General features: G+C 37.3%; 5 protein-coding genes across 13 annotated transcripts in view; 2 read left to right on the top strand and 3 right to left on the bottom strand.

Moving 5' to 3' along the window:
* Positions 1 to 17,336: 17,336 nt before the first annotated feature.
* LOC113098430 (platelet-activating factor receptor-like) lies at positions 17,337 to 22,485 on the bottom strand. The gene is made up of 2 exons (XM_026263498.1): positions 22,408 to 22,485; positions 17,337 to 20,405 (listed from the first exon to the last, which is right to left on the bottom strand). The coding sequence occupies exons 1-2, from the start codon at positions 22,483 to 22,485 to the stop codon at positions 19,329 to 19,331; spliced, it is 1,155 nt and encodes a 384-aa protein (XP_026119283.1). The 3' UTR covers positions 17,337 to 19,328.
* Positions 22,486 to 41,228: 18,743 nt separating this feature from the next.
* Positions 41,229 to 84,857, top strand: LOC113098445 (leucine zipper protein 1-like). 3 transcript variants are annotated; one of them, XM_026263525.1, is made up of 4 exons: positions 41,229 to 41,541; positions 69,704 to 72,853; positions 78,264 to 78,443; positions 78,633 to 84,857. In XM_026263525.1, exons 2-3 carry the CDS (start codon positions 69,923 to 69,925, stop codon positions 78,420 to 78,422), a joined length of 3,090 nt encoding a protein of 1,029 aa, XP_026119310.1. In that variant the 5' UTR covers positions 41,229 to 41,541; positions 69,704 to 69,922; the 3' UTR covers positions 78,423 to 78,443; positions 78,633 to 84,857. The 3 variants fall into 3 exon arrangements, with proteins under 3 accessions (XP_026119310.1, XP_026119312.1, XP_026119313.1); XM_026263527.1 differs by lacking the exon at positions 41,229 to 41,541 and adding an exon at positions 41,579 to 41,794; XM_026263528.1 differs by lacking the exon at positions 41,229 to 41,541 and adding an exon at positions 61,286 to 61,370 and having other exon boundaries at positions 78,633 to 84,687.
* Positions 84,858 to 85,421: 564 nt separating this feature from the next.
* On the bottom strand, positions 85,422 to 97,021 carry LOC113098446 (lysine-specific histone demethylase 1A-like). 4 transcript variants are annotated; one of them, XM_026263529.1, is made up of 21 exons: positions 96,941 to 97,021; positions 95,721 to 96,005; positions 93,344 to 93,524; positions 93,078 to 93,211; positions 92,340 to 92,418; positions 92,097 to 92,189; positions 91,719 to 91,825; positions 91,544 to 91,625; positions 91,324 to 91,418; positions 90,973 to 90,990; positions 90,560 to 90,702; positions 90,370 to 90,460; positions 90,154 to 90,288; positions 88,716 to 88,789; positions 88,493 to 88,604; positions 88,208 to 88,340; positions 87,935 to 88,122; positions 87,285 to 87,399; positions 86,905 to 87,032; positions 86,527 to 86,673; positions 85,422 to 86,440 (listed from the first exon to the last, which is right to left on the bottom strand). In XM_026263529.1, the coding sequence occupies exons 2-21, from the start codon at positions 95,982 to 95,984 to the stop codon at positions 86,252 to 86,254; spliced, it is 2,508 nt and encodes an 835-aa protein (XP_026119314.1). In that variant the 5' UTR covers positions 95,985 to 96,005; positions 96,941 to 97,021; the 3' UTR covers positions 85,422 to 86,251. The 4 variants fall into 4 exon arrangements, with proteins under 4 accessions (XP_026119314.1, XP_026119315.1, XP_026119317.1 ...); XM_026263530.1 differs by having other exon boundaries at positions 93,356 to 93,524; XM_026263532.1 differs by lacking the exon at positions 96,941 to 97,021 and having other exon boundaries at positions 86,252 to 86,440; positions 93,344 to 93,521; positions 95,721 to 96,003.
* Positions 97,022 to 99,512: 2,491 nt separating this feature from the next.
* On the top strand, positions 99,513 to 104,480 carry LOC113098431 (cell cycle control protein 50B-like). 3 transcript variants are annotated; one of them, XM_026263502.1, is made up of 8 exons: positions 99,513 to 99,657; positions 100,880 to 101,076; positions 101,401 to 101,508; positions 101,585 to 101,692; positions 101,803 to 101,893; positions 101,976 to 102,119; positions 102,219 to 102,425; positions 103,658 to 104,480. In XM_026263502.1, the coding sequence occupies exons 2-8, from the start codon at positions 100,891 to 100,893 to the stop codon at positions 103,837 to 103,839; spliced, it is 1,026 nt and encodes a 341-aa protein (XP_026119287.1). In that variant the 5' UTR covers positions 99,513 to 99,657; positions 100,880 to 100,890; the 3' UTR covers positions 103,840 to 104,480. The 3 variants fall into 3 exon arrangements, with proteins under 3 accessions (XP_026119287.1, XP_026119286.1, XP_026119285.1); XM_026263501.1 differs by having other exon boundaries at positions 99,520 to 99,766; positions 100,849 to 101,076; XM_026263500.1 differs by having other exon boundaries at positions 99,522 to 99,766.
* A 36,434-nt stretch (positions 104,481 to 140,914) lies between these two features.
* Positions 140,915 to 144,179, bottom strand: part of LOC113098439 (5-hydroxytryptamine receptor 1D-like) — a 23,628-nt gene continuing 20,363 nt past the window's right edge. For both annotated transcript variants that reach the window (XM_026263514.1, XM_026263515.1), the window contains one exon: positions 140,915 to 144,179. This exon is cut by the window's right edge and continues 1,426 nt beyond it. In XM_026263514.1, the coding sequence (XP_026119299.1) occupies positions 143,838 to 144,179 (342 nt within the window). In that variant the 3' untranslated portion in view covers positions 140,915 to 143,837.

The following is a 144,179-nucleotide window of genomic DNA, read 5'->3' as shown; positions in this document are numbered from 1 at the left end:
CAGATGTGCAAGAGAGAGACAGATGGGAGAGAGACAGAAAGAGATGCAGGGAGTAATTGGGAACCACTTAAACACAGTAGAAGCTGATGATGAAAGCAAATCAAGACTGATAAGCCCATGCTTGGTACTCTGAGCACACAATAGAATCCTGATTGATACAGAGAGAAGGAGCGAGAAGCGAATGAAAAGATGGAAAGAACCAGAAAAAGAGTGTGTGACAAAAGAAAGCAGTGTGTTTAGGAGAGAGGGGGCACGTGAAGTGGCAGAGTGAAGCTGTAATTAAGTGAGCAGTTCCTGCAGCAGGAAAATGCTAATTCCTCTCTCACTGCTGCTGATTAGTCATCTAAAGCAGCTCCTGAAGAGAAGACATTTGTCTATATCTGCTTTAATGTGAAAGTGTGGGAGGAAAATTGTATGTGTGCGTACAGGTGTTTGTAAAAATAGTATTGCTCATTATAAAAAGTAATTATGTTTATGTATCTTAAATTGTAAGGAAAGTAAGAGTAAATGTATTGTTTTGCTTTGTCTCATCATAATTTTATTGAGATTTTTTGCTACACACAAATGCATCATATTATTTAATGCACAATGGGTGTATTAACATTAGATTTACAAACTTGAAAATGTTGTCTTAAAAGGTTGAGAAGCACTGGTTTAGAATAACAACCCCTCATCTTCAACTCTTACAGTGTGTGTGCATCTGAAGCTGCCATTAATTGCCATTTGCTATTTATTTTACTTCCTTAATGTAACACATTTTTTAGTTAGATTTTGATTGCAAGGGCAATTTTCTGTTTGGAATAACACGCACCACTGAATCATTCAAATAGAACCAGGGGAAAACATTATGAAGGTAAATTGGGTCTATTTTGATTGCATGATTTTTTAACTCTTATTTTCCTGACATGAGGAAGAGAGAGGTCGTCAGTTGTGTTTGTCTGTAAAGAAATTAGACTGCTTAATTGCTGAATATCCTTAAATAAAGGGGGTGATTTGGTTTGGCAGTGATTTTCAATGAAGAACACATTTTTAGTTAATATAAATTCACTATTTGACTCCTCCAGTATCATACACTTTAATGTGTATTTGAATACTTTAGCATCATATGCTTTTATATAATTCTAAAGGCACATATGATATTATCTCAGTGCCATTTATTTTGAAGAAGACCGTGTTTACCTGATATTTTATATTCCTCTTTGGTGAATCTCTCTGTTGGCCTGGCAACCTATTTACATGGTAGCAGGGGTCTACCCTCCTCTCTGGTACCATCTGGCTCAGAACAGAGATAGAGCTGGCGTAACCTTGTTGACCCATGTGAACACACACGCATGAGAACACACATACACGTGTACACAAGTGTGTACACTGATCCACCCACACCAACCAGCAGGTAGGAACAGTGCTGGGCCATCTGCTTTTCCCTCCATCTAGCAAATCTCCAAAGATCCTTTCCTCTCTATCTCTCTACCTCCCTCTCATTCCATTTTAATTCTATTTTTTCATACTTGTTACACCAACAAATTCCCAGAGCTTCACTTATGAAATCTAAATTAGATGTATTTTAGTGTTTAGTGTATAAATCCATGTTTCCCACAGGTTCATGTACTGTATGCCACGTTGTACAACTGAAAATTTTATCATGATTGAGTTTGACCACTTTTTTGACCACATTTGTCAACTCTTAATGAAAAAGCTAATAGGAACAGTATGTTATATAGATAAAGCATCTCCAGTTGAAGGAGATTTTACAAAGCATCCACAAAGATTTCCTGTTATGCATCCATTGGCAATTTAGCAAAAATTACTATAATAAGGTGGAAAATATGACAGTAGAACCCAAACATACCTTCATATAAAGTGTTTCCTCTTGTTATTGACATTTTAGTTCATGCATTCATCCAATGACCTATAAAATCTGAGGGCGGACATTATCGCTGAAATTATCAATCAAAATGTCAGAAGTTTAATTGAGCTTTTGGACTGATCAACAAGAATTATAAATGACAGTGTAATGAGAAGTTAGTATCATGTTGAATAAAATAACCACTCAATGTGTTATTAAATTTTTTTAAATGATTTTGTGCATTTTATTTGTAAATATTATTGTTTATATTTCAAGTTTTAATTTATTGGCTTTTTTGTCTTTCATTTTTCGGACATCATGAGAACATACGTTATTCAAAAGACTTATACAAAATGAAATATATAATTTGAAATAAATTGAAATAACTTGAAATAAATGTACACTTGTAGTGTACTTCAAAAGTAAATGTTTATTTCAAAAATCTGTACTTTACAGATTCTATAAATATATTATAATATTAAAAAAGGCCACTTAAGTGAACCTAAAGTTTACTTTCAATGTTTTTTTTTTTTAAATACACTTTTTAAAATGTGTACTCCACCATCCCAGCACAGATATCCAAACTAGTTCTAGCTCCACTGTCCATAGCTCCTTAACCTTTTAATAACTAAGTTAAGCCTATGTTCTACACCTCCCTCCAGCAATGCAGTGCTTCTTTTCTTTCACTAGCTCTCCATCCATTCAGTTCTTCTGTCTGTGGCTTGAGCAATGCAGCTGAGGCCTGTACTTCAGTGGATTCTCCTAATTGAGTTTTTAAGTAATTATAGAGGAGCTAATGCATTTTAAACGCCTTTAAATAAGGAATGATGATTATTTACGCTTACTTTACATACGCTGGCAGCAAGAGCAGTTCAGATGCCTATGTATGTTAGCGGGTCTACTTGCTTAAGGATCAGCGGACTTGATTAATCTTTCTTATCAAGTAGGTCAGATAGTGTAAAGTTTCAAAGCAGAATGAGGTGAGAAAAAGATGGTAAACTTTCTGTTGCCCTTTGTAAACAGCAGCGATCAGAAGGAAGACCCTCTGAGGAACAGCATGGGACACTTAAGAAAACTACAAAACTGTAAAAGGGAACAGCCTAGAGAAATGAAAGAGGATATTTGACATCATTCCAACTAAAACAAGCATTTGGAACCATTGAGTAATGTACAAATCTTGGACAAAGACTGCAAGCACCTTTAATCTGCAGTGTTATACCTCTGGAAATAGAAAACAGAACCCTTGAATCTCTAGATCCCCTGAACTCCATCCTAAAAGCTTCAATATCAAGCCTTTCACATTCAGAGGAATATTTCTTTCCTTACACCTTTTCCTTTTCCTTTTTTTTTCTTTTCTAAATTAAAGGAGTTTGTTCAGTGTTTCTTTACTTGCATAACTCTCCATGAACAAATACTTAGAAATCCTCCCAAAATCATTATTTTTACATTGACTTTCTACTGAAAAAATACTTTATTTTACTCCAAATGAACTGCTTTCTTAGAGGCCTAGTGTCCTGTGGTGCACAGCACTCAGCCGAATAGTTTTAAAAGGATTATATAGTGTTAGAGACAGAAACTACACCTTCAGATGGAATACACTTTCATTGAAAGTCAGCATGTTTTCTATCAGGCATTGTCAGCCTCTGCATGCTTACTGTCAGACAGCATTATCAAACATCTTTGTCCTCTGGTTCTTCTGTTTAGCTAATTTTGTGATGTAGATCTGGTTTATGACCTTTTAATCTTCAATACTGCCTTCTTTGTTTTATTAAACAGTTTGCACGTGCTCCTGTGTCAGTGTGTGCATCTTTATTCTTGTTAAGGTGATTCAGTGAGCTGCTAAGGGATCTCTGAGCCCTCGGATCCCTCTACAAAGCTTTTCAATTAGCCCTTAATTGCCTAATTACCTCTGGGCATCAATGAGCAATGGAGAGAAAGAGAAAATAGGGGAAGAGGAAAGATGAGTTATGTAAAAGAAAATTCAGTGTTTAAGTCGAGAGGTCAAGATTTGCCTGGTTAGCATGGTCCCTGCTGGGAAAATGTTGTAACAGCATTTGAATGCAACATCATTCCTCTATTAACTGCCATTAAAATGCAGCAGTGCATTATTATTAGTAGTAATTGTAGTAGTGTTGATATTGCAAAATGAATAACAAATTATATTATAATGTATAGATTTGAAAAGCATTTTTCTTAACTTCCATTAAAGGTTAGCTGTGCATTCTGATCATTTATTATTATTATTATTATTATTATTATTATTATTATTATTATTATTATTATTATTATTATTATTATTATTATTATATTCTTTCTTACATCAGACAGATAAATAACATATTATATTATTATAGCAACTATACCGTCCAGGTGCAAAATAAATTCAAAAGTAGATGTTTATTTATTTATTTAATTTTTAATTTTTTAAGCAATATAGGAGCCCAGCAACACATTTTGGGATGAATGATAATGCTATTTGTTTTCTCCAAATAGTGTAGACCACATTGGTTTTAGTTCCTTGAAAATACTTAATTTTCAAGAGTTCATTAGTTGACATTAGGTGGCAGCCACACAATAAATGCAGAGCTTTAAACTGAATCCATTTCCACCTCTCTCTCTTTCTCAGAGCCCTCTCTTGATCCCCCAGTCTTTATCTTTCCCTCTTTCTCTCTGGAGGGCTCTGAGGGAAGCAGTGAAGCGCCACAACGAGCTCCTGTCTGTCACAATCACACATGTTTCCCATTAATGTGACAAACACAGTTGACATTCAATTTCCCCAATGCGCGCCAGCTTCCCACAAAATGGATGATGAGACTGCAAAACCCCCGTTCATGATAAACAGAGGCGCTCCTCTGCCTCAGGGGAGGAATCCACACAAGCAGTGCCATCAAACACATGAATGGCATCTCATCTCATACTAAGTGAACGACCAGGGCAGGTGCAAGGGGGGGAAATGAATGGAGACATGCAGTGGCAATTGTTATTTGCGGGGAACGGACGTGTCTAGTGCCAGAGACAGAAAACGACACAGACACTACAGCGTGCAGGGCTCTGACAGGCCGTTTAACTGTTCCATCATGACCTCTTGTTACGCCTGTAACAAACAATAGTCCTCAAACTCACTGAACGAATGTCGACTGTGTCAGAAGAACTACCAGTGGAACTCTTTTGGCATTCTGGGATGCCACCGTCAATCTGCACAGCCTCTCTTGTGTCGTCATGACCTCATGTCCCACACAGCTTCAGCGAAACCATGTGGCCTGACAGAAAGAGAGGCAGACCTGTGTGATTTACTGCCTGCTGCTGCCACTTTGTGGTGGATTCATCGCAGTGGTTGTCATTTCATGATGAATGATCAATGACAGCAGAAATGCAGCACAGCTATGATTATTCATTAGAATGGCAGCTGGAAAAAGACAACAACAGGTCTTATGAGCGAACTGCTGAGCTGCGCACAAACTGAATGTGTGGAATACGATTACTATGTTATCTCTCCCAGTGGGAAATCAAACATTTACTTTGAACAGTAAAACTTGGGGTTTTCATTATTCTCTCTCTCTCTCGTTCTTTGGCGCACCCCAACACAACACAGCCATCTCCCAACCGTGCAGATTTTCGTATTAGCATCAGATCAATGGTCTTTAGTTTTCTCTATTCTACAAGTGAAACCGTAGTAAATCTGAGTTAAATTAAATTTGCTAATTGGTTTCCGAGGGACAAAGGAAACTAAACTAAATTGATTGCTGTATTAAGTCTTTTTATGTAAATGCACTTTCTGTTCAACTGTTTGGAGGGGGTTATAAAGCAAATTAATTTCCCTTGCTTTCTTTCCACGCTTTCCTTTTCCTTGCCTGTCTCGTTTCATATTTTCACTGCTCTCTGCTCGTTCTTCTCTCCACCTGCAGGAGGACGAGTTTCTTTAGATTTGACGGAGCTCAGTCTTGTGCTCAAGCTCACTGATGAACACAGACCTGGAGGCAGCAGCTGAGTAAAAGAGGAGGGGCTTCAGGTTATGTTTGCTGCTGAATGACCTACAGCATGTGAGTGCTTTAATTGGCTACTACAGTAGTGTACTGGCGATTAATGCGCTATTAAACTTATTTAATATGTTTTATTATTAATGTATTTTAATGTATTTTACTGGCTTGTTCAAAATAATTAAAAGTTTCATAATAACAATGATAATAATATATTTGTTATCCATACACATGTAAGTTTTATTCAGTGTTAATAATATTTATAAAAATAGAAACATTGCAGTTAGGGTCTTTTTGTTTTTAGAAATAATATTTAAATTCAGCAAGAACAACATTTTATTAAAAGTGACATTATAGTAATTTATTACTGTTTGAGTAAAAATATTTCTATTCAACATAAAATATTTAAAAAATATTTTTGAAAGAAGTGTATACTTTACAATAATCCATAAAATCAAGTCAGGTAAGTCAACTGTCGGTGCATTTAGTTGTAATATAAATTTATATTTTTTCATTTATATTAGAAATGATTATATATTATATTAGGCCTATATATATATATATATATATATATATATATATATATATATATATATCAGAATTTATCAGAAAAAAAAGAAAGATAAAATGCTAAATCACTCATTTAATCATGTTGCGTATTTTGGAAACAGACATAACAGGCAATAACACTGATCCACTCTTTTGTCTACATAGGTTGCAGCATATGCTCTGAGAAGAAATTAAGAAAAAAATATATAATAATTTGGGTTAGGGCTCCCTCTGCTGTTGGGAAGAGACTTTTAAAACCATGATACACAATTTAAGTAATTTTATTATTATTATTATTATTATTATTATTATTATTATTATTATTATTATTATTATTAAGAATTCCATTGCATGGTACATATCTGTTGGTTGTAAATATGTTTATATGACTTGCTGTAATCTCATGTTTCCAAAAAGTGTTTTAAACTAAACTTAAAGCTGTGTTTCACATATATATTTAGTGAACTTTTTAAATTTAATTTAATTTTTTATTTTACAAAATAATAAACATTGGCTAAACTTCTGATGTAACAGAACATTATTTATATTTATTTGTGTCATCCACCTGATTGTTTTCTGCTTAACTAAGCACAACCCACACACACACACACACACACACAAAAAACACATATTCCTCAGAATGAGCATTAACCCTAGATTTAAACTGTGAAAAAAAAAAATATATATTAATATATATATATATATATATATATATATGTGTGTGTGTGTGTGTGTGTGTGTGTGTGTGTGTGTGTGTGTGTGTGTGTGTGTGAAACAACAAAAACAACCTTTACTTATACAACTACCTAAACATTTATTTATAAAGCACATTTAAAACAATAAAAATTTGATCCAAAGTGCTGTACATAGTGCATAGCCAGGACTACACTATAAAAAAACAACAATTACAAATTTCCAAAATAAAATGTGTTTTTCAGAGTAGATTTAAAAATGTCAAATGAAGGAGCAGACCTCACATGATAAGGGACAGCATTCCAAAGCTTGGGCCCAGCCACAGAAAAGGCCCAATCACCCTTTAATTTGTAGCAACTTCATGAGACATTTAAGCAAGTGATTTGAAGATCTAAGTGACCTAGCAGGACAGTATGGCACAATAAGATCACAAATATACCTTGGTGCACAGCCAGACAACGCCTTGTAAACAAACATAAGGATCTTAATATCAACACGAAACTTAATGGGAAGCCAGTGAAGGGATGCCAAAAAAGGAGAAATATGATCCCTCTTTCTAGACCCAGTCAAAAGTCTTGCAGCTGCATTTTGAACAATTTGTAATCAAGATAGTGAAGACTGAGGAAGACCATAATAAAGAGAGTTGCAATGATCTAATCATGATGTTACAAAAGCATGAATTGCAACTTCTAAGTCTTTGCTTGAAAGAACATTCTTCAACCTTGCTATAGATCTTAAATGGAAAAAGCTTCCTCTAATAACCGCACTAATTTGTTTATCAAAGTGTAGTGAAGAGTCAAATATCACTCTAGTCTAAGGTGAGGGGGGGCCATACAAACCATAATTCATTCTGGCACTCCCTCACACACTCCATGCACATAGATACATTTCTACTCTCACACACTTACATTCTCCTTTCACATTCATACATTTCTACTCTCACACACATACATTCTCCATTCACATCTACTCTCACACACATTCTCCTTTTGCATACATTTCTACTTTCACACACATACATTCTCCTTTCACATACATACATTTCTACTCTCTCTCACATGCTCAAATTCTACTTTCACATACATATATTCTTGCTTTACACACATACATTCTCCTTACACATACATACATTTTTTTTTTTTTGCTTTCATACACATGCATTCTCCTTTTACATATATATATATTTCTACCTTTTTTGTGGTATCCATTACTACGTTTAAACAGGAAGTCACTCTCGGACCAGGAAATACATGTGCAAGACCTGCTCAGCTCTTCCTCACAATTTATGCTATTCAAAGTCATCCAGTTTTCTTTTCAAGTACATATTTTAAGTTTTAATTTTTAACATATCATTATGCAACCTACGTGTTCTACAGGTCTGTGTACAAGTTCTAAGACACTGATTTTGATCATATTAACAGGGCTTAACGCTAAAGACATTTTCTACTGGTTCGGTTCAGCCAATGGTTTATTTTTTTACTTGCCCTGGCAAAATTTTCACGGACTTGCCACAATCAATCAATCAATAAGACTTATTGTTTTCATTGTTGACTGTAACATTGTATTGTAATAAATAATAACCATTATGCACAAATAGGTACAATTGTTCAAAGATCTGAAAACTTAAATAAACCATGCTTTTTCAGGTCTTTCATGTAGGCCAAACTATTAGGGATACACTTGATTTTATTTATTTTAAAATCAAATGAGCTGATTCCCATTCTTGTTGCCAATTTATTTAATTCTTTTTTTTTTTTTTTTTTTACATTTATTAAATGTTTATTTTGCTCTGTTACTGGCCTAACTAACCTTCAGCAAACAAACAAAAAATATGTGCAACATGAAGCAAAAAACATCAGATTGGCTGAATATTGTTTTATTACTATTTATTATTAATAGTTCTATTTCCTTAATTATATGTGTGTCTGCACTATGTTTGTACTTTCTGTACTGGAAGCTCCTGACGAAATTTCTTCTGTGTGTAAACACTTGGCAATAAAGCTCTTTCTGATTCTGATGAAAATGCTAATTCAATCTCTGACAGTAGGTGACGCTTATAGAACACTAATATAGCACTGAGTTATTGCTGCACGTAGAACTGAGGTCCACGACTGAGGATGAGCTCGTGTCCTCAACATAGACAGTAAAAGAAATGGACACAGCGACCCAATTGGAACTCAATTGAGACAAATGAAGCCCAGTTTTAGCGTTTTTTAGCACTTCCCGTTTCTGACGCGCAGACTCAAAAAGAAGCTTGACGACGTCAGCAACCTGTCTGACAGATGTAAATCTCCTAGTAGCTGTGCGTGCAAACTGCCATCGTTAATCTTGCAGAGACTGCGAGCTTGAGCGGGGAGTTCTTTGGCGTGAGTGAGCAGGAATAAGTATTCTGATGAATTATTTTGTATAGTATTTTAAAATGTAACGCCAGTACGCCATATTAAGTTAATTGCCTGCGAGCTTCTCCTCCCGTCTGTACGGTAATTTCTCTACTGTGCGACAGAGAGTCGAGTGGTTATGACGCAATCGTTAGCCTATTTTTACAAAAACTGTTTCTACGGGGCCATAATGTAACATAGAAGGTAATGGAGCCCTTTATACATTGTTGTGTATCTTTAGAAATAAATAATGGACAACTGGAGTCTTTAAACACCTAAGATGTAAAGTTCTTCGCTGTCAAAGTGATGCCAAAATGAATGGGAGTTAAATGGGATGCTAACGCAAGTGAAGTTCTGCTACAAGATGGCGGCACCCGGCCGACTTCAACTTCCGGTCGACTTCCTTGCCGCCTGGTCCTCAATCACAACCATAGACAGTAAAAGAAATGGACACAGCGACCCCATTGGAACTCAACTGGGACAAGTGAAGCCCATTTTTAGCTATTTTTAGCACTTCCGTTTCTGACGCGCAGACTCAGACTAAGCTTGATGACGTCAGCAACCTGTCTGACATTTGTAAATCTTCTAGTAGCTGTGCGTGCAAACTGCCATCGTTAATCTTGCAGAGACGGCGAGCTTGAGCGGGGAGTTCTTTGTCGTGAGTGAGCAGGAGTAAGTATTCTGATGAATTATTTTGTATAGTATTTTAAAATGTAACGCCAGTACGCCATATTAAGTTAATTGCCTGCGAGCTTCTCCTCCTGTCTGTACGGTAATTTCTCTACTGTGCGACAGAGAGTCGAGTGGTTATGATGCAGTCGTTAGCCTATTTTTACAAAAACTGTTTCTACGGGCCATAATTTAACATAGAAGGTAATGGAGCCCTTTATACATTGTCAGGTATCTTTAGAAATGAATAATGGACAAATGGAGTCTTTAAACGCCTCAGATTTGAAAAGTTATTCGCTGTCAAAGTGGCGCCAAAATGAATGGGAGTCAATGGGATGCTAACGCAAGTAAAGTTCTGCTACAAGATGGCGGCACCCGGCCGATCACAACTCGCTCAAAGGACGAGGCCATGTAACCTTTTCACAATAATAACATTTAGATATTTATAAAAACCCAGATAACTTGCTGAAATACTTCTGTGGCTTCCTCATCTACCTCAACCATGCTGATCAAGATGTGTACAGGTGAGCCTGATCACGCACAGTAAAAAAAATTGACACAGCGACCCCATTGGATTCAACTGAGACAAGTGAAGTCAATTAGAAGCATTTACTTCCTGGGAGTCGGGCGTAATGCGCAGACTCAAACTGAGCTTGATGACGTAGATGTCATGTGAGCGACCTGTAAATCTTCTAATCGCTGTGCAAAGAGAAATCTGAATCACCCACCGAATCTTCCAGAGAAGGCGAGCGTGAACAGGAGCAAATTTTGGTACGTATTCTGATTAATCATCTCCCTTGACTTCATGCCTCCACGTCCCCCCGATAGCCTCATAGACAGTAAAAGATTGCCTGCGAGCTTCTCCTCCTGTTCATACGGTAATTTATCTACTGTGCGACAGAGAGTCGCTGCGGTTATGATGCAATCGTTAACCTATTTTTTTTACAAAAACTGCTTCTACGGGACCATAACGTAAGATACAAAGTAATGGAGCCTTTTATACATTTTCATGTTTCTTTAGAAATAATTAATGGACAAATGGAGTCTTTAAATGCCTCAGATGTAAAGTTATTCACTGTCAAAGTGACGCCAAAATGAATGGGAGTCATTGGAATGCTTACAGCAGGTTAAAACAAGGATTAAAACTTCGAGAAAAATATTTGGGTTAAAATCAATCACATTAATATAACAGCCTTAGCTTCCCAAATATTATAAATTAATAAACCTAAGCATGTTTGCTTAGAACGACTTTGTTGTCGAAGCAATTTTATGTTAAAGATCGAATGTATAAGTAAGCTTTATTTCTATAGCACTTTTCACAGACAAAAAAGTCACAAAGTGCTTCACAAAATTAAATTAAAATATACACTTAACAGATATACTCATGCACATAACATACAAATATACACAGATACACAAAAACATACAAAACCATATTGCTAATTAAATGCTTGTCTTTTTAAAAGGCATTTTTTAAAAGCTTCCACTGAATCCAAAGCTCTCAAGGCTAATGGAAGGGAGTTCCAGAGCCTTGGAGCCACCACACAGAAGGCTCGGTCACCTCTTGTTTTAAAACGTGTTCTAGGAACAGTTAAAAGGTCTTGACCAGAAGACCTCAAAGAGCGACCAGAAGTGTATACATGCAGTATATCCTGGATATAAGAGGGAGCCTGATCATGCAAGGCTCTGTAAGTAATGGTTAAAATTTTAAACTGTACTCTAAAACTAATTGGAAGCCAATGTAGAGCCTTAAGTATAGGTGTAATATGTGTTCTTCTGTTGGTCTTATTCAAAATTCTTGCAGCTGCATTCTGTACCACTTGCAACTTGTCCATAGAGGATTTGTTTAAACAAGTGTACAGTACATTGCAAAAGTCAAGACGAGAAGAAATAAAAGCATGAATAAGCATCTCCATCTCTTTTTTAGAAACCACAGATCTAATCTTAGCGATGTTCCTGAGATGGAAAAAACAGGAACGAACCACAGATTTTACATAACTGCTAAAACACATAGATTTATCAAAAATGACACCCAAATTTCGCACAACATTACAGTCCAAAGATGATAGATCCCCAATTTCCTGCCTTATCCTAGGAATAATGTTATTTGGTGCAAAAATCAGCACCTCAGTTTTGTCTGGATTTAGTTGCAGAAAATTATCTGCCATCCAATTTTTAATGGAGGCTAAGCAATTGTGCAACAAGGACAGTTTGTCCAACCTATCAGGGCTAAAAGATAAATATAATTGAATATCATCAGCATAACAATGGTATGATATTTCCCCAAAACTACCAATTATCTTCCCAAGAGGAAGCATATACAGGCTGAACAGCAGAGGGCCAAGCACAGAACCCTGGGGCACACCACAAGACAAAGGAGCAGAGTCTGACATATATGTTCCTACGGACACAGAGAAACTCCTGTCTGAAAGATAGGAGGAAAACCAATCCAGAGCTGATCCAGTAATGCCCACAGTTGTTTTCAGTCTATCAATCATAGTGCAGTGATCCACGGTATCAAACGCCGCACTAAGATCTAATAGAACCAGCACAGAGCATTTACCCCCATCAGCAGCCATCAAAATGTCATTTGAAACCCTAAGGAGGGCAGTCTCAGTTGAATGATTTTTACGAAAACCAGACTGAAACTTATCAAGGATATTATGGGAATCCAAAACATTATTTAGCTGCTTCGCAACAACCTTTTCTAAAATTTTAGAAAGAAAGGGCAACTTAGAAATAGGCCTGTAGTTTTTAAATGAAGCTGCATCAAGATTATTCTTTTTCAAGATAGGCTGAACAACAGCATGCTTAAAGCAGCTAGGAACCTGGCCCAACTGAAGAGATAGGTTTAAAATTGAAACCAAACATGGGCCCAGATGATTTATGGATTTTAAAAGTAAAGTAGTAGGTAAAATATCAACAGGGCTTTGAGATGGTCTCATCGAGCCCACTAATTCCATGATGTCATTCAGGGTAATAGGGCAGAAAGATATTGAAGGTCTATGATCTTTAACTATATGATGGTTAGCTGATGGAACCAAGCCTGCCCTGACAGCTCTAACCTTGTCCATAAAATGAAACAAAAAGCGATTGCAGTCAACATTTGCAAACACAGGGACAATACATGCAGCAGGAGAAACAATGTTGTTAATAGTTTCAAAGAGAGCTTTTGGATTCTTTTTACAGGCAGAAATCAGATTAGTAAAATAAGAGGCTCTAGCCTCTTTAATCATTTTGTGTAAGTCCCTATAGAGCTCTTTAAGATACAATCGGTGAACTTGTAGCTGAGTCGCTTTCCATAAGCGCTCAGTTCTCCGACAAACATGCCTTAAGCTACGAATGGCGTCATTAATCCACGGTGATGTATTGACAGATGAAATTTCTCTAGTTTTAAAAGGTGCCACTTTGTCCAACAACACAGTACAGTGATCATTAAAAGCCTGTGCACAAGCGTCTACATCTTTCGAAATAAGAACCAGGCTTGAGTCATATGCAGCTGAAAATTTCTCAACAGTACACTGGTTAATCAAACGTGAACAGGACTCTCGTTTTGCAGGGAGAGGATCCTCATCACACACAAGATCAAAAAAGATGCAATTGTGATCACTTATAAAAACATCTTCAATACAGACATTATTAATATTTACACCATAAGAAAAGACCAGATCAAGCGTATGTCCCTTGTTGTGCGTAGGGCCAACTACATGCTGAGTGAAGTTAAAAGATTCAGTAATATTTACAAATTCAGAAACATTTGTACAAGTATCATTATCCACATGGATATTAAAATCGCCAACAATAATCACTCTATCCAGCTTAATAATAGATGATAAGAAGTCAGAAAAATCAATGAGAAAAGAGGCCGCTGGCCCAGGTGGTCGGTACACTAGAATACAATAAAATGAGTTTGAGCGACCCACCTTAATCATCTGTAATTCAAAAGAAGAATACGTGTCAGCGCTCACTGACTGGCAGATAAAATGTCTTTTAAAAACCACAGCAAGACCTCCACCCCGACCTGTGAGTCTTGGCGTGCTGATAAAATTACAGTCCATAGGACAGAGTTCATTTAAGTAATAGTATTCCATATTCCGTTGCCAAGTCTCCGTAAGCAACATAAAATCCATGCTTTTGGAGGTAAATAAATCGCCGAGCAGAAGAGACTTGTTTGCAATTGAACGAGCATTTATCAGACCCATCCTGAGCGGTGCAGGAACACCTGAAGCAGAGAAAGAGGCTCGTGGCAGCGACCTCAGATTTACCAAACACACACCACGACCAGAGGTAGAGTTTCTCTGGTACACCGGAACCAGAGCCATGGGGACATCAGGGAAGACAGAATAAAGACATGAATGTCTGTGGTTGAAGTCCAAGATCCCCAGTTTAAAGAGTTTTTTCAATTGAATCTGTCTCCCTGCCCTTCTTCCTCGCTTTCTCCGCCGTCTATTTGTAGGTCGTATTAGGCCCTCTTCATGCCGCGTACGGACAGCATTTTCAGTCGGACGTGTGAACGGGGCTGCAAACTTGTCAATACCACTCCAGATATATCCGTCCCCGCACTCCACCATGGAAGATCGGATTAATAGCAATGTTTGGCGATCATACACCCATGCAGTAGACACAACTTTTGTTGACAAACTTAGTAGCAGTATGGCGCAGAAAACAAACAAAATGAATCGGGATGAACAACCAGCCACAGAGGCAAAGCCAAACACAGGCGCCATCTTGACAGGAAGTGATCAATATGAGTATAATGAATATCTAATATAAATACAACTTTATTTCTGTTAAAATTACACTCTTTTATGTCAAGATCACAAGGAAACAAAAAAGAAATGTAATTCAAGCAGAAATCATGCATTTCCTCTCAGTTTTCCCCTACTTTTTGTAGCATCCAAGCAAACTGAACATTAATGTGTTGTACTTCACTTAAACACCAACTAAACAGATAAACAGAATTTATCAAACATAAAATAGGCTTTATTATGCAGAAATCATTATGCACTATTACCACTTTTTGGGAAATATCTAAATAAAAGTAACAACCTGTTACAAATACATCTACTGTAATGCAAACTTACATTTCGTATAAGGCGACGTAAAATGAGATGATGTATATATCAGGCGTCTTTTGAGGCGACGTATATTGAGACAACGTATATATCAGGCGTCATCTAAGGCGACATAGCTAGTTCAGAATTACTTTGTACACTTACTATTTTTGATACATTTCTTACGTACGCCGTCGTCACGTCGCCGCCTATGATTGGTTCCAACAGTGACGTTGCCGTGATGTCGCCGCAGGTCTGTCGTCTGCCCTCCCATTCAATCCCATTCAAAAATGGACACGGACTGACGGCAACGGAAGGGTCGACTGCTCCTTCTCCTGCTAAGCCTTAGATCTGTCAGAATCCACACTTCATACTGCTCCATCCACCCCCCCCCCCCCCCCGATCACACCTAACCTCCCTCCCGTTTCAACTAAGCGCCTTCCGTTTCTACTTCACTGCTTCTGTTTCAACAAAACGCCTTCCGTTTCCACTATACTCTCTCTCACACATACATACATACTCTCTCTCGCACATACATACATTTTTTTCTTACATACATACATTCTATATATGTATGTGTGTATAAGTATGTGAAGGAGAGTGTATGTGTGTGTATGTGTCTGAGAGTAGAAATATATGTATGTGTAAGGAGAATGTATGTGTGCCTGAAAGCAAAAATATATGCAATATGAAAGGAGAATGTATGTGTGTGTAAGAGTAGAAATGTTTGCATGTGTAAGAAGAATGAAAGTGTGAAAGAAAGAATATATGTATGTGAAAGGAGACTGTAAGTGTGAGAAAGCAAAAATATATAGGAGAATTTAAGTGTGTGAGAGTGCCAGAATGAATTAAGTCTTGCACGGCCCCTCATACCAAGGTTTTTTATTTGTTTGCATACATTTGTTGAGAGAGGACCTAACTGTGCTTTCGGAACATGAGAGCAATATATGTATTATAGCAAGATATATATATATATTGGTCACTCGGGGGAGTCAAAATAATGTTTATAGAATCATTTATTGTGACATTTTCATTAACTAGGGATTTGAGGAAAAAATCCAACAGTTTAAGCATTAAATGAGAAGGTCCCTCAGAGGTTAAGAATTATCATTAAATATATTGTTGTACTGAATTATAGTACATGCTTCCTGATAAACATTTTTGACAAAGCACTTCTAACAGCACATTTTATATTTGGCAAACACTGGCAAACAAGAACATTGTTTCCCCCATTTTAATCTACAAAGCCAGTATTGAAAGATAAACTGAATTATGTTTAATGTATCTCTCCAGAAATGGAAATGGTGGGTTGGGGCATAATAGGGAATAAATATTCATAAATAACCATTGACAGACTCCACCTACAGGACATACATAATTTCTCCATCTTTAAAAGTAGCCTCACTGAAATGGCAAACTAAAAATGAAATGTATGACAGAGTTTGTAAATAAACACATTTTCACATTTTTAATTTATGTCCTGGAGCTGTTTTGTCTGTATGCCGTTATTTATCCATTAGCATTCCTGTAAAAATTGCCTAAAAAGGCATACCCACAAACCAAACCTCTGAATCATTGAGTAATAGAACTTTGAACACACTGGGGGGAAAAAAGTCTCTGTCTACATTTTATTTTTTTATTTTTTTTACCACAATCATGAATCACCAGACACGTGACATACAGTGACATATAATAAAAGTAGGTTAACTTTGATTTTATAGATAGTGGGAAAACACTGACACATTTTATTTTTCTCTCTTCACAGAGTAAAAAAAAAAAAAAAAACACTCTGAATTTACATGAGTAAATCGTCATTTTGAGGTGAGCTGTACCATTAAAATTTTATGTAAATCATGTAATTTTGTTAATAGTACAGTAAATAACATATTTAGTACTAAATAATATAATTGTGTCATTGGAAACGTAATTGAGTAAAAGTTCAGGTATGTTGTTTTAATAGTACTTGAATTATAATGAATAAATCTGGCTACATAAGACTAACCCTAATCATTATTTGAATCAGTCATCATGTTAATATGAACCTGAATCCTAGCATGCATGATCTAAAGTTGCTTATTACTGCATACCTGTAAAACAGAATACCTATTTATATAATATCATAAATGTCTTTAAAGAAAAATACATACAGCTGAATGAACAGAAAAATAAATACAGTTCAATTTTTTTTATTATTATTATTGTTTTGCAATTTCAGTGCTGATTTAGCTTTACATGACATACAAAGCCTTATTTCATGAGCAAATATCAATGATCATTTGAAATATATACATTGTTTTATATTCAAATGTAAACAGAGTTACTGTACTCGAATAGTATGTGCAGTTGACAGACTGTGAGTTTTTCCATCACAACTTCTTTTCATTAAAACATTAAAGGGATGAATTGGTCAACTTTCACTTTCACTAAATAGACAAAAACCCAAGTCCCTAACTTCCTGCATAACATCCCCTTTATGTTTCACAGAAGAAATTCAAACAGGTTTGCAACAACATGAGGGTGAGTAAATGAGAACATTCATAGCTTTAACAATATAGGAGCGTACATAACACCGTCTTGCAAAACTTCCTACTTAATGCTAAAGTTTATTACTGAGAAAGACTCATTAGAAGCAGCTAAGATACAAGCATCGTGCTATTTTAAAATGTATTAATGACACAATGAAATTAAAGGGAAAAACATCACTGAATAATTGTATAAAGAACCACCATAAAACACACTCACAGCTCATATAGACACCTTTTTAAATAATAAAAAATGGCAAGATATTACTGTGTATTTAGACATGTATTTTCTTAAAAGTGGGGTTTTACAAAGCATCAAATGTAAATCATATATATATTAAACAGTTTTTAACTAACAAATAAATAATATCACAACACTGTAAAATGTCATGGATAAAATTATCTTGAGCAGAAAGAAAAAAAGGGAGGAAAAAAAAGACCAGAGCAGTTTAAGTAAACAATTCTAGGGCAGGTGTGCAGTATAAGTTCCCCATTCTGGAAAACAAACCATTACAAAAAAATGCATAGGTTTCCTATGTGGCATAAGAATTAACTCAAAGGAATGCTCCTCATAGAGCTACTTCAAAACAAGCAAGGTAGCACAATAAATATTTGTTGTGATAGTAACATGAGACAGAAATCAGCTGACACCTTTTTATGAAGTGCAATTTATATCACAGATAATCCAGATTAAGACAAGGAAATAGGTATAAAGACAGGAAATAGGTATTAAGACAGGAAATAGGTAGCTTCTTTCATCTGCATTATGTCTAAATGAAAGAAATATAGAAAGAAAGAAAGAAAAAAGAAAGAAAGAAAGAAAGAAAGAAAGAAAGAAGGAAAGTCTTCTGTTCTTATCACATCTTGCTTCATTCATTTGTCAGCCTTATTCTAGAGTAGATTGTCTCCAGATATGACATCATGTATTCATTATTCTAACACCACATTTTACCGAGAATAGAACACCACATCTTTACAGAAATAGGTTTGCGTAACCTATATAGATATTCCACCTACACAAGTGCAAACATTTAAAGGCATAGTTCACCCAAAATTAAACATTTCATTATCACTATAAAATCTTCTGTGTTCCACTGAAGAAGAAGAAAATGATGGATGTTTAGAATGACATGAGGGTGAATAAATGATGACAGAACAGTTCCTTTCTTTGGTGAATTATTTCTTTAAGAGAAAATATGATAATGCATTAATCAAATATGAGGCCGATAAAGCTTAATCTTTCAGTATATGAAGCATTTCTTGCTGAATAATTTGAAGAGTTTAAAATTGTGACGTCTGCAAGGGGCAGCAATTGAAAATCATGTCAATCATTTGATAACATTTAAAGGGATAGTTCACCCAAAATGAAAGCTCTGTCATCATTTTTTAGGCATTTTTAAAATATATTTTAAAAGAAAGAGAAATTTCATACAGGTTTGGAATGACATGAGGTTGAGTAAATGATGACAGTATTGACATTTTTGGATGAACTAACCCTTTAAGAATCCAAACAGAACCTAATTTTGAATTGAAATTAAATTCTGCTAAAATCTGAAACTGTCTGAATAAGATCCTAATTAGAATAAGCAGACACCAACTATTTCTCAGCGTTTTTCTTTTTTTTTTCTTGAAGTTCATAATTAATTCTCATGTCTGCTCTTCAGTGACACAGCCGTGCTCAATGTGTTGCGTGAGCAGTGTTTTTTATTTTTGACCTTTGTGAAATGATTCTGGATGTACTTGCGGAACTTTGTGGTGGCGAAGCAATACACCAGCGGGTCCAGAAGGCAGTTGAACCCCATAAGTACGAGGGTGATCTGGTGAGCATCGTTTAAGCTTTGCCGCGTTTCTTTACTCCAATCTTCCTTCAGGTACAGCACCGACAACACCCAGGGACCCTGCACCACGTGATGGGGCAGGAAACACACCACAAAGACACCTATAACAGCACACAGCATCCTCAAAGCTCTCCGCTTGGTTCCACCGGGACGCTTTCCTGTGCTGGCTTGAGGCTGACTGATGGGTTGTGACAGAAGAGCTCGAGCAATCGAGATGTTGCAGATGATCACCATCAAGAAAACAAGAAAGAATAAGACAATAATGATGAAATGTGTGATGGCCATTGCATATTTTGTTGAGTAATCCTCATTTTGATAACCCTCAAAACAGCGAGAAATGTTATTCTCCTTATTCTTCGGGATTCCATCGTCAGTGAGGGATTTAACTGATGCTGCAAGAGTAACGAACCAGATGAGCGCTGAGACGATTGCTCCACGTTTCCAGCAGTCAGAAGAAGCCGCCACCAGCGGCCTGGTAACAGCCCAGTAACGGTTAATGCTGATGACAGCAAGGAAGAGAATAGAGCAGTATGTATTGATGAAGAACAACGACCCTGTGATACGACAGAGGGCATCTGAGTTCTTCCAGTTGCCGTGATTCTTGTAGTAGTCAACCCAGAACGGTAGAGCGACCACAAACAGTAGGTCTGCAACGGTCAAGTTGGTCATGTAGATTCGAATCTCATTCATGGCTTTAGACTCTCTCAAACGGTGCAGCACATAAAGAGCGTAGCAGTTGGCCAGCAACCCAAAGATAAAGACCAGGCTGTAGAATATAGTAAACAGAATGTACCGAAACTCTGAGTCAACGAATTGGTTGAAAGTACTGCTGTTTCCAATGGTGGTAGGAGTCACCATCTTGCAAATCTGAGAACAAAACTGAAAAGACAATATACAATTAAATTTGGTTCCTTTCAATATACTTTAATGTAGGAATTTTTTTTTAAAAAACTATATTGGCCAAACTGGATATGAAGGTGGAGTTATTCCCATTTGTTTATAATACCGTATTTTCCGGACTATAAGTCGCACTTTTTTTTCATAGTTTGGCTGGTCCTGCGACTTATAGTCAGGTGCGACTTATTTATCAAAATTTATTTTACTTGAACCGAGAGAAATGAACCAAGAGAAATGAACCAGTAGAAAACATTACCGTCTACAGCCGCGAGAGGGCGCTCTATGCTTCTCACTGCTCCTGTAGTCTACACTGAAAACATAGAGCGCCCTCTCGCGGCTATAGACGGTAATGTTTTCTCTTGGTTCTTGGTTCTAAATCAATGCGACTTATAGTCCAGTGCAACTTCTATATGTTTTTTTCCTCACCATGACATATTTTTGGACTGATGCGACTTATACTCAGGTGCGACTTATAGTCCGAAAAATACGGTAATTATAATTTATTAAACACACAATTTATTATTAGTTTTTATGGTTAGTGCTGTGTTAAAAGTGAAGTGTCAAATTGTTGAAACTGTTTTCAAAAAGGTTTCTCAAACAGCTAGACTTATACTGCTACTGGTTGGCCCAACGAACAGTCCTCTCCCAAACCCGGAATTGCCTGGACAATGTTTTGATGCTGTCACAAAACACATAACAATGCTGATTGACAATATTTCCATCACATGCACTGTAGAATACGTGTAAAAACCTTATGTATATGCCTACTTTGGGCTTCAGAGTTGTCTCTGCAGACTGCATTTTACTGCATTTTACGTCATTAGAAATAGCTAGAAATGTGGGAGGGCATCGTTGAGAGTGGTTACACAGATTTCTCACGATTACATGCTCTGGAAAGCATTTTTTTCTCATCATTGTACTTTTTTTTTCATCAACGCATATTTATCTGCAATCTCTTGCAGAAAGCAGGAAATGAATACTGTATGTGATGGCTTTTTTTTTTTTTTTTTTTTACAGACACCATTCTACATCAAAATGTTTTTCTTATCATTAGATTCACAGGACTTACAATGTTATATACTATCAAGTACTTTTCATTCAGCATTTTTTTAAATAGTAAAGTTATTCAGTTTATTATTCTTCAATATACAATGGAGAAATAATGGAGAAACTATCGATAAGAGACCTTAAAGTCTTGACCTCAAAACAGCTTGAGAACATCAGGAAACTTCACTGACCACGGACCCTTTGTGGCATGCAAAGGAGGCATGCTGCACTACATAGCACAATTGTCACGCAGTAGCCTATGTGTAAGCTGTCACAATGGAACCTGCCAGTAGACAGCGGTTTTTTAGCAACAGTAAAACATGAATAATGTATGTATTATACAATATGTCAAACAAAAGAACAGTGACGACATTATGTAGCAGACATTTAACCTGAATATATTCTTTTTAGTGCGGTTATTCGATGTACAAACCCATGTGACAATGTACAATAGCAATAAAAGCAATTCATAATTGTAACCATAACCACACACAATATAGCACTGCATATTTGCATTACATCGCAATGTTTGCCATACTCTTATAATAAATTGTACATTTAAGTTAAATTTTATTTCTTGGCTTTTCCCGTATTACATGTGTCAATATTTCATCCTAACCAAACATCCTTAACGACATGTTTCGCAAGCTGAACAAACGACAATAAAATATCTACAGACTGTTGACTTTTACATGACAATGATGCTGCTAGTCTTGGTTCGTATCTGATCACAAGGTTTGTCTAAACAGAAGATAGCTATAAAGTTAACACGCGGGTTACGGCGCGCAACGCCAAACTGATCTGTCGAATAGTCTGTTGCACATGAAAAAACACACGTTTACATGTGCTTTCCTTTGTTGCGTCACTCGCTTCCAGCATAGACACTGTGGGAATAGCTTTTAAATGAGCTCAAAACTACGTTTATGTTCCACCCTACCTTGTAATTCCGGTGAACGTGGTGCTCGAGTGCTGCGCTCTGATCGATTGCGTCTTCAGCGCTCAGCTTTTCACACATAAGTCACACCTCCTATTTATTATTTTTCCAGAGAACTTTGTCTTTGGATTCACTGATTAAAATTAAAGTTTTGCACTTATTTACAACCTCTTCATTAGATAGGTCATGGAAAACTGTTAAGGAAAGTTTGAACCAATATTAGGTCAATCTAGGGTCATATAGTGACTTATTTTTTTTTAGGGATAACTCATTATGTAGAACTCTGACAGGAACCTTCAAAACCTTAAAAAACAAATACCAAAGCACATGCAGTGTGAGCCAGACAGTAGAGTCCTCTAAAATGGTAATTTGGCCCACAATCCTCGGCTTCTATTTATAGTCGTCTTATGTTCGCTTAATAAAATTCGAGAGAAATGGCCTGCTACTGTAGGAATTGAAATGACCTCGAAAAATGTGTGACCTAACTCCTAATTTGTTGCTTATTAATAGTTAGTTAGGTAGATTGTTAAGTTTAGGTATAGGGTAGGATAATGGATATAAAATATGAATTATACCAAAATTATACCAGAATATGGCATTAATATTTGCTTTGTAAGTGCTAATAAACAGCCAATCTGCTAGTAATACTGTATGTATGCTTATAATAGTGAGAACTGGTCCCTAAACTGAAGTGTTACCAAATTTATTTATGTTCTTAATTAAACATGCTAATCTACTAATTACTGATACACATTGTGTAAATGGAGTTTATTTTTTTTTTTTTTTTACATAATATTATGCAACATTATGACCGGAAAATTGGTGATGCATTGTTCTTTTCACAATGCAGGAAACAATGACAATTATTATGTAATGGTACATTGACAGTTATACTTAACGTAATTTACCTTTGTACTGTCCAAATTGTCTAGACATCGATACTTGAAGTTATTGCTGCTAAAATTGGATCTAAAGACAACTGAATCATATGGTGTCCTAACTTTGTCAAACATGGCTTTTCCAATTAAGCTTCATCTTTGTTAAATAAATAAAGACACGGTGTGATATGGCATGTATTATTTTTCATCTGAGGTATTATTTTCCAACACGTGTCACCCCCCCCCCCCCCCCCAAGTGTCATCCTGTTCCTGTGGAGAAGCGAGGAGATTGGGGGAGGGCGGGGAGTGGACCCTGACAGACCTGACAAAGCTGCCCATATCCTGGAGAGACTGACGGCATTCGCATTGGCAATCCCCGCCCGGTGTTACATGGTGAAGTTGAAGTCCTGGAGTTGAAGGAGTCATGTGATTCATGATTGTGGAGCTCCAGGACTGCACACTTGACAGCCAACGCCTCCCTTTCCAGTTGTATAGACATCGATACGCTGTAATTTTCATGTCCACAAAGCTATGTTTTTGAGGTTGTCTATCCTGATTTGTTTATTGCTGATTTGTCACATCTGTATGTCAGTATATTTCCAATCGTGTGATGTATTTTAAGTGCTTAGAAACCGTCGAGGCAATCTGTAGGAGTGTTCTCATGTCCTGTGATCAGGGGACCGTGAAACACATTTTAACACAGCTGAACCTACAGGCACGAGACCCACCCTTATTATTTCGAAATCAAGCATGGGCCTGGAAATGACTAAACAATTAGATATTCCCCGAATCACTGTTCGGTGGTTTCCTAATGGAGGATGGAGCACATCAGCATTAACCACAGCAAGAGATGACTGCAGATCTTGGGCTGGCTATGGTTTTCTCCTATGTGCTTTTGCCTCTTGGATCAAGAAACGATGGTGCTTAATTTCATTTGTGTGCTATCTGCTGATTGTTGACTTAGGCAAACTCTCATTTGAAACGCTGATGAGATCCTGTTATGAATATAAACAACCATTTTCTGAGTAGCCTATCTCTGAAGATTCTCTTAATTAGAAGCATTTCCAAAACAGTGAGAGTAATGATTCATTTGTCTTTTTATAGAGGCCCAAAGTTGAAATAAGTAAATAATCTCTAAATGAATATGTGCAATCTGCTGCTGACTCAAAAACAAGTTTTACTCATGTTCACAGTTATATGGGGTAGTCCAGTATGGCAAGAAAAGGCAAGCCTTGACACGTCATGCAGATTATCAAGTTGAACATGAAGTAATGGGTTCAGAAATTTCTGAAAAAACAAAAACTCAACTAAGTTTGTTTTCAATTAGAGTATAGTTTCAAACAGAGTTAGCTGATGGCAAAAACCTCCATAATGACTTGTATGAAGCGTCCTCTTTCAAATGAAGAGGATGAACATTGTGTGATAATTAGACCTCTAATGGGTCTTTAATGGCTGACACAGGGGACAGTGAAATTATTATCATCTATGTAATGCACCATTAGTGGTTGGATCAGTGGTTTCAGTTCTAAACATTATGCTTGAAATACAATTACTTCACCTTCTGATGGGCACACCCAGAAAAAAACAACAATTCTTATTAGTACATTTTTATAATTGTAAACTGTACTGTAATGCTGTATACTTATAATTGTAAACTGTACTGTAATGCTGTATACTTCCTGTAATGTTTCATATTATAGTAATCCACTTACATTATACAGTAAATATACTTTGAAAAGACATTCGCACACGACTGGTTTACTATACTATACTATACAACTAATTCTGTATGATTTATAAGCTTGTTTCCCCATGAGGATCTCAATATATACATACAGTCATGTGAAAACGGAAGGACACTCAATTTAATTCCATGGTTTTCTGTATAAGGACATAATAATAATAATAATAATAATAATAAAATATCTGGTCTTAGGCAAGTCTTAAATTTTCAATAATAAAACCTCAGATGATCTGCAACACATGACATATTGCACTGTGTCATTATTTATTTAACAAAAATAAAGCCAAGATGGAAAAGCCACGTGTGACAAAGTTAGAACACCTTTACTATTAACATAGGAATTAAGAGGATAAGTAACTGTCAGACACTGCTAATAACATGCCTTTGATTATCCGATCATCAGCTAGTGTGAGCGCTTCCATAAAATCACAAGTTTTCGCAATGTGCTGGACTGGAGCCTTCAGGTGTGTGTTAACACAATGCCAAATAGGAAATACATCAGAGATTATCTTAGAGAAGCAATTGTTGCTGCTATCAATCTGGGAAGAGTAATATGGGCATTTCCAAAAAATTGTAAGTCCATCATTCCACAGTAAGTTTATTCACAAGTGGAAGACATTCAAAACAGACACCAATCCTCCCAGGAGTGGATGTCCCAGCAAATTCACCCTAACATCAGACTGTGTAACACTCAGACGAAATGGCAGACAACCCAAGAAGACTCAGGCCTCAGTAAACATGTTAAATTATAAAGTTCATGACAGTACAATTATGGGTCAAGTATGCTATGTTTGTAAGGGCTGCTAGTGAAAGCCTCTTCTCTTTCAAAAGAACATGGTGAAATAGCATTTGCAAAGTTGCATCTAAACAAACCAATAGACTTCTGGAACAACACTCTAATCATGCACAGATGTAGTATGCATTCAAGTTTGGTTGATGTGGTTACGCAAACAATAGTTTAACTGTAAAATTTTGAAACATCTTGGCAATTACAGACATTTCTTGTTTTTGTTTTGTAAGAGGCACTCAAGTTTTCTGTTCTTTTCTACTTGTCTTACAGGTGATCAAAACTCACTTGGATCACCATTGATATCAGAGTCAAGGAATAAAAAGTATTCAAAACTTCCACCTGATGGTAGGAGGAAAACATAGGGACCTGTCCTTTTTGATTTCATCTTAAGTTCCCAGAACCATTTAGAAAACACCACTAGACAAATGGCAAGGCAGAAAATGAAGAGATCCATGTGCGAAGCTTCAGACAGGAGAAACCTAAATTACTTAACAGGAGTCCTGCTGCTTCTGAACCAGTCACCTCAAAGTACAAAAGCAGAGAGGCATCTCCTCAGCAGAGGCGAGAAACTAAGCAGAGGAACAAAGACCTTTGTCACTCTACAGAAAGCTCCCCAAAGACTGTACGAAGGACTCTTAGTCCAGCACATAATGCATCTAAACAAACCAATAGACTTCTGGAACAACACTCTTTGAAAAGACAAAACCAAAGTGGAGGTGTTTGGCCATAATGCACAGTGTCATGTTTGGTGAAAACCCAAATAAGCATATCAGCACAAGCACCTCATATCAAAAGTCACAAGTGCTCTGTTGCCCACAACCTCAATAAACTGGAGCAACATTTTAAAGAAGAGTGGGCCAAAATTTCTTCAGAACAATGTGAGAGACTTATAAAGTCATACAGGAAAATGATTACTGATAATAAGTTACTGCTGCTAAAATTGGATCTACAGGCAACTGAATCATGTGGTGTCCTAACTTTGTCAAACATTGCTTTTCCATTTAGGCTTTATTTTTGTTAAATAAATAAAGACACTGTGTGATTTCGCATGTATTTTTTTTCATCTGAGGTTTTATTTTCCAATTTTTAAGACCTGCCAAGGACTAGATAATTTTTTTTCTTTAGTTCTTATGTTATGGGGTGAAGAAGCACACGACACGAGGATGCAGGTAAGATCCCCAAAGAGTAGATTTTTGTTGATGAGGTGAAAAAGGACTAATGTAAGGCGATTTGGTGCTCGGCTTATTGCTCTCTCTCTCTGTGCGCTGTGCTGTGTGGGTCCATGATCTCCCTTCGTGGTGGGGCTGGCGGTCACACACTGCTCTCTGCGGGAACAATAGAGGATATGGTTAGCAGAGTCATTTGGAAGCATCTCTTACCTCTATGTTCGTCTTCCAGGCTTATAAAGCCGGTGCCTGATGGGACGCAGGTGTGGCCACTCTGCCTGTGAGGAGCAGGTGCAGGTGTGGCTGCTCAGTTTCCAGGGCGACGCTGATGAGGAGGTGGTAAATGAGGTAATACCGAAGCTCCAGGACTGCCCACTTGACTGCCAACGCCTCCCTTTCGACGGTCGAGCTGCCTTTGCCTCAGGGCTCCAAGGGATATTCACCGGCTGCCCCTTCCTGGTCAGGTCTGTCAGGGGAGAAGCTAAGGAGGAGAAGTTAGGGATAAGGCAGTGGTAGTAGCACGCCAACCCCAAAAAGGCCCATACCTGAGTCTTGGAGGCGCCACCTGGCGCCTGGCCGGTAGAAGTCGGAATAGTCAAGATTACTTCGGTTGGCATGGGCTCACCTCGGGGGACAGGAACTGCCGGCCTGCTCACTGGTCACTGGGTACCTTCTGGCGTGCGTCGCTTTTGATTGGCAATAGCCCAACCTGGCCTAGGATCTCCTTCCTCAATTCTTCATAGGAAGCACTCCGCTCGGGGGTAAGTGCAAAGAACGCCTGTTGCGCCTCTCCCATCAAGAGCTGTGTATAAAGTACTAGAGACCCATACTTGAGTACAAGTACAAGTGCTCTATCAAAAAAGTGACTTGAGTAGAAGTTGAAGTGCTCTTTAAGCACCACACTTAAGTAGAAGTACTAAAGTATTCAACATTTTTTGTACTTAAGTATTGCAAGTAGTCTATTTTAAAATTTACTACTCAAGTACTGAAAGTAAAAGTAGAAGTATTGTGTTATGTAGCTATTAAAGAAAGTAGTCAAAACCCAGCAAACATTTGGACGTCTTTTGACCGTTGAAAAGACGTCCATCCGAGACGTCCCGTCATGGTTGAAAAATAGTTCCAAAATGAAAGTTGAACCGACGTCTTTGACGTCTTCTAGACGTGAACTGCACGTCTTTTCTGCAGGTCCCTGGACGTGTAAATGTGTCTGTCTTCTGGACGTCTAAATGCGTCGATTTCTGGACGTCGTTGTCTTCTGGATTTTTAAATGCATTGCTGCATATTTTAAGTGTATGTATATATAAGCCTGCATATAAAATAATCTCACACCCACTGTGTAACATCGTGAAAGGCAATCAATTATGTCTTGAGGTTTAAAACATCTTGACAAAAGTTCAAGATCGGTCCAGTCAGACATGAAAGTCCATAAAACATCTTAATCACGTGTACATCAATAACAATAACACATTATTTGTGGACATATGCAAAAAAAGGAAGCATGTTCTGATTTAGCACATTTTATTGTTTTTGAACAGTTTACCATCTGTTAACCAAACTAAAATACTAATTACAAAATACTGAATTATTACATAAAGGGAGAATTCTTTCATTTACTCACCCTCATGTTTCAAACCTGTATACCTTTCTGTGTTCTGACCATATTGTTTTCATGTTTGCTTTACCTGGACAATGACAAATAAGAATCTTCAAGATGATAATATATTTAAAAATTTGTTTTTCAATGTTATCTTTGTATCCATTTTGGATTTCTGAAATAAGTTTACAGGCCTACCATTTTTTTCAACAGAAATATGATTTAATGAGGGGCGCATCACTGAATAAAAAGTGCTGAAATACTCAATCTTAAAGTCCATTATTATTGTTAAAAATTTCTATTTGCAGTGTTTGTTTATTAATGTTTTTAATATATAATATAAATCAATATTAATTGCATTTATTTTAAAATACTTTAATCATATAATTAAAGAATATTATTAATATTTGAACATGTGGCATAAACACCTTGCAGGAGCCATTGTTGTCATGTGACAAGAAAATCATAAAACATAAGACCCTCCTCATTAAATAAGTTTGAAATCATTGCTATTTATGAAATCAAAGTGGTGTAAACGATTTTAAACTGTATAGAACTGACATTAATTAAAATATTACATTTCTGAGAATGTTTTCTACTAGAATGTTAAAAGATGGTTTCTTTTTATCAATTCTTTATTAATCTTGTCATTGACTTACACATTTGTCTTATAAACACAAAGATATTTGGAAGAATGTTTGTAACCAAGCAGATCTCACAATCCATTAACTGCCACTGTAGGAAAAATTATTATGATCGTAACATGAGGGTGAGAAAATTATGACTATTTTCATTTTTGGATGAACTATCCCTTAAACAAACTACAGTTGTTTGGCTCATTTCTTTGTAACCTCCACCCCCATCTCTTCCTGGAGCGAGCTTCAGGTGTTCTGCCATTGCTACATCCCATTCAGAGTCTCCACCTCTTCACAGCATCTGAGGGAAGAGAATACATTTCTTTTTAAAATAAATAAAATAAAACATTTGAGATAAATGACATGCACTTATTTTCAAAATATCTTTGTCTACAGCTTAAAAAAAAACAAAAAAAAACAAAACAACCCACAACAACCTTGGACCAAGATGAATGAATCATGAATGAAACATTAGGAAAAAAAGGTAATCAAGCATTAGATTTTATTTGTAATGTACAAAAGGTGTTATGCTTTAATGTGATGCCCTTGAGAAACACTCACAGTGTAACTGTGAGAAAGTGAACAGGACATTTCTGATAAGACAGGAGAGCTGTGATGTCCCCTGATTAATAATTAAAGCGTACCAATAAAAAAATACATCAATAGAAGTAACTTTAAGCCTTCTAACGTTAGCTAATTTAAGCCACACTCAGTGAATTTCAGTTGACAACGTGGGCATCATTTCTCTTGGTTTCTTCGTGCCAAACAAGTAAAACTCAAGCATGTTAATCAAATAATACAAAATGTACTTACCCCACAGTAGATTTTATGTAATTTATATAGACAAATCTCCCTCCAAGAGTCCTCTTCGAGTCCTCTCCTCTTCGTGGTGGTTGCCTGCTTGATGTACCGGAACTTCCGGAAGAAAGCGAGATCTCGCGAGATAATCTATCCTATTGCGGGATTTTGTAATATCACGAAATATATCAGTATGTTTTGTGTCTACATCTTGGCAGCACCGTTTTGGCAATTACATCCAACTCAGACCGAAATTGTGAACGGGTATATATCTGTTTTACATGTGTATGCATAAAATCAATAAAAATAACAACAACAAATACATAAAACAGGTTGAAATTACTAAATTGCAGCATTGCTTTGCAATCACTTAACCACACTGGGCTTTTTGTGATTATATTTTTTTTAAACACGATAAAGCGAATATATTTACTTTGTATCTAATTTTTTTTTTCCTGCTAGTCTTGTTTGGACATCTTTTCACAAACCATGACGAGACGTGTAAAAGACGTCAGTGGACGTCTATTCACAACCTCTTTAAAAATTTTATCTAAAAGTCAAAGAAACAATTATACATGAAACCCCATAGAATTATAAGCGTGTACAAACATATCTGAATGCATTTTTAGGAAATGTTCTGTGTTACATATTTCTACCGATTTATGCCATCCTACCACGACTATTTTTGGCCAGCCACACAAACGTCGCAGTCGGACCAATGTTTGCTGGGAAGTTTGAACATATTGTTTTTACTATTTCAAATGATTAACCTAAAGGACAAATCACAATTCCTTTCACTGTAACTTCTTGTAAACAAAAAACGGTTACTAGGGTTAGTTAGCCCAATTTGCAAAATGATGTCATTAATAACTTACCCTCATGTTGTTTCAAACCCCTAAGACATCAGAGGGTCATTTAGAATTTTTTGAAGCATCGAAAATACATTTTGGTCCAAAAATAGCAAAAACTACGACTTTATTCAGCATTGTCTTGTCTTCCGTGTCTGTTGTAAGACAGTTAAAAACAAAGCAGTTTGTGATATCTGGTTCGCGAAGGAATCATTCGATGTAACCGGATCTTTTTGAAACAGTCCACCAAATCGAATTGAATGGTTTTAAACAGTTTGCGTCTCAAATACGCATTAATCCACAGATGAATTAAGCAGTTAACTTGTTTAATGTGTCTGACACTCCCTCGGAGTTAAAACAAACCAATATCCCGGAGTAATTCATGGACTCAAACAGTACTGACTGAACTGCTGTGAAGAGAGAACTGAAGATGAACACAGAGCCGAGCCAGATAATGACTCGTTCAGGAGTCAAGAACCGTTTCTGTCAGACGCGTCCGATTCGTGAACCGAGGAGCTAATGATACTGCGCATGTGTGATTTAGCGTGAAGCAAACCGACACACAGAGCGTCTGAAACGAACTGATTCTTTTGGTGATTGATTCTGAACTGATTCTGTGTTAATGTTATGAGCCCAGGTGCAGTCAACGCCAATGACGCCATTGCATCGAGCGCAAAAGAATTGGTGAACTGTTTTCTTCAACTGGTTTATTGAATCGAACTGTCAGAAAGAACTAACGTTACTGGTCATCCGAGAACCAATGCAACCGGTTCTTGACTCGTGAACGAGTCATTATCTGGCTTGGCGTTCATTTCTCTCGTCTTCACAGCAGTTCAGTTCAGTCTTAATCGCTTGTTTCGCTCAATGATGTGGCAGCTTCATCAAATCTGCCATCTACAGTTCTGGCAGTGGTTTGTAATGGAATGATTCGTAACATTATTATAATTGTAACGAGTAACGATGCAGCACAAAAAAAATATCGGAGTAAAAGTATTAAACTCAGCGAAAATATGTAACGTTATCGAAGTAAAAGTGGAAGTAGGAGAAAAATAATACTCTAGTAAAGTACATATACTGCCTTTTAGTACTTAAGTACAGTAGTGAAGTAGTTTTACTTTGTTACTATACATCTCTGCACCTGGACACGGGGGTCATGCGGACTTTGCTGGGCAGCGGTGGTGAAGAGCGCGGCGAGCTCGCGTTCGGTTTCCCCTTGTCGGAAGGCCATTTGCTCTGATTTGCTGCTGGCGGATGCTCACTTCGGTGAGGTGCTTCAGCAGTTCTTTTCATCTTGGGGGAGGAGCGCCACCTGTGGAAACAGAGAGGGTACGTGAGCCAAAAGGAGAAAAAAAAAGTCCTGATCAATCCAGGAAGGGTGAAACTCAATGTGGAGTGGGTCGCTGTCGATGACTTCTTTACTGCAATTCCTGCATTCTGTAATGGGAGGAGCCAACGAACGGACACAGTGGGTGTGGCGTCAGGCCTTGGAGAGGCTTTTATTATAACAGAAAATAAAACGGTGCTTGCAGGGGATGGACGGCCTGGCATCCTGGCCCGTCGGCCATGTAAACGGGTGCGGATCTTGTCCAGATCATGGGTCCAGTGGCTCACGTCTCTGGTGGCGCGGGTTTCCCTCAACACACCCTTACTGGACCCATGAGGACACCAACGTGCATGCATGCGAAAGAGACCGGTCTCTCAAGGAGAGGCCCGTTAGGGTTTTAAACATCAGCGGTGATGAGGCTCTGTTTCCATCAGATGTGCCCCATAAGGTGCGCCCCATCACACGCCGCCAGCCCTGGCTCATCCAGCGCCCCCCCCTCTAACACACCCACTCCTGTCAGGAGCCTGGTGAAGGTCAGCGATTTAGGATGGGATGCCGATGAAAATCAGGCAGGAGGCAACTGACTCGTCACACCTGGTACTGAAAAACATTAAATTCAATAGGGTGTTCAAACTTTTTTACATGACTGTGTGTGTATGTATATTGAATATATTGTAGCCATAGTTTACATCAGGAAATACTTGCAGAGTACACCGTTACATTAACAACATGAAACACTGACACTAGGAATGAAGGATTTTGATCAAGTTACTGGCTTTTGAAGGTAATCCACTGTGTTGTGCTGTTTTTACATATTGTTTTGAGAAATGCACATACTGCTTCGCAGATGATAAGGATGATTTAAAGGGGGGGTGAAATGCTATTTCATGCATACTGAGTTTTTTACACTGTTAAAGAGTTGGATTCCCATGCTAAACATGGACAAAGTTTCAAAAATTAAGTTGTACGTTTGAAGGAGTATTTTTGTTCCAAAAAAACCTCTTCCGGTTTGTCACAAGTTTCGGAAAGTTTTTTTTCGAGTATGGCTCTGTGTGACGTTAGATGGAGCGGAATTTCCTTATATGGGTCCTAAGTGCGCGCTCTTGTATAGCAGAGCACTGAGAGGCTGAGCACAGCCTGATCAGAGCGAGAGCGTCGCGAAAAGTCAGAAAAGTGTGTCAGAAGTGTGTTTTTGGTTGCCAGGGCAAGACAACCCTGCACAGATTACCAAAAGAGAAACAGCATTAAGGGACCAGTGGATGGAGTTTATTTTTACAGAGCATCAACGGAGTTGTGCAAGTGTTTTTGTTTGTTCCCTGCATTACGGATTGCACATCGTTTATTTCTTAAGGATAATGCAGTCCCAACGGAAAAGGGTCACGATTGTGTGTTGGAACCACATTCGGTGAGTAAAACTGCTTCAAATATCTCTGTGTTGTTAACTTAGCTATCAGCGCGTAAGCACATCAAGTAAACAACATGCGATGTTGTCATCAAACTGCACTTTCCACATGTACAGCTTAAAAAAAAAAAAAAAAAAAAGACGACATAAAGTGGAACTTAGTCATTTTCCAAAACCGCTAAGCAAAATACAGTTTCAGTACATACCACATAGCCTTTGCCGATGCTGCTCTTGTCAAATTTCAGCCTCTGGATCTGTGTCACAGCTTCCACACGCTCTCAACTCAAAAGACTCCTGGCGCTCGTGATTCTTTAGCTCCGCCCACACGTCACGCCTCTAGGCGCTCGTGTTTTTCCGGGAAAAATCGGTACAGACTATCGTTCTCTTATAAATATAATAAAAATAAAGACTTTTTGGAGTTATGAAGGATGCAGTACTACTCTATAGGTACTCAAGATTAACAGGATATTGAGTGAAAACGAGCATTTCACCCCCCCTTTAAGAAAAGTACAAAGGGTGCGTTTCGAGGAAGTTCTGTCGTTATCAACTGAGGCTGCATCCGAAAACTTATGGCTGATTTATACTTCTGCGTCGAACCTACGCCATAGCCTATGCATAGATGCACATCCTAATTGTGACTTGCTGCCTCACTGCCATATATGAGACAATGACTTTGCAGGCAGCTTTTGCACAAAGGCACCTTATGAAACTGATTTCGGACAGGCTTCTGTGGCAGCGTAACGGTTTATTGATCTACAACAAAATAGAATGAGTTTTGGTGATGACTAAACAAATATTTAATTACTATAATATTGATTTCTCGCTAGAAATAACATCAAATCTGCAAAATGTTAGTCAGATATATACATTTACACCAGAGGTGGACAGTAGTGAAGTATTTTTACTTTATTTTGAAGTAATAAGTATTTTTTTTTAAGTAATAAGTAATTCAGGTAAAAGGAGACCCAACTAAGTATTGAGTTCTGTACATGCTCATACTTTTTTTTTAAATACTTTTTAGTTGGCCAAGTTTTCTAAAAATCCTTTCTTTGTATTGGTCTTAAGTTATATTCTAATTTTCTGAGATACTGAATTTGAATAAACATTTGAAATGTATCAGTCTGTGTGTAATGAATAATATACAAGTTTCACGAATTAGTGAAATAAATCAACTTTTTGATGATATTCTAATTATATGACCAGCATCTGTATTAAGGTTTTAAAAAATAGAAATACTGTACTATTGTCAGCCTCTGATTTACATACAAACTGACCACCAAATGCAACTTTCAAACGCCATCTTTATTTTTTTGCTCAATTGTCACAAAATGGAACACACAGGATTGTGGGTTTTTAAAGGCAGCGAAGAATACATATATGCTGCATTCAGAATTCGATCAGAAGAAGGTACCTCCAGAGAGAGGAAGTAAAGCATAATTTGGATTCGGATGTGCCTTTATGCCATCCTGCCATGGAATGCTGACTCAGAAGGCAGCATTTTAGAGCTTTCGTACGCAGCCAGAGTTTAACGGAAATTGTGACCACTGAGCTGGCTGATAATGCTTTTGGGAAAGAGACTGAGAAAAACTATATGAAAAAAAAACACACACACAAACACAAAAAAAACTATAATGCATTTGACAGAGGTAATTTGTTAAATGTTAGAATATTAAAGATAAATAGGTTTACTGAACTAAATAAATTATAATATATATATATATATATATATATATATATATATATATATATATATATATATATATATATATATATATATATATATATATATATATATATATATATATATATACACAACTTTGTATATGCATATTATATGCATAAAAGCACAATATATTTCCACAAATGTGAGTGAAACCATCAATCTTACATCAAACAAACTTGCTATCAATACACAAGTGTTTAAAAAAATACTTTTGGCATGTGGCTGACTCCATCTGTTTTTATAAAATTTTCTAAAGCTATTTTAAATTTAGGAAGTATGTCTGATTTTGACTGTCATGATTTATTTCACAAAACCCTGAATGATGATTGTGTCTGTTCCAATTTATAGATCTCATAGTGGCCACATGGAGGCACCATGGAATCAAGAATATTGTCTCATGCATTTAGTTCTGCACTGATTTTCTTCATTCCCCTTAGAACTGTAGAAGGCCATTAGTAGCCTATAAGTTGTTATACTTTTTCAATTTGTATGATCAATATATTTTTAAGAGCGTCAAAAATTATAAAACCCCAAAAGCTAAATCTTTCCAATTATAGGACTCTATCTAGGGTGAGACCACAACATCAGTTAAAAATATTCGACTTTTTAAAAAATGATTTCATACTACAAGTGGAGTGCAATTAAACCAAGCAAGAACACACTACGACTACGTCACACTATGGAAAATATTAGAATAAAAAGTTTAGCTATGGCTATACAGCAGAAAATCAGATACAGAGCAGCTACTCCCCCTTCAGGCACAACAATCCCTCTCACAGTGCTCGTCTGTCATGGGACAGAGATCAGTCCAGAATAAACAACATGTGGAAGATGAAGAGACATACAAAAGACTAAGAAAACAACAAAATTCGCGAAAACTTTCCTTTGTTAAAGAAGCTCATAAATAAAATGAAAAAGAGGGGTGGAAAAAGTTTATGGTTAAAGTGAGTTGCCTCATGCAATGCTACTTACGTTTTAATATATATTAACTTTAGCAACAAACACACAGCTGATGGAGCCGAAGGCTAAATCCTGGATTAAGGTTAACGATAGTCTTCAACCAAACTGCTGTTATAATGGGTAGCACTGCCTGCAACAGAGATGAGAAACATACTGATGGAGCGGAACAAACCACAGGGCACAGTAAAAACACACTCCAAACTCCACGTTCTGACTGTGGTTTTGAGAGTCTCTGATATATATATCTATTTTTTAATGTTAAGAACTTTACACTTGGGTGGCACAGAATCAGAATAACGAAAGGGTGTCTTAGGTGTAGTTTTATGGCATTCCAAACAAATGAAAGATTTGTGTTCTATTTAATAAATGTAGGCCTGCATGCATGCAAAGTTCTCTAAATGACATTGTTTCCTATGAAGTTCATAATCATAACACACATCTGTCTGCCACCGTTTCAACTCTGCTGATATGGTCCAATTGAAGGTTACACTGTTATACCAGAAGCTGGTGACTGTCTTTACGAGTGAGTCACTGAATCATTCACTGAGCCGATTGACTCAAAAACACTGATTCATTCTGGAATGAAACCAGTGCTGCGTGTTGCTCTGAAGTGCATAAACTTTATTACTGTGGTTTTGTATAGAACCATTTTTGTCCACAGAAGTAACAAGCAATAGTTTGTCTAAAATGGCAAGTCACATTTATTTATGTCAAACTAACAGTTTAGTTCAATGTTAATGTTGCAAAGTTGACCAATTATGAAACAAGTTCATTTCAGCTATGAGCAGCTTCACAGAAGGCAATAGTGTTTTTTTTTTTGTTGTTGTTGTTGTTGTTGTTGTTGTTGCTCAAATTCAATTTTGATTTAGAAAAGTTAATGGAAGTTACTCAAAATTAGTGACTTTCTGTATCTCACTCACAATAGTTTTATTTTTAATAAAAAAATTAAATTCCACATAACTCAGGAACTATGTCACTCTGTCTGGGCAACACACCATCATTTTCATTGCATTTCTTAAAACTTCAATCATTCCTTACAGAGGGCAGGTCCTGCAGATGGAATCTGGGAAAGAGGAGGGGGCAGATGCACCCATGGGCAATGTTGGCCTGCAGCCCAAAGGATAGACTGAGCCACATACCAAAAGAAGCTGAAACACCTTTTACTGCATACTGTACAACCCCACACAGTTAGATGACATAACAACATGTTTTGCTTATGTCTTGGAACTGCGCCTTTGACAATAAAGAAAGACATGACGAGGCATCTTATGTATGTTCTAACTCTAAATTCTAATTGGCTGAGAGTGTTAATACGCCTAGAGGCATCTTAGAGTTTTCAGGTATTTCGGATTATTCACAACTCTGCACTAAAGATAAGACAATTTGGATAAGTTCCTAAGTAAAGAGACAGAGAGAGAGGGAGAGAGAGAGAGAATACTCAAAACTTCTCTGTCGTGTTGTGACACACTGATACCTGGGCATGTCCCAGCATGCCATGCTTTTGTAGCATGTACTTCACATGGCTGAGGCTGTTCTTTTAAATGATTTAACAACAGAATGATTGAACAGATTTTTTTGGGATACAAATGAATGCACTGAAAAAAGAAAAAAAGAAACCTGAATAAAAAGATATTTTGTTTGTGATCTCCATACATCTCTAATTTTATTTATATAGTAATTCCACCTTGCAAGCGAAGCATAAAATATACTAACTGTGTATATTCTTCTGTGCAAGGCAATAATCTAAATAACTGGGTTGGTCATATGAATAAGTGTCTAGAATGTTATATAAGAGCATATTTTCCCATATATTTAGCTTACTATTTCACTAAACAGTGTGAGCTTGTGATGTTCTCCCCACCTACAGCTTTTCCTGCTGTGACATGCAGTGGCCTTGCACAAAAGTAATTAAAGAGTGAAGGACTTTGTTTTGATTTAACCGATGACAGTTTGTGTAGGAGTGAGAGATCTGAAAGCCACTTGTGCTTTACTCCTTGGCATTCAAACTAAAAATAAAGGTGTTCAGATGTGCAGATGAAAAAAACAATAGAAAATACTGCTATGTTATCTTCATAATTACATATTTTGCTAGTCATTTATTTCAAACTTAGTTCAAACCATTCTGAAATAGTCACCACTGAGTATTGTTGTATCCTATATGCTTTACTTGCAATATGAGGTAAAGACAGTTAGAGATATAATTAAATACAATATAGATATAAAAAGGCTGTTATTTGACATATACGTAGAGGCTAATAAAATACAGCATAATATTCCTAAAACAGTCGAATCAAATTCGGTGTAACTATAGTTACACTTCAGCCACTCTGAGGCCACTGGCTGTTTTTAGAGTTTTATTCCTGCCATGTGCTTATTCAGGATTACTGACACTGGAGAAAGAGTAATTTTAACTGCCCTGAACAGAGTATATATATGAAGCTTGAACTGTAATTAAGTGAGCCATGGTTCATTGATGATTTCTGACTTGATACATAAACATTTTACATAACTGGAGTGACTCTCATCTTATTTCAATGAAACAAAAATAAAGAAACAAAACCTATTATTCTGTTTGTCAGTCCATATATGCTACAGTACATGGACTTATAAATTCCAACAATGACAGCTTACAGTCTGGTTGTGGATGGACTACATGCTGAAGTTGTGTGCCTTACCATGGTGGGCAGCTTTTACTTTTTTATATATACTTTTAATGTTATAATAATACTAAATGTGCCTGGTTCATGGAGTACTTAATTAGTAAATTGCAGAACTCAGATTAAACTTGGCCACCACACTAACATGTTGCTCTCAGAATTGTTGAAAATGTTTTCCGTTCTTTTTGGAGCAAAACAGGACTGTTTGCATTTGGAGAGGATATAAATGTTACCGTTGAAAATAACACTGTCAGTCCTCTCATCTCAACATCTGCCAAAAAAGTTTATTTTCTAATGAGAAACTGCAATGCATTGCTTTGAAATTACTCTAATGAAGAGTAAAAAGAATGCAACCTAAAACAGCGTTGGTGTTAAAATTATAAGGGTTATCTTGATTTGGTTGTAGCTTGCGGGCTGAGGCTGTAAACCAGCAATCAGATCCTGGTTCATATCCTGCTTTTGACACCCAAAGAAAGTAATCTGTAGTTTGTTTTTTTCAGCAGCAATTGAACTATTTCTGACCACTACTTTCGCAAAGTGAGACATCTACAGTAATATCATGTCATTCTATTGTTAATGGAAATATTTTAATTTTAGCCCTTTTCCTTACAAATACATTTTCTTTGCTTAGCAAGCACAACAAATAATGCATAAATACATATACATACAAAATATACATATACGTTTTCATACAATACAAAACAGATCATATAGAATATATGAAGAAAAGTTACAGATACTCCTCCCCAAAATGAAAATGTTGTCATTAATCACTTACCCCCGTGTCCTTCCAAACCTTTGTTCATCTTCGGAACACAATTTAAGATATTTTGGATGAAAACCGGGAGGCTTCTGACTGTTCCATTGACTGACAAGTAAAATACACTGTCAAAGTCCCGAAAAAATATTAAAGACATCGTTAGAATAGTCCATCTGCCATCAGCAGTTCAACCGTAATGTAATGAAGCAATGAGAATATTTTTCGTATGTAAAGAAAACAAAAATAATGACTTTATTCAACAATTTTTCTCTTCTGTGTCTCTCTGCATCACCATAGCGCCATTTTTGAGAGCATCCGCTGTACGTAAACTACGTACACTATTCTGAGTCAGCCGTACAAGGATACATTTTCTATGTGTAGTTTCAATTTGATTTGAACAAAAACAGTGCATCCGTGCAGCGTGGCTGACACAGAACAGCGTGTGCCGCAGCAGATATTCTCCAAAATGGCGCTATAGTGATTGAAAATGAAATGGGAACCCAGGTCATGTTGGGGGGCCAATAAATCGAAGCCATTCTGGATTGCAATATTGTCCTGCTACTATCTATGTCCTGATACGGTTGAGCTCAATAGCAAGTCATAATAGAAAGACTCCTTATCTGCATTGGAGGCATCTTCTGTTGGTGCATAGACCTGAACAAAGGTCAGCTTCACATGCATTTCTTGCAGCCGTACAGAAGTGATCCTGTCTGAGACAGGTCTCCAACAGAGAAGACACGATGCCACTTGGCGGGACAGGACAATCCCCACACCACGGACATGGTCACGGTTGTAGCTGAAGTATGAAGGTCTTATCATCACTTATCAACTTCCCACTGGCCATCCAACGGGCCTCACCAATGCCAAAGATGTCAAGATGACAAGATGATAGCGACCAAATCCTCCAGGAGTTGCGTCAATTTGCTGATTAGGTATAATGTACAGTGTCAAATTGATGATTTGGCATTGAGGAACTTGCCATGCATCAGGGGTTGGACCTTTACTTAGGTCCAATTGGAATTACTTTGTTCCGACACCGTCATCCATAGACGGCAGTCATCTCTGCCATCAAAAGCACAAAAGAGGTCACTTCTTGTCGTTTCTGTACTAACATAGGTATTTACGGAGTGGGGTCACTGGCCCCATGCTCCAGCTCTCCTCCTTTATCTGAGGAGATTATTTTTATGTAATCATAATTTATCATTTTTAGTGATTTTTTTTTAATAATTAAGAATCATATGAACTAATAAAGAAACTTTTTTAAAATTATTATTATTATTGTTGCTGTTATTAATGCCTATGTTATTGCCTGACAGGGGATTATTGATCACCTTTGCAGTGACGTCACATAAATTATACATAATTTTGTTATACTCATTTTTACTACCAATATAAATTGTATTCGATTTCTTTACGTTTTTATTTTTTTTATGTTTTAACACCTTTACTAATTGTTGAGCTAAAAAAAAAGAGTCTTGCTATAGGCTACTTGTGAATTGGGTTTCCCGTTATTCTTCAAGCTTCCTCTAGAGCTCAGCGCACGTCTGTCCCGTCGTTCTTTCGCTCATCGGGGCGGGACCGTGTTGCCGTGCAGGGCGTTCTTTCTGCGGTCACAGGCGGAGAAATCGTTCTAGGGGTGGGTCTTTCTTGGCAAAGGAAAACCCACCTTTTTCATTGTTTGTTTCTCGAGGAAGGAATGTGATGGTTTGATCTTGCGGCGCAAGGGACGGGGTGAGAGAAGGAACTAGCGAGGAGGAAGCTGAGAGCTGCTCTGTTCATCCTCAAAAAGTCAAACACGTTTGCCCTTCCAGAGCGCTACCAACGAAAAATCGTCACCGTTCTTCTTCCGTTGTTCAAGGTAAGAGAAAACCGAAGCGGGATTAGTTTAGTGAAAGGGGAGCTGAATGGTGGATTCTTGCCCCTAGACACAACTCCAAACTGCGGCAACTTTGGCACCCTCCTCCCCCTCCTGTTCGCTGCAGAGGAGCAGCTCGATAAACAGGACTGCGGGGATTTCAGTCAACCTATATTTTGTGGCAGATGTAAGAATGATAGCGTTCGTAGGGATGTGGAAGAAAACTTCAACGGGACTTTCCAAACGGCTGATAGAGGTAACTTGACTCAAACATGGTCGGGTATGTTCTAATTTTTTAGGGGGCTGAGCCAGATATTGCCCCTGTATTCAGATTGAGACGTTCTACGTCAGCAACATCACACTATGTTGCGAAATACGTTTACAGCATTTAAACTCGAGTTGCACTTTATTTGTTGCGCGCGAGCATCGACATGTCAAACCGATTGGCCACGTACACCAGACGTAACGTAACCCAAGAATATTGTGTTTTCGAACAGGAAAAGTCGCTTTCTCTGAGAACAATACAGCAGACTTTGAGGGAATTTGGCTTGGTTACAAGCCAGTATAAGTAGTTTCATTCTTACAGAAAGCAGTTTTTTGTGCTTAACCTTGAAAATGTCCCCCTCCCCTGCACGTTTCTGCCGAATAAGCAATCAAGCAAGAAAACAAGCAAGTGTTAAGGGCTTCTGTTACGAAGCTCATGTTCGCCTTTCAGATATCCCGTGTTAGATTTTGATTTCTGTATCGTAACGTGTAGCTTTTTTTGACGCAGTGTGTGTCCCGACCTGCACTACTGTCGGCGCCCACGCGAATAGAATATGTATTTCCAGCCGTGGCTATTAATGTTGACAGCTGCTATTAGAGGAGTGAGGTGCTTTCACACACGGCGACAGACACAATTAAACGCGTTTGATGTCTTTAAACCTTGCATGGCTCATATTTATGTTAATATTAGAAATGGAAAGTCCTGTTTTTGCCTTGGCTTAAAAATCTGGTGTTTATTTTTGACCTGCGTGCTGTAAGAGAACACTGCATGGGATGTCGAGTCGAGGTCAGGAAGACTGATGCATTCCTCATGTGTTTTGGCAGTCTGTGCATAATTGTGTATGTTCATGTCCCAATCGAGAATACACACACACACACACACACACACACACACATACAAGCACATTTGTTCAATCTCAGTGATTCAAATGTTTTGAATTTTTCACCTAAGGTTTGTTCTGATTTGTTCAGTGACTCTTTGTGCAGGTTGCATCATTCCGCCAGTAGGTGGCGAGAAGTGAGTCCCTGCTTCTCAGCTAGGCCAGCATAATAGGCAGAAAATAGTAGAATGACTGGATAATATGTGAAACAAAAATACTTTACTTGGCAAAAAAAAAAGACCTTACTGCTTAAAGGGGCAATTATATTTAGTAGTAATTATATAGTATGGGTTAGGGTTAAAAAGGGGTGTGTTCATAGCCCTTACTCAGATGCTATTTGTTTGCACTATAGTTTTACCATTAGGCAGGAAAGGAGTTGTAAGCTTAAAAAAGAAAAAGGGAGACTTCAGCAAATGAAATAAATCAATAAAACCCCTGATTCATTCATGGAAAAGAACATTGCTACCATAAAAACATATCAGTTTTCATTTGTCAGGTTAGCAGCAGTGGTGATGGTTGGGGAGCTGACAGGAATATGAAACACTATGAACAGAGAGAACAGCAACCCCCATACAAGCTCCATTACATTAGGCAGGTGGGGCCCATAAAGCAAGAGAGAGAGGGAAGATGAGTACAGAGAGGACCTGTCATGACCTGTTCCAGACTCAAATGCAGAGCATTGACAGATTTCCAGTAAGACTCCAGAACACTTTCTGTGTGTGTTTTAGTATGAACCGTAAACTAACCCACTCTGCTTAACAGTTTACTGTCACGTGATAGTTTATTATATTCCTTGCGTCTTGCTCTAGCCCTGTCTTTGTGTTGATGCAGGAATTTCATGGAGTCAGTATTAAATATTTGCACTTTCGTGTGAGGTGCTTTGATAAAGCAGTTTCTGTGCGTCAGTGCATTAATTTGAGTTGCATCCAGTGACTGATTAGATAAGACAGAGAGACAGAATTGGTGTTGGTTTTGAATAGTAGTCAACGAGATTGTATTAAACCAAGGGGAGATTCTGTGATGTCTGGAGTTAAAGCTCATGAAAATGCAATTTAGTCAACGATGTAGTCAAAAACTGAAAAGTTTTCCCTTGCGTTTTAAAAAAGGTTTCAAAATGATTCAAGTATACACATTCGCGAAAATGGCCAAAAGCAAAAAAAAATAAGAATTCCAGGCCAGTAGTTGGCGCTATCACCTTGTTAGTAAACAGTTCCTGTATTTTTGAAGTAAATCCACACTTTGCTGAAGAAGCGTTAGCAAACTCTTGAGCAGCAACAACAGAACCATGTACTAACTCCACTATTGTTGAGTATTTTTGTTTTCACGATTGCTTTTAAAATCGACAAGTACTGCGCATGCCTAAATACTAACACTTAATATGCACATGCATGATGTCATCATTTTCAAAGATTCCCGTATTGGGTGTTTACATGGGAATGATAACAGTGCCGTTTTCAAAAACCTGCATTTTTAAAAAAAACGTGTTCTCAGTCCCCAATATGCTGTTGTAGTGTAAATGAACAGTCCAAACGCATAAAATATTTTCCCATTTTTGGCTGAAAACTTTGTTGTGTAAACTTACCTTAAAGTAGTTGTATTATATATATATATATATATATATATATATATATATATATATATATATATATATATAATTATTATATAGATGATTTCCCATCATCCTCAAAAACATCAACTAAACTTCATAGGGTCAAAGAAAATATGACCGTCCCTGTATAGCAACTGTGTTTGGTTGTCACTTGTAAAATCTAGTTCCTGATGCAAAACTAGCAGAGAGAGAGGGACACTTTTCAAGAATATATTCAGCTGGAGATCTGGACTGCATTCTAAAGCCGGATGTATTTGCTTTCTGCCAAAAACCAGCAGACACTCTTGTGTTGTTCTTTGTCTGTTTTTTTTTTATTGTAGCTTATCTCTCTCTCTGTCTCTCATGTGTTTTATGACCTGCTATACCTTTTCATTTCTCTCACCCTAGACGGGCAAAGGTGGATTTCTGATGAGCTTTTATTGTAGGTTAAAACAGTACATGTGAACTTTGTCAGCTGAAACAGGATGGGTGGGAATGAAAGCAGGGGCAGTTCCCATTCAAGAGAATGTTAGAAGACAGTTTGCACAACGATCAAGCGATGACTGGCGGTGCACTGTAATTCCTGCCCTCGCTCTCTCCACTTTTCTTTATGAGCAGGCCCTGCTTCTGGTTTTGCCAGTCTGCTGATTACTTTTCCACTTGGAGGAAGCATGCAGCAAAACGCTTGTGATAGTTATCGGTGTCCAATAAGAGTAATTACCAGACTTAGCACCAGACCCGAGGATTATGGAGAGGCTAAATGACTAGTTTGTGGTCTAAATGGAATATTGCGGTTCACTCCTGGTGTTCGCTCTCTTAATCTTCTCTCTTTTTCTTTCTTTCTCACTCAAATGAACCGACAGATTCTGAAACCACATTGTCAGTAAGTCTTCATTCTGTTGCAAAATTTGAGTTTTACAGTAACATCATGGGACAGTTTGGTACTTTACATGACATCATTGTTCTTCTTTCTCTGTGAGAAATAAGCTGAGATTTGACACTTCTCCTTAAATGCAAAAGGAAGTGAAATTTGTAGTGGGTTTTGCCACATAGATGTATTTCTTGCATGTCAAGTGGTAAGGTCATTGTAAACGTCATTGGCAGATAAGCTTTTGGCACTCAGCAAACTTATTCCCAGCACTGATCTTGACATTAACAACCAGTTGTTTTAACACAATTTTGAAAAAAAATTATTAAAATCTTACAGTAATTCTTTGTGTTCCTGTGAACTCAGACATATAGTGCTGTGTTCATATGTAAAGATGCCCAGATCTGGTGCACAGCTGAGTGTCTCTTCAGTTTTATGATGTCAGGAAGTGTGAGAGCTTGCTGACAGACATATAGTTTGACGAGGAGTTGTTAAAGTGTGAACACAAGAAGAAGATTACAGCAGCTCCTCCCACACATGTTGAATCGGGTTAAACCGCCGCCGATGTGAGCCCGATGAAAGCCGACGAGTGGAACACACCAAACAGACTAGCCAACCATCAGCTTGGTGTGTCCCTGCTTTATGACTGTTTACTCCTGTTTTAATGGGATTATAAAAAATCTGTCATTTGTTCTTCCTTATATAATTTCAGACCTGTATAATGCAAAGAAAGGTATTTTGAAGGTATTGTTCTTGTCCATACAAAACAACTCCACTGGACTCCATGGATAGACATTTTACAAAATATGTTCTTAAAATTTCCAGATTCTGACCTGGAAAGCCATCTGATCATAAGTGTGCTAAATTCAGAAAAAAATGGGCCAAGAATATTTTGTGATCTATTTGAAAATATATGTGATCAAATCAAATACATTTTTGCAGGCATCATTTACTCATTTCAAAGGATCCAAGCAATCTGGAATTTAGTGTGGGAGCTGAAATATTTGTCCACTCAGATTTTGAGATTCAGGTTGGTCACACTGGACTTCTGCTGTTCTTCATAAATCACTTTACTATTGACAATTGACACTAGACCTGAACATTTTAGCCAAAAGTTCACTAATGTGACCACACCTTATCTGTCCATTTGATAGAGGTGTATTAATACCAGCTGTAAACTTCATTTGGATCACCCAAACAGGGTCTGTAGGATTTGTTTAAACAAGTACAAAGTCGACTAAGATGAACCCTTCAAAGAGTGCCTGTATCGACTGCCTACATGTTATGCATGTTATCAAATGGAGTATACTTATACGTATCAAAGACTATAAAATACCCAAGACATTTCACTCGTATAGTTTTGAATGGGGAAAAATGCAATGCTCAATATTGTTCCTACATGTCTAGTTGATATACAATAGTTGATGTCTAGTTGGAGTTGTTATTTGTGTAGCGTATTGTGATTCAGACAAACATTGGCCATATATATATATATATATATATATATATATATATATATATATATATATATATATATATATATATATATATATATATATATATATATATATATATATATATATATATATATATATATTTGTTTTAAATGGATGTTCATTGACCTGATGCACTTTTGTGTATATTTTATTTGCTGTTATTAGGGATGTAATGATTCACTCAACTCACAATTCGATTCAATTTTTTTTTTTTTTTTTTTTTTTTTTACAAAATGTGATTTAAGACAAATTATAAATTAAATGCTCTTTCCATTTCAAATAAGAGGCAACTACTGCATTTTAATCATGATTCAAACAAAGATGATGCATACATTCAAGATGATAAGTTTTTAATCTAAATTAGATGGTATAATTTCAAAATTTAAAGTAAAAACAGAATAGTTTGACCTTAGTTTTGTGAAACCAACATAACAAAAACAGAAACAGCAGGCGATCTGAATGAGATGCAGATTCACTCTCTGCCAGCAGGTGGCACTTAAAGTGTTTCCTTGGTTTCCGGTGTCAACAAAGCAGCGCTGCACTTATGAACTTTAATATGCATTATACGGAGGCAATATGAGAAGAAATAATACCATCTAAACTTTTCTAAAGACAGTAAGTTCCCCTCAGACATACATGTACATAAACTCCTAGCCAGCCTCACTGCAGTTAAGTAATAAAGTGGCACAAAGCCAGAACTGATATCTCAAGTACTTCACTGCATCTGGGATTGCTGATGTGCTGGGATCTGCTCAGACCTGCTCCTTCTGTGATGTTTTGCATCATGAAAAATACTTGTGTGAAGAACTCATCAGATTCTCCTGTTCTAAGCACTCAAAGTCATCTATTTAACGCCCCACCCTTTTGCTCTCTCGCCTGTGAACAAACACGCCCGTGTTTACATTTGAGCATGTGTACAGAACACAGAAGATTTAGTGTGTGTTAAGGAGCAGGTGTGTATTTATATGGTATTTTTGCACCTGGTATTAGGATCCGTGTCGGTCACCAGATTGCAAGGGGTCAACCGAGACAGATCGCTGTTCACACATGGTATCAACGTGCATCTCAAATGCTTGTCAGTCAGCAAATGATTCCTTACTGATCTTTGACCCTGTTTTTTTTCTCCCTCTCATGTGTGACAGTATCCACGCTGCTGTTGAGGAGTATAGGCGCGAGGGTGAGAGGGTGTTTGAAATATCTCTAAGGGCTCCTGAAATAGCTCAGTGGAACCGGAGTGATGCACGCACAGCATCCCACATGTTCTCTCTGTATCCGGAAATGGCATGCCGGACACGCTGAACCAAATTGTTATATCTGAGTTCATTAGCTTCTGTGCGTGTTTGTGTTGGGTGGAGACGGGGAATTCCATTAGGGATCTGTCTGATGACTCTCAAGCACTCTCCTGATTTCCTTCTCCTGTGTTGTAAAGTCTAGTGTACTACAGAGGCTAATAGGCCTCTTACAGAGTTTTTTCCACCTCAAGTGTATGAATCACTAGAACTGGATGAGATACAGGGTATTCACAATGTACTGCATGGATTTGTGTTACAATATACTTTAAATTAGTGATTAAAATATATTTTTTTTATGGACATTAAAAAAGAAACCTAATGGGTTTGAATTAAGGAAGGTAATGTCAAACAATTTGTAATTCGTGTCGTCACTCAAAAATATTAACTTCTCTGAATATTAAAATAGTATTAAATAGTTCTTTATCACCATGTATTCTTATATTGATGTATACAATTAAAATTATATAATACATTTTTTCCTCAATTTAGTGAAAACAAATTTCTTAACTATTTTAAGTAATAATAATTATAATTATTATTATTATTAACTAAATAATGTTTGATCTAATTGATTATAGCTGTTTGGTCAAGATGATGACTCATCTGATTTAAGATAAAATCACTTTTTTGAATAATTGCATAGCAAATGCTTGAATAAATGCATGAAAGGCAGAACAAAACTGAGAAATATTTAGATAATATATTTTTCTGTATTATATTAATTACTTTTATAGAAACATCACCTAGCCCCATAAATCACCTGGTTTTAGGTCTAATTTACATGGCTGTTGTTTTTTTAATTCTGCACTACACTGCCTGTTTTTACCCTCCACATGGAAACACAACCAGAGATTCTCGGGTCCAGCACTGACCTGATTTCCAGTCTAGATGAGAGGTTCAGGCATACGCAGGGAAATAGGATGTGCCCTTCCTCCCTCCACGCTCTTTCTCACAGATGCACAAACTCTAGTTTTAACTGACGTTTTAGCCACGTTGCTGTCTACACGCAGTACTAGAAAGTTCAGAGTCGGTGTTATTGAATAAATACTGAATGGACCCATCTGTCAGACATCTGACAGTTTAAAGATTTTTTGGAGAGTGAGCTGTTGCTTTCGTAATACTTTTGTTTACTGCAATCGGTGAGTAATGCAGCAAGGATAATTTAGGAGAATCAGATTTTGCTTTATCTTGGGCATCTGCCATCATCATTATGTGTTCATGCTCTATAGAGGATAGCAACATGTGCCTCCAAAGTCCACACTGTTAGTAGTCTAGGTTAGTATTGGTTCTTGGCCATTTTGACCTCAGACCTCAAGTTCACTCCAAGTTCACCATTTGGGATATAGTTTGAGGTGATATAAGTGAGATGGAGCAATGTTATTAAACCAGGGTCAATTAACACGAATGTTGCTTTTTTGTCAGTATCCGATCAGATAGAAAAACTTTCTATTGGTTAAAAATGTCCACCTTTTTCTGTTTTAGTGGCTGAAATTTCAATACACCAGTGGCCCACTCTTGGTAACCATTTATATTTTATGGCAGTTATTAAAATAAATGTGTTTTTCTCTATAGGACTACAGTAATGACAGAAAAGACTGATTTTAAAGTTATTCTGCTACTTCGCTTTTGCACTGCCTGTGCGATCTAAGTGTTTTCCATCCTACACACATTCTCAACAGACGCAAGCTTATTTCTGTAATCAACTACTTGCAAACCAATAATCTGTTTAAAAATGAAAGGGCCTAAAACGTTGCCCAGAGGGACACCACATATCAAGCTAATGGGAACATTTTAGCATTTAATTGGCATTTTGAAGTACTGCTTAGCAGTACAGGGTAAAAGATAGAGAACTATTTCAGCTGCATCCATTTCCTAGTCATGATTCAGCGTCATACTGTGAAACCATAGGTTGAACGATTTATTTTGAGGAACCACGGCCTTTTCTCATTTTTGACTTTCGCACATACATATGCACCAGAGCTAAATGCAAGGTGCCTCTAGTGTGGTTTATCCAGGGACAGTGTAACCACATTATCTTTTATTAGAGACAGGATAGCTGTGACCTGTGAACTGTGCAAACATGTTGAGAAAGTTAAACTAAGGCTGTTTGGTCTGCTCTGGTTCGTGGCCTATTTTCCCTTATCTCTGATAGAAAACATGTTTCTGCTGTGACACTTGATTGTAAACATTTTCCTGAGTTCTGTAATGGCTTACATATGGTTGGGAATTTTTGCTGTTTAAAAGGGGATTTCAAACCTAAAGCCTGAAAACTCTGTATTGCATGTCCCTTCTTGTCCTTCATACATGGTATAACATACCCCGTGTTGGGGAAAAAAATACAGTTAGAGTTATTAGTTCTGTAGATCTTTTTCTGTCAAAAAAGTATTATGTATATGAAACCTCACAAAAAGCATTGTAATATCTCAAAATCAGCTTTTTTTTTTTTAAGTAGACAAAACCAAACATATTGTGGACGTTTTCCAAGAAAATCCTACAAAAGTTATTTCGTGGCTTTACTAAATAGAAATGAGCTCTAGGAATGGCACACATTGTGCGCTGATGTTCAGACTATTGTTTTCCCTTTCCTGAAAAACATTTATGAGAAATGGATGGAATTTGAACATGAGGAATAATGTGTGACTGGATAGAACTTTCGTTCACAGTCAAAATAGATGATTTTCTCCATCTGGATTGGTTTATTTATGATTGATTGAATACTAAGTCTAACTAGTACATCTCTAAGATGTTTGCTCTTAAAACCAGCTTAAAGAAGATTCTTCAGCATAAAGTGGACAGGATGGCAAAACGTGGGAATTCAAAGCATTATAAAAAGTTCAACAGTGTCACTCCCGGGCAGTTATCATTATGTTTGAGCTTTACGTACTTTTATGTAAATGAAAAAGTATTGAAAAGTAATAACACTATACAGTACACAGGTTTTTGTGAATAGAAAAGGTTTGGGTGGCCTTGCAGTATTGATTCATACTAAAGGGTTAAGAACCACTGCTTAAGACCATCTAATATGTGTGTATATATATATATATATATATATATATATATATATATATATATATATATATATATATATATATATATATATATATATATATATATATATATATATATATATATATATATATATAGTGTATGTATGTATGTATGTATGTCTGAGGCCTCTGAGGGTTTTTATCGGGTCTATCCAATTCTGTATTAGCTTCTCTCTCTCTCTCTCTCTCTCTCTCTCTCTCTCTCTCTCTTTTTACAGTCATCAAAGCCATGAGATGTCAGCTAAAACTGGGCAGTGCAATGATTTCTCTACCCTTCTCTTGTTCTCTGTGTTCTTGAGGTATTTTTGGAACTTAATGAAAAGAGAAATCTGAACTGCTTGGCCTTAAAAGGGATGTCTGGGTCAGATGAGTGGAAAGTTGTGTTATTAATGCGTTTGACATCTCTCTCTCTCTCTCTCTCTCAGGAATGCTCTGGGTTGGATGGTTAAGTTGGGCTGGACTCAGTCTTTAGGGAGGGAGAGGGGAAAAGGGGCATATTTAGCATTTTTTAGAAGCCTTTCCAGCTCGCTTCAAGGTCCACTTTTTTTTTTGCCCACTGGGACATGCTATGGAAGAGGCTTGTGTAACACTCAGAATCCTGTTCTGTACTGAGGACTTGAAAGTTATTTAAAAGACCTTTTACTAGTGAAAAACAGCATGAGTTTTGCCCATTAAATGAATCCCTCTGTCTCAGCAGAAACTTTGGGTTTTAACAGCTCATCATGTGGATACTGCTCTCTTTCTTGTGTCTATCCCATGTATGATCCCCTAGAGATTATTCTGGAAACTGTACTCAGTTCATAAAGAAGTATTTTGACTTCATGGGTGACTGGGTTACAGTCCATTTACATGCTTATTAAAGAATGGATGAAGAAAAGATTGTTGTTGAGATTGGAGCATATTGGTGGTTTTCCATGATTATTATCTATAATTGTGATGAATTTACAGTATGGGAGCTGCAGAAAAGAGTCTGTTTATTTGAGGTTGATTTTGTGTGCTGCCTTTGTAGTAGAGAGAGAGACAAGTGCAATACTCAAGGTTGATTTGTAAGGGTCTGTTTGCACTTCAATGGCATTTCAGAGTGTTCATGATAAAGAAAAGGGGTAAAATATTGTAAAAAAAAAAACCATGTACATTGACATATACTCTTTGTATTCATGTTGTTTTGTTTTCATATAGTTAAAATAAATCTTTGACCTTTTTCAAGACAAGTTTAAATTGAATGATGCCAAAAAAATGTGGTGTAACATCAAATAAAATAATATTTGCATTACATATTTTTTCTTACACCTTAACTGTACACAACCATTGCTTTATTTAAAATTTTCAAAGGAAAAAGTATAAAATACCATGCCTTATCAATTCATAAATATCAGTTGTTTTTAGGAGTCGCAACACATGATATTTTAAAATCAGAACTAAACTTGCCTTGGTCAAATTTTAAGAGACTTCTTGACACCAAATAGGGGTGTGACGGTTAGTATATAACCGTGAGACCGGCCAAAACCGTGTCATTTAAAATATTTTTTACAAACATTTTTTTATCAAAAATTATTTTCCTTTTTTAGATAGGATCATAAGATGCGCAATATATCGGGAGACATGGTTTTTACCACTTAATGAAGTTTTGTAAATCGTCAGACATGATATTTACCACTTCATTAAATTTTGCTTTGTAGAAAACCTTTCTTAAAAACGAATTTCATTTTGTACAATTTTATCTTAATTTTAATAAATGTTTCATCAAATTTTATCTTAATTTTAATAAATGTTTCATCAAATGTTTCTCCAATTGCATGTATTTTAATAAATAAAAAGCAAATATAGCAGACAATGATAACCCTGGCATGGAAGCACCAGCGCGCCGCGTTCACTTGCACTGCACTGTGAACTAGAGCACATCTCATCGTAATTAAACTCAGCGTATGCCTATGCCTCTTACATTAGCATTGCATGGCTTTTTTTTTTTTGAGGCTCACATCAGCAAAGCATTGCGTCGTCCATAGACCGCAAAACAATCAGCGGATGGCGGGCGGGTGCGGCTTTGAAATTTGCTCCAAAAACTTTGGCGCGGATGATGAGTATTGTGACAGATCTCCTTAATAAACGGAGGTCTGAAATCTCTGCCCCTTTACCGATCAGAGCGCATTAACCCGCTATCTCCAAGAACAAACAATTGTGACTCTACGGCAGATCCAATAGCATGGTGGCGAGACAATGAAACACGCGATCTAACCCCCCCCCCCCCCACCCCTAACTGCAAATGAATCTGATCCGGCAGTCAATATCTTTCAAATATTGATAAGCAGTGAAGCAGTTTGGTAATTTCCTTCAGAAGTTAGAAACTTCAGGTGTTGTCAAGACATTGTATGAATTGTTTTAATTATTCTTTTTAATTTTTTATTAATTAAAACATCTGGACAAATTGACCCTCATGCCATTGACTGACTATTTTCGTGCTAGTCATTTAGTGTATGTTCTTCTGTGTAGTTCAGCCGCTGTGTTCTTTAGTTAATGTCTGGCCGTCGCCATGCGTCACTCACTGCAGCTGCTGCAGTTCTAATCTCACTGAAACGCGAGCAGCCGCTAATGCTACCACTGAATAAAATGATGAAAAAAGTGATCACTGATGTCATGCTCACCCTGACAACACACAGGATCAGAACAAGCTCTCAGAGCCCTTGGCCATGTCTGGTGACCTGAATTTCCATAGGAATGGTTGGTGCACTTATTCTGACCATCCCACTTCCTGTCAATTGGTGACAAGGTGATTTGATTTTAAAGCTGTCAGACAATCCGAGTATCTACAGGACCAAAAGCCTGAATATAGACATTAGACTTTACTTCTTTCTGCCTTGTTTACTCTGATTTACAGTTTTAGGCAGCTGAGAATGTTTCTTTGTAAAATAATTGTATTATTTATTATTTTGTTATTCTAAACAGTTGTTCTGCTTAATATTTTTGAGGAAACTGGGATAATTTGTAATAAATATTTTGGGGAATACAAAGTGTTTTTACTGCCACTTTTGATTAATTTAATGTATTCTTACATTCTTAATAAAAAAAAAAAAACATTGGAAGGTTTTGCCTTTCATTGTCTTATTTCTGGTTTGCAAAGGCTCGTCTCTCTACAGCAAAGACATGTCAGACAAAACTAGATGAAATGGTAGAAATCAAATGGGTAGAAAGAGGTTAAAAAGTGTTTGGATGTATGTGACCGAGGGAGAAATAAGGGCGGCGCAGGCACATCCTGAAGCTGACTTTCATAAATCCTGTGCTGAGGTTGGTGGGATAGATTGAGGGGGAAGGGGGTACAGTACAGACACACTGAGACAGGAAGCAGCGTGTAAGCGGAACAGATGGGAACATTCAATGAAACATGCTTTAGTAGCTATGTGTCTAACAACAAAGAGACCGAGCGAGAAAGAATGTGAATATACATGTTAAGAGGAAAATTAAAGCAATGGGTGAATAAAAAAGAAATCAGAGCTGAAACTTGGCCGGTGTTTTACTCAGCGTTTGGATTCCAGCACCGCTGTCAGGCCTTGTTATGTCATCATCTATCATCAACTCTCAGTCCAAGAGTGGGACAATAACTCCATGCCTGTTTCTCACGTCCAACTTTCCATCTGCCAACAGTTGCTCTTTGATTAAAAACCTCATTAGACACACAATGTTAAGCCGATTTGTTTTGATTCGCCTGATTGAGTGTCAGCAGCACTTTTGTCAAGTATTTCAGCATTTGTTAACATGTATAGAGAAACATGTTCACATTGATTTAAGAGCTTATTAACTTCATGATTAATTGTAAGCAGAGCTGGAGGCACCTATGCTTGTATTCGCCACCAAAATAAGAGGTTGTTGTCCCTCTCATACTCCAGTTTCACCAACACAGAAGAAGAAAAGTGGTCCTTGGCTTTAGAATGAATCGGCTTGGTTCTGACCCCTTATTCATGCTCAAACCAAAAATGGTGGAAAAACTGGTGTGAATTCACCATACGTGAGAAAAACTATCATCATATTCATAATCCAGCCCTCTCAAATATTTCCAGTCTTTTGGATATCAGGTTTTACATATAATTCTTGATTTCGAAAGATAAGCCGAATACTAAACATTCTAAAATGTATGTTAATCTTTATATTTTATTTAAAATAATCACATATTGTTAATATATATGTATTTTATTTTATTTAAAAAAATATGCAAAATAAATAGTCTCTCATGCTCAGAGATGTACTGTATATTATTACCATCTTCATATTTCTTTGTATAGTAGAAAAGCTCTAACTTGGTTTGCTTTGAGGTTCTTGGTGGTGAGGTGACTTATGCTTATGTACGCCTCAAAGCCCATAATTTGTCTTTTTCTTCTTCTGTTTCTCTCCTTCCATACATGCAATCTCCTGGCCCTTCTGTGCTGGATTTTTTTTTTCTGTGATCAGTGAAAATATACATATTCTAAAATAGTGGAATGTACAGGCTGACATGTTGCAGGTCTTCGGCCTCTTTTCTTTTTTTTTTCCTCTGATTCTCTCTGAAAGTATAAAGCAGCATGGAGTTAGCGGACCTTCTCCCGTCTGATAATGTGGTGGTTTAGGCCCTTGTGACGAGGCGTTTGTTGGTGAATAGTTTGAGGGGCTTTTTTGGCCCCCCTGATGACTCAAAAAGAGGGATGTTGTTGATTTTGGCTTGTGTTAAGTGAGGTTTGCTGTGTCTGCATACACACCGACTCATAAACACATGTGTATCTTCATGGTCTGACCATCTGGATGACGATGCATCTCATTTTCAACATTCCTCTTCCTCTGTTATGCACTCATTCTTTATCAGTCTCCTTCTCTCCCCCATACACACTCATCATTTTCTCTTCATCCCTTTTTATGACTGTTCTCTCGATCCATTTAAAGTAGTTCATTAATTTCCTTTATGCCTGACGTCACTGTGGCTAAATCAAAGTCTGTCTTGTCTAGCTGATTAAAAGTGTCCTACGTCCTCTTCCCTGTCATTAGTTTTGGTTCTTGATATTTATAACCAAAAAATACCTGTGTTCAGTTGGTTGAATTCCTTACCGCATTATGTCATTTAGAACTGTGGAACGTCATTAATCTGTCGGAATAACGGCTTGTAATGCTTTTGCGAAAAGGCATATAATTATCTTGTGTGATTCATATCTTTTAGATTTTTTATATATTTCATATCTCTTAATTAGAGAGAAACCTGTAGGCAATTATGTGTTATTTAAAAAAAGGAAGTATGGAAGCTTGAAATCTAAATTTATTGAAATGGAATTTTAATAATTTCCTATTGCTTATTTACTTACCCTGTTCCAAACACGTATGACTTGAATTCTTCCGTGGAAACCAAATGGAGATTTTTCAGACCAGTCTTTTCCATATATGATATGGAAAAGATAATATGATATGATAATAATAATAATAATAAAAAAAACACTAAACAAAATACGAACGAATAATCAAATATTCTGGTCCAGCCCTACAGATTTCCCTAAAAACCATCCCTTCCTGTGAGCTGTTGGATCATTGAGCTGAACTTGAAAACTTGGATCAGTCCAATTTTTGGATGATACAGACTGAATTATTTCTGAATATGTGTCAGCTGATGTATTAAAGATCTGAATATTGATTTAAATGTAAGTCTGTTCCTCATAAAAAGATGTTGTATGACTATAAGAATTGGAATATAGCACACGTTTTGTTTGGAGCACTTTTATGACACATTTAGCATGCGTTTGACAGTCCTTGTTCTCTAATGGAGAGAGTAAAGAATGAAAAGAATGTGTGCTTCTTTAGAATGTTTGTTGTATTTTGTACAGACACAAGACTCGCTCTGTCTCATCATGTCAAACTCTGGTCATATGACAAATAGAGCAGTCATCAGTCTCCCATAAACGGTGCAATCAGTCAGTTAACGATTATTATTTCAGTTTCTACCCGCGGCCCCAAAGCTGTCAGTCTGTCAGCCGTGCCTCCTGGAACTATGTCAACATGACTTTGACCTGACTCATTCCCAGGGATATGGACATGGCCTCCTGCTGAGGCATCAGTGCCTTATGCAGAAGTCTCTGGCTTTTGTCCTGCAAAGCACACACACACACATTGATAAACAGAATCAGGAATTCTTTAGGAGAGAGAAACAGCCCAAGTCCTGATGGATATCAGAATTCACAGACCATTTCCAAATGTCCAGTAACTTCACAAGATGATGAGGCAGTTTTCTGAATCCCCTTCATCTGCTGGCTGTAGTTTTTGGGCAGTGTTACCATGTCAATATAGTTGTCAAACTTTTGTTTTGAAAGCGGTTTTGCTAATTTTTAATTTATTTTACTCTATTTCACATATTCCTGTCACTGAATATGCTCTCCTAATCAGTGTTGGGGTAACGCATTACACGTAACACAAGTTGCACATAATCAGATTACTTTTACTTTTTCAAACAAGTAATGCAAGTTAATTTGTTTTCCAATTTATTCACTAACACTTCTCCTATTCTGCATTGAGAGAAATTGGGAGCGAGGTGCAGAGGCACTTCCTTCAGGCTGAGGCTTATTAATTTCATTTTTATTGTGAAAGGGACTTCACAGTTAGGGGTGTAACGATACTCGTATTCGTATTGAACCGTTCGGTACGACGCTTTCGGTTCGGTACGCGGTACGCATTATGTATACCGAACGGTTCGTTGGAGTAATTAATTATATTTGAAAAAAAAAAAAAAAGAGAGAGAGAGAAATATAATGATATGCGTTCAACAAGGTAGCCCAATAACCCAAACAACGTAACAGGCAACGCCCCTGATACTCCCGAAGAAGAAAAAAACACCATCTTATATGTTTATGTTAGGCTACTCAGCAGGCGCTCGCTCACTCAGTACGCGCTGAAGGCTCGTTGCAAAATAGCCAATGCGTTTAACAGACTAGAAATGAGAAGATCCTCCAATAACCAACAGGTCTGGTGTTTGGGTGCACTTTGGATTCCCTTTAAGCTATAATGGTGATGGCAAGAGAGTGGTGGATAAAAAAACAACGGTATGTCGCATCTGCAACATGACAGGGTACACCAGCGGGAATAAAAAAAAAAAAAAAAAAAAACACCAGCGGGAATATCTGGGATATATGCGTCAGTACTATCTGGGAAAAGACGAAAAAAAGGAGAAACATGCACGCAGCAAACTATCCCTGCAGCATTTAGAAACTATAGCTTACAGGGAATCCAACCCAAACACCAGACCTGTTGGTTATTTTAGGATCTTATATTTCTGGTCTGTTAAAGGCATTCGACATTTTGCAACGAGCCTTCAGCGCATGCTGAGTGAGCGAGCGCCTTAGGGGCCGTTCACATATCGTGCCTAAAAACGCATGGAAAACGCTAAGCGCGTCTTTCTCCTCCTTTCCAAAGCGCTTGGGCAGAAGCGCTCATGAGGCGTCTGTCTTTGCTAAGCAACAATGACGTGCTCTCTCCATGAGACGCGGAAATTTCAGCGAAGGATAAATGGATTTGCAGCTCTAAAAATCGCTTGCAGTAGCTCTGCTACTAAATTTATTTCAAAATTGCAATCCATATACAACTATGATCAGCTGTTCCTTCATCTTGGCTGAGCTCTCAACGTTGTTACGGGAAAGGATGAAGCTGATTGGTTAGTTCTTGTCACATGACCCGCGGTGCGCTTGCGGCATTCTGAAAAGTTGAGATGTTTTTACATTTTGCTGTATCTAAAACGTATCGAACCGAACCGAACCGTGACATCAGTGTATCGTATCGAACCGAACCGTGAATTTTGTGAACCGTTACACCCCTATTCACAGTTGTCAAAAATAAAACTTTTGAGGTTTTTTGTTATTTGTTAAAGGGGGGGTGAAATTCTCATTTTCACTCAATATCCTGTCTGTGCAGGTTTGTCTTGCACTCGCAACCAAAAACACACTTCTTTTGTGACTTTTCGCGACGCTCTCGCTCTGATCAGTGAATCGCTCTGATCAGTGAATGTCTCTGCTCTGCTATAGGGGAGCGCGCGCTCTTCCGGCAGAAGTGCCCTTAGGACCCAGATAAGGAAATTCCGCTCCATTTAACGTCACACAGAGCCATACTCGAAAAAAACTTTCCGAAACTTGTGACAAACTGGAAGGAGTATTTTTTTATTTTTGGAACAAAAATTCTCCTTCAAACATTCAAATTAATTTTTGAAACTTTGTCCATGTTTAGCATGGGAGTCCAACTCTTTAACAGTGTAAAAAACTCAGTATGCATGAAATAGCATTTCACTCCCCCTTTAAGCAAGCCCAGCCCAGGGGCTTGTTCTTCGTATGTGGATTACTCTGTTAGCTGGATTTTATTGTTGGCGATTTGACATGATCCAGGATGGTTAGGTTCTTCGAAGCTCATCCCAGAGCTGCTGTCATGGCAACAAGTCCGTTAACTCGAACCTGCTCGGAGCAGGCTTATTTCACATAAACAGGATTAGATTGTATCATTTTTAAATGAAGATGTTACTGAAAGTATGTCTCAACCGCTAATGTCTTATACGTGTACCTTATTAAACCAGGAAAAAATATTTTAAAACGAATAATTAAAATGTTGTATATCTATAATAATAGACACAAGCTGTTTTACTTGAGATATTTATTTAAGAGATTTATTTAAGAAGGAATAATTATCTCATGCTTTTATTGCAGTCATGCACACATTCTTGTTTGAAGCACCAAATTAGCCCGAGTTATAAGAATTAAAAGATCTGGGATCTGTCAGATTAACTCTGATATATAAAGTGAGGTACAAAGAATGGACTCCCAGGTAACAACAAATTACATAATGCATTACTTTCCCTGAAAAGTAACTACAATTAGTTGCTTTTTTCATAGAGTAACACAATATTGCGTTACTTTTAAAAGTAACTTTCCCCAACCCTACTCCTTAAATGTGTGCATGTGTGTGTGTGTGTGTGTGTGTGTGTGCATGTTTTCAGTGTGTGTGTCCACCCAGTTATTGAGTGCAGTTCGGAGAGGTTTGCACAAGCATACCACACATACAAGCTATTATTTTATTTTATTTTTTTTGTTTTCTTTCCGTCTGTTTTGTACCCCAAAGTCAAGACAGAAAACAGTGCTATAGGTCAAGCATATTAAACACCCACCCACTTTGATACAATCACACCACTCTCTTGCTCTCTCTCTCTCTCTTTCTATCTTTCTTTTTTTTACTCTGGAGAATGCTCTGTAAATGATGCTGTTTTTATCATTTTGGGCTTCTGGTATTGTGTTTGTAGGTCATGCCAAGCAGATGGATTTAGAGGGAACAGGCTTTTGATTCAGGCCTTATAAGGACATGAAGTCAAATCTCACATTTACCATTTGCACTTGGCATCTCTCTTTCTCTCTCATTTTATCCACTCTCCCACCACAGCCAGGCACTTCACATGGATTATATAAGCCTCTCTGACACTTGTGCAAAAACTATTCCTGGTTTTATTTGGAGAAAAAATAAATAAAAAATAAAGCATTTGCCAAATTCTTAGCAATGTACTCCCGGAATTCTTGTTGGTTTCATATGCTTTAAAAAAAAGTTTTTGCTTACGACTTGAATATTTGGGAGTGCACATCTTATTAATCAAAATACTTTTTAAAAATAATTCTGATTAGGCTTTTTTTATTATTATTATTATGATAACAGGAGAGTTGTATTACCCTGACATTTTTGTCCTTATGCCCCAGTCGTCATGTCATTGACCCAAGCGTTTCTTCACTTTCATCAGTCTTCTGTAATTGCTCATCCAGTTGTGAATGCGGCCTGTCATTTGAAATCACACTCAGGTTAATTCCTCGGGAGGTGGGTGTGAGTGTTTTGCATGCTGCACTGTGTGTGTAATAGCTCATTGGAGAACACGTTGTTCAGGTCGGACTCAGGCGTTTTATTCAACATTCCTGTTAGAAAATACGAACATGAATAGAAAACATTCAGCTGCCAGTCTAATGTGCCAGTAGACAACAAAAAATAGATTCCAAAGATGTTACAAGTTTTTTCTTTTCTTCTCTTCTCTTTTCTCACCCCTCCACTCACTCTTCCCTCCCCCCTTAATTCTCTTGCACTCTTTCTTTCTCTCTCCTTCGTTCTCTCACGCACACACTCTGTTGTTCATGCCATCTTTTGAACCTCGTACCTCTTTGGGCGTCCCGAATTCCATGTGTTTAATTCGGGCATTCCTTCCCTTCACTCGCAGACAAAACAACAACAACAAAGAGAGAAAATTCTTTAGAGCGTGAGCTCCCTCCTTCTAATCACTCCCAGGAAATGGGCTTCTGTAAAGCAAGAGAGAAAGAAGGCAAAACAAGCTTTGGATGTATCGTATGGTGCTTCTGAGTATGTGGAAGTGATGGTTGTTTGTGCTCCAGTAGGTTTCGTGAGTTATAACTTTGCTTTAAAGTTTCGGTTAGTGTGTATTTTAGCTTGTGTATTTTTTAAAACTGGTTTCAGAATGTGATTCTTAGTATTGTTCCTGATAGGTTGGTTTATGTTTCAGCTCACATGTTGCTGGCACACTAAGCTGGGTTTGCTCATATCTGCATGTCCACATAATCTGCTTTTAGGCTTCTAGTTACTATCCAGATGGACACATTAGTGTACAGATAGTAATGAAAGTCTTTGGTTAAATTATTTTTCTGGTTCAATTATGCGTGGTTTTTGCAATGCTTATGGAAATGAAAACATGAAACACAAAGAGGAAAAAAAGACTTGTCTTTATCTTGTCGGTTAACGGTTGTTGGTTAGGAAAAATAACCGAAATTAACTTCCCTAGTCAGTAACTTCACAGTGCAAAGAATATAGAATAATAGTTACTGTATAATAAGTAACGTTGTATTTGCGTCCGAAAGTCGGACTCCAAATTTCATTCTAAGAATTATTTCGAGGTTAATATAGCAAATGAAAATTGTTCTGCTTACGGTAAATTTGGGAAGCTCCGCTAGTCTATTTTAGTTCTCTTCACTCCACAACAAAACATTTCAATTAACAGTATTTAGAAAAGAACAGGAATTAAAAATATAAGAAGCTATAGCCATATTAACGTCAAACCAAAACTAATTAATTTATGCTAAAATGAAACTCAAACCAACGTTGGGTCTCATTCAACACAAAATCAAATGTTTCAATTTTCGCGATGTATTTGAATGCCAAATGATTATAAAAAAAAGCTGTTTCGAAATGTCGAAATTGGGTTGCGCATCTATCTGTGCATGATGATGATGTCCAATGCCATCGGCGAGCAGAGCTTCGAAGTTAGGAATAATCAAAGGAAAGCCGCGGTCCTCCTCAGTTGGGCAGGAAAGGCTAAGCATGCTGGCGCTTGAGTGTCTAATACACATGCACCAACGGCGAGAATAAATAGGCTTCTTTTGCGCTGCGTCACCGGGCCTATTTGGTCTTAATCCAGCCATTGAGACTTGCCTATGATGAGTTCACAGATGAGTGGACATTTCACTCGCTGGCTTCAGCGTCATATTTGTGGGGTTCGTGCTGGGTGGGGTGGGGTTGAGCATTGTGAGCTGGAATGTGTGTGTTGTTGTGTTTTGTTGTGCTGTTATTGACCGTGATATTTGCTCTGCTGATTTGGTTAATTTTGCTTTGATGTACTGGAGGACCCCCTCGAAAACTAGATGTTTCATCTTAAGGGGTTAATCCTCGCAATAAAGATATGTTAATAAATAAAATAAAATAATTTGCATATGCTGTACTGCAGGAATTCGTGATTGGTTGACAACAAATTTCATATATTAAACGGAACGATAAAATAACGTTATTAACCGGTTAATGGCCATTTAATTTTTTTTTTAAATCAACATTTTGTTCGTTTCCGGTTTTCGTTTTCGTTCCTTGAACCAGTTCAGAGCCCTGATTAATACTTTTATTTAGGAAGGACTAAATCAGAATATTTATATTAATCAGAAGTAATTAAATTTATGATGTTATAATGATATATAAAAAAGAAAAATTATATTCTTTTGAACTTTCTATTAGTCAAAAAAAACTAGAAAAAATATTAGTATGTTAGTAAAAACGGTTACATTTTAAAATATATTAAATTATTTTTTTGTTTTTATCGAATAAATGCAGCCTTGAATTTACAGACACGTTTGAATGGTTTTGTCAAACTTCTGGAGACAAAATTCTCCTAAATGTATTGCTAAGCAAACCCACTCCCATAGACATATAATTTTTTGTTTGCATAACTGACAGTATTGATGATATAGTTTTAATTGTATTAACCTAATTAAAGTCATGGACATTGAGTCAGTTGACATTTGTGCCACAGCAGATTGAGATGACTGATGATCGTAAGGTGATCAACTGATTTTTTTGGTGTGTCCGAAAGGAAGAGAAGAGGAAATATTGAAATGTGTGTAACAATGAAAATGAGTGAGACACACCAAAGCTTGAACTCAATACTTCATAGCTTCATGTAAAGGGAAGGAACAGTGGCGCCGGGTTTAAAGGAAGTCCCTCACAAAGGCTTTAGATGGACTCTGGGCCCGTATACAAACGAATAAACAGTTTCCTTCTTGCAAACTTACACACATTGTGAGCATTGTTACAGATTACATTAGCCATGAACCTGTGGTTATCTGGATATCTAAGTAAAAGAATAAAATGCACACACAATTTACTAGATGCATCCTTTTCCGAGTGTGTCAGTAATGATGATTCAGTTATTAGTACTGTAGATCCATAAACACACACATAACAAACAAACACATCACCATCTACAGTCTATTTCTCAGTTTCTCTGTGGACGGTAACCTTTGACCTTTGGCTCAGGAATGCTCAGGATTGTTTTGTTTTGCATTGTTGGCATTACATTTTCTTGTATCTTGTTCAAAACAATCTCATACTTCCCAAGTGCTTGTATGCGTGGCACAAAACTTTTGTTGCTAGGTTGTGTTCTTTGAGTCTGTACTTTGTCCATGTGCTTCTCCGTGGCATTTGAGGCAGCGATAACTGACATGAGTCTTTAGTCTTTTGGGGTTAATAATAAATATTAGTGAAGCTCATAGATTAAAACTCAGAACCCGGATGACATCTAGATTTTTAAGGTAATAGCTGGGGTTTTATTTAGGCAGTTCTGCTGTATTATATCCCGCTGTGCTGTAGGATAATCCAAAGGCAGCAAAAGCAGGTCACCTAAACAGAACAGACGTCTGAGTTATGTGTCATCCAGAGTGGAATCAGGAAATGTGAAGTGGACACGGCTTCACATTTACTATACTTTTCAGAAGTCTCTTATGCTCACCTAACCTGCATTTATTTGATAAAAAATACAGTAAAAACCATAATATTGTGGAGTTATATATATATATATATATATAATTGTTTTGTGACTTTAGTGATAAGATTAGCATGGAAACTTTATATAACTCCCTGCTTTATCACAGCCCAACCTTTAAACCTTACGTCATTGTTACACTTGTGAGCTAAGCACAATGAAATGCACGCATATCCATTTCCTTGAATGATTTGATCATCACTGTACCGCCTTTTTATTAATGTTGTAAAAACAGAAGGTGTCTGCATGTATTTGTGAAAAAGGGATTCAATTGGTATCATACTACAGTTGTTCGATTTTCAGGTGAGTGATTCATGATAGTGATTATCGACAGGATTTTCTTCAGGGCCCAGATTCTATATTTGATGCTTATTGTACAAAGAGTGTAAAAGAACATCCATTCAGTGAAGCACTGAAGTCACATCAGTTGTTAAATATTTATTAAAGAACTAATATATATATATATATATATATATATATAGAGAGAGAGAGAGAGAGAGAGAGAGAGAGAGAGAGAGAGAGAGAGAGAGAGATAGATATTAGTTTTTAAATTTTAAGAAGTTTTCTTAATGTTTCATGGGAAGCACAGCTTTTGATATTAACAACAAAAGCCTGTTATTTTACTATTTAAAAACTATGCATGTGGTTAGTTGCTTTTAATTATTAATTTTCCCCAGAATTGGCCCATTTTTAGGTCATGACATACTAGCTGAAAACCACTAGTTAATGATATAACAGACATTGTTTCATGCAGTTCCTTTCCTTTCCTTTCCTGTTCACACTGCCAAAACTAATAATGAGAAAGAATTAATCTATCTGATGTAATAATGTTTTTTTTTTTTTCGTAACAGGCAGACCTTCTCTTACAGCTGTAGTATGTGATATATAGACAGTTTTGTAGCCCTCTGGATTATTGTAAACTGCAATTATGCATGGTTTTCAGTAATGTGTCTGCTGTGCTCAATCTGCTGATCCCAAGGACAAATGCTTTAGAGGTTAGCTTAGCATCTTGAAATACACTGACACAGCATGCAGCGTTTCAGAAACGCCAGTGAGATTTTGTATCCCTGCTTTATAGGGACCTAAACGGGTATTCTCAGAAATGCACACTTAATCAAAAGACAATTGCAAACATGCACACAGTGAGTGTGTGAGTCTAGACTTCACTCGAAATCTCCACAGAAACTCAAATAACAGCATAAATTCTGCTCAAGTACCTGAGTTTATAACAAACATATGTAGCTGATCACTCTCTCTCTCTCTCTCTCTTGCTTGCTCGAGTCTTTCCTGTTTAAGTGTCTTTGTTGTGCTGAAATCGGTCCCGGGATTGTGCGTTGTTTGTATCTCCGGGGGGTCAGAGACTGCTGGGATGGATTTGTCTCTTTTCTAAATCAAAATTGACTAATGTGTTTGCTTGCTGTGACTCAGGAGGTATAAACCTCAAAATACTGATGTAAATAAAAATGTTTGTTGTTCAGTCTATCTGGCCTGTTGTCCAGGAGATGGAGGTAGGGATGAACCAGTGAGGCCTGTTCTAGCGCCTCACACACTCATTATTTCACTCCTTCATCTGCATTCAGATGGTCTGAGACGTCGTTGTCATAAAGAGTTGCTGTGGGTTGCATCTTGCTTTGGCTTTGACTGATAGACTGGCATTCTGACACCCCGAGCTTTCTAAACATATCTGCATTTTTTCCCTTTATGTTGCAATTATTCAACATGAAGACGTGCATATCATTAGTCACTAGTCACATATTCATGACTGTGAACACATTCTGTTTACAATGTCTACCATTGTAACATGTTTACATCTACACTGTCTTTATACAGTGTGTGCATACATATATGAGTAGAGAGCATATCTTGCACTCACACACCCACACACAAATATCTTACTTTTACTGCACACGTTTGTATACATTGGTTTTGATTTTAATAACTTTAGTCTACCGTACACGTGTCAGATTGGGAATTTGTATGTTCAGTCAATTGGATTGGATCGTGCGCACAAAAACACACATCAGGATATCAATAGATGGAGAAGAGTGTGTCCGTGATGTTCTAGTAGCTTGTTGGATATAAAATGGTAAAATACAGAGCAGTTAGTTCTGAGAAAAGCTGTAGGATCACTTGTTTGCAGATGCCACTCAGTTTGATATGTATTATCTAAAGCAATAACATTCAGATCATTTTAAGTGTGTCTTAAATGTCCTGATACTTTTTGAACCGACTGTATTTATATTCAGTAAAATTGGGCAATCTTTTTCTTATTTAGACTGAAGATGAACACCACATATTGGTATTTTGGCGTCATTTTTATGGTACTTAAAGGAGTCTTGTTTTTTTTTTTTTTTTTTACATTTATTTCACTTTTGTGAAAGACCAAACAAATCTGAATTTAACATGCATTTATGTTAAACACACTAGACTGTCTTTTCTCACCAGTGTCTTTTTCTAGCCCTGCTGTTGGCTTGGCAGTTCAGAAGTACAGCTCCACTAAAGCAGCAGGCTTCCTCTCCTTACTTTTCCATTTCTCCAAATGCGGTGAAGAGAGGGAGAAGAAAATGACATGACTGCACAGGAAACAACAAACTGAACATTATAGGCTGGTTTTTGCTTTCATGGAAAAATGTAAAAAATTGCTGCTTCAAGATTCAGGTTGCCACTATTTTGTGGTTTGTCAGTTTCTGCCAGAACTGCACAAGTTCAGAGGAGGCCAAACACACACTCATCATCATCTCTCTTCCTTGCTCTCTGTCTCTCTCTCTTTCTCTTTTCAATTCAGGATACGGACTTGGCATTACTTTTAACTGTACAATATTGACAAAGCACTCAGTCAGTACAGGATCGCCATTGTTAATGCTTAACACTGATGTGTAGAAGAGAAATTAACCATTTAATGTGTCAAGAGCGGAAAAGATGGTTAGCGATCTGATGTTTAGAAAAGTTGATGTGATGCACTGACTTTCAGTAAAAGTGAAGATACACACGGTCCACATATGATGATATTTGGTCACATATGATCTCCTTTTATATAACGTAGTCAATTTGTGAAGAAATTCATGTGATCTAAATCATTTCACTATTGTGAGTGGTTTCCGTCCACATACAGAATGCAAATGAATTTATTCCTTTTGAAAGTAGAATGATGTTTTTTTTTCTTTTTACAATAGACCAACATTTTATATTTACGTTATGTATTCACAATTAAGTTTTATTTTTTTATTTTATTTTTTCTTGTATCTTGATATTTGTCTCAGTTGGGGCAGTGTGGCTTTAAACCTCACCTTGTAGTGATCACAAATAATTTTTCATCTGCAAGCCTTGTTTATAAAAGGTGCACTCCCTCTTGTCTTGTTGTTTGTGATTGCCATTATTTCTGGCATTGATGGATCATTAAGGGATGTTTATAAAGAATGAAGAGCTTCAGGCTGGCCAACCAAACTGATGTCAAGTGCAGAGGAAAGTCTTTTCCCCCCTTTCCTACGGGGGAACAGAATGTTTAGGAGGCCAACAGATCGCTTTGCGTGGCTAGGACTAATGATATGGTGCATGATTGCATGTGTGGTGATCTTGAGGAAGAAAGAGAAAGTATGTGCATGAGACTAGAAGCTAAGAAGTAAGAGAAAGAAGTATTTCCTTTGCATTCAGGTACTTTACCATGCCTTTAGTTTCTGTGCTGTTTTTTCTTAAGGGTCTTTTTCATTTCTTTCTCACAACTATAGTTGCCTTGAGAAATTTGAGAACTTTTACTTGTCATGCAAAATGTCTTCTCATGTATTCTAGATTGAGGTCTGAAGACATTACATGATGAGACATTTCATTTTATGCTCATTGTTTGCACCTTAATCTGCGGTGCAAGGCAAAATTTATATATAGCAAAATTTTAGCCCAGCTGCATGGGAGCGAGTGTGTTAACACATTACACATTCTCATAAATTCTTTATAAGAAACTTTATAAACTTTGTTTGGTCTTACAATTTATATTTCACAATTCATCGTACTTTTATTCTGACTTATGTTAATCACAAGTTTTGCTAGGATTCTGTGATAGCCGCCTCTCACTCGCACGTCACCACTATTGATTTTTTTTTATTTTCATTAGTAATCATTACATGATTTTAGATTACATTTTCATTACATAGTTAAAAATGGGGTCAAAGGTTAAGTCATAAACTTAACCCATACTATGCATGCCTAAAAGTGTTAACCCTCGTTGCATGCGTCCTTGTGTAGACCACTGCGTTTATTTATAATTAGAATGAATTACTGTTGTGGCACACTCGTAATAACTGTATTAAAAATTGTAACAATAAATTTCTAATTTGTTATGGACTGGATAGGGATTTAAACCTTGATGGGGAGGTTGGAAACCAGTCCATGCGCCTGTAGTTTGCTTTTGTGTGCTTAAGAATCATTGTGTGTGTAATCCTGACCTTAGAATCCCCTTCACTGAGGGATCTTGCCAAAGTGATTATGAATGTCATGTGTCATGGAAATCTGTCTTAGTTGTGCTGGATCTCCTTCCTGCTTGGCTGGTACATTTACTGGATGACTCGTTTCCTGTCCAAACCCCGGGATACTGCTGCCTGTGCCTCGCACACCATAAAATTATGGGATTATAACAGAATTATTGCAATCCACACACATCAGCTCATTCATTTGGGCCCGTCTCCATCTTGGTGGGCCTGCCAGTCGAACGGTCATACTAAAATGCATTTAGATAAAGTTGTATAAAATGTTATTACCTCTTGACTTGCTGTTACTGTGAAGGTTTGGGGTTTTACCAAACAACTGACAACTAACAGACAACTGCTATTAAGACATTTTGCATTAGAATTAATGAGTCATTTTGAATATACATGAGATTTTAATTGGTAAAGCAGTAAATTAGTAAGAGGTAGTAGCTCACAGCATCAAATTTATAATTATGGGGTGGCTGTCTCTATGAATATTGCAATAGAGACAGGCACATGGATAGAGGGCAATATCAGAGAGTCATGCTGCTGTCAGCAAAAGTTCAGTAAGAAATCGATGCCGCAGTTATCATATGTTTTGATGAGGGCCAGAAAAGCAATGCATGTCCCTTCTCCTTTGTCATCTTCTTCCCCCTTCCAGGGTCTTCCTTATCTTAGTGGCCTAATCTTTCCATTGGCTTATTAATGTGTGTTTTGACATTTTTAATAATCACAAAAATTGGTTAAGTTGAAGGTTAAAACTGATGGTTTATAAATGTAAAATCATGCACAGATGTAGTATGCATTCAAGTTTGTTTGATGTGGTTACGCAAACCAAGTTTAAACCAGTTTAACTGTAAAATTTAGAAACATCTTGGCAATTACAGACATTTCATGTTTTTGTTTTATAAGAGGCACTCAAGTTTTCTGTTCTTTTCTTTTTTCTTACAGGTGATCAAAACTCACTTGGATCACCATTGATATCAGAGTCAAGGAATAAAAAAGTATTCAAAACTTTCACCTGATGGTAGGAGGAAAAGATAGGGACCTGTCCTTTTTTATTTCATCTTAAGTTCCCAGAACCATTTAGAAAACACCACCAGACAAATGTGTACCCCTCCATCAAACAATCATAAAGACCTCACAGTGGATTAACATCAGAGAGAAAAAATGACAGACACAACAAATCGCCATCTGAGACACAAGTTGCAGAGTTTAGCAAGACGTCTGGATGAGCTTGAAGAGGCCAGAGGCAAACTACAGAAAGCTGAGGATGAACTTCTTGACATTCAGGACAAAATCATTCAGGCTGAAGGGAGTAATTCCTCACTGCTCACCGATGTGGAGGCATTGCGGAAAAGATTGCTCAAAATTGAAGGCAAAGATGAAGAGGTCAGGAAAGCGGAGGATCTTTGTCGTGAGGTTAGGGAGAAATTAGATCAGGAAGAGACAATGACCAGGGATCTTAAAGTAGAGATTGAGCGTCTTCAGCGCAGAATGACTGAACTTGAGAAGCTTGAAGAGGCATTTGGTAAAAGCAAGTCAGACTGTACGCAGTTGTGCCTTAGTCTTAATGAGGAAAAAAACCTGACCAAAAAGCTTGCATCAGAGCTTGATGCCTTGAAGGCCCGTGTCAAGGAAGTGGATACCTCTGAAGCTCGACTAGACAGGGCAGAAAAATCCCTTACTGGAGAGATGGAGAAGCTAAAGAGTCTCACTCAGATGTTTGTGACTGAACGCAAAAGATTTCTGGAAAGGCAGAGAGAGGATGAGAAAATCATTCACAAGCTGACTGAGAAACTTGAACGTCAGGAAAACAAACTAGGCCAAGCAGACCACAGTCGGATTGATTCTAGAGATCTTCGAATTGAGGATGAGTTCTCAGCTAGCCTTACATCCAAACTGGCCAGGAAGAAGAGTTTTGACTACTTGAAGCATCCAGATGACCTACATTTAAGAAATAAGTCAGAGAACGAGAAAAATAGCTTTGAGGGGCAAGAAGATAATAAGGTTAAAGACCTCAGCCAGGAAGTGGAAAGATTGAAGAATCGTTTGAAGCAGATGGAGTTAGTGGAGGAGGATTTGAAGAACATGGAATCCAAGAATGCTGAACTGATGGAAAAGTACCAGCAGGAGAGGAACCACAGTCAAGCCCTCCACAACCAGGTTGAGCAGATGAAAATGCAGCTCAATGGTTGCAACAGTAGTAATGGAAACTCTGCAGTTACCAGCACTACAGTGGTCGTGGAGAATGGCAAGGCAGAAAACGAAGAGATCCCTGTGCGAAGCTTCAGACAGGAGAAACCTAAATTACTTAACAGGAGTCCTGCTGCTTCTGAACCAGTCACCTCCAAGTACAAAAGCAGAGAGGTATCTCCTCAGCAGAGGCGAGAAACTAAGCAGAGGAACAAAGACCTTTGTCACTCTACAGAAAGCTCCCCAAAGACTGTACGAAGGACTCTTAGTCCAGCACATAATGTTAGGAAAGGTATAAAGACTAATTCTGATAATGGGACAAAAGATGGAAAGAAAGATGAAAAAATTGGAAGTGCCTTATCAAGTGCTCTCAATGAAAGCAAGAAAGTTTCAGTCCTTAGTCGCTATCCTCCAGCTGCTAATGACCAAAAGTCTTGTAAGCCACCGGTCAAGCAAAATGACAGTGATCGCAATAAGAGTCGAACAGAGAAGTTGTTCAAGTACCCTGGAAGCGATAGTGAATCAAACACATGTGATGGGTCACTCATGAATTCAGCCAGTGCTGGTATCATTGCTTCACCTGAGAAAGGACTAACCGAACCTGAGAGTTTAGATCAGGATGCTTCTGCAATGTTGAGTCTCTCCAAGGCCAATGGATCCTATACTGCTTACAGATCCCATGTATCTCAATCTTTTCAGAGTGATCATGGTTCTGATGGTCACTCCTCAGCCTCGGAAACGGAATATATTGGTTCCATGCAATTGCCTGGTGAGCAAAATGACCCCCTGATGTCAAGTACAAGTGGTAGAAAATCGTCAAAGTACACTAGATACTCACAGCTGCAAGAATCTTACTCCGATAGTTCCTCAAAGGGCCGTTTCAGTGAGGAGCAACACAGGCCTCTTACAGTGGAAGGGGATACCCCGGAAACTAAGCATACTACCTCAGGTATTGAAGTCCGCAGGGTATGCAGCCCTCGTGAAGCCCTCCAGTCAAAAGCTGTCATCAAACAAGCCATTGTTGAGATTGACAGAAAGGAAGTGATGTCAGGGGGAATCCCTGAGCATTTGACCACTAGCGGGAAACCCAAGATATCCACAAAGCCAGTATTGACTAGTAAGAAGACCAGCAGTATCACCTTCTATCCCAATGACCCCTGCTCCTCTCGAACAAGCAGTCGGAGCAGTAGTTTATCAAGCGAGCCCCCTTTTAAGGAAAGACACACTTCCACAAGTAATATTGTGATCAGTCCCAGTAGTGAGCACAGAGGTAGCATCTCTATACCTTATGAAATATCCATCCCTAAGAGTGAGATCACTCTACGTCAAGGTGAGAATGATACTGACTTTTCTGAACCTCACGGTTACCTTGAGACTGCTCCCGTGGAGCCAGCCCTCCTATCTCAAAGCAGTTTCAGCCTCCAATCTTCAGAAACTTCAGACTTGAACAATGACATTGAGTCTGGGTTTGAGAGCAGCAGTAGCAGCACCACCCTAACCAATTGGAAAGTCCACCACAACCACCACTCATATGATGACATTTTGCAAGAAAAGAGAAACGTCACTGTCAGGAGCACTTGGAGGAGCCGTGGGACAGCTTCTGGGGATGAATCTGCTCAAGCACCAAGACAAGATGGCTCAGAGGATGAGGGTGAGTCTGCAACCACCTGGAGAGCATACAGGGCAACTGCAGTGTTGGACACTCCCTCAAACTCCAGCACTGTTGCTAAATGTGGTAATAAACCCAGCCCAGTTGAAGTATACATGCGTAGAATCAACAATGCAGCACCAGCGGTCCATGATCTGGGACGACGGAATAAGAAGACTCCTTCACCAGAGAGGGCTATTGCACATGAGCCTGTTAGTGCTCAGCAACTTCAACCAAGAGGCCGTAAACACCCCATGGTGAGTACTTACTTTTTACTTTTTGACAATATAAAGATGAAGATTCCATTCACAAACTGGACAAGCATAGCCATGCTAACTTTATTTGAAAAAAAAAAAGATCAATTAATAAACGTATTTAACCTCTAAATGTTTTTTTATACATTCGTTTAACCTTTGGCACCTCATTGTATCTATCTCTTTACTACTATAGTACAAAATAAAGATGAATGGGCACCAAAAGGTATATTAAAAGATAGCCTACAGTACAACTTACTGAAATGTCTCATGTAATTGCGCATTCAGTATTCAGTAGGATTGAGTACTGAAACTCGGTGCCATGGTACCTATGGAACCGGTATGCACCAAACCGAATCAGAACGCAGATTTCGGTGCCTGTTAAATGTCTGAGAGATTGATTTAAAGATTTGTCCTGGTTCTCTGAAATGTACACAAGAAGCATGGGAGTAGCTAGTCTTTTTTTAGCAGGGCTATAGCATCTAGCTCCATACACAAAATTGTACACAAAATTGTACACAAAATTGCTCTCATTTTAACTAAATTATCAGAGTATTAAACAATGACCCAGATAAGGAAATACATTTATAAGCCTTAAAGTAAGGGAAGTTTGGGAAATGAGAGCATGCAAGGAGTGTGTGAAAGCTACGGATTTATTTAAAATATTTGTAATGTTCTTTAATGTTATCCATAGTTTTTTTAATGGCCTTTTTTTTTTTTTTTTGAAGTATCGGTTTAGGCACCGTTTTAAAAGTATCGAAATGGCACCGGTATCAGATAAAACCCAAACGATATCCCTAGTATTCAGTAAACAATGCCACCTCAGGCTCAGAATAACCATGTGGTGTCCGTAAACTTGTCAGCTAGAAAAGCATGTTGCTGAATATATGTGAAACATTTACATCATATATGAAAACATTCATAGGATGCATTGAGGAGTAGTCCAAGCTACAAGCTTTTTTTTTTTTTTTTTTTTTGGTTGTTTTTGTCTGGACTCTGTAGCATTGATTTAATTTTCAGGTTTATTTTGTATTCTCATCATGATATTTGCCATTTTGTTAGTATGAATGCACTTCTTGCAAATTGTAACTTTTTTACTGTAAGAGATTTGCTCAGTCCACTGATGGTCGGTTTTCACCATATGGTCTGTTTTGATCACTGAAGATAAAGGTAATCAGGAGTATAAAATATCCTGCTACAACTGAGGTTAGGTCAGCATTATGCTTCTGAAATTCATCTGATTGTCCAAATCTTGTTGGTTTATTCTTTTGGTATTCCTCCCAAAGTCTATGCACATATTTTGTGCTACCATTTTTAATTAATATTATTTATTATTATTTGTAATATTAATTCTTATTACTGTTCCTTAGCCATGTTAAACACTTTATAAAATTTTGTTTGATTTGGAAGTCTTTCTGTTCCTATTCTGCTGTGAAGGTGAAGAGGACATATTTTGTAAGCATAGGGTATTTTTGGATCATCCTCTGTTTGCTGGGGGGGAAAAAGACCCTTGAGGTATCTCTTCTCTTGTTTTTCTTGATATGGAATCCTTACCAGAAAATAGTTTTCCAATTGTTATAGCCAGTCTATATTGTCATTTGAATACATCATAGGTACGTGCAATAGTAAGCTGAAGTGTGAATAAATAAACAAAACTCTTACTCTTTATATTAGTATTTTAAACCTGCTTTTTACTTGACTTCACTATCTGCAGAGAATGGAACTTTATGATCAGACTGAAGTCTTCAAGTTAATATTTTTTCTTTCTCTTTAGAGTGGTGTAAAACCACATGAATGGCAAAAATTATGTGGATAGTGGACACCCCAAAATTAATGTCTACAGCCTATTACTACCAGGATGATAAAAATCAAGCATCAAGTGTGCGTGTGGTCTTTGGTTATCAAAAGATTTGGTCATGCAGTATACACAAATTTATGGTAATCACTTAAAAAAATTAAAGCTTTAAATGGAATATGACATAAATAATGACATATTAAAAAAATATATATATATATATGTCTGTGTAAGATATCGATAGATGTAAAGGGTGTTGAAAGGAGGACAGGTCAGAGGTCATGCCTTTGTTTTTAGCAAAACTGTTAGTCAGGTCAACTGGCAGTTTTTGTCTCAGCAGTTAAACCAAATTGAGTCTGGCGTCATCCCAGCAGTCAAAACAAAACTGGGAAAGCAGGCCCTTTTCACTAGCTTTTTCATTTACTGAGAGTACAAATAAAAGAATAGAGCTGTATCCTATCGGCGCAGCAATGACCATCATCCTTTCATTTAACAACTCAAACAGCCCAACCCACAAATTTACCCACAAAGACCTAATTAAATCACTGAGATGGCCTTCAAACATGGCCCCTTCCTGGCACACGACTTCAAAAACAAAAACTGCCCCTTTTTCTTCAATCTCTCTGTCTCACGTTCTATTTCATGCCATGTTTGTTTTCTTTGTCTGTTGCTCTGATGGATTGCAAATGCCTGTTCATTTATCTGAGAAGGCTGAAAGATTTATGCTCAAGTGAATTCTAGCACTTGCATAACCAGAGGTCAGATCATTTGTCTTACTCTCTTCTCCCTATCACTCTGTGAAAGTTCGCTTTCTGTGTACTACAGATGGTTCCTCATGCTGTCATTGCGGCTGTAAGTTAATATACTGCTATTGTGATCCCACAATCATTCATTTGCTCTTATTTCTCTCTGTCGGGGATTCTCTGTCATTAATCTTTTATCTCTTTCAGCTTTAAAGCGTCATTCCATCTGTATAAGTAAATATGATTTGTTCCATAAACCTTTAAAATTGAAAGTAAAAAAAAAAAAAAAACTTTTGAGTGAAGATATGTTTGAACATATATATATATTCAGTTTGAAAGTCTGAGTCTGCGAAAAGAGTAAAACAATAAAATCTTTACATTAAATTAATGAGAATAGTAGCATAAATAGGCAATGGTTATAGTGAAAGAAGCAGCTACATGTTCTCAGTCTAGCAGGCTTCAACAACTGATTGAAAACAATCTCCATCCATTCCCACTCAATCTGGAGTCCATTAGGAATGATTTATCTAATCAGTCATGGTCAGGCATGCATTCAACTTTATCTCCAACTCACTTTATTTTTATTTCATTTTTACAAGTTATTACGAGTTGCAGTTTTAAAACTCCTCAGACTTCAGCTAGTAAAGAAGAAGATCTTTACAAGTGAATTGCGGTCAGCTGTGGATGCTGTATTGAATTGGTAATTCCATTATTTCTTTTAATTTCTCTGTATCACATCACACTATTTTATCCGTGTATCTACAGTGGAATAGCTTGACCATGGATGTCTTTATTTAAACCTTTAGATGGATTTCCAGACTGTCTTATATTAGATCAATACCACAGTGATTAGAGGGCGCTTTGATCCATCCATCAATGATGTGGTGTCATTGTGCTGACAGGGGCAGAGGTTCTTTCTCCTTCATTATTAATGAAGGTACACATCCAGGAGTGTCCTCACAGATCACGGTCATCTGTTTCATGTCTGTGACACAAAGCCTATGTAAGTCAAATATATGTGCTAAAGTCATTAATACTCCTGCTGCGAGTAATAAGTAATCCTGGTTGACCATACGTCATGTTATGTTTAGAGCTAGTATGACTTTTCTTCCCTGCGTATAAAAATACTCAAATCTGGAGCGATTTTGATCACAGGTTTATGTTGTTTTTTATTTTTATTATTTTTATTATTATTTCTGGACGTTAATATGGGACAGTTGTGCTTAGAAAGGCAACCATTAGCTGCTTGCTAATATAACACTTTGCTTATATGTTAGCACTTTGGTTAATGACATCGTATAGTGTGATTATATTGATTTTTTTTTTTTTTTTTTTTTTTTTTTTGGGTGTCCTTTACTTTGGATGTGCTTCTGTCTTGTTTAATGTTTCTTAATGAAGAAACTTCTAACTAAGTGAAGAAAAAAGGAACATTAAAAAGAGTTGGTTATTTATTTTTTATAATTTGCAGTGTTCATAAAATTATCACTTTCAGAAATTGAATGTGATATTTGAATTTTTTTTTTAAAGCTAGCATTTCAAAATGTTTTTTAATAGGCCACATGTTCTACTCTTGGCACTTAGCACACTTGATCTGTGTTAGTCAATTTTTTTTCCCTAGTAATAATAATAATAAAGATATCTAGACCTTTTCCATTTCAGGACAATCACTACTTATATTCAGATATTGGGCTTTGTACTTCCTTTAACGTGGATTTACATGGAACCCATTCTGTCATGACACTTTCTGTAAGATTGTGCTTGGGTCATTTCCACCCATTGCCCCTTCCTGTGTGACACAGGAAGTTACAAGTTTGTGCCTCCCCATTTGGCAGCCAATGCATCGTAACTGGTTTCCTGTACACCCACCTCTTGTATCCCAGCAGGACTCAAGCCCTATTATGGACAATTAGCATCTGTCTGCTGTGTACGAAATTCCACAGCAGTGTGTGGCATATCCTGCTGCCTCATTTGAGAACTTTTTATAACTGACGTCATAAACCATTTGGTTGGCTGTGTAAAGTCTCCACCTTCATGGTAAAGATCCGAGACAATAGTCTTTCTATATTAGGACTTTTTCTGCGTTCTGAGCAATTTCTCTCCTCTGACATGTCTGATAAGTGTTTGGTCTGTAAAAAAAACGTATTCTATCCGACTTTGGAATTGATAATAAAGATTTTAGTTAAACATCTAATGTTTAAAATAGTTATCCTAAGGTCCTTGCTGTGTGTTCTTGATATCAGGGAATTAAAGAAAGTCATACAAAAAGTCTGGGAAATTTCTTATGGAAATGCTTTTATTTTGTACACATGAAAATGCTCTTTGTTAGTCCTTGAGTCTCTATAAAATGAATCTTGCAATAATCACAATTGAGTAGAAAAGTTATTAGTTATTACTGTAACTAATTCATGGCATTTCTATATCTGCTTAAAATGCCAGTTACATCTTGCCATTCAGATAAAGGAATGTTATGTCCACTGTATTCCCCAATCAGAATCAGAATCAGCTTTATTCACCAGGTGTGTGCAAACACACAAGGAATTTGTTGTGGGTTTGTTAAGGTGCTCCTGGTACATTCAAACAAACATCTGACATGAGAACAAAAATAAAAATTCATTTAGCAAGACTTAGTAATAAATAATGTGTATGAATCTGGAACAGTAGATTGATTTATGTACAGATTTGTTAGGCATTTTTACTCTATATAGAATTGTATAAATAATAAAGATATATTGCATATAATAGAACAATGTTCAGGCAATTGTGTGATTGTGACAGGCCTATGACTTTTCCGAACATTACAGAATTTGGTGAATAAATAAATCATTTGAAATCATAAGTATACTTTATCACATTTGTATGTTTGTTCTCCTCCCAGTCTACAGATGATCAAGAAAGCGCTCTGTCTTCATTGCGAAGGCAGCCCGCGGGTGATGTGGACCCGTACGATAGGTCTGGGAGCCGTGGAGTGTGGCTTAGGAGGAACCCCAGAGCTGATGCAAGCCGGTCGTGGTCAAATCGCCATCTGGACAACTGACACAGATTTTCCTAATAAGAGGTACATGTTTTCTTATAACCTTATTCAGCTAAACGTTTCTAACGCTACACCCCATAGAGGATTCTGGGTTATGCTTAATTAAAGCATGCTAGAAGCTAATTACTCAAATGTAAATGAGTCCTAACCTAAAGTATCCTCATGTGTTTTATTGCCTTAGTTCTTACATCTCAATGTGGCTCTTGTGCACAGGGAATGAAGCTCATCTCCTCTCTTCAGTTGCATCATATTTTTAAAGACCCATCAGATGATCAGATTACCAGGCAGTGACCCCCTGGAACCTCCTTGTACTTTTACATCAACCACACCTGTATGATCCCACCAGCTTCCAGCGGTCTCTTTGGGAACAGAAGTCAACATATTCCTACAGCGATGAATCCTCTTCTGCTCCTTGTAGTTTGTTAAAGACGTCAGATGTGACAAGGGAGAGGTTCAGACATGTGACCATCTTGCTGTTGGGAGGATGTGAAGGGGGCTTTGGGTCATTTATCACCATTTTGAAAACCCCACACAAACCTCTCTAGTGCCACAGATCCTGGTAGATGTCCAAATTTGAGTTTCATGCATTATTCTCACAAGAAGCAAGTTATAGCGTGTGGCTTTTCAAGTAGTTTAACAATCTCACTTTTTTTTTTTTTTTCTGGATGGTGTTTAATTTAGGAATTCATTGGGATTATTTCACACAGCTAAATTTAATTGATTGTCCAGGTGTTCACAGCTAGAGCCAGTAGTCAACCACATGCTAAGAGTATATGCCAAGTCTTCAGTATGCATTCATGTAACTAAGCCCAGGTTTTTACCCTTAAAGCTCCAGGTGTCCAATTTATTTGGACTCATTTCTAATTTGATCTTGTTGATACTAGTTTGTTTAATTCTTTCATCTTCTCTTTAACTGGATTTGATGGTTGCACAACCAGCATATGGAATGCACAGGACCACCAACACTAAAATCTGCATTTGCATGGTGACCCTTTCCCGTCTCAGTAGCTCTGAAGGGATTTTGGCTTTGGATTCCAAACCAGCAGGAGAAGAATCCAATCATCTAGAGCTCATCTCGATGTGACCTCGTCCATCTGGGAAGCTAGCCGGGATTAACCCAAATGCTGGACATTTATGGAGGATTTTAAGAGCGGATTCCTCACAGCCGCTTTGTAACTCTATTCGCAAACTTTGCACAGAAAGACACTGATCCGAACTCTCAATGTGTCACAGGAAACCAGTGTTAGAGATTCTGCTGGTCCGAGTCAGTCCCTAGATGGGTTGTGTTTTCAGTTATTTCAGCCATTGAGCTGGTTGAGCCTTGAGGGTGGCTAGCATGACACCACAGAGGATCCAGAATGCTTAAGTTAGGAATGCTTGTGCCTGGATAAACGACCTCACCATCGAAAGCATTGGAATGCCCATCACACCTCATGCGGTTAGTGCTTGTTGAAATATTTTTGAATAGAGCTGCTGCAGTTGAAATGTCTTGTACTGTTTCTATTAGGTTTTTAAACTCCAGTGCCGCAAATGATTCATTTTGTCATTCAGGCTCAGATTCCTCTTGTCCTTAAAACCTATGCTGAAGTGTCTGTGTGTATTAATATCTCTCTTATTCAATTCCCTGTGTCGATTGAACCCGACGATGACGGCGAAGGGTCCACTGTCCCTCGGCCCGCCAGATGATCTCATTCTCAGATGTCACTGGAATGTGGGATGTTTTATTTGTCTGTTTTAATCTAATGCTGTACGTATAATGTTCTGGGAGTTGATGTTCAGGTGGGCAGTTTGCTTTCTTTGCAGCAGCTTACTTGGTTATTACAGCTTTAAAAAGATCCATGCCTCACCATCATGGTCAGTTTCTGTGTCCTGTATAGTCATTCATCCCTCTGCTTGGGTTGGATGGAGTATTTGAAACACAAGTCGAAATTTCTTTGTGTCTATTGATTTATCCATTTAAAGTCATTCTAATGAATTTGTAATTGCACTTAAATCATCATTAAAACAGACTTGTGTAAGTAAAAAAAAAACACACACGCAAAAAAAGATTAGATACTTCCGAAAATGTCTTTTTTTTATTATTATATGGAAGTTTCTCAATAACTCATTTGACTTTGGCCAGTGGTTTGGCTTTGTACTTCACAAGTTTTGGTTTCTGCTTTGTTCTGCACAGTATAACCAAACGTGTTTTTCCAAATGCCTTCCCCAGACTTCACCTCCACTTCCTGTTCAGGGGTCTTGGGCTGAAGCGAACATGCTGGTTCCTCTAGCTCATGCCTTTGCTTTCCCAGAATACCTTAGTGCTCTGGGCTGCTGTAATACAAGCTGCCAATTCCTAAAGCCATTTTACTAGCTGGCTTAAGCAGTGGCAGCAGGCCTGATATACGGCCCCAGGGTTGCTTGCAGGTCGGAGGCTAGTGCTGCATTTGATGGGCTAACTTCTGAGGGAGGAAGTGAGACAGGCTGGCAGTGAGTGGTACCAAGGAGGTTCGCCCTGGATTCTGTAGAGTTTTAGCCATTTCTCAATTTTCCACAAATAGTTATAAATTGTAAATCATTCTTTAATAAATTTGGGCCTGCTCAAAGCTTGAAAACATGATTCTAAAACAGCATGACTCAAATTGATGTGATGATATAGTGCGAGTCTGTACCAGCAGAAAATACCAGCAGACTCTTTCTTCCCGACCCCTCCGGCCAGGCAAAGGTCTCTCGGCTGCCCTGTGACTTAAACTCTCAACCCGCATCTGTCGGAAACCATATTTTTTTTATGTGTTCCCAAGACAGTCCAAAGTTTCTGAAAGCGGTCTTTTTAAACTGCAAATCTCAAGGAATTCTTCCTAATTTCTCCACCCCATTTACTAATGTGTCAGTGTGCCGTTCGCCCTCAGAAGACATCGAACACGTCTCTGATTTTCATTTCTCCACTTCTGTCTTTAGCTCTCTGTGGAAATAATGGCTGCGAGAGTCGATTACACGTCTCAGAGCAGATCCGTGGTTATAGTTTCACATCCTGTTCGTTTGAAAGAACATACATATATAAATACTAAAAGACATCTTCCTTCATCAAGGTTTTCCAATCTACATCTCTTTTGTGTACATTTAGGAAGTCAAACTTAACCTAGCTGTGACACAAGTCGGTAAGCATTACCGTGTTTAACTTCTGACAGTTGGTGATGACTCCGAATGGTTTTTAATGGTTTAACGGTTTTCATTTTTAGTGACAATTTTCTAAGCCTTATTGAGGAAAGTAGTTGTAATTATTTTCTAAATGTCATTTATAAGCAATAAAGTAATATTGAATGTACAGAAGAGAAATTTTGAAGGCTGTGTTATACCCACATTGTGAGCCAGCATTGGCCCTGAAAGGTCAAAAATAGGTCACTGTGTCATGAAAAACCAATTCAGAATTGCACTTAACCAGCACTTAACTTAAATGACTCTTTTGACCTTCTCCTTAACATTTATTGATTTCATCTTCTAATGTAAATCTGATTTTTTCTCTTCCCCTTTTTGTTTTGTATCACTTTCCCCTAATTAAGTGAATGTACAGCCATCAAAGATGTGTATATATTTACGTGTGTTTGTGCACCGGCCAGAATGACTTAACGAATAATGAATAATTCACCTGCAGAAACTGTGAGACAGATCTTGTATTTTTGGGGGGTTGAGAAACAGACTGTCCACATTATTTTTATAGACTGCAAAGTGTTTGATTTTGTGTCATTATTCGTTTTTCTGTAAGGCCAAGTGCTCTGAATTGTCTGTTGCAGTTGACACGTAATGTGCCAAAAATCATTCCAAGATATTTTTGTAGTTTACAAGGAAACGAAAAGCTTCTTAAGCGTGAAATTGAAAGGGTAAATATTTCTGTTGTCAAGCTTTTCCTTTATCCGTCTTTTTTTCTCCTCCAAACTTTAGTCGGATAGGTTTTATTTAAAAGTATTTTGTAAAGTGGGCCATGTTTTTTTTTTTTTTTTGTTCATTGTGTAGATGTGTACCTTATTGGGCTCCTGGAGAGTGTTTTTTGGATGATTAATTTTCAGTGTTCTATTTTATTCAGAATCTGTATGAACTATTAAAGTAGAAAGACTCATTTAAGTGTGTTAATTCACCAGCCTTTCAAACTTTGCTTCCCCCTCACCCCCGTTTCATTCTAAGGGAAGTGTTTGTGTAAGATGGACCTGTCGAGCCAGGGGCTCAGAATGGTTCTGTTCTGTACTGTTCTCTTTTATTAACCGTTCAGACTGTGGGTTTCCCTTCTGTTCATTCATCTCCTGTGCCGTATTAAAAGCGCTGCCAAAGACAGATTTCAGGCCTTAAACACACATACATAAACATGCTGTTACACACAGTCACTGAATTAAAGTTCACTGATATATAACTACAGAAGGGAGACCGATGTTGAGAGCATCTATGTGGTGTTTCTCTCTCTGATCAAGTGAATGTTAGTGTAGAGGGAACATGCTAATTGTATTCAGCCTCTCAGTGTCACCAATAACACACTCTGTGTCAGTCTTACACCTTTGTACTGTAATATTTGTGCACGTTTCAGCTCAACATGTTTCACCATTGTGCATGGAGCTAGACATCTCTTTAGGCTGAACTGCAGACTATATGTATTCCAGCTAATATAATAAAAGCAACTTGTTTGTAACAGGTTTGGGTTGGTGTTTTTTTGTTTCGTTTAATCTGCTGGTAGATGGTTATTAGACACGACTGATGGACTGAATGTAAGCACTGCTGTCATTTAATAGATTTATTGGTGATAACAGTAAAAGGAACACAAACCAGGAATTTAATATTCAGTATTTTTGACTGAAACCCCTTTGGTTTCCATTGATGGAACACATTCTTTGTGTAATGCCAGATAGATCAATCTAAATACAACTCTTCAGTTGGAATAAACAACACTCATGGCAGTACATTTTAGGCATAGCCTATGGGTTTCCCCAATGTATTTAATTTTTTTATTTTCTTGTATGGTAAGCACAAAGAGAATACAGTAGTTAAGTCCATACCACATACTGATAATGACACAGCAGCAATGTTGATGGAATCACTTTCAGGACTTACAGTTTTTTGAAAGACTTTCCAAATGGATAATTTGGAAAAGTCTAGACAGTGAAGTTTCTTCCAGTGTAGAACATTTATCAGCATTACAGAAGAACACAGAGTTTTAAAAGCATTTTAATGGAGCGATAACATGAAACTGACTAGGTGATTTAAAACTGAAACGTTAGACGGCCTATCTGTGTGTGGAGGTGTTGTATGAGTGTCTGTGTGTACGTATGAGCATTTAGTAGATTGTAGAGAAGTATATTTCTGCACTCCGAGCTGCAGGGTGTGTGTGTGTGTGGGGGGGGGGGGGGGGGGTGTTCTGTGTTGAAGGGCACATTGTGAAATTGTAGTGTGTGGGTGATTAAGAGAAACATCTGTCTGTGAACAGGATGAGTCAGGTTTGAGTTCTGACACGCTCATGTACCCGTTACTGCAAAGCCCACGCTTCAAAAACCAGTCAAGAAGAGACACATTCAAAGAAGGATCCAGCTGTCTTTGAGAATATTACAGCATGTCAAAGGTGTAAAAATACAAGTTGGATTGTGGAGGAGATCAAATCAATTTTAATATTATGCAATCAGACTACAGAGTCTGTCCTGAGGAGGTGTAGCTCGTGTATCATTTCCTGCTACCGGCTAATGTTGTGGCTCTAGGAAAGTCAATAAATCTAGAGGAACTGGTCTTGAAGTTGTCTGCAGTTAACAGTTCAACATAAAAGCATCCACAAAATACCATAATATCTAATAAACGTGATTTGATGGCGATTTGGCTCTGTGGTCAGTGAACCGAATGTACTCACATTATCAAAACCACTGGACAACTGCAGGATTATGAATTAAAGTATGGTTGTGGCAACGTGGTGCAGGCTGCTCAGGGCTCTAATCATGTACCAAACTGCTGGGGCCAATATCAGCGAAGGTCCCTCAGACTCCCACAATGCAGTGCAGCTGCCAGGGCCCACACCACACAAAATGGGGCTGTGGCCAGAGGCCTGGAGGGGTTATAGCAAGAACAGAGAGCGGGAGAGAGTGGCCAAGAAAGCCTCGGGACAGCATGACACGGGAAGAGACTGGCTGAACTAAGAATAAAAAAGCGAAGCAGACAAAAATGGGAAGGAAATGGCCACAACCAAAAGAAGAGAAAAAAATGAGACCATGAAAAGAGGCTTAAGAAACTTAAAAGTGCCTGACCAACATATTAAGTAAAAAAATTACCAAAAAAAACCCCGCAGTTCATTCCAAACACAATTGCATATAAAAACATCAAGACGTAAATAAAGTTGTGACCCATTACAAAATCTGATTCCTACAGAAATTACCGTACTCTATTTCACCTGCAAAATAAATTCAGAATGCACCTGAAGAAAAAAAAAAAAAAAAAGTAATGCGTGGTCGGGATATATATTTTTTATTACTTAATGTTATGATGCAATGGAAATAGCAAAAGGTCATTTATTGCATATTTTGACATACCACCTAGAGAATGGATTATCAAAAATAAATAAAAAAATGTGGGCTGGGACCTTGCTTCTATTCATTGTTGATTGGATGGGGGCAGATCTGAATGCATGCTTGAGGAAGAGCATGTGATCGTGGTTTAAGCAGACTAAATGATTGGAGTTGTCCAGCGTATGACCGCAGAGAGAAAGCTATCATTTCACTGGAAGATCGAGTTATGACTTTTTGATTAAAAATTGTAAAACCTGAAGCATGCATAGATGAATGGTTCACAATAAGATTAGGAACATCTATTATATGTCAACTTTAATTTGACTTACGGCTGCAACAGTGAGAGAGCGTGATGTCTGAAACAGACCTAAGCAGGCAAACTTGATGTGATAAATAGTACTGATGAATGGAAAAGAACAGGAAGTTCTCAAAAGGTTTTAAAGGAGAATGTGAAAATGTACATAAAATGATCCATAAACTACCAGAACGCAGGGGGTATGAAGCAGATTTCATATTTATTTTTACTACAAAAAGGAAAAGAAAACAAATATAAAAAAAGATTGCAATGATCATAATTAAACATATAATAAAACTTAAGAAAACCATGAGCTGCTCAAAAAAAGATACAAAGCTAGAACTGATATTCTATTTTAACAGGAACAGACCTATTAGCAACACAAAGTGAATTTCAGCTAAGCTGCAATTTTTCCTAACAAAAACCTTCAAGCTACATAGAAAAGTCATGACATTTGATTTTCTTTTTTCTTTTTTTTATTCTGAAAAAATAAAAAGGAATGGATTTGGGTAGGCAGTTGGCTTTCAACTAATGCATCCATAACCATATCCTATCCGTTTTTTAGAATTGAAATTTTAATGCTCTGCCATGAAACATCTGATACTTTGTGATCGAAGATTTTGCATGAGTTGCGTTGTGTGTGAATAACAGTCCTTGTCCTTGTCCTTATACATGCCTCTGCGGGGAACAAACCATTCCAGGTAAATTCCGACATAACCTGGGAATTCTTCTGAAACCATCCACCTGTCCTTTTAGATGACTTGAACGTTAGCCAATAAAGCTGCTGCAGCAGAAAGCAAATGAGTGAAGGGTTGTTTTAAATCTCCAGATCCCAGATTAGTGAATTATTTCCCTAAAGGCATGTTCTTACATGCAGACATACTCTCCCATGAACACACACATTCCCAGTCTAAGGAGTCACCCGGTGTCCTTACTTTACCCGCCTGCTCTTTATCTAACAAGGCATTCTTTCACTGAATATCCCCAACTCACATTCTCTCTATTTGCACATCATGTGTGGGTTTAGACGTTTATTGGTTGCTGGGGGAAGGCTGTGGGTTTGGATTGGCAGTGGCTTGGCGTGGCATAGTGTACATGGCTCCCAGAAACTGATCAGCGATCCTTCCTGCCTCCCTCAGCCCGCTCAGCAAAGCGCCATGGACCGTTGCAGGATAGTTTCTGATTGTGTGTTCACCCGCGAAGAACAGACGTGGAACAGGCTGCAAAATGCACACAATCAGCATAACGTCTGCTTCTGGTGACAAAAGCATCTTAAAGGAAATGAGCAATAAGCTGTGACGCTCACCTGTGAGGCTCCGGGGATGGCAGGACCAGGTGTGATGGGCTGGGCCATGAGATCGTAGTCATTACCAGATGAACCGGCCGCTACATACGAGTAAGACCCACGAGCCCAAGGGTCGGCACGCCAGCGACTCACCACCGTCTCCTTTGGCTGCCAAGTCGACAGAAACAGAACACACAGTCAGTTCGTTGTTGTTGGAACAGACCCAGATGCTTCATACTACAGGAATGAGCCCCAGAGTCTCAGTGTGTGATTTAGTAGAGAATTAAACTCTTTTCATTACATTTAAGTTTGACGTTTCCTCTCGGTTCACACAAGCTTTTCTGTTGCACAGTGCGGAACCACAACTTAAATAAGTTTCTCTAGCACATCCGAGCTCACCTGAGGTACTGCACTGCTTCCAAAGATGCCCTTGAGGATTGCCAAACAACGGCCCACGATGACATCATCGCTGATATTCTCCATAATGCCTGCAGCCTCTCCCGCCATCAGAGCCAGCAATATGGGAGCTGAGAAGACACAAAAGATCAGATTCAAAGGCTCATTTCTGCCTATTTTTTTTAAACCACCATCACTTTGCGCTTAAGTACACAAATAGTTGAATAGAAGGGTAAGATGTAGTCTTCAGCAGATCTCATAATGAATATTGAATGGATGTTTTTTTTATTATTTATTTTTTATTATCCTCCATAACATCAAAATAATTAACTTAATAGCCATATGTTTAATACTGAAACATCCCTAAACTGAAGGATGCTTACCTTTGTAGAGATTCCAGAAGAGAAACAGTTCCCCTCGACTGGCTGTAGTACTTCCCACATGTCCGAAGAGGTTAACACTGGGGTCCCAGAATACTCGATCAAAACACAACACAACCTAGAACAAGGACAACAAAGATTAGGACAGAATGGGCCTTTTTAAGAGCAGCTGGTGAGTTTATTCTATGGAACAGTGGATTTTTGGAAAAAAAGTCACTTTTTTGCCCATCCTGTAGTGTATTCAGACAGCTGTATCTGATACAACAGCACTGTGCATGAATCCGGTACCACATTGTGCCCTCTTGTGACAAAAACTGAGAAATGGTGCAGGACAATTGCATAATACTGCAGTATTTTTCTGCTGCAGCTGAGGAAGTGAGGAGAGAGAGAGAGAGCAGAGGAGGAGGATGATGCATCCTGGACACTCACTATGTGTAGGGGTAAATTCGTTAAAGACTCATTGCACACACGCCTGTATCTATCATATTAAATATGATCTGACCTAACCAGCCCATCCTAAGCTTCACTCTTTATTAGCCAAAGTGGATTTGTTTGATATACACATATAAAATGTCCCATGCTGATAAAGACCAGCATTGTCATTACATCAACACCCTCCCGTCTGCGAAGGAATAAACTGAAATTATCCACACCTTGTTGAGATTCCCAAAGCCCATTCTCTGGACGGCAGCCGTCTTCCATTCTGGCAGGGGAGGCACAAACTGCACGGCTGGCGGCTGCTGCTTCAGCACTCCCAAAGGAAGAGTACATAACACGGCATCACACTTATAAATGAACGTCTGGGTAGTGGAGCGGGTATTAACCGCAATCACCTCACAACCTGAGACGGGGAGGAAATGATGGTCATAAATGTAGATACACAAACAGACCAAAACAGCAGGAGCTGGACTGACTGACGGACTCACCAGATGATGTGTATCGGACTTGTCTCACTGCAGTGTTGAGTTTGATATCCAAACCCTCTGCGAGTGCCACTGGAACGCATGAGTATCCGTTCCGCACCGTTAGGTGACTGCCCGTGAACTCAAAATCATCGTCCTGCTCACACACAGAAAGAAAGGGACTGACTGCAGAAGCAAGCTTTGTTTTCTTTCTTTGTGTATTTGACTGGGAATGACATTTGCATAGTGAGCACCATTCTCTACAAGTAGAGTTACACAAACACAATTCAGACGTGAAAGGTGCAGTACCTGATCCCAGTGTTTGAGTGAGAGTGTTGAAAGAGGTGTAGCGTTGGCAAACTCAAGGTTTGCAAAGTGCCAGTCAAGAATCTGTCGGTCTCTCGAAGACAGATAAACATCACTGAAAAAGAGATCCAGGATGACATTATTTGGACTCCGTTTGGAAGGACGGACAGGTGTGTTAATGTGACCTCAGTGGGACTGTTTACTTGCATGGGTTGTGTGTGATTACCTGGGTGGGTTGGCCTCCAGCTCTTGCAGTCTCTCCTCTAATTTGACCTGCATCTCCACCAGCTCATCATACTCCTGCGGCCCAAAGACACGATCACAATCAGCACACAAATGAAAGATGGGGATAACAGTATCTAGAGAGCACGGTGGCCAATGGCTGACACAATACAGATAATAACAGTGAATTTTAAAGATAGCCTACATGACAATTAAATGCAGTTTTTACACAGTTAAAAAAAAAGAAAGAAATGTACATTAGTCACAAAATAGGTTTGACCAGAAGTTTATTCTTAACAGTGAACACGGAAGAGTTCAAAATAAGACCGTCCTCTCTCCTCAGCACCTGAGTGTGAGGTTTTCGGATGTGTAAGCTCACTGCCGAGTGGCTGAGATCAGCAGTGGTTTCATCCCAGAGGGCAGAGTCATCCCCCTTCAAGCGGGCCAGCCGTGTACCCATCTAACCAGCACAGGACTATTTAAAGAAAACCCTCCCCCCTAAACCGCATCACACAACTCTGAAATATCCTGCTATAGTTTCTCTGTGTGTCAATCTGTTACAGTCTGCAAGAAATCACCCCAAACTTTTGACCAGTAGTGTCTAAACATATTGATTTGTAAAAGCTAACATTTCCTTCTGAATTATTTTTGTGTATATGAAATAGAGTATATGAAGTTTTAATTTTTGCATATCAGAAAGCTAAGGCTTAAGGCTACATCTAGACGAGAGTCGTGCACTAAAAGTATGCATTTTAAAAGGAAGCAAGCAGGCGTCGAAATTCATGTTTCAACCGTAAAAGGTTTGAACAGCTCTAATGGGCTACAATTGAGAGTGATTATGTGAATTAACATGCTAAAAACTCACCAGTGAAGACCGTTTAAGTTAGGAATTTAACTTTTGGCTCTGTTGGTGCTAAAGAGAGTACGACCGTCTTAGACTGTGGTTTGGGGAAAAAGTACTAAAACAAGCCAACTAAAACAGCAGGCTGAAATGGTATTATGCTCCATTACCAATCGCAGAGGTGTTTGGCATGGCTGGAAAACACGGCTGTGCAGTAAAAAGATATTAAGATTGAGCATGATGGATCCAGAGCTGTCGGCAGTCGCTAGCAGAGGAGATGCTTGGCTGCTGAACGTGCGATTAGCATTTTTTGGCGAGTTAGTCGGCTTCTAGGACAGTTTGATTAGACTTCAGCTTTAATTTGAAAAAAGGGATAGGCTTTAAGGGACAGAAATACAATTTTCACAACCCATGTTTAACATTTTTTGGCCACTGGAATGGGATTGGGAAAATTAACCAAGCCAGAATCTTTTGCAACAAACTGAATTTGTCAGTAACATGTTTCGTTTTTTTTATTTGTGTAAGCGTGCACAATGTTTATATGGTCAGTGTGGGGTGAGGTCATGAGGATTTGGTTAATGTGGGGAGTTCGGTCTACTACCTTGCAGAGTGCTGTGAGGTCTCGGTGTTTGCTCTTCACCAGGAACTCAGCTGTGATGTCTCTGGGTGGCTTTACCTCACTGGCCTCTTTATACTGCTGATGCAGCTCCTTAACTTTCTCCTTAGTAGCCACCAACTGAACAAGAGCAGGCACAATCAAATTCATTTTGTGTGAGGAGCATGCTGTAACTAAGGGAAGTGTACATGCATGTATTACCTTGTTCAGAAGGTCCTTAAGCTCCTCTTGAGTCTTCACAATCTTCTTCCAGTGTTCAATCTGCTCATCTTTCACATGTTTCTCCTGCAGCCTGAACACAGATGAGCGACATGTCAAAGCCTATTATCTTACTACTTTTCTTCTGATGCGTCATCTCATAATATGAAGCAAATAAACGGCGCTCACTCACTGTATCACTACTTCCAGTGCTTGTCCCAGAGACACAGGTTTGTTGTTGAGAAAGTTGAAGTCGAGCTGGTGGCTGAGGTATGATGTTGCCTCTAACAGACGATTGAACTCTTGCTCTACCATCTCATCCTTCTCTTTAGGGACCTTTAGCAGAGTAACAACCATGTAACTTGATATTATGGATGATAATTTATCCACATATACATTGTTTCAGTATTAATATGCAATGCGTACATATGCCAGATGTTCATTTTCATCAAGTTTTTGGGTAGCAAACTATACTGAACAAGAAGGTGTTCATAACTCATAAACGTGTGCTGAATATGCAGTTATCATTGGGTGTTGCTGAGTGTGTAAATAAGTCCTATATAATTCCTCTATTTAAATATGTTGATTATAAACAGAAATACTTACACTCGTGCAGCGTTCTCCCTGTAGATCCAGGGCAATCCATCCGTTTAAGAAATGAAAAATGGAGTGAAAGATGGGATGTAGCAAAGAGAAAATGTTTGGAGGTTGAGTGGGGGCAGAGAGAGAGAGAGAGAGAGAAAAATACCATTAGATTGTTCTTTTCTTGTAAGGTCTTAGGAATGCTGTACAATATCATGAAGATAAAAATGTGACAGCTATTACATTTTATCCGTATTTTAAAATATTACTTCATACTTATATTTCTATATATGATCAGAATTTTAGGATATATGTATATTAACGTATAAAACCTAAAATGATGTGCATCTGTTTATATGTTTCAAGATCACTCACAGCTTGTCCGTTGGCCTCATAGAGTGGACACTTCTGTTTGATTTTCGCCAGCTCCATGTTGACCTGTTTGCTGACTACAGCCATAGGGTTTCCGCCTTAAAGACATACACATTCATTTCAAACTGTTGCACAAGCTTTGAGATCGCTGCCTGAACATGTGACTCTCTTCCATGGTCAATAGTGCCACCTCCTGGAGAGATGAGTATTTTCTAGGTCTTACCCAGTCCAGTCACCACCATAGCACCCAGGTCAGCTACATAGTTCCCTTTCCTGAAAGTGGCCACTCGCCCTCCCACACGGTCCTACAAAGAACAATCAAGGTTTGTAAAATAAAAAAAACTTGTTTCAGGCTCATCAGCTCTACTGAATAGAGTTATCAGATTTCAGATACTTACTCTTGATTCAAGAACAGTCACATCCATCCCAAAACTCTGCAGCTGTCTGGCTGCTGCCAGCCCTGACACCCCACCTCCAATCACTATAACTTTTCCAGTTTTCTTTGCTACAAGAACATAAGAGAATACAATTTGAACAACACTGGAGACCAGAGTGTTTCTGCTTTGCATTTGTCTTTGCATTCGTAGCATTTATCTGTTTAAATGCCAGCTGCAAACAAGCTGTCATATATTAATGAAAATGCTATACAATAGAATACATTCTACACCAGACAGATGAAATGCAAGTGTGGTAAAAGCCTTGTACTGCTGTCATCCTGTTTGCTTTGACACTGATAACTCTAGATCTGCTCTGTGGTAACATCGAGTCTCAATTACTTGGCAGAGGCTTTACTCTCTTGTAGACACCAAAGTTGATGAACCCATGTCTCTCCAGGTAGCTGTGTATCCGGTGCACTAGGACAGCATCACCTGCAGAGAAGAACCACCACAGACACATTAGAAATATACACATGAATATTTAAACAAATACAGCCAAGTCTATACATTTGGTAAAGTGTATACATTTCTTAACATTCAATACAATTTTGGAATCAGAGCATTGTCAGGTGACAGACTCACTGTTGTATGGAGCTTCTAGCTGCTGCACAGTTGCCTCAAAGGTCAGCTGAACTTTGGGGTTGTCCAACCACAGTTGAAGCTGAACATTCGAGAAAAGACATTTTTCACAGCTGACTGGAATTTTGAAACATTTTTGTTGGATCAACTTTGAATACAATCTACCCTCTTATTAAAACATTTGGGGTCAGTAAGACTGGTTAATGTTTCTGAAAGAAGTCTCTTATGCTCACAGAGGCTACTTGGCTTCTTGTAATAATATTTCTTATGAAATATTACAAATTAAAAAGAATTGCTTTCTATTTTAATATTTTAAAATGTAATTCAGTTCTTTGATGTCGAAGCATCTTCTCTCTACTCTGATGCTCAAGAAACTTTTATTATTCTCAGGGTTTAAAAAAAGAGCTGTGCTTGATATTTTGAGAAAACCACATTATACACTTTTTCACCATCTTTAATGATTTGAAAGGTCAAAAGAACAACATTTATTTGAAAAAGAAAACTTTTGTAACATTATAAATCCCTAAAGTGTCACTTTTAATCAATTTAATGCATGCTTTCTGAATAAAAGTTTTAATCAAAAACATACAGACCTCAAACTTCAGAACAGTATATTATTAGCCAATAAGACTTCTAATAGAGTTTCTACCATAATAACAATGTCTATTTAGCTCCTGTTTATCAGCTTCAAAAAACTAAATTCAAATGCTTTAAATATCACAAAATGTATCGCAAACTCACCGTTCGGTTCCGGATGTACAAGAACACTTTCTGAGTATGCTGTGGTCCACCGATAATGTCAGGGAAGCATGCAGCTTCCTGTGATGTCATACGGTCATGTGGGAGGCGGCTCTGGAAGGCAGCTCCCTCAACACCTAAATCGTCACAACATTCATTAACCCACAATTACCACCATTTCCTCCACTTCCATAAACAGTATAAAGTAATAAGTATTTCAAAATATTTTTAAATTCTGTAAAAGGTGCAAATATTTAGATTAGTCCAACCTCTGACTATACCTGACGGTTCCTCAGGTTCGCTGTCATTCTCCTCCTCTATTGGTGGGGGTGGTGGAGGAATTACCTGTTTCCTTTCTTTCTCAGCTTTAGCGTTCCTCTCTTCCTCTGAATAATACTCATCCTCCGACAGATTGGCGAGACTCTCATCCATCTCCCTGTACTCCACCTGCAGCAGGAGGCACAATAAAAGCTTCATTAAAACCTAGCTCTGCTTCAGCTGGGGTGAAACATGAAATTATTCCCTACTTAAACAAAACATCAACGGTTTACTATATAGTATGTATTAGGGCTGGTTAAAAAATATAGATTTCTCGTTTTTACTCTATTCTCTTTTTCATGAATCCCAAGAATCATTTAGTCTAGCCTGTCAGATAATGAACAGAACATTTTAGTGTGCCTCCCTTCCAATAAATTGCAATAAATAAGTGATTTGTTACTTTTGACATGAAACGAAGTCTTAGATTTCAAATTCTGTCCATTTTATAACAATATTCAAATATTAAATGCTGTTTTGGTGCTGTTTAATGCGGAGTGACAGATCGCTGTAGCGCCTCGCGTAGAAATGGCAGCAGGAACTGATCGTCTCCTCCACTTTAACATCAGCTACAGAACAAAACAAACATGAATGAACATCTGTCGGTATGTTAAAAGAAAGAGTACAACTTACCGAAATCCGTTTCCTGTCTCATGTAATCATTCAATTGGTATTTCAACTGAGGGATGATGTCAATAGCTTGTAAACAATATTGTCACGTAGCATCACATTTACCACAGAAGAACACATTCGACAATTAACTCATTAGTCAACTAGAAAAATGAACTCTAGAGGAGCATTTTGCTAAATATATGCACCATAAAACATATTCATTATGTTTTTTACTGTTCATTTTGTTTGAAGAAATTTGTCAAGTTTTTGTGACAGCCACCATTTAAATGTATATGGAGTAGATATATAATTCTGTAATTTAAAGTTAAAGTTAGTAACTTTATTATTGGAAAAACTTTGAGTATATTTTAAGTGTTTGTTTACAAATCAACAAATTTAAACCTTCCATATGACTGACTCTCAGGTATATTTTACAGTATTAGCATTAGAAAATTTGCCAATTCCTGTACCTGATATACATCTAAAATAATCAATATTGGATCGAATCAAAAGCTTGAAGTATAATCCAATTGAATTGTGAAATTTGTGTCAAAACCCAGCCTAAGTATGTATTCAGATTAGTATTTAGAGCAGTTTAACATTTCAGAGCAATAAAAAAATTGTGTATTATTTAGTGCCAATAAATCATTTCGCTTCACTCAGTTTTTCTGTTTCAGTTGACTCAGCTAGTACAAAGGAATGGCTCAATTAGTGCTGTGCAATTAATAAAAAAATAAAAATAAATAAACTTTCAATTTCGATTTTAGCCTCCAACAATTATGAAAATAAAGTAATCAAAATAAAATGATTATTGCTCCCCGTTCTGCTCCCTTTAGCAGCGCTCCACTTTCGTTCCTCAATAAAAGCCCAATTTTCCAGTAAAATCATGTTACGTGACATTTGCAAAATGAGACATGCTTGATTTATCAAAATATTTTTGTTTTTGTTTTTAAAAGCGTGAAAGAGAACTTGCTCTGCTCCTCGGGAAGATATATGTGCTCAGAGATAGAACAGAACATGGACATGTAAAGTAATCTTTTAGATCAAGGGGTGCGCCTAAATGGTCAAATACACGCAAAAATGTGTCAAAATTCTGCGCTTGGTGATTATTCATATACATCTTCATTTGTCATGTAATAAATGAATGTAAGGAGTTGAGAATAAAAATATGTGTATAACAGTAATTTGGATCTGTGCGGGTCTTAAAGTGACCGGGCTATGTTGTATTTTACGTTTGATTATTAATTTATGTAGTAGGCTGCACCACGCTATATGAACCTTTTCATATAGACTGCAATAAATACAAAACTAGAACCAAACTAAAACGAGACATTAATAATAAATAGCTTAGTGAATAAATGAATCATACTAGTATTCATTGTATTATTTACTATTTTATACTATTTTATCATATACTATTTTATTGTATTTGTCCTTTGCTTTTTTATTACTGACAATTTTATTATTTTCAATCATTTTGAGAACGTTTTGTTGTTTGTTTGAAATTCTGCTGGTCTCTACAATGTAGAAGTCATAGCAACCTTATTTACTGGAAATGCTTATTTGATATTTATCACTATCTTTAAAATAATTACTCTTATAAAGGATTGGTCATATGACCCCGTCACAATCCTGATAACAATATTTATATAATAATCGTGATCCCTAGGCTCAATTATCCCTGTTCACAAAATAGGAAAAGTTCATAGAGATGTTTACCTTTGCTCTTTTACGGCGACTGGTCCTGCGTCCCTCTGCAGAATCTTGATCAACCCCTCCTGGTCCAGGAGGATGCAAAAGAGGAGGTCCACCTGGTTCTCCACTTGGAGAAGACCTCTCTTTCTTTTTCACATCTGCAGAACCTGGGCCAGAGGGACCGGCCGGACCAGCTTGAGGAGCAGAGAGGGTTTCAAGAGCACGGTCTCCACCGTTACCCCCCGAGGAAGAGGAGGAACCTGGGTCTAACTTCTTATTGGACAGCATTACAGATGAAAGAAGTCTTTCCTGAAATGAGGAAACAACTGCTGAAGGTAGGTGTGTACAGATAAAAGGTGATGAGAATGAACAGAGACAGTCCAAAAATGCTTTCCATTTATACATCTGTGGGTCCTGTCATAATTCATAAATGTTTAAAGATGAGTAATGATCAACTTAGATTCATTCCACACAGATTGGTCCTATAACGAACATAACAAATGTACAGTTTTCTATCACAGAGCACATGTTCCAATTGCTTTGAATGCTCAAAACAACATGAGGTTTGCAGAATCTCACTTGTGCACCTGCTCTGAACCAACAGCCATTGTTGGAGAGACACAAGCTGTTAAGGTTTGAGAGGAGATTAGAGATGAGGGTAAATGTTGTGTATTCATTTTCACTGCACGTTTAAGCTTGCTAAATTTAGGAAATTTAGGCATAATTTCTCTGCTCAATAGTCCGTGAGCCTACCGTTTTCAAAACATGATCACACACTCGCCAGTTCCAATCCTAATTCAAGTTGAATTTGAAGCAAACTGATTCTTTTTATCAGAAACCAACGCAACAAATAACCGGCCCCAATATAATTTATAAATTTACAAGTTTTGCGGTGTTAATAGCGGTAGCAGATAACGTTTAGCCGCTATAACGTTTACGTTAACTTACATATTTAGGATCGGAGCTCCTGTTAATAATACATATATATTATCAAACGATCCCTTTTTTTTTTTTTTACTATGAAGAAATCGGGCAATTATTGTTGCGCTCGTGCAATGGTTAGCTAATATGCTACTGCTAGCGACACGAGCTGTTCTCTCTGATTATCAAACTCCAAAAAAAGAAATTCTTAATTACCATTCATTACAATTATGACATGAAATATTAAAAATGTATACATTTTATGTGTTAGTCTCATTTACCGTCTTGCGATCTATTTAAAAATAAATATTATTCATATTTACCTCCTCGCGGCTATGGGGAGTCTAGTACAAAGAAAGAAACAGATGTATGTCTCTACCGGAAGCGCACAACCAATCCGGCTAGGCGACGAGGGTACAGAAGGCGGGATCTAAATTGGCCAGTGTTTTTAATAGGGTAGAAGAGCGATCGATCAAACGTTTCAGAAAGTCAGGTTCATTTTATGCAAATTTGGAATGCAACGTTCACCTGTATGCAAACTTAAAAGGTTTCATTCATTAAATTGATTCAAGTGAATCAGGGGCCCTCAGGGCTCACTAGAGGACCTCTGTAAATTTGCAAGGGAGACACAGATTGTCTTAAATTTATTTAAAATAAAGCTCATTATATTTATATAATTCGAAAATTAAAATGCTAAACCTGCTAAAGAATTTAAAAGTGCAACATGGATATCATTTATCATATCGCTCTGTAGAAAACTGTTGTTGTTGCCTAAATAGTATTTTTATTTTTATTTTGTTATTTTTTTTTTTTTACAACAAAGTCATATTAATTAATATTAGATTTAGTGAATAAATAACAATGATTAAGACTTACAAACAATATATTTATATGTTTTAATCTTTGATAAACCACCATAATCCACCGGACAGAAGTGATACTAGGAATTCAGGCTATTGAAAATTAAATCATATTTTTTTTGCACCATCAAGATTATGTGGAGCATATCCAAACATGAATAAATAAATACTGGACACAGGCAAATTTTTAGAAAGGAATATGGCACAGTTTAGGAATTACTAAAGTTTGAAATAAGAAAATTTTGCATTCAATTTGAAAAAAAAAAATGGCCATGAAAAAAAGGACACATATTCAAGAAATAATCAAAGAGAGAATTGTGATGATTTAATGTACAGAAAGAATTACTTCAAAGAATACTCCTCACTTAAAGCCCCAAAGGTTATATGCTCACAAATGGATAAAATAATCATTCATTTAATCTGGAAAAACAAGCCTCATAAAATAAAATAAAAAATAAAATAAAAATCTGTTGGTGGGTTAAATGTTCTTAATTTTACAATTTTCAAACAAATTTGTAAAATTAATTGGCTTAAAAAACATAAAAAAGTCAATATTGTCCCATATAAATTATTTGATTTTTTTTTCTGCAGTGTCCTTATATAACTGTCAAACTTCCCATTGCTTTTTCCATGGCTTTTTTTTTTTTTTATTTATTTTTTTTATCACAAACAAGCATTACTTTACTGGTCACTTTTGTACAAACACAATTTTTCTCCTAGCAGGTGTTTTATATGGAATAATGGTGATATCACTCATAATAACAAGTCACTGTATAAGGAGAATTGGGTTTTTATTGGGTGATTATTGACAAGAATGGGAAATTAGAGACTTACCCTTTAATTGTATTACAAAATATGGCTTTTTTTTTTTCTTTTTTTTTTTTGTAAACGAAAAATAATTTAACAAAGTAATCAAGGCTATTCCTAATGGCAAGCTATAGTATTTTTAACCAAATTCTCAAATATAAAGCGTTTTTATAACAGTTTTATAAGAAACTCCCTTAAAGTCGGATCCAATCCTCCTTGTAAATCAAAATGGCTTAAACCTCACTGTATATCTTGGTGCAGCATTTGCTACCATATAAATATGTAATTTTTAATCAAGGAAAAAGAAGTACTTGACAAAATTTTTCACAGATGTTTTCCTGCGAATGCAGTTGTTAGCAGATATATTCATAGTGTTTGTGATAAATGTACCTTTTCGTAATCCATCTATTGAATATATTGAACATATATATTGAATATATTTTTCTATTGCCCTTTTGCTATTTCTATTTCTACACAAAAATCTATTGTTTAAAGATAGTTTGTGATATTTTACTTTGTAATCAAAACCCATATTTTTCTGATAAACATATTTATATTATTAATCTGTTAATTAGCTTAGCAAAGTTTTATATTCATAAGTCAAAATAATTCAAAAGAAACCATAATATATTACATTTTGTAACACTGATCTTACTTCATAACTCTTTCTAATATGAGATCACAAAATAAGAAGCTTATAAAAACAATTACAAATTCTAAAGCTTTTCAAATTCATGTAACTGCCCTAATGTAGCCTATGTGTTATTATTTTATCCTGTTATTTTTTTTATTTTATGTATATATGTAGGATATATGTTTGTATTATTTTGCATTTTTGTTCTTGCTGTTGCTCTGTTTTGCATGCTTTGAGGTGTGCAACGTTTCCCTGTTTGCATCGTGCCTTTGTACGATGGAAACGAATCAAGAAAAAAAAAAAAAAGAAGTGGAAATGGGAGGAGTCGTTGTTATCCCATATTAGTGAATGAAAAATTCCGTAGAATCCCACCTGTCGCGAAAAGTCAGCGGCTATTCTTATAAAACAGCATATTTTTTTCGTGGTAAACTCTAAAATTAGTTCAATCCAAAAGTATAATTTAGTGTAAACCATGTTGAAGATTAGCAGTTTCCTCTAAAAAACAGTTTATTCAGAGTAGCGAAGCATCGTCTCCTCCATTGATATCCAATCAAAAAAAAAAAAAAAAAAAAAAAAAAAAAACCCGCCTCTGGTCTCCTTTCGCTTGTAATGCCAGAACGGAAGTGTTAGCCGTTACGCTCTTTTGGCTAATGGTTGCAGGCTTGTCTTCTAGTGGCTTTGGTCCGTATTACGCAAAGTGGAAAAGCTGGTCCAGGTGTGGGACGGACAGGTATATCAGGTACGGGACTGTGTGAAACTGACTCTCCGGTCGATGTACAATTCTTCCCGGTTTTATAAAGAAAGCACCTATAATAAGCCAAACTGACTGCGCTGATATTTGTCTAAAGGTGAGTTTTGTTCTGTTTATAAAGCTTTTAAGTCTCTACTCTCGGAGTGAGTGATAATGATCGAGATTCACCTGTTTCCTGCGACGTCACCTGTTGTTGTTGTAGTGCATTACGTTTCATTAATGTTTTTCATCTTTCATGTTTTTTCTTTTTACACTGAATATTTCTCATTGTTTTTATGATGATGATGATGATGATAATAATAATAATAAAATCTGACAAACATCCTTTTTTATGTTTATCTTGTTTTGAGATGTTTTATATGCATGGACGAAAACGGAGAGTTAATGGATTTATGATGGTCCATAGTAATTCCGTTTGAGTCAAACACTTTCTAATATCTTTAGACTATTTATTTGTCTTCATTGTACAGTTAATATACATTGTCAGTAGACATGCTTCAAAGAGTTATTGTAATTTTTAAGTCACCTTCACCACATCACAAATCATGGGTCAGTTGTGCATTTCATGACATTCTGTGATGGAAATTATGGGAATGTATCAATATTAAATCTTGATTTTTTTTTTCTTTTCTTTATTAGACATGTATGTTTTATTATTAATTAATTAATTAATTTATTTATTTATATTTTGTCTTTTCGTCAGGTGGTATATTTGATCTCAAGCATGCTGTTAACTGTTATTTTCTTTTGAGGTATAAAAATGTGTATGAATGATTTTCAAACAATAAATCTTAAAGGGTTTACAGTAGTAGATAGCATGAATTCATCTTTTTATATTGAATTTTTATATTTATAAATTTGGGGACAAAGCTAAAATAATACAATACAATACAATGATACATAAAAAGTCACCAAGGCAAAAAAAAAAAAAAAAGTTTACCAATAGAGCTTTAAAGGTATACCTTCATATAACAAAAAGATAAAGGGTAAAATCTCATCTTTTTAATAAAATATAAGCTCCTGGGTTATAAAAGTTCCCAAAGCTGAAGAAACATCCAGTGTTTTATGTATTAGTAGTTGTATTGCACTTGATCTCCTTTCCATTGGGCTTTTAAAATAGTATCATTATTTTATCTATGAAATATAGGTTAGTATCATTATTTTATCTATGAAATATAGGTGCACACAGTAAGCTTGTCTTTCCTTTCAGAGGACATCAGGATGAAGAACGAGGGAAACACGGATAAACGGCCTGACAACACGGCATTCACGCAGCAACGGCTCCCAGCATGGCAGCCCGTCCTCTCCGCTGGCATCGTCATTCCCGGCTTTCTCCTCATTGGTTTGGCTTTCATAGGCATCGGAATTGGCCTCTTTCTGACCTCACAGACCATCCAAGTGCAAGAGGTAAGCATTTACTGCGGGACACCAACAGAAAACAGTTCACTGGGTGGATGACATGGCATTGTATGGTAGAGTTTGTTCATCGTCTGATCAAGTAGCACATCTATTAGATCAAACAAATGTACTGAGGTCTGTCATTGGTTGTTTGTTAAAGGATAGACAACACTGTTTAAACATTCAAGTCTTTTTTTAGAGTTAATGAACCCCAGCTCTACATTAGCGCCTCGTCGCTGAGTTAGTTTGGAGGTGTTGTCATGCCGTGGCCTTTTGTGCAAGGTGGGAGACATTAATTAAAGATTAATGCTCTCTTTTCTCACCATGTCACAGATGGATTACACAGGCGTTGAAAAAGATTCACCCTGTTTCAGGTGTACGAGACTAAGTAACCAAAACTGCACCTGTGATGTCCCATTCTCCCTCAGCACATTATTTAAGGTAAAGTCTGTTTTGACGCCTGGTTTTCTTCCTCTCTCAGTTAGAACGTGACTGATAATGTCTGTGGTGCTTTCAGGGCCCTGTCTTCTTTTACTATGGCCTGTCTAATTACTACCAGAACTTCAGAAGATATGGTGTGTCAAAAGACTATAATCAGCTCACTGGCGATACACGATATTTCAAGGTTTGCATTTGGCATGAACACTCTTTTAAATGTTGTTTAAACTTTTGGGTCTTACTTTTTTATGTAAAGAGTCTTACTTTCCTTGTTTTTATTGTCATCTGACTTTCTAGAGTCCAGAAAGTGATTGCGATCCATATTCGAAAGACTCAAAACAGAACTACATTGTCCCGTGTGGCGCTTTAGCGAATAGCCTTTTCAATGGTATCTCATTCAGATTTGTAGATTAACTTTATGAATGAATTTAGCTCTGAAACTAATAATTTGTTTATGTGTTTCTGCAAAGACACATTTGAGCTCTACCAAATAATCAATGGTACGAAGAAGCAGGTGCCATTAGATGGAAGAGGAATCTCCTGGTGGACTGATTACAACATAAAGTACAGGAACCCTTCGCTTGTGAATGGCTCCTTAGCAAAAGCTTTTGATGGTACTTTAGATTTTAGTTATGTGAAAGTAGCTTCAAGATTTGATTTGAGACTTTGAATAGAACTGAATTATGTTCATCTTTATTAATGCTGATTGACAGGTACAGTGAAGCCCATTAACTGGCCCAGGCCAGCATATGAGCTGGACCTCACAGACCCAAACAACAATGGTTTCCTGAACCAGGACTTTCTTGTGTGGATGAGGAGAGCTGCACTTCCTCAGTTCAGGAAGCTGTACCGGCGAATCACAGAGGGGGATTATGCCGCAGGGCTCCCTGCTGGAGACTACTCTCTGACAGTGAATTACAGTATCCTTCTCATTAAAAAAAGTTCAAACTCACTCAAGACATAGGGATTGATAATAGGATTTTCATATTTTATTCATATTACCAAGTTGTTAAGTTTGTAGGATTTAAAGCCTCATCATGCCTACAATCAGGAAGTCTCAGGATCGCATATGGCGTCAGTCCTTTTCACAGATGTCCTTTAACCATGTTTGCCTGTGATGCAGGCAAACAGGTTTTGCAGGTTGGGTGTGGTTTTTAGCTGGTCCAGTGTAGAATGTAGAAGAAGCAAACAAGGGTTTTAAATATGTAGATAGTCAAAAGGGCAGATGAAGTTTGTCTTAAAGGTACACGTTTGTACATTTTTTTGTACATATTTTTTTTTCTCCTTATAGACAAGTTTTCCACAAAAGGAAATTCATTTTAATTTAGAAAAAATGTTTAACATCATGTAAACTGCACCAAAAAAAACATGTTTTTAAAAGTAGTTATGCTTACCAAGGCATTTATTTGATTCAAAATACAATAAAAGCAGTAATACTGTAAAATTCTATTACAATATAAAGTAATTATTTTCTATTTTAATACATTTTAAAATGTGATGGCAAAGCTGATTTTCAGCAGTCATTACTCCAGTCTTCAGTGTCACAGGATCCTTCAGAAATCATTCTAATATGCCGATTTGGTGCAACATTTCTTCTTATTATCAAAGAAGAAAACAGTTGCGCTGCTCAATATTTTCATGAAAACCATGATCCATTTTTCCAGGATTCTTTGATGAATAATAATAAAAAAAAAGTTAAATAGAACAGATTATTATTATTTTTTTTTTTAATGATTTTTGTAACATTATTAACATTATAACATAAAGTTGTTACTGCCACTTTTGATCAATTTTAATGAAGTATTAATTTCTTTAAAAAGGGGACCAAATTACAAAATCTCCTTTATCTCTTTAACCCTCCTGTTATTGTAATTTTTGCTTGTTTAATAAATTATTTATGGCTGATAGTGAATGGAGAATTTCAACAAAAGTATCAGTGACTGAAAACTAGCTTTTTGTTTAGGTGTCAAAATGTGTCCAAAATGACTGCCTGTGCAACATAAACACCTTTAAGGCAAAGTTTCAGAAGCGCCTGTTGCCTGGGGAAACGTCAGGTTTTATTTTTTATTTTTTTTATATATATAAATGCAGTAGAAATGTTCATGTGCATCATAAATGAAGCATGTTTGTTTCTTAACCACATCATTTCCAGACTACCCAGTACTGGATTTTGATGGACGTAAGACGGTGGTCCTCAGCAATGTGTCTTGGATGGGAGGGAAGAACAACTTCTTGGGCATTGCTTATTTAGTAGTTGGCTCTTTGTGTGTGGTCATGTCAGTGGTTATGCTAGTTGTTTATGCCAAATTCAAATTCTCAGATGATGAGGCATGATGATCCAAGGTAGCTTTGCTCATAAAGACCATCTCGTACATTCATCAAAAAACAAGAAAGCTAAGAAATTAGGCATTCGTTAGGATGGAGCCAAATGTTATTTTGAGACATAAGCATCATGTTTTTATAATCATAATCATTTTGCATTCACATGTTAGAAAGTTTTAGCTTCCGGGTATTAGTTTATTTTTAATCCGGAATTGTTCGTTTACTAAAAGAACATTAATGTTCCAAGAGTGACATCTTCAAATGAGTTCAAGAATCTGAAGATTAAAATTGTTATCCGAGGTCATCTTTCAGGGAATGTTGCAGGTTTTTTAAATATACTTTGACTCTCTCTCAGGTATAAAAGATGAATTAGCAGTTTGATTAGCTATTTTGTTTAGTTTCTGGACAATACAGATCCAAGATTTTAATGATTTTTACAGTTGTTTAAAACATAGACTTCTTGACACCTCAAGAAATGTTTAACAGATATATGGACAGAGATAGTCTCAGGTGCCATGTCTACCTGCCAAATGCATAGCTTGGTTAAATCTTTGTGTGTGTTTCATATATTGAGAATTAAAATGTGTTGCTGCTTGTATATTTTCTGTGTTAAACTTAAAATGCTGTTTTATTATATTAAAACATTTACGCAAGCATTTTATTGATGTCTTATAATATTTAAACATAACAGCAGAATTAATTTTTTTTATTTATTTATTGTGAGCTTTTAACAGTTTCAAGCATGAAAGATTTTATTTCTAAGCAAGGGAAATGGTGTGCTTTTACAGTGCCATTTGTACTGGACAAGTTAAATGAAAGTGAAGGGTGAATCCTGACTTCATTTGCACGCATCTGTGATACTGATCCCTGTTAGTGAAGGAGCTCTTATTTGGGAGCAGTATTCAGAGTTCAGCTCTATTCTGCACTCTACTTCAGTGTCTTTTGAAATACAATGTTTGAACTGTGAGGATAGAACAGTTTTCAGATTGAATCTGCTCATAATTATCACTTTGATCTTATTTGAATAACTTTTGATTGTCTGGAGCTTATTTTTAATATCACTTAAAATAAAAAAGGCTATTGTCTGCAAATGGGTTGGGCAAGTAAAGATGACATAATGAAGATTTGTGATGAATTCAAATGCAAAATTAGTGAATTACTGAAACCCTCCATCACATTTGTGCCTTTGTATACATCATTTAACATTAAACTGATTTGGGGAGAACCTACACTACTGAAAATTCAGCTATTACTAAGTTTTCATTGTCACACGATTAACTTAAGAAATCATGCTAATATGCTGGTGCTTGAGAAACGTTTCTTACTATTGACGATGTTGAAAACAGATGTGCTACGTACCTAATATTTTTGTGGAAACCATTATTCATTTTTTCAGGATTGTTTGATGAGTAGAGTGGAATGTTCAAAAGAACTGTATTTTATTTGAAATATAAATGTTTTACAACTTTCTATATTTCTTTACTGTCACATTTAGTCAATTTAACGCATCTTTTCCGAATAATACAAATATGAGATGCGCAATGAAATGTGTAACACTGCTGTGTGAGCACTAGGTGGCACGGTTGGATCAAGGTAGTAGTAGGCCTACACCTGCTGCATAGATAATACTACTTCTGTAAACTTGTAACTATTGTTTAAATAGCTTAACTATGTAATGAAGCCGAGAGGCTATATGTTGGAATCCCTTTATTTCGGTTTTTAGTCTCAGAAGGATTAAAGGCCTCGCTTCGCTCGGTTGTTGTTGGGTTTGTAGACGTGTTGAGTGTGAGAGAGCCTGTAGTGGAGGTTCTTCCGCTGATGACTGTGTCGTCTACAGACACAGTTTTGGCCGGGCAGGGCTGCTATCACTGTTTTTGTATTATTAGGCTGTGATATGGGTGCCTTCATTTCCTGTTCTTTCAGATGGTTGAAGCATGCCTGATATTGGAAATGCTGTGAGGAGAAAGCAAAAAAAAAAAAAAAAAAAAAAAAAAAACACAACAACAAGGTCAGAGGTGCATCTGTGTCTTTCATTTCTTAGCCTTTCTTTTCTTAATACAGTCATTGCATTATAAGTGCAAGTGATGATGGCTCGTGTGGGTGTTTTACTCTGGAGAGCGAGGGTCTTTATGAGCAGAACAGATATTTCTTAGACATTATCCGACTGGTTCCGCCCTTCTAGAAAGCTATATAGCCTACTGAATTGTTTTACTCTTCATAGCCATATTATTTGTCGGACCTCGACCAATAATGCAAAGCACTGTGTTATTATTAAAGTGATAAGTGTTTCCATAACAACATATCCTGTACGTAATGACCAGTTTAATGACTGTTTTTATTTCCGAGCGAGGCTGAGCAGAAAGTTCCGCCACTTGAGTCGAATCTTGACTGTCACCAGGACTTCACTAGCGCATGTCGGTGGTGTTGATGCTGTTAGTGTGTGGAGGGAATTTGAGCGAGTATACATTTAGCTCTGTGTCTTCACAGCGAAGTATTGATAAACAAACATTAATTGTAATGAATTCAAGCACTCGGAACTCTCACGCACATCCTGCTGCGACAACACTCTTATTTAAATGAATGCACAACTTCACTCAGGCTCTAATAATAGATTGATTGCACACTATCAAGCAATTATGAACCCGTGTTATGGTTTCTGAGGATTCGGCATCACTGAATGCAGAATGTCGAACAATTACACAGTCAACGTGACTGCAGGCAATTTATGTAAAACAGGCATGAGAAAATGAAGCCAGTGGTGATCTGGGTGTCTAAAAGCACCCATCAGTTTCACATAGATAACAGCTTGCTATTTTTTTTTACTGTTTATACTATGTAGGCCTATATATACTGTATATTTGAATGATGAATGTCAGAATATTAGCAGAGAAACAACAACACTCATATTAAGATGTGGGTATCAACAGGACTGTAGGTCAGAAACTGCTAAATAAATAAATAAATAAAATCTTACTCAGCATTTTCCCAATACAATATATTTTTTTAAGAAACTTCAAAAACATTTTTTTATATTTTATTTAATATTTTTACTGTATTTTTGACCAAATAAATGCAACTTCATGAGCATAAGTAACTTAATTTAAAAACCCTATAAAATCTTACACAAATTTTGAATGACAATGTATACTTAAAATAAGAAAATGTACATTGCCTTTCTGTTTGAACTAGTTTGATAAATTATTAGCATTTTGAGCATATAATGTAAATATAAATAAAAAAATGTGTAAGTAAACTCAATTTTTTCATTAGACATTGTGGCATTCCATTTAGCATTGACTAATATGCATGCCATGTTCGATGCTGACTTATAGCTTCAAAAGGACAATCACTATTAAATTGAAGTTACATAAATGATAAATACCCTAAATTACAATTAATACCCTGAAGTATTTAAAGATTCCTCTTAAATGGCTTTTAATTAATATGTAATTAAATGCTGCACCCTGCGGTTGAGTTTTGCAAGTGATCATCAATCTCGACATTATTTAGAAAAAGATTCCCACACAAGTGGACACTGGTCTTAACTGTCTCTGGTCGTCCCGTTTTGGGGGAGATATTTGTATAGCATCATAAAACATTATAAAAGGTATATATATGTGTGTGTATATATATATATATATATATATATATATATATATATATATATATATATTAGTGCTGTCAATCGAAAAAAAAAATTAACTAATTAATCGCACAATTTTTAAAAATTAATCGCGATTATTCGCGATTTTATACTGAAACTTTCCGTCTAAAAGTCCTTCCTTGGTCTTATCCATATTTCTTTGCACGTTGAACACACATAGGCCACAACTGGAAATAAAAAAAACTGCAACCACGTTAATTGCGTTATTTTTTTTTAACGCGTTAAATATTTCAAATTAATCGAATGCGTTAACGCGCTAATTTTGACAGCACTAATATATATATATATATATATATATATATATATATATATATATATATATATATATATATATTAGGGGTGTAACGGTTCACAAAATTCACGGTTCGATACGATACACTGATGTCACGGTTCGGTCTCATCTCAACTTTTCAGAATGCCGCAAGCGCACCGCGGGTCATGTGACAAGAACTAACCAATCAGCTTCATCCTTGTAACAATGTTGAAAGCTCAGCCAAGATGAAGGAACAGCTGATCATAGTTGTATATGGATTGCCATTTTGAAATAAATTTAGTAGCAGAGCTACTGCAAGCGATTTTTAGAGCTGCAAATCCATTTATCCTTTGCTGAAATTTCCGCGTCTCATGGAGAGAGCACGTCATTGTTGCTTAGCAAAGACAGACGCCTCATGAGCGGGAGTGTCAGGGGTGTTGCCTGTTACGTCGTTTGGGTTATTGGGCTACCGTGTTGAACGCCATCATTATATTTTTACATTTTACATTACATTTTTTTTCAAATATAATTAATTAGTCCAACGAACCGTTCGGTATACATAATGCGTACCACGTATCGAACCGAAAGCCTCGTACCGAACAGTTCAATACGAATACGCGTATCGTTACACCCTAACGATATATATATATATATATATATATATAAAATGAAGTGTGAACTGAAGCTTCTTAATTGCCAAACATCATCTCTATAACAAAGTGGCAAAATTTATGATGTACATATATCTGGAAGAAATGTGATGGGTAGGAATGAGAGTGGTAATAAATTTCAAGCAGTAGGAATAAGAAAGATTGAGAGTCTTGACCTCCGGCGTCACTTTAAGTATGTCTGGATACAGTCTTAAATTGGCATTAACATTCACAATTTGTATCATCTATCTACACTGTCTCTCTCATTAAACCCTGATTTGCTTCTAATTGGAAGTAAATGGCTTGCAGTTCAGCGCTAATCACTGTAATTGTGGTCTTATTTGGTGAGCTTGATAACTGGCCTGCTCTGACTTCATCCGCCACCCAAATGCAAAGGAGGGGTTGAATTATATTCTGCCAGTACACTGTGTGTGTTTTTCAAATTAATATTGATTTAAAGTAGGGCACAATTCATGTGTTTTACGACACCCTATCAGATTCAGAGTGCATTGCAGAAGCACTGCCACAGTGCTGTAGTGGCCCTAAATTCAGTTATTAAATTTAGGCTTGCGTTTGTATCAGAAATCAGAATCAGAATCAGAAAGAGCTTTATTGCCAAGTATGCTTGCGCATACAAGGAATTTGTTTTAGTGACATAAGCTTCCAGTACACAGAGACAAAAAAAAAAAAAAGAGAGATTTACAAATTGGCAAATAAATAAGTGTATAAACAATTGTGCTATAAATGATAATGGAATAGGATTGAGTGAGATGCAGGAATGTTCTAGGATGGAGGGTTAACAAATAAATATAAGCATATTGCATTTTTATAAGCATAAGTAGGGGACATTTAACTGTTCATGAGGTAGATTGCCTGGGGGAAGAAACTGTTCTTGTGCCTTGCTGTTCTGATGCCTGCGGCTCTGAAGCGCTGGCCAGATGGCAAAAGTTCAAAGATGGGGTGACTTGGATGTGAGGGATCCAGAGTGATTTTCTGAGCCCTTTTCCTCACTCTGGATGTTCTTGAAGGGTGGGCAGGGGAGCACCAATAATCCTTTCAGCAGTCTGAACAGTTCTCTGTAGTCTTCTGATGTCTGTTTTGTTGCTGAACCAAACCAGACAGTTATTGAAGTACAGAGGACAGACTCAATGACGGCATGGAGTCAATGTGATTGTCCCACTTCAGGTCCTGAGAGATGGTGGTTCCCAGGAATCTGAATGACTCCACTGCAGTCACAGTGCTGTTCATGATGGTGAGTGGGGAAAGTGCAGGGGGGTTTCTCCTAAAGTCCACGATCATCTCCACTGTTTTGAGCGTGTTCAGCTCCAGGTTGTTAAGACTGCACCAGACAGCCAGCTGCTCAACCTCTTGTCTGTAAGCAGACTCATCAACATCCTGGATGAGGCCGATGACTGTAGTGTCGTCTGCAAACTTTAGGAGCTTGACAGAGGGGTCTTTAGAGGTGCAGTCGTTGGTATACAGGGAGAAAAGCAGAGGGGAGAGAACACATCCCTGAGGAGCACCAGTGTTGGTGGAGCAGCTGTTTGATGTGAATTTCCCCAGTCTCACTAACTGTTGCCTATCTGTCAGAAAGCTGGTGATCCACTGACAGATAGAGCTAGGAACAGAGAGCTGGGTCAGTTTGGTCTGAAGGGCTGTTGGGATGATGGTGTTGAAAGCCGAACTAAAGTCCACAAATAGGATCCTCACATAAGTCCCTGTTTTGTCCAGATGTTGCAGGATGAAGTGCAATCCCATGTTGATTGCATCATCCACGGACCTGTTTGCTCGGTAAGCAAACTGCAAGGGGTCCAGTAAGGGTCCAGTGATGTCCTTCAGATAAGCCAGAAGTATGTTGAGTTGCTTGATTTTAATTTGTTATTTTTTTTCCCCAAGTGAATCTGTAAGTAAACCTACACAACAGATTTGAGAGGAAGTGTCTTGTTGCATTGCTCTGTGTGATGGTAATGAGAATTGGCATCTTTATTTTGGACCCTGTGAGAAGCCAACGGTTACCCCTCGTTGCATGACTGAGGGACACAAAAGTTTGTTCTAAAATAAGGGACTGAATGCTGTGTTTGACTGTCTGTTTGTGTTCTGCTTCTTTTATGTCACACAGAGCCAGAGAGATCTATGCAAAGCAGGGTGTTAGTTGCGAGTCCGCATGGATATATTTAGCTTCTACGTGTCACCTCACTGTCGTCGATATACACGCATACACGCTGGCTGAGTTTGGGATTCAGGCCATTGTGGTTTCTAGGTTGCCTTGTGACTTTGTCTGTTTTTGTGGCAGTCCTCCTGAGATTTTGTGCTGTTTTTATGCACTTATCAAATGTATAAAGATACATGATATGCAACTATGTATACATCGTTTTTACTTTGCTTTACGTTCTCAGTTTGTACTGATAATCATGTGCTTAAAAAAAATAATGTCACAGTGCCAATTAGGCCATAGTACAAAAGAAGCCACCAACAACTGTAAATGTGCTTTTGCAAGCAATTCCTTTTGAACCTTCACTGTCCTTTGGAATTATAATTAAAAATATATATTACATATATTTATATATTAATAAAAAAATAAATAAAGAAATGGAAATAGAAAGAAAGAAATATATATATTTATATACATATATATTAAAATGTAAACTAAATGAATTCATAATATATACAATTTAATTTGTTTGTTATATTTCATATTAATTAAATATGTAATAAAATGTTAATGTATTATTATTATTATTATTATTATTATTATTATTATTATTATTATTATTATTATTTGAAAATTAGCTACTTTATAGATGATATTTTCCAATAATAATGATATTATTTTGGTCAGATGCACTAAAAGCAAACACTGTATATTTATTGTCACACTCCTCACCAGTCCATTCAGTGCTGGATGTTTATAAAGTTGCATTGGAAATGTATCTTTTAGTTATTACTTAGTCAATGGTCATTATTTTATATGATGCAATGTCAAATATTTGTTTGTTTGTTTCTTTCTTTCTTTTTCAAACCCAAAGATTACTGTGGCTCAGGGGTGTACAATGCATTGTTGTGGAAACAAAATAGCTAGTCACGACTGCTTCTCAAACACGGTCGCATTTCCATCATTTGAACCACATTGGTTAAACAATATAGGGCCATTGTTAATGACTCACACACGTGGTGGAGTAATTACTTCTGCTAATTAATTGATTCGAGATCTCTGAGATGCTGTTGAACATGGCACCTGGCTGGGTCCAGTTCCACAAAAGGTTTAGACTATTCTTACAGTTAGTCATCAAATTCTTTTTTTCTTTAAGACTGACCGTAATTTTTTTACATTTGGTTGCAAAAAAATTTTGATTAGTCTAAGTTGAATTAAAAAAAAACAATACAGATTACCCTTTGGCTAACCACTAGTTGGTCAGACAAGTTCTTTGAGACACTGTCTTCAAGGCTTAGTTTATGCAATTGACCACTGATGACCAGTTAAAATTTTTACCCTGTTGATTTTGCTTTTTGATTTATCGCAGGTTTACCTTTTACGTCATACTCCGGGGTTCCCTTTAAAAACAGCGCTTATTGAGGATGCACAAAAATATATAGATTAAAATGCTTATATATTTAGATAGAATGGAAGATATTGTACTGCACATTAGCTTGCTTACTGTGCTTATTGAAGTCAGTTTCTATTATTTTGTCCTGCTTTCGAAGCCATTGCTGTATAGGAAATTGAGATATTACAGAGGTCTCATTTGGGATTTGTCTTACTTATGTGATGCAACAACCTTGAATAGATTCCCTCATCTTTCCACATTTCAAAATATTCACACCTTTCATGTATTCCTGAGCCTCATAAGTGTAGATTTATATGTGTCAGTGTTTGATGGTGTGCAGCATGGAAACGTTGAACAGGAAAGTGCTGTTTCACACCGTCACATCCTCTCAGAGCTGAGCAGATGACACTGCCCTTCACACACTCTGTCTTCCTCTGCCCATCAACCCCGAGGCTGTATCACTCTCAAAACAATCCCGCTGGACTGACAGAGCAGTTGGCATGTTGTTGCATTGTGGAGACTGACTGGAGAGCTATAGGCAGCCACAGGAAAAAGAGAAATGATGTGACATCATCACATGAAATGTGTTACTCTGTGAAACCACATCGGTTTGCATTGAAGGAAAAGTTGTATTTGAGGGATTAATTCACCTGAAGCTAAATTCTGTCATCATTTATTCACCCTCATGACTTTCTTCCCTCTGTAGAGATTTAAAATATAATGTGCTGGTCGTTCTTCTATGAAATTGCAACAAATGGAGAGTTCGAAACAGGCCAAATAGGCTCATAAATCTATCATAAAGGTGGTCCAAGCGAATCGTTCCATGTGTTCAAGAAATATGATAGTTTTGAAATTTAAGTTTTTGTTCACTCATAATTTATCCTTACAGTAGGCTGTTGCAACCAGCAACATTGGGTAAATTGTAACCAGACCATTGGGTAAATTACTCCATGCTTTGCTCCAGTGAGAATATGCTAGTCTTATGAGAACCAAGTTTTGTTTAAGGCAAAGGAAAACCAGTCTCCTCTTGACTTGTATCGAAGTCCTCCAACAATTATTATTATTATTATTTAATTTTTTTTACAAATCCTTGTTTTGTACTTTTAATTTGTGACCGGTGTTTTGTTTTGCTCTCTCATGAATGTGCATACGACAGTTAGCGAAAGCTAGAGATTACCATTCATAAAGTTTTAAATATGGATATTTTTTTTCTACACAAACGCATCAATTCACTTCACAAGGCCTTCATTAACCCCTGGAGCCGTGTGGAGCACTTTTATAATGGATGGATCCACTTTATTTAGCTTCAAAATCTTGATCCCCATTCACTGCTATTATAAAGTTTGGAAGAGCAAGGACATTTTTAAAAATTACTCCGATTGTATTCGTCTGAAAGCAGAAAGACATGTACAGCTAGGATGACTTGAGGGTGAGTAAATCTTGGGGTCATTTTCATTTTTGGGTGAACTATCCCTTTAAGAACTAAATTAGTCCACTTCATGATCAAATCATCCACACTGGTTTTGTAAACTGGATGAAACCAATTCACTGTAAAATCTTATGCAAAAGAACAGTCAGATTGTGCTACTTCTCTCATGACTGATTTTCAGGGAATAGTGGTTTTGGTCTGTATAACTTCAGAAGACTTGAAATATTGTTTAAAACTTTTATGGTGGCTTTTTGTTATTTTGGAGTTTGACAGTTCCACTGCTCATTCACTTGAATTATATTGACCAGAGTGACCAGCATATTCTTCAAAACAAGAAAGACATCCATATAGATTGGGAATGACACAAGGGCAAGTAAATGATGGCATTTTTTTCCTTTTAAAGTATTTTCAGCCCAGAGCTTTTGATGAACCCACCAGTGTCTGTTTACATGAGCCTGAAGAGCTGTCCAACTGTTTTTATCTGTGGGTAGCAGGTGTATTGCCTTCTATTCCTTTTTGTTACATAAAAAAACTTCCTCCCCACACTAAGAAAATGCATGCAGTGTTCTTTTGTTTTTGTTATATTGTTATATTAAGTTATGCCCACCAATGTTGCATTTATTTGATCGAGAAATTCAGTGAAACAGCAAAATTGTGAAACATTATTACAATTTAAAAAGCTGTTTTTTATTTTAATATTTCTAAAATGTATTTTATGAAGGCAACGCAAATTTTTCAGCATTCATTAATTACTCCAGTCTTTAATGTCACATGATCCTGTGACATTAAAGATCCTGTCAAATCATTATTTATTATTATTAATTTTAAAAACAGTTGCTGCTTAATATTTTTGTATAAATCATTATAAAAACCATTTGATGAATAGAAAGTTCAAAAGAACAGCATTTATTTGAAAAAAATTAACCTTTTTTTACATTATAAATGCTTTTACTTTACTTTTGATCAATTAAATACATCTTTGCTGAATAAAAGTATTGTTATTATTATTATTTTTTCAACTGTAGTGTAAATCTACAGCACTATAGATCTTTATGTCCTAAGTTACCACAGTCATGACATTTGTTTTCTATGATGTCATGCTGAAAAACCCCACCTACTATAAAATTTTATGTGTCCAAAATTCTGCTTCTTATTGTTCATTAAACATGAAATATATTAAAATTGACTGTGACTATAAGTACATTTACATACACTTCAATTTAGTTTTATTTCAGTCAAACTAAGGCAATAACTAATTTCTTAAATGTGGTGTGAGTCAGACTGAAATCATGGTTGCAGCACGCATTATTTTGTGCAAAATGTGTATATAAATTAAAAATTTAATTAAATTACATTTATGCATTTAGCAGACACTTTTATCCAAAGCAACTTACAGTGCATTCAGGCCATAAATTTTTACCTATCGTGTTTTCAGGGAATCAAACCCCCAACCTCTACCAATTGAGCTACAGGAACACATTTAAATGTTCAAATATTTGATTGTGCATTGTGTCATTTATATTTAGACAGGGATGTGAAACTACGCTACAAAAATCCCAATGTATGTACACTGTGTCATGCAGTAGTTTTGCATTCAGTGTGAATAGACAAATTGCTTGTCATTGGAAATGTATCATGTCTGGTTAAAGCATGAAGCAAAATTCATTTTCTATACCCAAGAGCCTCTGTGGCACATCCTTACTGACCATTAGACATACTGTAGTTAGAGAGGCCACAGCTTGGATAATGCTGAGTGGTGTGTGTTGCATTTCTGCAGTACCAAAGGCTTTGACCTGTTTTCACACGCATGTACACATCATGTAAAATTCTCAGCAGTCCATGTTACCCCTGACTGTGGTGCGAATGCTGGACCGCTGTGAGAAGAGTGCTGGACAGCTGTATTTCTTCCATGCTGACAGCAGTGTCACAGAGGTCAGGTTTTCAGTCATTCTGGGCTTGGATCTGGCAGGAGCATGACATCAGTCTTTTATTAGCGTTATGACAGCTGCTCTTCTTTACTGGGTAAGAACTGTCAAGCATCAATCCCCTGGACTCCCAAGCAGGAAGGTGTGCGTCTTACTCACTCTTCTAGGGCTCCATCTTTATTCACCTTTCACAACGAAGACTTGAAAGAGAGAAAAACAGAGAATCAGAGGTTTATTGGTGCATTGTGATCAGTCTGAGTTCAGTAGATGGAAAAAGCTATCTAAATAACTAAACTAAATAATATAAATATAGGTAGAATAAATTAATATGCTTACAAATGTCATTAAACTTTCAGTTCTTATGAGCATGCACTTCAGACTTTAAATGAAAAACAAATTTGTTTTCTCCTGTTGATATAAGAATAATTTAATTGAGTTGAGGCAATAAAACATGTTTTGCACCCAAATACAATGTGTGTTATGTCTTTAGCAAGCATTTAAATATCTAATCGTTAGATTGGCACGGCAAAACATTATCAAATGATTAATAAATGTTAAGATGTGTAAATAATAGAAGTCTAAATAACAATATACCAAAAATATGAGCATTACAGACTGTGATAAGTTAATAATATGTAAACATGAATAGTTTATGAAGTGCTAAAAATTACAATTTTTTTTTTCCAAATTATTTGTTAATGTAAAAAGAATTGTGTAATATGTGAACTAAAGTTAATGACATTTGTTAGCATTCAGAAGTACAAGAAGTAAGTAATTTCTGTTAAAATCATTTGTAGAGTTAAAAAGTCCATGATCGTATGAATTGATAGTTTAATCATATTTGTAAGCATTAACTAATAATCCATTAAGCATTCTATAATGTTTGTTAGTTATTTATTAATGAAGCTTTCAATCACTTAAACCGTTTATCAAAATAATTTGTAGACCTTCATATGATCATAGGAATAGAACGTTTAATATAGTTTGTAAACATATTCATTTATATGAAATAATCTGTTAATTAGGTAATGTTTAATAAGTACTTTAGTAAATAGTGAAAAGCACATGATCTCATGTTTCTAGCTATTTGAATTTATATAAATTAATGATCTGTTAAGCATTATAAAATCTAAGTTTAAAGTTAATATAAAGTGTCACCTGAAACTTCTCAGGAAGATTTAGATGCACAATCAGTGTACTTCAACATTTGTTGCTTTGTACATTTTAAAGAACCTTGTCTTTTCTTAGTGGAAGCTTTAAGATAATATTCAGATGATATCATAAAACAATTTCAGACCAAATCAATATTTCATACCCACATTTTTATTTATTTGCTAAGAAGCCATGTGATAAATGGGAAAATAAGGTAATTATTGCGAAGTAAATCTCACCATCTGATCTAAAATCTCAATCTAAATCACGACTTAAAAAATTAAATAAAAATGAATCACTTGAATGAACATGGTTTGTGCTGACCCAGTGTTTTGTATGGCTGCCAAGAGCATAATGTTTTAATTTCAATTGGCTTTTAAACAATAAAGAATGCCAATCACACATCTGCTGTTGTTTATGCATTTATAAACTTGCCACTTTCCCTGTTCAGCTATGTAAATCATTTTGGCAGGGTGTTGGGTCTGTGAAGTTCTGTGTATATTAATAAATTTTAATGTCTGATTTTGGTATTTTGATGGACTTTAATACAGAACACACATTCTTTTCCTTCAGGTGTCCTTTATATCTCCAGGTTGTTTTGATCACAGTTGGAGTAGAAATAGTGGAATGGATTTCTCTCCATTTCGTCTTCGCTGTGAAGTTCTCTATACACTTTGAGTCCAGATAAAATTCGTACACTATAAAGTGCTGCCCAGCTGCCCTCTCCCTCCTCTGATCTGTGTAATGGCCCTTTTCCTTATCCCTCTGTCATTTGAGTTTCCATTTACACTTTCTTGGTCTTTCTCCTTCATCTCTCCACTTTCAGTCTAGCCGTATTGTTGTCCTTCTCCCCTTTTCTCCCGTTTTCCTGTTTATTCAGTCCCTTTTTTAATTCACCATTCCTTTCTGTCTCTCTTCTGTTATTTTGAGTTCCATCACATGTTCATTGGCTCTTGGCCGATAGAGCTCTCAGGCTCTGAGATTTAGTGGCTTTCTGGCCTAATCTGAGTTGTGCAGCAAGCTATGAAGTTCAGTTTGAAGCAATGGCCAGCCTTTCAAAAGAGATAAGAGGCAGACAGAAGATTGGAAGTGTGGAGTGTTGTATTTGACCTACAAACAGAAATGATAACCAGCCAGGACACAAAAATATCTTAAGTGCCTTCATGTGTGTGTAACAGTATGCTTGCTGCAATGTGTTTAATAAATACATTATACTCCATTTCAAATCCTATTCTGGCAAGTAACTAATTAAAATTGCTTAGCTGGTTTAAAGTGGTTTTAACTGGTTTACCTACATGGCCAGCTGATCTCTTGGACTGATGAGCTAAAAAGTAACCAAAACCCCTTTCAGACCTGACAGGTTGTGAGACCTGGGAGATGTTAGGCTGACTAAGATGTATTTGCCAGAAAGGAAGATGCTGATTCCTCACTAGTTTCATAGCATTGTATGAACACAGACATAATAAATGTGCTCTTCTAAGATATCCACAATTTTTAATATAAAGCATTTGGAAGTCTGATTCATTTTAGTGAATTGATTCATGAGAAATGAGCCAGTTTATAAATGATTCACAGATTTCATTTGAGTCCCTAAAGAGACAACATGATGTTTAGTTTTTGTAGTGGTATACAAAATATTTTAGTATTTACTAAAAGTTAGATATACTGTACTTACTACAAAACACTTTTCTACAAAATACTAATACTTAAAATATGTAGTTAAATGCAAATGCTGTTTAATGCTTTCTCCTTAACTATGCTATTTACTTTATATTGTAGTGTAGCTAACTACTTTTTCAGAAAGGTATCTTGATGGTAAATGCTTTATGGAGTACCTACAGTTGTATCTTTCCAACAGCGGTTGTTTTCTACATTAAAAAAAGCAATATTCTACAGGTAGCATTAGTTTGCTACATATACTGTTTAGGGCTCCTCACACTCTATGAGGGACTTAGCATTTTTAGCATCATAAAATTTTTTAATGCATGTAGCAGACGCTTTTATCCAAAGCAATTTACAGTGCATTCAGGCTATCAATTTTTACATATCATGTGTTCCCGGGGAATCGAACCCCCAACCTTGCACTTGCTTGCTTGCTAGCGCAGTGCTCTACCAATTGAGCTACAGGAACTTAGCATATTTTTGTTTACTGAGACCAGTTCTTCACCATTCTTGTTAACAGATTCTGACATTATTGGCCTATTGCTAAGCTAACACTTGACTCAATATTTGTTCAAATTAGCCAAAGAAAACAAATTGGTTCCGGTTCCCCGATAACGCTCACTTTTAGCGCACTAAGAAGACTTGAAAGACATATCTTACCAAAGTTGTTTATGTTCCTAAGTGTGTTCCCCGAAGTGTCCCTTAAGAAGCTTCTTAGCACGCTGCCTCTTACGTCCGACGTTACAATGGCGCTGTCCCGAGTGAGGGTGCTGAATTAGTTGGAATCGATTTTCCACTTCACGCAAAGGTGCATTACAGCGTTAAGAAAGACAACACGTTCTATGCAAATGAAACATTCCTCAAATTATTACAGTAACATTTATTTTAACATAGTTTAAGTTATCAGTAGAATATAGACTATAAATTAAACCACCAAATAACCTAGAGCCGGCCCTGCCTTTAAAGATTCTATTGATGTATTGCTCTTATCTGTATGATTAAAACTGAAAGTGTAATTTAAGTTCTTTTCGGGTTATCAGGAGAAAATGACTCAAAACGCGTATCCGCGTTAATCGACTCCAGAGGGTTAAGAGAGAGGTTAAGGAATAGGTTAAGAACTACTTAGCGATAAGAACGTTTTGGGGAACTGGGCCCAGATCATTATAAAGTTGACTAATATTGAATATTGGGAAACACAAGTCTCATGGTCACTTACCCAACAATTACCTACATGCTTAACATTTGTTGGAATTTGGTATTTGTTGGCATTTTTTGTCAGTGTATTAGCCTCTATATACACATAATACATAAATAGAACACAAATATTTTGTTCAGGGTGTTTTGTTGAATTTTTTCAGTACTGCCTGTGTTTTCATTAATACCTATGTTAATGTATTTATAATAGCTTTTCATAAAGTATTCTCCAAATGCTTTATCCATGAAGTACAGATGCAATACTATCTTAGATGCTTCCTTATTTGGATGCGTACTGTTTATAACAGCCTTCATGCCTTTCTTGCTGGGAATGAAGCCTCTTTCTGTCCTGCAGGGTCCTTTGACAGACACATTCTTTACATTTTTCCCTAAATGCAAAGCGAATGAGAAGCAGATGAATATTTAGCCTGCATCAAGTTTGCTTACCAACTCTGAGGCTTGTAACCAATTAATGATGATTTGTTGCACTCAGATGCAATTAGAGAGGCTTGAGGAAAAGAACGGTTGAAAATACTTTAGGCCAAATTAGCAGAAACTACTTCCACTAGACCTGAATACTAAAACTTGATTCTATACAGACTTTCTTAAGCTCTGTGATCTTTATCCATGATGATTCCCAAAGTGGTGTGTACATGAAACACTGGCCTTTATTCTGTGATTCCTGGTAGATTTAGCTGTGGTTGAACATGAGCTTAGTGCATAAATCCTTTCCGTCTCTCTCTGGACCTTCAGGTTGAGTCCTACTCTCAAGTGATGGAGTGTTGTTGTTTGACAGAGTGCCAGTCTTCGATGATTGTGCTGACTTTGAGAAGGTGGATGGAAGTAAATGAACAGGAAAATGAAACAGTAACAAACGAGTCTCTGTTTCGCTGTAATTAATCCCATCATGCTCAATGGCAGGCAATCAGAATTCCATGGAAATTATGCTGATGTAAACAGGAAGTTTGAAGGAGGGGGGGGGGGGGTCATGGTGAGGATGAGTTAAGTTTGTGAGTGCCTCTGTCTCAACATGAATGCTCATCTGTGACGCCATAATGGAAGCTGTATCTTCAGCATGCCTCATTTCCTGTTTGTGCAGGAGGGCGATAACATGCATGTAGAGAAGAAGGGTAAGGCTTCTGTAATTTCCTCTCATACCAGCAGCTCTCTGCTGGGGAGATATGTTCAACATTTTTACTATAATCTAGAAAAAAAAACTACACTGTCTTTGCCCTTAACAGACAAGATGAGAATGATTCAGCGGATGCATCTCCACTCCTCACGATGCATCACCGCAAAACATGTTAGTTCTCTTTACCTTCAGATTACATGTTCCCATAGTTAATGGCTTCCATATGCAGCATTTTGAGGTATCAACTTAGAAGCCTGTTCCTTAGGACTGTGTTCACATCCTGTTGATCAAAAATGTTAGATCAGATATCCACACCAGGAACACTGGATACAGTCTATTCACCAGATCCTGTCAGACAGAGTTTTGTCTGATACCCAAATCAATTAATCAGTTGTGAGTTGAGTCTCCCCTTCACTTCCTTCAAGGAGTGTGAGTGCTTTTGTATGGGGTTCATGGTTATGCAGAGTGTTTCAAATCAATCACTAATGGGTTCCATTTCATGCAGTCATATAGGCAGCTTTCTATTTAGGCAGCGAAGCAGCTCAATAGGTTTTGGAACAGAGCTAATGTTTCAGTAAATTCATTAGTGGGATTTATTTTTATAGATATGAACTCAGTGTATTCAAAAGGAATCCATATAGAGTAAAAGACAACTTTACATTTATGTTTAGTTCAGAATGATTTATCAGAGTCTGCAGTGCAGTATTTGTTCAATAGCTGTGTCTTGTGTACAGACAAATAATACAAAAAACAGTAATTTATTCAGATTTTATGTAGTCACAGGCCTGATGTTTAAAATCACAGGGCCTGGGGCACACTTAAAACATATGAGTAAAACATGAGGAAAAACTGCATATGTTCTACTTTATATAACTGTTTTTCTTTTTCTTGTCATACTATTAGTCCTGCTCATCAATTTCATAGCCTGAGCGTGAATACTTTAAGCTATAAAATTAAGTTAAATATGCACAAATACATGAAAGTTAGTTAAACATAGAAAATCAAATACATAAAGCGAAAACAAGAAGTTTTTTCTTTTTTCTTCGCATAGCAAGTCATAGCAGCTGAGTGGCTATATTGGAGCGAGTTGCAGTTCAGTTAGTGAGTAATATGTTAAGCAGCTGTGATGGAATTGGTGAGTTTTTTTAGTGCAGGATTTATGGAAACTACTAACTCCTACGTGTTTGTGAGTCTTTTGAACAATTCATTAAATGAACCAATTCACAATTCATATGTTTGTGAACTGGTCTGGAGGTTAGTTTTTCCATGCAACTCAGTGCTGGAAACAATGTTGTGATCTGCAACACGCTTTTGGTGTGTGGTGCCAGAAATATAGATATACAAGGTATTCCCACTAACATTTTGATAATTTAATTCTAGAATATCTATCTATCTATCTATCTATCTATCTATATATATATATATATATATATATATATATATATATATATATATATATATATATATATATATATATAAACTCTAAATAAAATTCCCATGTCCCCATGAAGACTTCAGTCATGTCATTATGTGTACAGCTTGTCACAGTTTGACAAATATTTGGAAATCCTGATTTGAAACTACATTGAGATTAAGTGAAGCTTTAGAGATTATTTAGCTTTTGTCTGGAGTAATATGGATAAAAAGGAGAACAGATTTCTCCAATAAGCCCAACATCAAGCTAAGTTTGACAACAGATGGCTGCAGTTCATTCATTATTGAGACTGGTAGTTTTGATGAAGGGATTGCCAGACACTGTTTTATCCCTCCACTTCTGTTAGCAGACCACAGCTCAAATGGATAGCAGGCCAAAAACATTTATATGTAAAACTGATGCTCCTTAAAATATTCCATTACCAAACCGAGTTCACCTGAGCTCTGGACCATGTGTTTCACGTCAAGGTCTATTATCCAGATATCACTTTGTATATTCTTTCTCTCAATCTGTCTCTGTCAATCTGGATCTTCAACTCTCCACCTCCATTCAGTTGCAGCATAATTATTGTAGCATATTATCTCCATAATAACTCTGTTCCTGCAGGGTTAAGCATTTAATCAGTTTTGAAAGAGAAAAAAGAGGTGGGTGAACAAAAAGAGTGGTCTTAGTGCAGTGACTGCAAAGTTCATTTAGTTCACTTTTCACTGTGCGATTTAATATTTAAATATTAAATATTAAATGATTACTGTATATTCTGTAAACATGCTATTTTGGATTGATGAATGTTGGATGGATGGACGGAGGGAGGGATGGATGGATCGGTGAGGGAGGGAGGGATGGATGGATCGATGAGGGAGGGAGGGATGAATGGACAAGATAGATAGATAGATAGATAGATAGATAGATAGATAGATAGATAGATAGATAGACAGAGATATGTCATGTGACCAATGTTGTTTCGTTAGACCATCTGTTTAATCAACTATATTCAAACCGTTGGCTTGACCGTCACTGATTGGTCATCTTAGCAGCTCCGTGTGCTTGTCTAAAAATCTCTTTTGATTGAGAACTTGGAATGGAAAGAAGAACTTAGACTATGGAATCAATAGTATAAAACCTGTAATTACAAATGTGAGCTCAGTAATGCCTGCGGTCTCCTACACTCTGTTTCTCTCCTAATTTTCTTTTGTCTGCGCCGCACGTCTTTCCGCACAGCAGATAAGAGCAAAATGACTTTTCACTGCTCTCCATGCATACCAATGTTTAAACCTACCCACAGGCAGAGAGAGTGACATACACACACACACACAGAGTGAGAGATGATCACTGACAGGAAACCAGGCCAGGGAGAGAATACTGGGAATTTTACAGCTTGTGACAGCAGTCTAATGATGGAACCTCTTTCTAAGTGATTAATGATCTTCATGTGAAGAGATGTACTGTATAACAGTTGACACAATAATTCATCTTGAGACTTCTATGCTGAAAGACAATATTTATGCATGGACGAAGTGTTTTGGTTTTAGTTTCATTAGGGCGAAGTGACAAAAAATCTGTCTTGATGATCTCTTATTTTGCATTGTGTGACTTGTGTGTGTGTGTTTGCTCTGTGCTTCATTACTTGTTTAAAGTGTATAATATTCCACTGTGTGTAGTGGAATATATATATATAAGACTTTCTACTTTTCTTTGACTGAATATTTCTTTACTGATTATACTATGCTGCCACTAAAATACTGTTTAGCCCCCAAAGCATTAGCATTTATTGCATTTATGCATTTGGCACACAATTCTATCCAAAGTGACTTACAATGCATTCAAGGTATTAATTCCAGGTTATGCATCCCCTGGGAATCGAATCCATTGTGGTTGCTGCATTCATATAATACAGTATTGCATTGGGAATAGTGCAAGTAGATACCTGTGTAGTCTGTGCAAGCATGTGAATAATATCATTAATGTTGTACCAATAACTTGAATGCACAGTAAGAAATGTCGAAAACAAACAAAATGTGCAGCTACTTTTGGGTTTGTTGTGAATGTCTGTAGTTTTTGTTATTTAGCAGAACAGATTTGGAGAGGTTAAGCATTATATCACCCACTTACCCATGGATCCTCTGCAGTGAATGAGAGCCCAAACAGCTGATAAAAACATCACAAAATAATAATCCACATGACTCCAGTCCATCAGTTAATCTCTTGTGAAGTGAAAAGATGCACGTTTTATAAACAAATCCATCAAGATGAAAGCAAACCATTGATTTCAATTTAAAAAACAAGTCCTTTTTTCAAAATATTGCTTTCTCCAGTGAAAAGGTTGTCTCGTCTGATTCAAGAGAGAAATATGAATAGATGTAGCACTACTTTTTATAAGCAAAAACAGTCCTAAACAGTTCCTAAACAAAATAGCGTTGATTATTGTAACACTCTTTTTTGTTTGTTTACCAGCTCACTCCATCTCTCGTTTGCTGTACAATCAAAATTCCTGCTGCCAGAATATTAACTTCCACAAAAAAAATCTGCTCACATCACTCCTATTCTGTTTAATCTATACTGGTTGCCTGTATCTTTCCTTGTGAAATACAAAATTCTTCCTGCTCACGTAAGGTACTTTTTGGTCTCACTCCCTCCTATCTTTCCGACCTACTCTCTCCTTATATTGTTTCTCGCTCAGTCCGGTCTTTTAGTTCAGAACTTCTTTGTGTGCCTAGGTTCTGCTTATCATCAATGGGCAGCAGATCTATTTCTGCCATGGCACCCAAACTTTGGAACTCGCTCCCCTTGGCTGTCAGAACAATTAACTCTTTCAGCGAATTTAAATCAAAGCTTCAGTCATACTTGTTTAATTAACACTATCACTAAATAGCATTGTGTATTTGTCCCATATGTATGATTATGATTATGATTATTACTCAATTTGTGTTAAATGCAATTGCATTATCTGTGACTGGATTGGGCAAATGTCCAATGTCCAATTGTTATTTTGTATTTGTTGTATTTGGTGTACCTTGTAAAGCAGCCTTGAGCAAGGGAAAGGTGCTTTATAAATTAAACATTATTATTATTATAAAAATGGTGGTGGGCTTTGATGTGAGAGGACAACAGGGGATATTCCTCAGGTATTCCTCAGATATCACAGCAGAGGAAATTCAGCACTGATGTTCTAGTCTGCCCAACAAAAGCTCTTCAGTTGCTTTAAAAACATTGCATTTTTAGCTCCTCATGCTTTCAATCAATGCATGACGGCACACTGTTTTTCCATTTCACTCAGTTTTACGGTTTGATATAAGCTACCTCAAATATAATGGAATTCACACAGCATTAAAGCAAGCGCAGCAGGAGTCTTCAAGCAAGCATTCAACTTGTTTGTGCTTCATATCAGCTTTTTATGCAGTGCGTTGTGCCTTGGGATCTATACGAAAACATGACCATGATATGGAGTCTCTTGAACACAAATGCAAGTGTGACTGGATTGAAAATGTTGCACATACTGTAAAAACCACAGTGCAGAAAAATTCAGGATGATTAATTCATGAGCAGCTGAATCTAAAGTGATATGGAGCAGGTGTGTCCGGTGTGAAGAATTCAAATTCTGTGAAGGTCTAAGCACAGCATGGTTGATTTATGAACAGTTGGCTCTGAAGCCATTTGGATTTGTGTTTTTAGGAAATATTATTACGCAGAGTAGACACAGTTGTAGATCCCAGCCATTTTATATGTTTAACAGAGAAGAATGTCACTCAAATGGCACATTAACATGAGAGAGGGAGATTTTAAGTGTTCAGTTCAAAAAAAGGCTCTGGTAAATGGAAAGGTGTTGAGTTCAGGTGAGACAGTGATCAGGATTCAGGAGAAAGTCATGCCGTTGTGGGTTTTTGCGCACCTTTAAAAGCTTTTGTGGTCTTCTCTAAAAGCTTTATTATGATGGAAAAACATGGTCTTGAAACACTGTAACATAAATTAATGGTTATATTGGGGGTATAGTTAGGTTTCAGTATTTGTGTCGGTTGTACATTTATGCTTTAAATTTTCAGCAAAAGATTCTCAGTAAGACTAAGGGTCTTGTTGCTATAAAAGGCTGCTGAAATACACTGAAATCATCATATTTAAATTATCTTCCTTGAGTAACCATTAGTGGCCATAAAGGCGTGCATGGTCAGCAACAATATTCAGTATTTAAATAATGCTCAATACCTATTTACATCTTGCAAATCTGACTTCATTTTCTCAGAATTGCAAGACAAAAGTTAGAATTGAGATTAAAAAGTCATTTTTTATTTTTATCCTGTGACAGAGACAAGATTTCATAACTGCCAGATTAAGCTAGGTTTCATGGTTTATGTCAAGCATAAATTAAGACCAGTCAGGCCTTTCTCCAGTTTTGTAGAGTTTCTGTAGCCTAGGTGTGCTCTTCTGTTGCTGTAGTTCTACCAGAAAGACTCGGGAGATAGAGGAATGTACGAAGCATACATTTATTGACAGCTCAGCGAGCACAATTATAAATTTCTTTGGCGGAAGGCCCCGTCCATGGTTCGTAATCCGAGGGTAGCGAATCTGCATTTCCTGCCTGAAGACGAAGGCAGGGGCGCAGCAGACCCCCCCTGGAAGGTAAGGACAGGACCATCCTGGTGGTGGTGGGGAGGGTGGAGGTTGTTGTCGCGTTGGCATCTGCGAACTCAAACATGTGTAAGTACGATCTTTTATACAGGAGTATAAAGACGTGATTGGATAATGATGAAGGTAATTAGTGACGAAGTGATTGAGTCTTCCTGGCAGAACTTAGGCTAAAGCTTCCATTTCTACCAGAAAGACTCGGGAGATAGAGGAATGTACGAAGCATACATTTATTGACAGCTCAGCGAGCACAACTATAAATTTCTTTGGCGGAAGGCCCCGTCCATGGTTCGTAATCCGAGGGTAGCGAATCTGCATTTCCTGCCTGAAGACGAAGGCAGGGGCACAGCAGACCCCCAAAATTAGGTGGATTTTGAGACCTCCAGACGGGGCCAGCCTTCCCCCCCAAAAAAAGTAGATGAAGTATACCCACCAGTTGTGAATCCTAAGGTTCCTGGAAGAAATAGAAAGAGAGTTAGCATGACCAGTATAATGACGTTAGATTAAACTTCTTAAGTTTTACAGAAATAGGCCAGACACAGACAGCAACGATAGGCAGGACACAGACAGCCACGATAGGCAGGCACGGACAGGCCTCGTTAGACCAACAGAAATAGCCACGATAGGCAGACACAGACAGGCCTCGATAGACCAACAGAAATGCCACGATAGGCAGACACAGACAGGCCTCGATAGACCAACAGAAATAGCCACGATAGGCAGACACGGACAGGCCTCGATAGGCCGAACATAAATGGCCACGATAGGCCAGACGCGGACAGCCACGATAGGCAAACGCGGACAGGCCCCAATTGGCCGAACATAAATAGCCCGATAGGCCAGACGCAGACAGCCACGATAGGCAGACACAGACAGGCCCCAATAGACCAACATAAATAGCCACGATAGGCCTCACGCAGACAGCCACGATAGGCAGACACAGACAGGCCCCGATAGACCAACATAAATAGCCACGATAGGCCTCACGCAGACAGCCACGATAGGCAGACACAGACAGGCCTCAATAGACCAACAGAAATAGCCACGATAGGCCAGACGCAGACAGCCACGATAGGCAGACGCAGACAGGCCTCGATAGACCATACAGAATAGCCATGATAGGCAGAAACAGACAGCCTCGATAGACCGTACAGAAAAATAGCCATGATAGCCAGACACAGACAGGCCTCGATAGACCATACATAAATAGCCACGATAGGCCAGACACAGACAGCCACAATAGGCAGACGCAGACAGGCCTTGATAGACCGTACAGAAATAGCCATGATGGCCAGACACAGATAGGCCTCGATAGACCATACAGAAAAATAGCCATGATAGCCAGACACGGACAGGCCTCGATAGACCAACAGAAATAGCCACGATAGGCAGACGCAAGACAGGCCTCGATAGACCATGATTAGCCACGATAGGCAGACGCAGACAGACCTCGATAGGCCGTACAGAAATAGCCACAATAGGCAGACACAGGACAGGCCTCAATAGACCATACAGAAAAATAGCCATGATGGCCGGACACGGACAGGCCTTGATAGGCCGTACAGAAATAGCCACGATAGGCCAGACACAGACAGCCACGATAGGCAGACACGGACAGGCCTCGATAGGCCGTACAGAAATAGCCACGATAGGCCAGACACAGATAGCCACAATAGGCAGACATGGGACAGGCCTTGATAGACCGTACAGAAAAATAGCCATGATAGCCGGACACGGACAGGTCTCGATAGACCGTACAGAAATAGCCACGATAGGCAGACACAGACAGCCACAATAGGCAGACATGGGGCAGGCCTTGATAGACCGTACAGAAAAATAGCCATGATAGCCGGACACGGACAGGTCTCGATAGACCGTACAGAAATAGCCACGATAGGCAGACACAGACAGCCACAATAGGCAGACATGGGGCAGGCCTTGATAGACCGTACAGAAAAATAGCCATGATAGCCGGACACGGACAGGTCTCGATAGACCGTACAGAAATAGCCACGATAGGCCAGACACAGATAGCCACAATAGGCAGACATGGGACAGGCCTTGATAGACCATACAGAAAAATAGCCATGATAGCCGGACACGGACAGGTCTCGATAGACCGTACAGAAATAGTCACGATAGGCAGACACAGACAGGCCTTGAAAGACCATACAGATATAGTAACACCACCACCAGTAATTGCATGAATTTACCTGATTAGTTACAGGAGAGCTTGCTGAGCTTCAATAATGGTTTTGAATCAGGTCTGATGTATGATTCAAATGCTTAGGAAGACCATCTGCCCATGATCTTAACAGCTGATGTAGAGATTCCTCATTCAGCTGCTGAAGTAGCTGCCCCAATTCTGAATGAATGGCCAGTAGATAGACTGCAGCTTTGAGAACAGTGGTTAAGCGAGTTCTAAACAGCCTTGGAAAGGGGGCTCCGTTAGGATAAATAGAGCTGGTGCGTTTTAGAAATTCTAGGTCGGATTTTTAAGAAATTTCACCATGCAGAGAAGGGACAGGATTATTGATTTTAGAATTGTTAAGGTGACACCAGAACCTTGCACATCGGTTTTTGAGTGCTTGAGGAGAGTGTGAAGAATTTTTGGTCCGAATCATAGATCTGAAGGAAATGCCGCGAGCAGGATCAAATTGATTGGTTTGAAGTGAATTCCCCTGGAAGCATAACCTGTAGAAAGCAGATAAACACTGCCTCCAGAAGAATATTGAGGTACTTTGAAGGAAGGCCGTAGCAGATTGAAGTAATTCATTTTGCAATATGGGCAGGGTAATAGGCAGACATTTGTCTTTAATTTGTTGGAAGATTTAGCTAACCCCTCAAGTAGTAATAGAACTGAATAACCAAAGGCTTGAAAATTTGATTATAAAATTTAGCGTGGATTAGATGCTGGCAAGGAGTCTGCGAATAGAGAAATAAAGATTGCGTTTTTTTTTTTTTTTTTTTTTTTTTTGACAAGAAAGGAGCAACGGTCGAAATTAGAATAGGAACGCAAAATTGGAAGGAAAAACATTAGAAGCGGACCATGCAAACGTGTAGGCTTGATTGTAGAGGGAGCGACGCCTTAGAAATGTGATTTCCAGCTGACGTAAGCACTTCGTTTAGTATTATGTCTGCTAACGGAGGGCAGACTGAAGAATCCGGGTTGGCTGAGGGCACAGCTGTCTGAAGTTTAAAAGTGTAAAGTGAAAGCCGCAACAGCCGAGTAAGAGTGATGAACCAACACCAGTAGATGCGCGAATATAAACAAGCCTTGATTGTAGCTTAACCCCTTAACTGTCACTCCCCAATTTTTTTTTTTTTTTTTTTCTTTTATAATATTAAGTTGAGGTATCAGAGGTTAAGTTTAAAATACGCATAAATTGAATTGACTTACTAGCACACATTGCTAATCTTGATGTAAACAATTAAACATTGTTTGTCTTAGCAATCTTATCAAATTCTGAATATTTCCGCCCTGTAACGAATAATTTCCTGATGACGTCAGTTTGACAGCATGAGCAGAACCTACTTAACGCGCCCCTCCGGCCGTTAGTTAGTTATGAGTGATGGGCGGTCACACTGCACTTTTCTCTCCATTGACTTCCATTCATACGCGTGCGAATGCGTCGGACCGGAAACGCAAGCTTATGCGAAAAATTTTGCATTTCGCTGCGTTCCAAAGTTCAAGTTTGGTGAACTCTGACCAGGGAATTTGCATAACGTGAGGATGTGGACCAGTAGATGAGCGATACATTGCTGCATGGCCTCTGTACAAAATTCAAAAAGGAAGCGCTATATACTTTAGCTGTTGCACAGCGTCCTAGTTTATAATACATTAAAAGATTTATAAAAGAAAAGCTGCATGGTTTGTAGTGTCGACGGGAACAGGTGATGCATTGGAATGACAACGTGTTTTTTTTTTTGTTTTTTTTTCTCTCTCTCTTTCTTCTCCCCCTCCTCCCCTTAGGGTGTATATATTTATAGAGAGATACAGAGTAACGTTACAATATAATAAAACGCTTTCGACGCCGTTGCAAAAGACACAGTGCTAGCAAACATAATAATCCATCTTGTGATAATTGAGGGGAGACTGTTTTATCTTGCTCCCGCCCATATTCGCAGTGGCGTTCGAAATAATTTCGCATGTTTAAAGTCAAGTGCGACCGCGCCTTGAGACGGAGACCAGGAGTGCAAACAAACCATGCCTGCTAATTAATATTCGGTTTAAACTGTAGATATGTCACTACTCTGAAATAAGGTCAGCAGCAACTCGTGTCACGTGGAGTTATATGCCTGCTGACGGAGCATTGAGCCGAATCTTACCTACGACTCAAAAGAAGGGTCCATATACGCATCAGCTTGGTAGATCCGGTATTCATAATTCACTAGCCCAAGAGTAAGCCATGTAAAGATGAGGTGAGAGCAGCGGTTCCCTGCATCTGCAACCATAGAATCCCATTAGAGTATGAACTTTCAGGAATAACGCAAATGAAAGACTGAATAAACAAATATTAAAGCATAGGATTAAAACAGCGAATCTCAAGTGTGCTAGACAGAGCTTTTTTTTTTTTTTTTTTTTTTTTTTTAAGAAATGCGAAAAATCTTTCAGTATAAAGATTGTAGCGTTTATGATGAACCTTAAAGTGCCTCATTACGAAGAAATTCAGAAAATTGCATGCACTATGATCAACATCTTAATTATGCTGTGCAAGTCAATAAACAAGCACGAAACGCCCAGTGTTTTATTTGAACGTGCAAGTATAAATCCTTGCAGAGAATAAATTAATGCCCAGGCGCCGCAAGTGCATAGAACAAAATGATACTTATAATGCTGTAGACTTGTGAAGTGATGGAGGCGAGATGCCGAAGAGACTGGCAGCCTTAATTCTGTCTGCTGGTCCGGAGAAACTTCATTCGTGCAGGTTCACGTGAGCGTACAGATGAATATTTGTTGATTGAGACCAAAGTCTTTTCAGGTGTTGAGACCCAAGCAGCACTGACGCGACATCCCGGAAAGCACCAGCGTTGCCAAGACCGTGTATTTTTTTTTTTTTTTTTTTTTTTGTGGGTTGCCTTTTCTGTCCTGGGTTTGAGGTGACCCCAATAGTGTTATATATAGCCCCTAGAATGTGAATTCTACCGATAAATCCCTTTTGAACGCGATTGGGCTATTTTTTTTTTTTTTTTTAATAGTAGTAACTGGTGGTTTTGAGAACCTGGCAACCCTGGCCTGGAAGCACACGGAACTCCGCCAATGTTCACATCCTCTGCCGAGAAAAGCTTGTAAATCATCCAACACAAACGACTGCAGAAAATCACCGCGACACAGAGCTAAGCCAACGATCCCGTGTGCATCTTAGAGGAACGTCGAACTCTTGATAGTTTGCGGGGCACGAACTTAATTACAGCAAGTAGATGAATAAACAGGACAGCTTGAGCAAGTACAATCGCGTCGGAATCTGCGGTTGTTGTCGCGTTGGCATCTGCGAACTCAAACATGCGGTTGTTGTCGCGTTGGCATCTGCGAACTCAACATGTGTAAGTACGATCTTTTATACAGGAGTATAAAGACGTGATTGGATAATGATGAAGGTAATTAGTGACGAAGTGATTGAGTCTTCCTGGCAGAACTTAGGCTAAAGCTTCCATTTCATTTAGGTTTGGTATGTACAAAGATGTTTGTCTGCACAGCTCTGCTGTAATGTGGTTATTTTAGTCGTCTTACAGTTAGCTTGAACCAATTTGCCCATTCATCTGTGACCTCTCACTAACAATGTGTTTTTGTCCACAGAAAACTGCCACTCACTAGATGTTTTTGTATTTCAAGTCATTCTCACTTTTCTGTGTTCAAATCCCAAGAGTTCATAATATATACATTTTATTAAAATATGGGTCACATTTTATTTTAGGGTCCAATTCTCACTATTAACTAACCATTAACTATGACTTTTGCCTCAATTAACTCCTTATTTGCTGCTTATTAATAGTTTATAAGGTAGTTGTTAAGTTTAGGGTGTTGGGTAGGATTATGGATGTCATGCATTATATGTACTTTATAAGCACTAATAAGCAGCCAATATGTTAATAATAGACACTGTTGGGACACTGTACAAATTGTGAATATAAACAGAATGCAATGATGTGGAAGTTTCACATTTCAACATTTTATTCATGATTCAACATAGATGACATTTCAAATGTTTAAACTAAAATACATCATAAAACTAAAAACGAAAATATATAATTTTAAGGGAGAAATAAGTTGATTTAAAATTTCATGGCATTAACACATCTCAAAAAGTTGGGACAAGGCCATGTTTACCACTGTGTGGCATCCCCTCTTCTTTTTATAACAGTCTGCAAACATCTGGGGACTGAGGAGACAAGTTGCTCAAATTTAGGAATATGAATGTTGTCCCATTCTTACCTAATACAGGCTTGTAGTTGCTCAACTGTCTTAGGTCTTCTTTGTCTCATCTTCCTCTGTATGATGCGCCAAACGTTTTCTATGGGTGAAAGATCTGGACTGCAGAGTGGCCATTTCAGTACCCGGATCCTTCTTCTACGCAGCCATGATGTTGTAATTGGTGCAGTATGTGGTCTGGCATTGTCATGTTGGAAAATGCAAGGTTTTCCCTGAAAGAGACAACGTCTGGATGGGGGCATATGTTGTTCTAGAACTTGGATATACACTTAAAAAAAGTAAAAATCCATAAAATATACGGTAAAAAAATGCCAGATGTGGTTGCCAGAATTATACCGTAAAAAAAACAGTAACACCATTTTAGAACCACCAAAAGCAGGTGGTGATGAGAGAGTCACGTGGTGAAACAAAGGCTATCACAAGTAGCTTTTAAATAATAAGATACATAGAAGGTGCACAGTGTGATTCAAACAAGCACTAAACACCATCATGGGGAGTCTCATTAAACTGAAATATGCAATAAAAATTAATTTAAAATCAATATTGTAATATACAGCCATAATAAACATAACAGATAAGAAAAAAATAAGAAGAAACATAGTTATTAAAAAGAAAAAACATCAAATTCAAACAAAATTTTAAATGCAATGCAGAGAATTCTGGGAACGTCAGTTTATGTTTTTTCCCCCCCTGTAAATTTTACAGGATATTATTGTTAACCATTTAACAGGTTTGTACTGTAGCATTTTCACAGTTTTTTACCATTAAAATCACAGTCATTTTTATAGTGTGCTTTTCAGCATTGATGGTGCCTTTCCAGATGTGTAAGCTGCCCATGCCACATGCACTCATGACACACGCCACCATCAGAGATGCAGGCTTCTGAACTGAGTGTTTGGGTTGTCCTTGTCCTCTTTAGTCTGGATGTCATGGCATCCCAGTTTTCCAAAAAGAACTTCAAATTTTGATTTGTCTGACCACGGAACAGTTTTCCACTTTGCCACGGTCCATTTTAAATGAGTTTTGGCCCAGATAAAACACCTGTACTTCTGGATCATGTTTAGATATGGCTTCTTTTTTGACCTATAGAATTTAGCCGTTAACGGCAAATGGCATGTTGGATTGTGTTAACGACAATGTTTTTGTAGTATTCCTGTTTTGAAGTGTTTTGAAGTATTCCTGAGCCCATGTTGTGATTTCCATTACAGTAGCATTCCTGTATGTGATGCAGTGCTTTCTAAGGGGCCAGAAGATCATGGGTATCCAGTATGGTTTTCTGGCCTTGACCATTACACACAGAGATTGTTCCAGATTCTCTGAATCTTTGGATGATTTTATGCACTGTAGATGATGATAACTTTGTTTCTCTGATAAATGGAATTGGTGATCCTCTGCCCATCTTGACTTCTGAGAGACACTGCCACTCTGAGAGTCTCTTTTTATAGCCAGTCATGTTGCCAATTGACCTAATAAATTGCAAATTGGTCCTCCAGCTGTTACTTATATGTACATTTAACTTTTCCGGGCCTCTTATTGTTGCCTGTCCCAACTTTTTTGGAATGTGTAGCTCTCATGAAATCCTCATGAAATCCAAAACGAGACTATATTTGGCATGACATTTCAAAATGTCTCACTTTCAACATTTGATATTTTATCTATATTCTATTGTGAATAAAATATAAATTTATGAGATTTGTAAATTATTCCATTCCTTTTTTCACTCATAATTTGTACAGTGTCCCAACTTCTTTGGACTCGGGTTTGTAAATGGTGTTCTTCAACTGATTTTTACTTTCTTTCTTTCCTTTAAAAATGCCGTTTTAGTGCTGTATAGCGACCACATGACTATCAGGAAAATGCAGTCAGTTCCCAGTCTTTCTGGGTCAAGCCCCCTTGATCCTGCCCAGTGGGGCAGCAGCCTCTGAAAATGTCAGAATCTCCACACTTTACGTGTTAATCCAGTACCCAAAGCCTTTTCTCACAGGGCGCTTTTGATGGAAAGGTAGATGTTTTTGCTCAGAATTACATTATATTATGATACGCAGTAAAATTCATTGCAGGTTGCTTTCTAACAAAGCACAAGACCAAAGCAGATCAACTGAGGCTGATCAAACACATCAACTTCCCAAAGGACCATATTGAAACACCAGTTGAGATCAAAATTAATGAAGACTTGCTGAGATTTTCTGCAGTATGTGACCACTCCGATGCAGCAATGCCCAGTGGGAATAACACAATTCGCATGTTGTCTTTCTATTTGGATTTGGCCATTATTGTACAAGGGATATTTCATTGTTCTGACATTTAAGATGTTCTGGCCATTTAACATTCACTTTACCTTCTGTTATTGAATAGAATGAGTCTCGAGGACTATTTCAGGTGAAGGAAATGTTGGGTATTATGGACTGCACATGTATGCAATAGGCAGGTTTTGATTTACGGCTGATTAAGAAAACTAAAAGGCTGAGACCAGATATCAATAAAAATAAATCAATGCAGTATATTTGGGGATTTGAATGTGCAAGAAAAGTCCATGTGAAGTTCGTATTGGCCAAGAATGAATTAAGACATTGTAATAGTAATCTCAAAATGCTCAGCATGCTTCATACCCAATTATCCCAGAGATCCACTTAAAAACATCCAGTGTGAAAATAATAATATTAAGCAAAAGTATGCAAAGGTTTTTATGCAAACAAAACAAAACAAAACAAAACAGAAAAGCAGTTTTTGTATGAAAGTGTCATGATTCTGCCTTCATGTCCTGACTTTCCTCTAGTCTTGAGGCAGGATCATGACAGACCCGGGCTTTGTGTACAAGCATATGACCTTGTCTTTGGGCCTTGTGCTTGTGTTGTCCCGTTCCCTTGCCCCGCCCCCCTTGTTATCCTACATGTCGTGATTGCCTTACCTGTGCCACCCGTTGTGTCTTGATTAGTTTTCCTATTTATATCCCCTAGTGTGCTCTGTCTTTTGTTGGTTCATTGTTTCTACATATGTGTTTCCATATTGTGATAAATGTTACTCATTGTTGCCCGTAGAAGAAGTTGAGAGTCCTGTGTTGTTTATCTGTAGTTAGTGTTTAGAGTCTTTGTTTATGGTTTCTACCCAGTCTTGTTTAGCTATTTAGTCTCTGCCCTAGTCATTGTTTTCCCCCTCGAGGGTTTTGTTTTCCCCTTTTTGTGTATAATAAATCCTGTGTTTTGTACGTCCTGTCTGCAGTTGAGTTCATCCCTTCACTCCACATAACAGAAAGTAAATTCTCAAAATTGGCCATGGCAGTACTTTTGAATGTATATCATTCAATTCCTTGAATATGGCAATTACAAAGAGTCTTTTGACTCCTGAATGTTTCCTTTTAGTCAAGCAAGTCGCCTTTATTTTTAAATTGCTTTATACAACATGATTCAAAGTCTTACAGAGAGCAGGTTCACAGTATTAAACAATAAATAACAGGATCAATGATGCAAACTTTTAAAAATTTCTGCTAGAAAGCAGCTGTTGCAAGACAATTAGGAGTCATTATTCAACTCCAGTCAGTTTATTGTTGCATGGTTCAGGTCAAGAATAGTTTTAGCAGCCACCATCCAGTAATTTTAGTAATTTATTTAGTAATTTATAATAATTTTCATCAAGAGCCCTCTTAATTTAGTCTGGTGCCCTGTAGAATAACCTCAGTGCAGTAGTGGATGAAATTGAGTTGTTGTTTACCTTTCAAGCAAATTTATTATTGATGCTATAAATCATGCTGAAGTGGAATATGTTTAAAGGTATAGTTCTCCCAAAAATGAAAATGGTGTCATTTACTCATCCTAATGTCTCACCCTAAGTGCAAAAGACTATCTGTGATACACAAATTAAGATATTTTTATTTAAAACCTAAAAGGTTTCTCTTTCCATTGGAAGGTAACAGCATGGAAGGTAACCAAAACTTAAAAGATCCTAAAGGTCATAAACACATAGTTCAAATTAATCGAAATTGACTGAGTGGTTTAATCACTAAATACAGAATAAATTAAATCTGTTCATCACATAAAACAACACGAGGGCACATAAATGATGACAGAATATTCATTTTTGGGTAAACTATGCCTTTAATGGAATGAGTAGTGATTTTACTGCATGTCCTGATATGCATATTTCTGCTATATGCTAAAAAAAAATAATACTTTGTTATAAATGTTATTTTTGAGTGTGTAGTAATATTACATTTATCATAAAATGCATTTTGGTACCATCCTTATTTCATAATGCTTGCATTTGTATGCGAATATTAGCATCAAGCTTTAAATATTTAACTCCACTTAATCAAAATCATTTTGTCACTTTTAGTTTAAAACTTAGGAGAAATGTAAAAAAATAAAAACAATTGTACATCTGATCTTAATATTGCGGTTTGTTTCCTAAAAGCATTGTAACTTAAGTAGTACTTGAAAATCATCATAGATGTATGAGTGCTCTGGAGTAATCGTAAAGCCCTAAGTGCAGAAGAAGACAGATTTATGCGGTCACCTGCATGACAATCGGCCGATTACATATATATTATATATTATTATCTAAAGTATAATATAATATATAATATATATTAGCATTAGGTTAACGTTAAAATAAACAAGCATGTACTACAATTATGAATCGTTCTAAAAGGTGACATTTCAGCACTTGACAAACGGATAGCGACTCCTAAGTAGCACTTAAAGCATGGCTATGTGCGATTGTGTTAAATGCATTTTTGGGAAACGCATGTCAAACAATAACAAACTTGTAGAAAATGCTCTTAAGTGCTAAGATCAATCGTTATTGAAAAACACAGCCCTGATGAGTTTCAGCACTCTAGTCATTTTCAGTGATTCATTCGCATGGATGCCGGTCATATATCAATGCTTGACTGACCCACTAAGGCAGGTCATTGCAGAAAATCCTATTATCTTAGAATGACTGTATGGATTACAGGTCCAACGTTATGAAAGGGTGTCAGCAAAAATTTACAGTAAAGGTACTTCAACTCAAAGAAAATATTACTTATGCCTTAAAGACAGTAACAACAGATCTGGGTGAATGGTGGGCTGGCTGCCCACATGTCATGATCCTGTATAGCAGGTATTGTCATGGCAACCCCAAGGACAGCTTGTTTCAGTAATTTTACAAACGCACATCACTCCTCACTTCATAACATTGTTTTTGCAGTGGCTGTACATGCTCCCAGACATCATTCACTTGTACTGTGCATCTTGTACTACACAAGTAAATGAAGCAAATGAGCTTTGTAAATAATCTCCACAATTCACAATAGAAGACATATCTGTGCTGAATTTTACATAAGACCATTTTAACCAATAGTAAATTTGTTTTTATAGCATGTAAAAGCAGCAAAAATTTTGCCACACTTTCATGGAAGAAAGTCATACAAGTTTGAAACAACATGAGAAGGAGTTTTGATTGAACTATTCTTTTACAGAACATCCATTCTCACAATAGATGCTCTTTAAAGGAATAATAAAAGCAGGGGGAATGAAAGCGAATGAAGAATATTGAATAAGCACCAGCCGAATCCACATGGAACACGTCAAACTCTTTTCCTTATGGTAATAACTAATAACCTCCTCTTCCCAAGAGTGAATTGGCCTTTTCATGATGCAACAATGTGATAGTGATAGAAGCCTTTGTTAATGTCAGACCTTCGTAACCTTTTGTTCTAAAATTATCATTATCTCTGAATCAGTGGCTACTGATCTTCATCAGGTTCTCCCACTCAATTCTGTGTGCTGGCGCAATATTTCTGCTCTCTTTTGAAACTCCTCTTTCATCTTTAACAGATTTGCTTTCAGGTCAAGTCATTTGTCAAGACAACACCACCAGGCTCATGTGGTGTCCCTTGATTGTTTGTAATAACTGGGAATGAGAGGGAGTCTTATTAGAAACAGCCCCAACTGAGAGCCTCCTGTCTGTTAGCAAACCTTCCTCAGCCAGATCACTCTGTGCTGTGATGGATTTCAGACAAAACCATCAACACTGATCATTTCTGCTGTCATGCTTCATAATTAGCTGTTGTTTTTAGAGATGCTTTTTGGGAATCTTTTTTTTCCGCAAGTTGAATGAAAACAACGGGACTAGTAATCGTAATAAAGCTATGAAAAAATTATTATATTATATTATATTATATTATATTATATTATATTATATTATATTATATTATATTATATTATATTATATTATATTATATTATATTACTGTATAAAGTTTTTTTTGTGTGTGTGTGAAAAACTATTAGTTTCACATTCTTGCAGTTAAAAGAACTGTTTAAACCTAACAGTTCTTAAATTTAAGTTTTACATTTAAAATAAAAATTAAAATATTAAATGAATGTTAAATATTATTTAGTAAGGATACATTAAATTGATCAGAAGTTACGGTAAAATATTTATAATGTTATAAATTTCTATAATGAAGAAATATTGTAAAAAAATACAACAGTCTAAAATAACTGTTTTCTGTTTTCTTATATTTGAAATGTGAAAATGTATTTCTCTTCTTCTGGTTCTCAGTTATTATTGGCTCTCAGTTATTGATAATGGCTATATTTTATATAAATGTTTTTTTTATTATATATAATTTTTTTTGCTGTTTAATATTTTAATATATTAATTTTTCAGGAAACTTTAATATAAAGTTCAAAGAACAGTATTTATATTTTAACTGCATTTTTAATTAAACTAATGCAACCTTGGTGAATTGTGAGCACAAGAGACATCTTTCAAAAAAAAAAAAAAAATTATAATTCAAAACTTTTGACCAGTATTAATATACAGCATAATGCACACTTATTTAAATGTTACTGAATTTTTAAAATGAACTTTTTCCAAGGTAAATCCGACTCCAAACAGAAGTAAAGTTTGCAAAAGTCTGTAAATAATAGGTTAATTAGAAAAATCTTCAATCACTGGGCACCTAGACACAAAAAAGAATAAAATCAGTTCGAAAAAAGAAAAAGCGGAATCTCTTCTTTATTCATGTTCACATCGTTCTCCAGCTGTAGTGCGTGTGTCTCTCCCCAGCAGCGGTTCTTGAGGCAGTAGTTATGTCTCTCAGAGGGAGACGTCTCATCTGTGCACTCAAAGGGCAAACTGTTTTCTTGGCTGTCCTTTTTCCTTCTGTCTGTGTGTTTGTGTTCGATGCTCTCTGTGCAAGCGAGTGTTTGGTGGTGTTCAGTGTTGTCCTCATTTAAACCTCATATCTCTATTCTGTGATTGTGTGCATTTTGATTGTCCCTTATCTCTATCTCTCTCCATATCTCTGTTTCCTCTAAGTGCGAACAGACAGACACCAGCCAGCGAGGTTAAATGCATGCTGACCCTCTCCATCCTGTTTCAGTGCAAACTTAAAGTTATCTGAAGCTCCTTGCTTATTTTCCTTTTAAAGTGAGGTGGCAGGCCATCTCTCCCCCCAACCATAATGCCTGTTTGTAATTTCCATTTCCATTTGTTTTAAATTGATTCAGTGATGCTGTCGATTTAAACGCTTCCTGAGGCTGAAATCAGGAGATATCTAGCTAATTGTGTCTCTGTGCCACCTGTGATTACCTTTCACTTATCAAGTGCCCTCTCACGACACCCTGCTTCAGCTGAGAGAGAAAAGAGAAACCTGCTGAAAGCATGAAATGAAGAAAAGCTTTACACATGGTTTTTCATCTGCTCCCACTAAACATTGTTTAGCAAATCAATAAACTCATTTGTTGTTGTGTCTAATAGGCTCTGTTTACTGATGCGGTTTTAAAATGCATCTTTCTTAATTTGTGCTGTCAATTACCTAATTAATCACACATTTTTTTTTTTAATTAATCATGATTAATCCTACCTAACATTGAAGTGTTTACCTGTACCCTTCAGTGAGTAGGAAATATACAGAAATTGATATAGATGAATCCTTAAAGCTACAAAATATAGATGAATCCTTAAAGCTACAAAAGTTATTGATTTCCTCTTTTTTTTTCTTTTGTTATTTGCTTAACAGATATCACAGCAGCTGTTTTTTATTTTATTTTTTTGGCTGCTATTACTTTAAGAGCTTCTGCTACAGCAGAACATGACGCGGATCTGACACGCTGACGCAACCCTTTACCTTTTCTGACCCACTTCAGCACTTAAAGTCTCTATAAAGAGCTGACGAGTTGAAGGTGACAGTACTGGGCTGCTCCAGGACAGTTTTGCAAACAGCATTTCAGAGACACGTTCTTAAATCGTACTCATATATAACAAATACTTTCATGCATGCACAGTTTTAAGGCAGCTTTAATCACCGTTTTGTTAACTTCATGACTTAACTGACAACATTACTATGACACTGCATAGTGATCTAAGTACAAAAATCTGTTTGATCTTCTAGCCATTCTCATGATGGCCATATTCTGATAAACATCCACACATCGTACCTTCATGCACCAAACACATAATGCTGGTGAACGAGTGCATTCGTTTTTGGATTTACTGATGGTTGTGAATGATAATGAGTCTCTAAAGGTCTATTTTATGGGGTGTGACCTCATCCTTGCTGTTAGGATGAGTGAGAGGGAGCTTTTTTCTGTTGATATACTGACTGTGAATATACAGATCATCTATCTTGACCGAACAGGCCAGCACAGCTTTACCCTGCACTCTCAAATACTGTTTGAAAGCCTGCGAGTAGTATGTTCAGGGGATATGCCTCATTATTCCTGTGTGACTCAGGCCTACAGTCTCTTATTGCTGTGTTTTCTTATCAAAAAACCTTTTGAACCAACACAGCTGACCTTCATCATAAGAAAGAGTGATGGGAGGACAAAGTTTGCCAATTTCCTGGATGCCATTATTCATACATATACGACTGCAGTCAGAGGTGCTTCTCTTTCCACAAGCTGCGTTATTGGGATATTTGATGAAATAATGACCTTCACATCATAAAACTCTTTCAGCAGCACTATTTTTTTTTCTAAAATGAGCTAAAGCTGCACCTTGTGTCAAAGCACATCATTCTCTCTCACCGGGTACCTCCATTTGAACTTTTGATCATTTTGATCACTTTTCTTCTGCTCCATGTCCTGAAATGAGCTTGTTTTTCATCCTCATGATCATAAAACTGCTCAAACTCTGACATCAAAATAAAAGAGGAAACTGATAACAAAACTTCTTTCGCACAAAAATGCAAACCCACAAAACATAAAGCTTTGTTTTTAATCTTATATAATGAACGTATTTATTTAGGGATTCTATATGAAAGTTTATGTAAGAGTCAGCGCTTTTCTCAGGCAAGGCATGTCTGTGTTCCTATGGGAACAGCAACCTTAATTTATTTGTGTTCTTTTTAAATAAAGTGTCTTTCATATTAATATCAGTCCATTTCTGTTAAAGGGGTGGTTGACTTATTTTTCTAGGCTTGACTGTGTTGATGGGGTGCAGTCTAACATGTGTTCATTCTTAGTTAAAAAACAAAACAAAAACAAAAACAACACATGTTTATTTTTCACATATTTTACCTTTATTCTTCACCGATCTGTCCCTTCTCTGACAGATGCCTTGATTATTTCCTGTTATATATACGTGATGGGCTGAGATTGATCAGCTGGCTCAGTATGTTGTGATTCGCTAAACCGCCTCAAGTCTGTCTGAACATCCTACCCCTCAAGCTCAGAATGTGCTCTGGTTGTATAGTAAAAAATGAAGTCCTCTATGTTGCTTATCAATTTGAGATACAGAGAATATTAATGAAGAGGATCACACAGAATGTGTGCAAGCATGGCTCTTAATGGTATGCTTGTTTGTTGTTCTCATACTTTTAGATATGCTGCTGTTTGTAAATGCTACTGCTCCAGCTTTTAATATACGATTTTATTCTGATTAAAGCTTTAATTTGTGTTCATGTAGCTCAACTCGTAGAGCACTGCGCAAACAAGCAAGCGCAAGGTTGGGGGTTCGATTCCCCGGGAACACATACGTAAAAATTGATAGCCTGAATGCACTGTAAGTCGCTTTGGATAAAAGCGTCTGCTAAATGCATAAATGTAAATGTAATACAGCACAGCAACCATATGCACGTCCATGTATAACACTTCTCATTGCTATGTGAAAATAAGTGTATAAATGGAACAGTTTGTTGGAGCTGATCTGACGATCTGAAAGAGAGATGGAGAGCAGGGCGACATGAGGGATAGGATTGAGAACTGCGGGTCAGTGGTAGAACATTGCGTTAGCAGTGCAAAAGGTGGTGGGTTTGATTCCCAGGGAACACACATACTGGTAAAAAAATATATGTGTGTAGCCTGAATTCACTGTTAAATATATGAATAGAGATTTACATGCACCCCTAGTTTTCTATTCCTCTTCTCTAAAGAAGCACAGCATGGCCTCTCCCCCTTTGTCTGGGTTTCGTGACGTGGGAAGAGTCTTGTTGTAGTCCCTTACGAGCCATTTTTATAGGCATTAAACTGCCAGAATTTTAAAAGACCATATCTACATTTGCCTTGAACTTTAAGCGCTGCACCTTTGCAGATATTGTTTATGTTCAAACAGCAACATTACACACTAATGTTAAAAAAGTGAAATTGCAATCAACCACCCCTTTAAATAAGGCCGTTTATAGACAGCTATTGATTACAGAGACAGTAAAACGTCACTCTCTAGTGAAGGATTCATAATCTTTGCATGCATTCATAAACTACGAGGAAGCATCAACAATATGACACAGTATTTTACAAGCTGTCTCATGAGAACAGTGATATTATACATCGACCAGACACCATGTGCGCGTTTAGGAGCTCGCTGAAAAACACACGGCAGGATACATTGTGTACTCCAAGCATATGAACAATGAATGTTCACCTGGTTCAGATATTTTCCACAGACATCCACTAGTTATGTCATGAACATGTCGAAACACATGAGAGGCATGTAACATCAGTAGCATCTTTTAAACTTGATGAGCTTGTGGAAGGCTTGTTTGAAGTCATCATTGAAGACAGTGTAGATGACTGGATTGATGAGCGAGTTGAGGTACCCCAGCCAGGTGAACACATCAAAGAGTACAGGATGAAACCAGCAGTCTTTACAGACCCCCATCACCAGCGTGAACACGAAGAATGGGAGCCAGCACACTATAAACGCACCCAGGATAATCCCAAGAGTTTTGGTGGCCTTCTTCTCGCGAGCAGCACAAATACGCTTTCTTTCCAACACGCTATCAGCAAGCTTCACTTTCACGCTGTTTGAGAAAAGAGGAGACGCTCCTCCGCCACCTCC

Source organism: Carassius auratus, unplaced genomic scaffold, assembly GCF_003368295.1.
Source record: "Carassius auratus strain Wakin unplaced genomic scaffold, ASM336829v1 scaf_tig00216558, whole genome shotgun sequence".
Taxonomy (NCBI): domain Eukaryota; kingdom Metazoa; phylum Chordata; class Actinopteri; order Cypriniformes; family Cyprinidae; genus Carassius; species Carassius auratus.
Note: the sequence above shows the minus strand (reverse complement) of the source record. Positions and strands in the feature narration are given on the sequence as shown.

Bases quoted from the DNA above. Each gene is read 5' to 3' on its own strand.
- LOC113098430 (XM_026263498.1), bottom strand. From the start codon at position 22,485: ATGTGTGAAAAGCTGAGCGCTGAAGACGCAATCGATCAGAGCGCAGCA. The intron at 20,406-22,407 runs GTAGGGTGGAAC...TTGTCTTTTCAG, and splicing joins ACGTTCACCGGAATTACAAG to TTTTGTTCTCAGATTTGCAA.
- LOC113098445 (XM_026263525.1), top strand. From the start codon at position 69,923: ATGACAGACACAACAAATCGCCATCTGAGACACAAGTTGCAGAGTTTA. The intron at 72,854-78,263 runs GTGAGTACTTAC...TTCTCCTCCCAG, and splicing joins GAGGCCGTAAACACCCCATG to TCTACAGATGATCAAGAAAG.
- LOC113098446 (XM_026263529.1), bottom strand. From the start codon at position 95,984: ATGCTGTCCAATAAGAAGTTAGACCCAGGTTCCTCCTCTTCCTCGGGG. The intron at 88,605-88,715 runs GTAATCACACAC...TCTCTTTTTCAG, and splicing joins CTGGAGGCCAACCCACCCAG to TGATGTTTATCTGTCTTCGA. The intron at 87,400-87,934 runs GTGTGGATAATT...TCCTTGTTCTAG, and splicing joins GCTTTGGGAATCTCAACAAG to GTTGTGTTGTGTTTTGATCG.
- LOC113098431 (XM_026263502.1), top strand. From the start codon at position 100,891: ATGAAGAACGAGGGAAACACGGATAAACGGCCTGACAACACGGCATTC. The intron at 101,077-101,400 runs GTAAGCATTTAC...ACCATGTCACAG, and splicing joins AGACCATCCAAGTGCAAGAG to ATGGATTACACAGGCGTTGA. The intron at 102,120-102,218 runs GTACTTTAGATT...GCTGATTGACAG, and splicing joins CTTAGCAAAAGCTTTTGATG to GTACAGTGAAGCCCATTAAC.